The sequence below is a fragment of the Vipera berus genome (genome assembly GCF_964194415.1).
Source record: "Vipera berus genome assembly, chromosome: 5".
In the NCBI taxonomy this organism is placed as follows: domain Eukaryota; kingdom Metazoa; phylum Chordata; class Lepidosauria; order Squamata; family Viperidae; genus Vipera; species Vipera berus.
In genome coordinates, this window is record NC_138207.1 from 22185256 (window position 1) to 22329434 (window position 144179).

General features: G+C 36.8%; 3 protein-coding genes across 5 annotated transcripts; 1 reads left to right on the forward strand and 2 right to left on the reverse strand.

Moving 5' to 3' along the window:
- Window positions 1–4709: 4709 nt before the first annotated feature.
- Window positions 4710–52298, reverse strand: SMC4 (structural maintenance of chromosomes 4). Its single transcript, XM_081328370.1, has 24 exons — window positions 52164–52298; window positions 50374–50575; window positions 49275–49450; window positions 48561–48752; window positions 47005–47181; window positions 39873–40037; window positions 39426–39553; window positions 37387–37527; window positions 36829–36979; window positions 33354–33518; window positions 31903–32136; window positions 28071–28256; window positions 23140–23301; window positions 21440–21665; window positions 21278–21357; window positions 20882–21034; window positions 20134–20260; window positions 18207–18396; window positions 11930–12074; window positions 10797–10970; window positions 9684–9866; window positions 8032–8264; window positions 6084–6267; window positions 4710–5096 (listed from the first exon to the last, which is right to left on the reverse strand). Exons 2-24 carry the CDS (start codon window positions 50501–50503, stop codon window positions 4920–4922), a joined length of 3879 nt encoding a protein of 1292 aa, XP_081184496.1. The 5' UTR covers window positions 50504–50575; window positions 52164–52298; the 3' UTR covers window positions 4710–4919.
- Window positions 52299–52469: 171 nt separating this feature from the next.
- Window positions 52470–116440, forward strand: IFT80 (intraflagellar transport 80). Of its 3 annotated transcripts, XM_081329794.1 has the most exons (22): window positions 52470–52633; window positions 52953–53052; window positions 53324–53386; window positions 59601–59713; window positions 62306–62528; window positions 69578–69688; window positions 72683–72751; window positions 76517–76626; window positions 77560–77649; window positions 78684–78821; window positions 90211–90390; window positions 95556–95674; window positions 96300–96374; window positions 98255–98418; window positions 101234–101298; window positions 102311–102446; window positions 106136–106283; window positions 107648–107819; window positions 109972–110061; window positions 110234–110406; window positions 111871–111994; window positions 114837–116440. In XM_081329794.1, the coding sequence occupies exons 4-22, from the start codon at window positions 59678–59680 to the stop codon at window positions 114948–114950; spliced, it is 2337 nt and encodes a 778-aa protein (XP_081185920.1). In that variant the 5' UTR covers window positions 52470–52633; window positions 52953–53052; window positions 53324–53386; window positions 59601–59677; the 3' UTR covers window positions 114951–116440. The 3 variants fall into 3 exon arrangements, with proteins under 3 accessions (XP_081185920.1, XP_081185918.1, XP_081185919.1); XM_081329792.1 differs by lacking the exon at window positions 53324–53386; XM_081329793.1 differs by lacking the exons at window positions 52470–52633; window positions 53324–53386 and having other exon boundaries at window positions 52896–53052.
- Window positions 116441–134446: 18006 nt separating this feature from the next.
- On the reverse strand, window positions 134447–135112 carry LOC308668651 (putative membrane protein C3orf80 homolog; the record flags this gene model as incomplete). The annotated part of the gene is made up of 1 exon (XM_081328711.1): window positions 134447–135112. The coding sequence occupies one exon, from the start codon at window positions 135110–135112 to the stop codon at window positions 134447–134449; it is 666 nt and encodes a 221-aa protein (XP_081184837.1).
- Between the last annotated feature and the right edge of the window lie 9067 nt (window positions 135113–144179).

Here is a 144179-nt window from a genome sequence, read left to right on the forward strand (position 1 = left end):
ATTTCACTGTAGAGCAGGGGTGTCAAACTGCCGGCCTGCGAGCCGGATGCTTCACACAGAAGCCACGCCCACCCCATTGCCGGCAATGGCAAAAGTCGATATGTTGTGCAACATCACGTGACGTCACGAGTTTGACGTCTGCTGTAAAGCATAATTAATTTTTTTAAAGATTTTTTTTATCCTGCCTTTATTATTTTTATAAATAACTCAAGGCAATGAACATACCTTATATTCCTTCCTCTTATTTTTCCCACAACCACCTCCCTGTGAGATGAGTTGGACTAAGAGAGTGACTGACCCCAAAGTCACCTAACCAGGTTTCATGCCTACCATCCTTGTCACATTCACTGTTTATAATTATTCGGCAATTCCCATGACTTGTTTCAGGCAAAACCCAGACTACCATCCCACAAGCCAAGTTTTATTTCTACCAAACTGCAGCTCGTCTGAAATGTTTTGTGCAACGTTTGAGAAAGTGATGTTTCAGGTTTGAAATAAAGCTAGCTGGTTTTCTATTTTGGGAACAGCCTTAATTTGTTGGGAAACATGGAATATTACAAAGCAATTTTAAGATTACTATGAAGATTCATTTTATTTCAATTCAAAAACATGAAGTTAAAGGAAGATGTGCAAAAAACATATTCTTTATCCTCCTTTTCTATGGACAATGCTTTCATGATGGTAAAAGATAATATAAGATAAAGCTCAAGTGGAGGAGGTTGTTCCAGGACATTTTTCCTCAGAACCCAGGTAATTTAATTTAATTTAATTTAATTTATTAATATTTCTATACCGCCCTTCTCCCGAAGGACTCAGGGCGGTATAGAAATCTCACCCGGAAGACAACTGGCAACCAATGCAGCTCACGGAGCAGAGGTGTGACATGGGAGTATCGGGAAACTCCCAACACAACTCTCGCGGCTGCATTCTGTGCCAGTTGGAGCTTCCGGGTGGTCCTCAAGGGCAGCCCCATGTAGAGAGCGTTGCAGTAGTCTAGTCGAGAGGTCACGAGCGCGTGAGTGACCGTGCATAGATCATCCTGGCTTAGATAGGGCCGCAACTGGCGCACCAGGTGAACCTGGGCGAAAGCCCCCCTAGTCACGGCTCCTATGTGGTCTTCCAGAGTGAGCCGTGAATCTAGGACTCCCCCCAAGTTGCGAGTCCTATCTACGGGGGGTAATAATTCACCCCCCATAGCGAGAGGTGGAATGTCCGAATAAACCTGGGATGAAGGTATGCAAAGCCACTCGGTCTTGTCGGGGTTGAGTTGAAGTCTGTTCCTCCCCATCCAGACCCGAACCGCCTCCAGGCAACGGGACATCACGGTGAGGGCATCACTGGGGTGGTTTGGGGTCGAAAAGAAAAGTTGGGTATCATCAGCATACTGATGATACCCAACTCCAAAACCACGAATGATCTCACCCAGCGGTTTCATATAGATGTTGAACAGGAGAGGCGAGAGGACCGACCCCTGAGGAACTCCACAAATGAGAGACCTCGCGGTCGACCTCTGCCCTCCTGCCAACACCGACTGCGAGCGTCCCTGGAGATAGGAGGAGAACCACTGTAAAACCGTGCCTCCCACTCCCAATCCCCTGAGACGCCGCAGCAGGATACCATGGTCGATGGTATCGAAAGCCGCTGAGAGGTCTAATAGGACCAGAACAGAGGAATGCCCCCTGTCCCGAGCCCTCCAGAGATCATTCACCAGCGCGACCAATGCCGTCTCCGTGCTGTACCCGAGCCTGAAGCCCGATTGGTACGGGTCTAGATAATCCGCTTCATCCAGGACCAGAGGGAGCCGATGTGCCACCACACTCTCAACAACCTTCGCAAGAAAGCGAAGGTTGGAGACTGGACGAAAGTTGTTCAGTACAGCTAGGTCCAAGGCAGGCTTCTTGAGGAGGGGCCTCACCACCGCCTCTTTCAAGATGGCGGGGAAGCTGCCCTCACTCAGAAGCCGATATAACTGCCTGGAACCAGCTGCGTGTCCTCTCCCGGGCTGCATAGACCAGCCAGGAAGGGCACGGGTCTAATAAATATGTGGTGGTGCTCAGCCTCCCCATGATCCTGTCCACTTCCTCCGGAGTCACAGAATCGAACTCCTCCCAGGTGATATCGACAAGACCGCCCGTGTCCTGCTCGACAGACTCTGCCCAGTCAGAGTTCAGGCCGGTCCGAATCCGAGCGATTTTGTCCGACAGATGCTGGTTAAACTCCTCGGCACAACCCTGCAAGGGTTCCTCCCTCACCTCCTGATTCAGGAGGGAGCGAGTCACCCTAAACAGGGCGGCCGGGCGATTATCTGCGGACGCGATAAGGGTGGTGAAGTGGTTAGACCTCGCCTCCCTTATCGCAGCGAGAAAAGACCTAGTATAGGTTCTTAACCGCAATCAGTCGGATTCGGATCGGCTGGATCTCCAACCGCTCTCTAGGCCCCGTCTCCGACGCTTCATCTCCCGGAGCTCCGCGGAGAACCATGGAGCTCGACGGGATCTGCACCGGGTCAGGGGCCGCAGGGGTACAACTCGGTCAAGAGCCTCAGTGGCTGCCCTTTCCCAGGCTTCCACTAAGGCGTCTGCCGAGCTGTGAGCAAGGGAGGCAGGTGGGGACCCCAGCGCCGCCTGGAACCTCTGGGGATCCATTAAGCGTCTGGGGCGGTACCATTTAATAGGTTCCACACACCCACGGCGGGGGATGGCAAAACGGAAGACCAGCCGCAGGAGATGATGATCGGTCCATGACAGGGGCATAACAGTTGGGGAGCCCCCACCAAGATCATCTAACCACCGTCCAGATAAGAAAACTAGGTCAAGGGTGTGGCCTCCCTCATGAGTCGGTCCCGAAATTACTTGCGTCAGGTCCATGGCCGTCATGGAAGCCATGAACTCCCGAGCCAACTCAGATGATCCTCCCAGAGATGGTAGATTGAAGTCCCCCAAAACTATAAGTTTCGGGAACTCAATCACCAACCCAGAGAGGACATCGAGAAGCTCAGGCAGGGCTGCTGCTGCGTGACTAGGCGAAAGGTACACCAGCAGCAAGCCCAACTGCGCACCAGGGCCGCATCTCAAAAAGAGAGACTCACACCCGACTATCTGGGGAACGGTGGCCTCCCGTGGACACAAGGTCTCCCTCATAACAACAGCCACTCCCCCACCCCTACCCTGAGCCCGAGGCCGGTAAGACCAAACTAGGGCCTTCAAAGGTACCTGTCTCACAGAAGGAATGAACTCTAGAAGTAAAACTCAAACTATTTTGTAAAGCTTCAGTATAATCCATACAAGTAATTTAATGATGGGAGATGGGATTGGAATTTCCATCACCAAGCACATCATATGACTACATTGCTTAGCAATGGTAATCCAGTTTGTTGCTCAATTGAAGCGAGGATCTCCCAACTAGCAACTTTTTGTCAGCTTCCCACAAGCAAAGGGGAAGCTGGCAGGAAGTTGAGTCCCAAGAGGCTTGTAAGTGGGCCAGTGGGTAGGTGAGTGCTAGATTGATTCTGGGAGTAGGGGTGTTGCAGTACTAGTGTGTATGTATGGAAAAGGATGATACTGTGCTAGTATGCACTATAGACTACAAGGTCCCTGAGATCTTACATAATGGGGTCCATTATTGTAAAAGGGAGTGGCTTACAGGAGTGATTTGCAACCTTCCCTGCCTCCTTCCACATTGACTTCACTTGGGACAAACCAGCAAAAGGTTACAAATGGCTGTCACGTGATCCAGTTGCCAAGCACCTGGATCACAATCACATGACTGTAGAGATTTTGCAACAGCTGGAACATTTGTTCAGCGCGGTCACAAATAATTGCCTGAGCTAGTGGGAGTAACAGGATCAGCAACAGCAATCACAGCAGACAACTGGCCCAATGGCAACAGCTATCATGGCAGAGCAACTGGCCCAATGGTAAAATGAAGTGGCTGAAGGCTGGGCTAGTGCTTTCCTGGATGATTGCCAAGACTGCATCAGGTGAGTCTCTCCACTGCAGAGGCTCCCTGGTGAGCGGGCGGCAGGCTGCAGAGCTTAGTAGTAGTGCAGATCAGCTATCCTTGCTTCAGCCAGCAAGTGGCATAGAATGGACTCTGGACTTAGTCCCTGCCCTAATTCTTGGAACTGCTACCATAGAGATTTTATTATAAAGACAATCTGAGCCAGCACAGGATGAGACCCTAGCTGTAAGGGTGAGTAAAAAACTTTTTTGGGAACTGCCAAACTGGAGATATTGAGACAAAGTTTTCTACCACAGCTTATTTAAGGGAAGCAACTTATTTAAGCACCATCCGCTTGATGGATATTAACTCTGGTTAAGAACCACGGGATTTTCCTTGCATCGCAGTCGTTGTCCATTATTAAGTGTCTTGTTCCGCAATAGATGTAGTGAGAACATATTTCAGCAATAATTTTTATATTATTGGTGAAATAATTTTTAAATTATGAGCTTATAAAATGTTTGATCCAGAATCTGTTTAACCATTATTTGTTGTAGCTTTTGTCAAATCAACCCCAAACCCAAGATGCCAAACCAAATCCAAGAACCATACTGCAGCTAGCACAAAAACAGCCTGCTTGCTATTTATATTTTTTATTGTTTATCAACTTATTTACTAGACTACTTTTGTAATATACAGAGAAATTGGTCAAAATTTTATTTTTAAATTCAAATAAAAATATGCTGTGGGTATTTATTTATTTTTTTAAAAAAAATCCATTTTAATCACTAGGAACTTCTACTAAAAGTCACATCTGAATTATTTTTCTGTTTTAAGCAGTCACTTAAAGAGATCTATATTGTTTAAGATAATGGACAGTAAGTAACAAGTCAGATTTAAAAACCACTTACAGAAAATAGATATTAAATTATTGGCAAATCTTCATTAGGAAAAAAGAATGTTGAAAGCAAATTCCATATTCAGCAGCATTCTGTGGAACCAAGTTCAGCAAGTCCCTTTGATGCAATAATTTTGGGGTTTGTTGCCACACTTTTTGTTGTATTATAAGTCTTGTAAATACCAATGAGTCTGTCTGCTATTTCAAACATGTTGTTTCGCAGAGAAATAATGATGAACTGTGCATTTTTTGTTTGCTCCTGGAAATTGGAATAAATTTTGTGTTAATATTCATAACACAGTGATTTTCCAGAAAATGCTTTTACAATCCTTCCCAATTACAATAATAGAACCAGAACTTCTCAGTATTGGCCTGAGTATCAACATTAGTAACACTCTTCAACTGCCTTAGAGAAAAGAAATTTCAGGTTATTAATTAGGTTTTCCTAATCTGAAGGTGGCAGTCTTGAATCTTTAAAATTAGATCACTACATTCCCTGCAGATAAGTTGAAAAAAGGCTACTGAATTTTTAAAATAAGGTACACATAAATACAGAATACAGAAAGAATAAGGATCAGCTTATGAAACTTATTTATTATTTAATTTATATGGCCACCCACTTCAATAAGTAATTCTGAAGAATGTGACAGTATGAAAAGAAAGGGGAAGAATGAGAAAGTAGTGGTTGGCTGGAATAGATGAAATCCTGAGTGAAAACGAGATGTAGTAGAATCAATAATTGTTTGCAAGGAGAGAAATATGAGATGTATATTGAAGAGTATTGGTATAAACTAATTTTAACTATATTTCTTTTTCTCATCTCATACCTTAATGTTTGCCTCATTTACTTATTTACGTTATTTTTATTTATTGGTATCCCTTTATTATTTTTACAAATAACTCAAGGCAACGGACATATACAACACACCTTGCTCTTCTTTTTCCCACAACAACCCTGTGAGGTGATTTGGGCTTAACTTTGCAAAATATTACTTTGAAAAGAAACAATATAAATATACATGCACTAAAATACTGGTCATGTGCATTTTCTATAGTATTGGTACCCATAGTTTTTGCTGTTGACAATCAAAAATTCTGAAAAATTATTTTCATGTTTCATTTTTTTAATTTGTGCGGGTGTACATTTCCAAAAAGTTCAAAAGCTTTTCCCAATACTTTCATGTACATCTACTGTTACCTTGATATTAATGTATATAGTTTGAATGTTAACTTCTGTTATACTTACATATATGTAAAATGCTACAATGGAAACGTTCTTAAAATCAAGGGCTGCGTCAATTTCATCCATGAAATACAGAGGGGTTGGCTTGTAATGATGCAAAGCAAAAACCAAAGCTAATGAGCTCAATGTCTTCTCGCCACCTGACAAGTTAAATATCTTCTTCCAACTTTTCTTTGGTGGCCGAACGCTGAAAGATGATTTTCACAAATGTATGCTTTACTTAATTTCACTGTAATACCGAGATTGCTTTAAGCAAACTAAAAGCACATTATATCTATCATCTCAATAATTTTCCATTATTCCTTCAGACACATTAGAATCATCATCTTTGTAGTGCAAATTAGGGGCCAAGATTTAGACATCAATTGTTATTCTGTGGTTAAACAAAAAAAACCCCAAGTTTTTGTGATTCACATTCTTATCCTTATTTTATCCCCACGTCCATCATGTAGTGCTAAGGCATTTGTGTCAACACACCCTATGAACTTTTACTATACTTTCTTGCCAACTTGTTAGATGGTTTATAATGAAATAAAAATATGATTTTATCCAAATTCTATTGTTAAACATTTTGAATTCTGCTTCACATTCTCTTCAGAACAAATTTAGAATTCCTTATCTGAAATATTTTTCTTTGATGTGTATTTATAACTATACTACTATTTTCCCCCAAACAATAAACCTGCGAGATGGGTTTGGCTGAGAGGTAGTGACTGGCCCAAACGCATTTCCCAGTTAAGGACATATTAGTCTCTCTAGTCATAGTCAAATAACCTTATCACTATAGTAAATTGGCTCAGAAAAAACAAAAAGTTCAGACTTCAATGATACTAAAAGGTAAAGGTTCCCCCGCACATGCGTGCTAGTCGTTTCCGACTCTAGGGGCCGGTGCTCATCTCCGTTTCATAGCCGAAGAGCCAGCGTTTGTCCGAGGACGTCTCCGTGGTCATGTGGCCGGCATGACTAGACGCCAAAGGCGCACGGAACGCTGTTACCTTCCCACCGGAGTGGTCCCTATTTTTCTACTTGCATTTTTACGTGCTTTCAAACTGCTAGGTGGGCAGAAGCTGGGACGAGTAACAGGTGCTCACTCTGTTACGCGGCACTCGGGATTCGACCCGCCAAACTGCCGACCTTCTGATCGACAAGCTCAGCGTCCTAACCCACTGAGCCACCGCGTCCCCTTCAATGATACTACAACTATTCTAAATATCAACATTTAAAAATATAGCAAATTAGCAATTGCCTTGTTTAGTGACCATTTTCAGTTATGATGGTGATGAAAAAGTAATTTTATGACCAATCCTCACAATCCTTTGCAGGTCTGTAAAGTGATGCAAAGCTGAAGTAAGATCATACTTAACCAAATTCCTGTTGCCAATTGTGGTCATTAAACAAGGACTACTTGTTCTTACCTACAAGAATGTAGGTAGAATATCCTTCATTCTTGAATACTGTTAAAGTATTCCAAAACATTAACAAATTCTCTTTGACTTTCAACCAATATCAGTAAAGAAAATGTCGGGATATAAATGGAATTAAAAAAAAATTCTCAAGTTTTCATACTTCTCTTATCTTCTTCCTCGATATTAGATGGTATCTGTTCCTTCTTTTTTATATTAATTGTAGTTCCAATTGTCTGAAGAGAAAATAAGCCAGATTCCCAGACTATATTTTCAAGTTATTTTTTACTAACCATAATTAAGATTTCTTTACCCCAATTTTCAGCTAGAAAAATGACACAGCAAACTGGCTTGAATTGAAATTATAACAAAAACCTTCAATCATCTCTATAGGAAAGGAGAGAGGTTTTTAAGAAATCTAAGAACACTAGATTTGATTAATCATGTTAAGTCTTGATTTCTTTGACACCTAGCTTTGCATGAATAATTCTACAACTTGCTTTTAAAATGGCTTAATTTAAATTAATAAAATTACATGCAATACTAACCTGAACATAATTCCTTCAGAGAAAGGATCCAGACTGTCAACAAGCTCAAGTTCTGCATCTCCTCCTAGTGTAAGCATCTGATAATTTTCCTTTAGCTTATTTGTTATGACATTAAATCCTGCCATAAATTCATTAAGCCGCTTTTTCCGAAGGTCTTCAAAAGCTTCTCTGAATTTATCTCTCTCATTGGTAATTTCATCCAACTCTGCCACACGTTTTAGATACAGCTCTTCCTAAAACAAATGTTAAAAATTAAGCAATGAAATTACATGAAATTAAGCAAAGTATTTAACAATTCAATGAAGCTTAACAGTGCTGAAATACTAGACAACAGCCGTGTCATCCTAATACAGATTGTCTTTGCTTACTGGCCACCTGTTCAGCAACAGAGGTTGCCACGGTGCTGAATGAATGGTACTTACAACTGATTCTTGGAAATCTGACTGCCCCAGCACCCCTATGGTCACATGATTGTGATTCGAGCATTTGGCAACCAAATTGCACTTAGATTGTTTCAATGTTCCACATTCATGTGATTGTCATTCGCAATCTTCCCTGCCAGCTTCCAAAAGGAAAGGCAACCTGGCAGGGAAGGTCACAAGTCACTGTGGTAATCCCCACCTTCACTCTCCCAGCACTCAGATTGCATCACACCTCCTTCCCTGAGCCTCCCAGCACTCATCCTGTGCCATGCCGCCTTCCTTTAACCTCCCTGCACTCACACATCCATATTCTTTCCTTTATCAACTATCCCAGTGCAGCCCCCTCCCCAACTTGGTCAGGCCTCTCCTGCCACCCTACAGAACCCACACTCTTTACCTGGGACTCCCACCACTTCCTACGTAATGACCCGCATAGGGCTTCAACAGTATTTGGGACTACCTGGATTTCCATTGCTAAGCAATGTGGTCATGTGATGTGCTTTACAAATCTCAGTCCAAATTGCTTGGTCCGTCCCAGCCCGTCTGCAGTATGGTAAGACACTGCCTCCTCTTTAATTTTCCCCATCCTCTTATTCTAACTTATGTAACTTTCCCCATCCACATCTCTTGTCATCTTGGTCTCCCTGCACAGTGGCACTCCTTGACAATTGTACTGGAATTAAAGTACAGGCTTCTGAAATCTTTTAAGAAGGCTGTGCCCATCATTCTCCAAATCACGTGTGCCATTCTCACAATGCTTTGGAGTGTCTTGGGGAAATTATATGGGCCATTCTTGTGATGCTTTAAGCCTCTGGAAAGCTTCTCTTCCGAAGCATTGTGCACATGCAATTTAGAGAATGGTCTGAATGGCTCTTGGAACAAGGCCTACTGTGGCCAGCAGCTGCCTCATATAGGAACGTAGGCTTCAGCAGCAGTAGGAGAGAGGGCAAAAATCAACTGGGCATGGCAAGGACTGTGGAGCATAGGAAATGGCTGGGTTTTGTTTTGTGGCCAATACTGGGGTGGCGGGCTGCAGTGCAAGGGTTGATGCTGCTGCCACGGAGTGCTGCTATTCAAGGCAGCCAACCCCATCAAGAAGAGATGGGGAAAAACTAGGTGGATGAAGTTTGGGTGGGTTGTAATGCCTGAATTTTGATCACATGACCCCAGGGACTACAACCTGATCTACATTAGCTTGTAAGAATTCTACAATACTGAAAAAATTCTTACCTTTTTATTATACTCCGCAATGGCACTCAAGTTTGGTTTCATTTCATGACACTGAGCTTCCAAAAGAGCTATTTGATTTGTTATAATATCTGGATCTGTAATATTTTTTAGTTCATCTTGAGTTAGTACTGGAAGGTTTTCTGTTTGTTCATTTTCCATTGAATGCAGTGATATCTTTGATATCTAAAATATATTTTATTCAATTCAGTGAATGAGCAATTACCATTCATATCTGTAGCAATTATTTTGAAGAGGGGATTATAGTATAGCTGTACACTAGTTTGAAATAAGTTTTATTACTGATCTTTTTCAGGCAGATGTTGATTAGATATTTACTGTACTGTGTTTATTTTTGCCCAGATTTTTAAACTGTGATTAATGGAATTTTCAAAGTGCTGTATGTCATTTTGAAAGTCTTACTGTTAAAAAGTTCACCTGGAAAATGTGACTATAAAAACTAATTACTGAAGCAGGAAAATGTAACAAATTTGAGTCAAATTGTTAACAAATTCAGTAACGCAAAAGATAGAAGAAAATTCTAATAAAATTAGTGTACTTTCCCAAATAATTTTTCATTTTGTTCCTAAATTTGAAGAATGCCCTACCCAAGGAAAAGGATTGTATTAAGTTTTAGAAAATTGAAAATCAATTTTTTTCTTAGGTAAACCTTACAGATGTTTTATATAAACTATTATAAAATTAAGGTATTGATGGCATTAAGACAAGATCATATAAACGTTTATAAATTCTGAGCCACTCTAACTTCTAGTAGTTTCCCACTGGATTTCAATATTAATCCACTTACTCAGTTCCCCTAACTATCAAGAAAATAAAATTACCCAAATGAGCTTCTGGAGGTTATAGTGAATGAAGCATTTTATTTGTCCCTACAGAGGTCTCTTCCTTGTATAACCCATGGATATTATAAAAGCACATGCTTTGCCACTTCTCCACCCAGGATACAAAGCCCAGCACAAAAATGATTGATTTCTTCAATATTGGATTTTTACAAATTTCAGCGTATGATACGTGATAATTTAATGTCTGTTATATGAAATAAGCAATCATCGAGGACCTTTTTCTAAATGTGTAAAAAATATCAGTATTTATTACCTCCTTTTGCCAATACTTAATCTTTAATTGATGCTCAGCAATCTGACTGTCTAGATGTTCAATTTTAAGCCTAATGCCGAGAGCCTCTTTTTGTAACAAATGTTCTTCTTCTTGTATAGTTTTAATTTTCTGAAGCACCAAACAACGTTCCTCTTGAATCTCTGGTAAGGATTCCTAAACAAGTTAAAATTAAATCTTTATTATTAGGTTATAAGAAAAAATGCATTTCTAATGATCTATTTTAAAATACCTTTTAATGTATCTTTAATTTATATATATGGACATAGTTACCATGAAAAATTAAAATAAATTTTATAAAATAAAGTTAAAAGTATTTGCAAAGCATCAAAATTAGTCAAATTTCAAAGAAAAGTGATTGAAAAAGCCATACATGTTTTGTCTGGTTAGTTTTGCCTTGAATTATGGACAATCTCTTCCCCTTCTCATAAAGCCAGAAAACATTCCATAAATAAATGAATAAAGCCATCATCAATTTGTATTTTGAATGTTTTAGAAAGCTGTTTTTTTCTGAACAATATTATTACATCTACAGTCTACTATAAGGTAAAGGTAAAGGTAAAGGTTCCCCCGCACGTGCGTGCTAGTCGTTTCCGACTCTAGGGGCCGGTGCTCATCTCCGTTTCAATCACAGTCTACTATACAGTGTCCAAAATGAGTTCTGGAATGCATGATATTTACATGAGTGGAGGAATTATAATCAAGATCACTCCTACCAATACTGATAGGGTAAAGCCACTAGCATACAAAATGAGAACAAGCTCCACTCTTTTCTAGCACTGATGTTACAAGTTTAGTAATGAAACATCTGCAAGAAAACAACCAAGCTCAGACCACCGAGGACCCCACGATTTTCACTGTGCTTTCAAAAGTTACTGTGAAAAACTATAAAACAGCAACTCAGTTTACTTAGAATTATTTTAACAGAATATACATTACGCAGAGTGAATTTCATCTGATACTCTTCCCTCATATGTAATTTTTGGCAGTTGCAAGCTTACCAGAGAATTTAGTAGAACATACTTTTTTTTTACACAACAAGCTCATTTTGGGTTCATGTATTACTATGTCTATTTTAAATGTCATCTGAAAAATGAAGCAAATATTATACATACTTCAGCTTTTTTGCTGTTAGTTATAACTTCAGCAGCTCTTTCATCTAATGCAGTCAGCTGTTTTTTAAAGATTTCTATATTGTTTTTATTTTCTTCAATTTCTTTCTCAGTGTGAACAATTGCATCCTCCGTTTTCTTCAGATTTCTATAAAGTATAAACATATATTATGAAACTCCTTTTTAACATGTATTAAATACATAATTACAATAAAGATCAAACTTTCTGCAGAAAAAATTAGATACGTTGCTATTTGCTGTTGAAACATGAGCTCATGTTTTAAATCGTTGTCTTGTATTCATTCTGTTTAAAACTGCTAATGAGAAATGCTAGAATCTTTTTCTGCATCTGAAAATATTGTCAGTTTTTTATTGCTGATCTATTCTAGTTCATTTTCCTTTTGATCTATTTGATCAGTTTTAATTAAATAAATTTATTACCGCCCATGGGGCTACTGAGTGGCTTACAACAGTAAAAATGTAAAATTATAATAAATGTAAATATAACAATAGTAAGACAATGAAACAACAAAAATAAACAAAAGTGTAGCAATATTAAGGGCAGGAAGCAGGATGAATGGGGGGGGGGAAGTGGGGAAATAGAAATACCTACAGTGCATTCACAAAGTATTCAGACCTCCTTCACTTTTGTCAATTTTATTATGCTGCAGCCTGATTCTAGTTATTGAAATTCTTTTTTCCTCATTAATCTACACTCCATCCCCCATAAAGACAAAAAAAAAACCAAAAAAAAAAAAACCACCCCAGAATTTTAGATATGTAGTTTTTTTAAAAAGAACAAACTGAAGTATCACATTGGCATAAGTATTCAGACCCTTTGCAACAACACTTGAAATTTAGCTCAGGTGCCTCCCAGTTCTTTTGATAGCTGCTAACACGTTTCTACACCTTGGAGTCCACCTATGGTAAATTAAATTGACTGGACATGATTTGGAAAGGCACACACCTCTCTATAGAAGGCCTCACAGCTGACAATGCATACTGTAGCAGAGCAAAAGCCACAAGGTCAGAGCAACTGCCTGCAGAGCTCAGAGACAGGATCATTGCAAGGCAATAAACTCTGCTACACTGAAGGTTCCTAGAGCACAACGGCCTCCATAATTCTCAAACGGAGGATAAGTTTGGCACAACCAAGACTCTTCCAAGAGCTCAAAGTGAGCAATCAGGGGAGAAGGGCCTTAGTAAGAAAGATGACCAAGAACCCAACAATCACTCTGACTGAGTTCCAAAGATCCTTTATGGAGATGGGACGACAGAGCTCCATAAGAACACCCATCACTGCAGCCCTCTATCAATCTGGGCTTTATGGCAGAGTGGCTAAACGGAAGCGTCTCCTCAGTGCAAAACACGAAAGCCCGCTTGGAGTTTGCAAAAAAGCACCTGAAGGATTCTCATACTGTGAGGAACAAGATTCTCTGATCTAATAAAACCAACACTGAACTGTTTGGCCTCAATTCTAAATGTTATGTCTGGAGGAAGCAAGGCACCACTCATCACCTGCCCAATATCATCCCAACAGTGAAGCATGGTGGTGGCGGCATTCTGGAACTGTCCCATCTCCATGCTGTGGGGGTGTTTTTTAGCAGCAGGGACTAGGAGACTGGTCAGGGTTGATCTTCAATCAAAATCTGTTCCACAGCACTCTGGACCTCAGACTGGGCTGAAAATTCACTTTCCAACATGACAATGATCCTAAACACACAGCCAGGACAATACAGGAGTGGTTAGGGACAATTCCATGAATCTCCTAATGTGGCTCAGCCGGAGCCCTGACTTGAATCCTATTGAACATCTCTGGAGGGACTTGAAAATGCATGTCCACCAATGGTCGCTATTTAACATGACTGAGCTTGAGAGGATTTGCAAGAAAGAATGTCAGAAAATCCCCCAATCCAGATGTGCAAAGCTTGTCGCATCATACCCAAAAAGACCTGAGGCTGTAATTGCTCCCAAAGGTGCTTCAACAAAGTACTGCGTGAAGGGTCTGAATACTTATGCCAATGTGACATTTCAGGATTTTTTAAAATAAATTTACAGACGTATCTAAAATTCTGTTTTCACTTTGTCATTTTGGGGCACCAAGTGTAGATTAATGAGAAAAAAATTCAACAAATGTAGAATCAGACTTCAACATAACAAAATTGACAAAAGTGAAGGGGGGGGGGTCCTGAATACTTTCTGAATGCACTGTAGCTCATAATTGATGTTCACTAAAGAAATTGGATTATATGGACTTCCGGTAGCGCTGCCGCGCCGAATGGCGGCGTTCTGAAGCCGCCCGATCTTGGGATGCGTTAGAGCGCCCGGAGGCAGCTAAAATCAGCTGTCCCGTGGCGCCGAAGTCTCTCCCTTGGGAGAAGAGGGAGAGGTGAGCTTGTTTGGGTAGAGGTAGAGCTCCTCTGTGATTCTCCCAATGAGTTTGGGGGCTAACGGAGTGAGTTCCCTTGCAGCCCAGGCTTTCTCCGCTCCCAGGACGCTTTCACTCCATAAAGGAGTGGAACTAGACGCGACAACTACATCTGCTGCTTAGATGGGACTGTGAGTATTTTTTTTCTTTGAGAAGCAGACAGAGCGAAGCAGGAGGATTTGAATTTTCAAGTTGGATTTTAACTTTAACTCAAGACTCATTATCTTCTTCAAGTTTTAAGCTGATGGAAATGGAGTAAAAATGGCACTGGAATGTTGCTTTCTTGTGTGAATTGACTGTTTTGGAAAATTGTTATATTTTGCAACATAGCAAGAGATACAATTTGCAACTGATTCTACCCAGTACCGGATTTTGTGCATTTGAAAGCTTGTCCTGTTTTTAATTGAAGGATAAGGAACTTTGGGAGAAAAACTTTTATTTTTTCTCCCTTCTCCTTTCTTTTTTGAACTTTGATTCTGCTGGGAGAAAGAGGAAATCGAAACCTAAGAGATGGCTGCAAGGCATGGGGGAGGCCCTACAATTTCTAAAAGTGTTATTTAAAATTATATAAGAATAATTATGAAACATTATGGTTGAAGATACAAAGGGATTTAAATAATTGGAAAAAATTACAATTTACTGGGAAGAATCGCAGTTGTTAAAATGAATGTTCTGCCGAAATTTCTCTTTTTGTTTCAAATGATACCTTTTTCAAATGATATTGAAAAAGGATGCCAACCTTGATGAATGGCAGAAGGGTATTAATAAATTTATCTGGGCGGGGAAAAAACCAAGAGTTAAATTTAAGATTTTACAAGATGCTAGGGAAAGAGGGGGACTCAAAGCGCCGAATTTGAAACTGTATTATGATGTGGTGGTTCTGACATGGGTTAGGGATTGGCTTACCGTATATACTTGAGTATAAGCCGACTCGAGTATAAGCCGAGACCCCCAATTTCACCCCCCAAAACTGGAAAAAGTTGTTGACTCGAGTATAAGCCGATCCGCCGTTCTGCAAGCCTCTGCCGCCAGCAGAGGCTCGATCCGCCATTTTGCAAGCCTGAATACACAGGAATACCCTGTGTGGCCGCGGCTCTCGGGAAAGCCCTGGCTGTCCGCTTCCTCGCTCCACGCTGCCATTCGGGGCCCGCGCGTTCCCCGGGCAAATCGCGGCGCCCAGCAGGCGAGGAAACACGCCCGCTCCAGTCGTCCCCCCTTCCCTCAGGAGACGCGAAGCAAGTGACCGCCCGGAGCTTACCGAGGACTTGCTTCGGTGCTTCCAGGATCGCGCGCACCTCTCCCAAGCCGCCGCCGTCCGGAGACCTGCCGAAGTTTGGGGAGGTTTGGGGAGGTGCGCGCGCACCTCCCCAAACCTCCCCAAACGTCGGCAGGTCTCCGTTCCTCTGCGCCCTGCCTGCCTGCTTCTTTCCACAGCGGAAAGAAGCAGGCAGGCAGGGCGCGGAGGAACGGACACCTGCCGACGTTTGGGGAGGTTTGGGGAGGCGCCCAAACCTCCCCAAACGTCGGCAGGTGTCCGTTCCTCCGCACCCTGCCTGCCTGCTTCTTTCCGCAGCGGAAAGAAGCAGGCAGGCAGGGCGCAGAGGAACGGAGACCCGGCGACGTTTGGGGAGGTTTGGGGAGGCGCCCAAACCTCCCCAAACGTCGGCAGGTCTCCGTTCCTCCGCGCCCTGCCTGCCTGCTTCTTTCCGCTGTGGAAAGAAGCAGGCAGGCAGGGCGCAGAGGAACGGAGACCCGGCGACGTTTGGGGAGGTGCGCGCGCACCTCCCCAAACCTCCCCAAACTTCGGCAGGTCTCCGGACGGCGGTGGCTTGGGAGAGGTGCGCGCGATCCCGGAAGCACCAAAGCCTCGGCCGCGCACAAGTCCTCGGTAAGTTTTTTTTGTTGACTGGAGTATAAGCCGAAGTGGAATTTTTCAGCCCAAAAAGTGGGCTGAAAAATTCGGCTTATACTCAAGTATATATGGTAATTTAACTAATAAGAGAATACTTCACCTTGAGGGTTGGGATTTGGTATATGGATGGCATGCATATTTGCTTTATGATAAAAAGGTGGATAGGGCTTTTAAATCTCATATTCTTAGAAGTGCCTTGTTGCGTGTCTGGAAAAAGTATTATTATAAATTAAATTATAAAATACCGATTTGGGGAATTCCTGGACACACGATAGAGGGTGTATCTATGGGAGTGAGTTTGGATATGTTTTCCTATAAGGAATTACTTAGATTGGAAGGGAATGATTGGCAACTTAAATCATTAGATGAGTTAAGACAAGAAAACATAAGTTACTCTTGGTTTCAATATACCCAATTGAAAGCTAGGTGGAAGTTGGATCAGAAGGTTGGCATCCCAATTACAGATGAAAATTTAGTAAAACAAATTAGAGATTTAAATTGTGCACATATAAAGAGGATATATAATGTTTTAATTGAATTGGATTCGGAAACGGAATTAGTTAAAGATTGTATGATATAGTGGGCACAAAATATCCAGTAACCAATTCCGTTGGATACTTGGGAGGTAATTTGGGTTAGAAATGTTAAATTTACTCAGGCTCAAAATTTAAGAGAAAATTTTTATAAAATGTTATATAGATGGCATCTGGATCCCAAAAGGTTGTCTAACATGTATCCTAACTTACAGTCTAAATGCTGGAGATGAGGTAGTTTAGAAGCCACCTATTTTCATATGTGGTGGACTTGCAGAAATATAAAAGCTTTTTGGGTTAAAATTTGGTGGAACATTCAAAAGATTTTTAAGAGAAAGATAAAGTTCTCTCCGCAATTGTTTTTATTGGGAATTGTTGTAGATTGTGTTGTTAAAGAAACCAATTTGATGTTGAATTAGATAACAGCAGCACGGTTACTGGTGGGACAATACTGGAAGAAGGATAGTTTGCCTACTATAGAAGAATGGGTGTTTAAAGTATCGAATCTTGCAGAAATATCTAAGATTTCTGCTTATTTGAAGGATCATTCATAAGAAAGATATATTTCAGTTTGGAGGAGATGGATAGATTATATTCAGAATAAATATGGGACTAAAAAGTTCCATTTAGCTTATGAGTAGATTTTAGAGGGATATTGTTATTAATTTTAGTGTTAGTACTTTGTATGTATCTATGTTAAAGGGGAGTTAAAGCACATTATGAATTTGGTTAATTTTATATTATGGATAATTTTTAGTTAGAATATGATTATTATATCTATAACCCTGTATTTACCTCTGGGAAGTGGGGGGGAAGGGGGGTGGTTTGGGGTGGGTGGGTTTTGGGGATATGTATTGTAAAATCTTTTTTGTAAAACTCTTTAATAAAAAAAATTGGATTATATGTCTGAAGTTCTCTGGATTAATTCCTTTTTTTATAGTTCGGAATTATATATGCACCTCCCCATGTCTTTGGTATTATTTGTTTTTTTTTAATTTAACTCACTGTTCTTACCTCTTACTGTGGTTCCAACAGTTCTCCCTTTATGTTTTATAATATTGGGCTATCAGCTTTCTGGCCCTAGCTCTTTGTCAATTTTAACATTTTAAATTGCTTCCTTAGTCTCTTGAATAGTTATGGGTTTGCTCAATATTTGTCTATGTAATTAATTACATTCTTTAAATAAGTCACCAATATATGTGTTGAAACCAATAAGATTTATTAAATTTATTAAATAGCAGAATTCAGACTATTAAGAACTGAAAATTTAGTTATAAGAAAAAAGACTGTCAGCAGTAATAAATGGATTACTTAACACATTTGTTAAATTATTTAATTAAATGTAATAACTACAATAAATATCACAATTCTACCTCTAAGAGGTTGGTTCATAATAGGAAATCATACCTTTCTGATGTCTTGATGGCTACCTGCGCTTTTGTAATGGCAAAAGTGCACTGATCTATTTCTTTGTTTATCTTATCAAGACTGTCTTGCTGAGCTTTAAGTTTATTATTATTTATTTCAATAATAAGATTATGTAGTCTCTTAACTTCTTTTTCCAGTTTGTCAGCTTTTTCAGCCACTTTGTCATAATCTGTCAAAAAGAAATATCCTTATTAATATTTCACTGCAAATTTAAAGATGGAAATTTAAAGAACTATTGTTTTGAATTTTACCAATAATATTATACTTGTTGATGACCTATAATTAACAGGATAGAGGTGGTGCATCCATCTCTCCTTGATTTCTTGATGGCCTTTGAATAATGGTATCACTCCGGTTCACTATGGGTGTTGGCACCATTTTGCAGTGATTTTCAAAGGCCAGTTCCAGTTTATGGAAGGGAATGAATTGAACTTTGGGTCTACCATATCTGGAAATTGCAGAATTTCCATCTTTGGTTTTGGTTGGGTGGCACTACACCATTCAGACTTGGTGCACAATTTGGACGTTCTATAGGACTCACAGCTCCTGCTTGAAGAGCAGGCAGCAGCTATGACCAAGGGAGCCTTTGCACAACTATGTCTTGTTTGCCACTTATTTATCCTCAAACAAGAAGGCCCTATTCATAGTCACTTACACTTGATCAATCTAAATGAAACGTTGGATGTACGGATGACCTCTGGGAACAAGATGTGCCTAGGAAACAATCAAATAAGAGAGGCAGGAGCCCCAGTGGCTTCATGATTAGAGTAAGAAAGTTAGGAAGGACCTGCCCTAATGGACAGAGCAATCAAAAGTGGTGGCAGGAAGTTTGCACTTTCAGACTTGCAAGATTCTATTAATGTAGCCTTACAATAAAGTAGAATTAGTTCATCTACTCATGTCTCCTGTCTATTTTACCTGGGAGGGCTGACAAGCAAATCTTGTTATGCTCATGTAACTCTCTAAGCTGTACTGGCTAATAGGGTTCCAGGCATGATCCAAGCTGCTGGTTATTGCCTTTAAAGCCCCACATGGATTACTTTGAAGGATCCCACCATGTTCCAAGAATATCTACCTTTATCACACATCTCCACAGGGAGGATATGCTCTGGGTTCTAAATTTTGTCATCTTATCAGATCCAGGAAGTCTGCCTTTTTTCACTGATTTCTGGAACAATCAACGTCTCAGCAAACTCAATATTCTTGCCTTAAGGAAAGCCACCAAGTCTTGGCTCTTCCCATATATTAGAGGCCAGTTAAGTCCAACTCCCCCTAGATTCTTTTCTTGTGTATTTGTTTAGTGTTTTACATTATATATTTATATGTTGTCTATTTATTGTTATATGATTTTTTTGTTTATTCTTTTTAATATATTGTATGTTTATACTGTATGCTGCTCAGAGCCAAACTGTTTGGGTTGGGCAATGTTGTAAAGCTTGAAAATATATTATGAGAGCTGATAAAAGTAATAAAAGATTCTGGCTGTTTTTCTGAAAAGAAAATCAATCAAAAGAAAACAACATAATAGCAGGAACTTAACTTCTGAGGGAAAAAATGTGAAAAAGGAGACCTGACTGTGAAATAACAAAAGATCCACTGAAATATTTAGTACTTTACTTGTCGTGATGCAATAAGGATATATTTTGAAAACCCTTGCAATAAATTATGGAAAGAAATGAAACAAGATCATGAAATACAAAAAATATTAAAACACTTCTAGTTATGACTTAAAGTGACCAAAAAAAGATCACTACACAAGATAAAGCGATTTCAAATGACACCAATTCAAATCCCAAATTTAAAAAATGGCAAACATTTAATGGATTTACATGGGGGGGGGAGACCAAGAGTAAAATTCAAAATTTTGCAAGGCATGAAATGGCTCCCCCCAAAAGAAATTATTTACCTTCTTTGAAGTTATTACATTTTTTCTCCATTTCTATTTGCTTGACTTTATCAGGAGCAGAAGCAATTACATTTGCTTCTAGTTCTTTTACCTGGACTTTTAAATGAGCTTCTTGATCCAACAAAGTCTAAAGATAAAAATAGGTGTTAGCAGTTCACACAAAATATTCAAGTTCCTCAGTGCAATTATCATTCAAAGAAAGAGGAACAAAGACCATGAGTACTGCATGATCCTCATGAAAGACAACTCTCAATTTACTTCAGACCAGCACTCCTCACAAGCTAGTGTTGTTCTTGTACGCAATTTTATGAGAACTTCTGTCAATAAATGAAAATATCCTCTTTTGTCTACTTGAGTGTTTTATTAAAATGAATTCATAATTCCTAATCTACATTAGGAAATTCTAATTTATTTTACATATTCATTTATTAAATTTCTATACACCCTAGATGACTTCATTCCCAAATGAAGAATTTAAACTTGTAAACCTTCACATTATGACTTAATATGAAGAAAAGTTGTCTTCTACTAGTTATATTAAATAACAGAAATACCACTGTAGAAAGTCAGTCTCTAGAACTACCTATGAAATATAGGTTCAAAAGAACAGTTTTACTTTCTGGGGTTCAGAATCTTGCATTTATTTGTTTGGGTGATATTTTTAAATAGGACTGTTTCAAAATAGACCACCAAATTTAGTTTCCTCTAAAAATGATTGTAGCTATGCAACATAAACAATGATTATTACCTTTATACTGGCACTGTATTTTTCTAAAGTGTTTTTCATTTCTCTAATATTTTTATGTAATTTCGCTATTATTTCCTCCAGCTGTGCTTTCTGTTCCTGACATAGCATGGCCTTTTGAGAATTTTTTTGCAACTGTGATTCCATTACTTGGACCTGCAAAAATAAACTGTAAGTTAAAAACATTAAATGTAAATAAGTTAAGGGCTTTGAATATGATTGCTGTAGGTGTACATTTGTTTTCCTTTCCTTACACTTTAAATTAAATTATTTTTATTAATTAATTAAAATACCTGCAGTAGGTATTTTAGTTCTTGATTACAAGGCATTTTGAGATTTGTTATAATAGAAAAGATCATACAAATAAATATGTATTCAGCATCTATGCAGTCTACGAACCTCTTCTTCAGATGTTTCAACTATAACAGAGGATCCCATTCTACCCTTCATTACTTTTCCTCCACCACCAGTCATTGTTCCTATGGAAATATTAAGAACAAATTAGAAATACTAGCCTTATATATACATTCCATTTCTTTTTTATTGTATTTTTAAAAGTACCTGACTGTTCTATAAGTTGTCCTTGCAAAGTTATGACTCTCCATCTATTGCCTTTTCCAAATGCTACTCTGGTGGCCTGATCCAAGTTATTGGCTACCAGAGTATCACGCAATGCAAAATAAAAAGCTTGGCGAACCTTCTCATCTTTCACTTTCACCATGTCAAATAGACGAGGAATGTTTTCAGGAGTCTGAATTTTGCCCATGTTTTTCTCCCACACTGCCATCTGGAGGAGAATGAAAACCATCACAAAAACAATAATTGATAATTTTAAAAATTATATAAGCATTTCATATACATATCTACAGCTTCAGTTATATGGATTTTTATTTTATTTATTGGCATCTTAATGATACTACAAAACATTTTTAGTCCTTTCTTTGATGCAATCTTAATATATGTTTTCAAACTGTAACCCAGCATCGAGAGAACCCACCATTAAAATTTCTTAGCAAAATAACATTTTGCTATAGGTTTTGTCCCATTTTTCTGGTACTGCACATTTTAATGTGTAGGATATGAACAGAGAACAGCTAAAATTACAGGCAGCATGAACTTCCAATTGGTTGTTTAAAATGTTCAGGTATGGTGGCGTTGGAGTGATTTAGTTTTGAAAAGCACTTATGGCTGTCATAGAATGTTGCAATGCTACCATGCCGGTGATCACATGACTGCATTTCAGATGATTGGCAACCAGCTCACATTCACAACTGATTGCAGCATCCCAAGGTCACATGACTGCGCTTTAAGAATTTGCCAGTTTCTGGCGTTAGTACTTATTCTGCCAAAAAGCAACCATTCGGGAGATAGATCTGGGATTGACCATATGATTTGCTTAATTGCGAGATTTGTACTTGCAAGCAGGTCATTTGCTTAATGTCTGCCATAAAATGGTCATAAAATCGGATCCATTCACAGGGGTGTCTTGACTTATGATTGCCATGACTTAAGATTGAAATTCCAGTCCCAGTTGTGGTTATAATCCAAAGGCTAGCTATGGTTGACATAGACCTAAAGCTGCTTTTATTAAAACAGCGATGGCTACAAAATCTTGCAAGGCTCAGATCTGATTGTTTAAAAATAATAATATACTGACCAGCTACTAAAGCATATGGGAGGCTCTATTAAAGGATCACATAAAATTATTCAAAACATGGATAATTTTAATGGATACATAAATGAAAGCATTGGTATTATTGGTTTAAAGGCAAAAATATTCCTGTATCAAGATAATAAAAATGACACTAAAATTATAGTTCCAATTTTATTTACAATTTTAAATATCAGTCATTGGAAAACATTTATTGACTATACCAGGGGTGGGGAACCTTGGCTCTTTTATGACTCGTGGACTTCAACTCCCAGAATTCCTGAGCCAACATGGGGGAATCTATGGCCCCTTCATGACTTGTGGACTTCAACTCCCAGAATTCCTGAGCCAGCATGGGAGAATCTATGGCCCCTTCATGACTTGTAGACTTCAACTCCCAGAATTCCTGAGCCAGCATGGCTCAGCTTGGAAACCTCTCCCTTTCCCCTCAGCATGGCTGGTTCAGGAATTCTGGGAGTTGAAGTCCACAAGTCATAAAAGAGCCGAGGTTGCCTACCCCTGGACTATATCTATAATAAAAAATCATTTTTCCAAATTAAAAAACCCTACCAATTACAAGAAAATTAGAACAAATTAAAACCATACAAACCTTATCAAGAGCTATAAATGTTGCTACTCCTATGTTTTGCTTCTTTAAGAAATTAACACATTTTTGAGCTGTATCAATAGTATCAACAACTATGTGATCTAATGCTCCGCATGATGATGATATTGCAACATCATATTTTTCATCTATAGCTCCCAAGTCACCCTGTTGGCAAAATATCAAGTATTTAGTATACAGGTAACAAACAGAAGTTACTAACATGATGCTAAGCATATTTATCAGCATACAAATACCACATATTTCAATAAAACTCACACTTCATTTTCATTAAGAGAAATTAACATAATTTGCTTCTTCATTCTAAACTCCATTATTAAAATGTGTAGTGTGTAAATAGTAGGTGGACTCCAAAGAATTATATGCATTTAACTTAAATTAATTGAAGTTGTATAAGCAATGTCAATCAAAGCAGATGGCAGTACTTTGTTGTCTGAAGCAAATCTTGAAAAAGATGAACAGGATTGGACTTGGAGGCAAATATACGCATCCCAGGATATTGTTGCAGGATCCAACTGGGTTGGTCACTGGGACCAGAGGTTTAATCTTCCAAGCTTTCAGACTCATGCTGGAATGCACTCTCACCGGAATGTATACAAATTCCCTGAGAATGGTTTTTCCAGCAGAAAGACTAAACATCTGGTCCCAGTGACCAACCCAATCCTGCAGGATTGGACGTCGATGAGAGACTGCCAGGAAAAATCAAGAGAGTAAGCTAGAATGAGAAGTTAAAATATATAATAAATCCAGAAGATGGAAATAGCAAAGCTATTGAGATTTCATGTAACACCAGTAACAGAATTCAGCTCATGGGAAACTTTATCTTATGCACAATTAATTCTCCAGATGTGAACAAAATTCTCTGAAGATTAAAGATGTTTGAGTCAACATTTGAATCCTTTTCAGTATTGAAGGAACACGCCATTTTGTGTACATGCATGGGTATGTAAAGAATGTAGATAAATGCAGCCTGGTTTGAAATAAAAACACAGGGCAATGTTGCTGCCAAGTACAGTACCGTATTTTCCAGCGTATGACTTTTTAACCCATGAAAATCTTCTCAAAAGTCGGGGTCATCTTATACGCCCAGTCGTCTTATACACTGGAAAATACGGGTACATAAATCAATCGAGTGCCTCCCCGTTCTTGCAAAGCAACTTCAAGCCTTAGTCCAGTCCCCCCTCCAACGTGACCCTCCCTTCCCACCAAGAGCCTCTAAGCACCTTCCCGCTCCCCCTTGCAAACGCCAGACCCCGGGAGCGGCAGGAAGCCCCTCCCCCTCGCCGCGTCTGAGCGCACCCTGAGCGCACCCGGCTACCCACTATCTCTCCCGGCAGCCCGGACAGCGGTACTTGGCGGCCTGGCGCCCCTCTCGCCCGCAGACCACGCAGCGGCCCTCGCCAGCCGGCCTCGGCATGGCCGCCCCAAGCCCGGCTCTCCAGTGCGTCTTCCGGGCCCGCCTGGCTGACTGCCTCCCGGGCGGGGCTTGGCTCCAGACGCGGCGGCTGCTCCGTCTGCAAATGCGCTCTCAAAGCCGGATCGCACTTGGCTGTGCAGGCTGCCGAAAGGCAGGGACTCGGAGTTCCCGTGGTGGTTGCAGCTTCTGGCGTGCCGTTTGCAGAGTCTGGCCTAGAAGAGCGCGTCGTGTGAACGCAGCTCTTGCGTGTATTCCAAAGGGTGGGTGGAAGGAAAAGCCCCTTTGGGCTTCAAAAGGGCGGCTTTGCATCATCTGCATCAGACGGGGCTGAATTGGGCTTGTGTTGCAGCCGGAGGATAAAACATACAAAGAACAGTTGCTGGAATTGGGTATGTCTAGTCAAGGGGTAGGCAACCTTGTTTCTTTTATGGATTGTGGACTTCAACTCCCAGATTTCCTGAGCCAGCCAGGAATTCTGGGAGTTGAAGTCCACATAGCCGTGTTCCAATATCTCAGGGGCTGCCCCAAAGAAGAGGGAGTCAAGCTATTCTCCAAAGCACCACAAGGCTGGACAAGAAGCAACGGATGGAAACTAACCAAAGAGAGAAGCAACCTGGAACTAAGGAGAAACTTCCTGACAGTGAGGACAATTAACCAGTGGAACCTGCCTCCAGAAGTGGTGAATGCTCCAGCACTGGAAGTTTTTAAGAGACTGGACAGTCATTTATCTAAAATGGTATAGGGTTTCCGGCATATAAGATGACTTTTTAACCCATGAAAATCTTCTCAAAAGTTGGGGGTCGTCTTATATGCCCAGTCGTCTTATATGCCGGAAAATACGGTCATATGATTTACAACCTAAGTTTTATGTGAAATATCAATAATGGATAAATCACAGTATACCTTCATAGATTCCTTAGCAAAAATTACAATTTAAATGTTTTCAAAACTCTAATAAAATCAAGATAATAGAACACTGGTTTACTGTGGCATATCAACAAAAACCTTGAAAAGTATATGACCATAGAACTGGATATCTAGCAGATGCTTAAAAATAAAAAGCTAATGTTGAACTTTTTTTTTCCTGTAGAAAACCCTTGGAAAGCAGACTTATCTTTGAAGAAGATTTTTCCATATACCTTTACTTTTAACAAACACATCTTTTACATTTTCTATCTTTTTATATATATTTTTAGATTTTCATTAATTTTCTTTTTTTAAATCCCATTTATATCCCGCCCTTCTCCAAAGACTCAGGGTGGCTTACAATCTAAAGCACAAATCAATGTGCTTAGCAAATTAAGATATTTTAGATCCATTATACTTTTTAATGACTCTAACCCACTTTATGCTGGTATATGACAGTAATAAGTAATAAGGATATAATTTATTTAAAATAATCTTTATTTAGTAATATTTACCTTAAGAGAGGACCCCCTACATGGACGGGCTGAGGAATTTAGTAAATATCTGGTGGACAAAATTGCTCAGATTCGGGCTGGTCTGGACTCTGACTGGGCAGTATCTAACGAGAGGAAAACGATGAAGTTGGCCAAGTACATTTGGGAAGAGTTCGATCCTGTGACTCCGGATGAAGTGGACAAGATCATGGGGAAACTAAGTGCCGCCACATGTTTGTTGGACCCGTGTCCCTCCTGGCTAGTCTATGCTTCTCGGGAGGTTACACGAGGCTGGCTCCTAGCAGTTATCAATGCCTCACTGAGTGAAGGGTACTTCCCTGCTGCCTTGAAAGAGGCGGTGGTAAGGCCCCTCCTCAAGAAACCGGCACTGGACCCAGCTGTTTTAAACAACTTCCGTCCTGTCTCCAACCTTCGCTTCCTTGCGAAGGTCGTTGAGAGCGTGGTGGCACGACAGCTCCCTTTGAACCTGGAGGAAGCTGAATATCTAGATCCGTACCAATCGGGTTTCAGACCGGGGCACAGCACGGAGACGGCATTGGTCGCGCTGGTGAATGATCTCTGGCGGGCCCGAGATAGAGGTTATTCTTCTGTCCTGGTCCTATTAGATCTATCAGCGGCTTTTGATACCATCGACCATGGTATCTTACTGCGTCGTCTTGAGGGGCTGGGAGTGGGAGGCACCGTTCTGCGTTGGTTCTCCTCCTACCTCTCGGACCGTTCGCAGACGGTGTTGGCAGGAGGGCAGAGGTCAAGCCCTAGGCCTCTTAATTGTGGAGTGCCTCAGGGTTCGGTGCTCTCGCCCCTCCTGTTCAACATCTATATGAAGCCGCTGGGAGAGATCATCCGTAGCTTCGGGGTGAAATATCATCAATATGCTGATGATACCCAGCTATTCATCTCCACCCCGAACCAACCCAGTGATGCCCTCGATGTGATGTCCCGTTGTCTGGAAGCGGTACAGATTTGGATGGGAGAAAACAGGCTTCGACTCAACCCGGCCAAGACTGAGTGGCTGTACATACCGTCATCTCGTTTAGTCCAAGAGGTTCCATCTCTGACTATAGGAGGAGAGATGTTACCTCCCATTGATAAAGCACGCAATCTGGGCGTCCTCCTAGATTCACGACTCAGTTTTGAAGATCACATGGGAACCGTGGCTAGGGGGGCATTTGCCCAGATTCGTCTTATATACCAATTACGCCCCTTTTTGGACCGAGATGCCCTACGTACAGTCACCCACGCACTCGTTACCTCCCGTATTGATTACTGTAATGCTCTCTACATGGGGCTGCCCTTAAAGACCACCCGGAGGCTTCAGCTGGTGCAGAATGCAGCTGCGCGGGTTGTGATGGGAGCTTCCCGATACTCCCATATTACACCCCTCCTGCGGGAGCTGCATTGGCTACCAGTTGCCCTCCGGGTGAGATTTAAGGTGCTGGTACTTACCTTTAAAGCCCTACATGGCTTAGGTCCGGGATACTTGCAGGACCATCTGCTGCCGGGAACAAATTCCCATCGTCCAGTACGCTCACACAGAGAAGGCCTCCTCAGGGTACCGTCAGCTAGGCAATGTCGGCTGGCGACCCCCAGGGGGAGGGCCTTCTCTGTGGGAGCACCAACCCTATGGAATCAGCTCCCCCCTGAGCTTCGGATAGCCCAAAACCTCCAATCCTTTCGCCGCGGCCTCAAAACACACCTGTTCCACCAAGCTGACCTAGACTGACAGGCATCTTAATTAATTTATATTTAGTATTTTTAATTCATTTTTAAATTCTCTAATTTTTTATTGCACTGATGTTCTCAATTTCATTTATCTTGATTTATGCACTTATTATATGTTTTATTGTGAGCCGCCCTGAGTCCTTCAGGAGATAGGGCGGGATATAAATCCCATCAATAAATAAATAAATAAATTAAGAAGAAAATACTTTAATCTCCAAGCAATGGCCACAAATTAAGTTTTATCAAGACCATCCATTCCTGATAACACGTTTTCTCAATGAATATAGTTCTTTCCTAAATTACAGTTCAAAAAAGGAGGGAAAAATAACAAAATAATAATAATAAAAATAGCTTACAAGTCTTCCATATATTCCAGAAATATTTCCAGATTTCTTCTGCTGAATTAAAGCTTCAAGAACTTTTCCTCTGCTTTTATTTATTGCCAATGAACTTTTTGCTTCTTCTACTTTCTGACGTAGATCTCCAATGTAATATTTTATGTCTGTCTCCTCTTTTATAAGTTTATCCAATTCATTTTGTTTCTTAAAAGAAAGAAATCAACATTATTTTTTTAAAAAAATCTACAAGCAGCATAACAAACTTAATATTAGGAGTTACTTGAGTGGAGACATTTATGTTAGATATTACCAGAAAATATTTTTATAATAAAACTCTCTTACACAACCAATCCACCTAAACAATTATATTTACAACTACTTAAAAAGTGGGAATTCTACTAAAAACTAATTGTACAGATACTTGAATAAGAAATGGAAAATATAAGTCTCCACAAGGGGGAGGCAAACGATGATACATATGTCACATCACACAAATGCCATAACTTATAAGTTTGCCTTGGGCATCAATACAGCAATATACAAGGTAATATTTGTTATGACATCACTGTTTACATATCATTTTGGGATCATAATGACTTGCTGCAGATACATTCAAACATTTTATTTATGATTCTACAAATAAGGTGGGGTAAAAGACATATCAAGCAATACCTAATAATATAACTGAACTTTGAAAAGTGACATATCTTTCATTAGGATATTAATAAAATCAAAAAGCAAAAGAAACCCATAAAAAGAAACAGTGGTTAAAAGAAGGGGAAATATCCACCGTTGTAGCTTAACCATTTGCGTGTGTGTGTGCCCACACGCAAGAATAGAAGGAAATGCCTTTGTCCACCATGGAAAAAAGGCATTCATGATAAGAATGATCTCCTACAAGAATGAGATGTATCAGAGGGGAGGCTGGTAACAGTTAATATTTGAAAGAAAAAATATTCTGTAATACTGGTGGAACTGTTTAAAGCAGATCTGCTGGCAATACTCAACTGAGAAAGCTTAAGTGATAAATTGCTTAACAAAATATGCTGCTTTTCAAGAGTGCTACTAAGAGTTACTATCAGAGAGCATTTCACTTCAGGAGCAATAAATACTTCTGGGAACTGCTTGCTATGATGTTCTGAAGGAAACCCAAAATCTTCAGAAGTCATACGTACATCCTCATCCATAAACACTAGGTTTTGTGCGCTATGTTAGGGATCAAATTTCAAAAACAGTTGTGGCCAAGATGCATTTCAGGGGGAAGGGGGAATCAACAGTTTTAAGGGATGAAATGGATGCCCTTAAGCTCCTACTAAATTAGCACACACATTTTGTTCCTTAAACTTCTCCATCCTGTTTTGTTCTAAAAGGATCCAGTCATTCTGGGAGGGTTCCTAGAGCTACAAAACAAATGCTGAAATTTTTGTATTCCTAGTCTATGGGCTGCAGGATAACTAGTTTTCCTTTTGGATGGGTTCTGGGGGGTGAGATGACATGGCTATAATGCCATCTGAAACTTATTCTACAGTTTGGTCAGTACTTATAAAATTCACATGCCTATAGACGAGTCCGCAGATGTGCAAAAATTACCAGCATTCCATCCACTAGACAGAACTGAAATTGTCATTGCTATTTGCATTAGTCCATTTGGGTACTAAGAAAGGGTGCCCTTGCATTAGGATTTATGTTGTTAGATCAATGCCATGATCACAAGATACAAATTGGGTTCCTATTCTAACAATCATAATGCTGAAAGAGCTTTGTAGGATAGTGGACATTCCTGTGATCTTCCCTCTAGCCTCTCTTCTAGTTAGTAGTAAGTCTTTCTTTTTGTCCTTACTTTAGATCTAAATATTTGATATTGAAATGTCTGGATATTAGAATCAGTTCTGATTCAGAGTCCATATTCCTGTTCTGTATTACAGCTGACTTCTGATGTAAACAATTGAGTCTGTGACTTTTATGGAGAGCTATAGGGTAGTTAAGGTAGCATCTGACATGAATGCTGCTGTCTTTCCTAACTCATTCACACTATCATAATTCTTCTTCCTGTAATGGAATGAGCTTTACTAATTGTTTGATCCATAGTATGGAAGCTCTGGAAAAAAGGGTATCCCTATAGTTGCCTATAAACAGTCAATTTTTCCCCCAGCATTTTATGGGATCTTCCCCATTCTTGTTGATTATTATTATCCCAGAAGCCAATGCAGCACCACTAGAACAGCACTTCTTCTAGGAAAACGTTTGTGGAATTGGCACAAAGAACCCCACAGTTCAAACCTAAGATACAAATATTTTCTTTTATCGGAAACCACCTACTAGACATATTTGAGGACCTGAGGATTCAGCTGCATTTGAGCCCTTTATTTTGTTCTATTTCTGGTAAAAATAGACAATCTATATAGGGAAGCAACCTTAATTTTTATAATTATAATGTATAAATAGCCAACACAGGATGAATAACATTTCTTCACCAGGGAACTGATACTACTGTTCTAGCTTATACTAGAACAGGGGTTCCCAACCAGGGGTGTGAGATGATATTCCAGGGGGTGTGAAAACTTGGGTTTTCAAAATTATAGTGTATATGCATAATTTGTTGTGTTATTTCGAACTTTTGTAAGGGGTGTGAGAATATATCAGAAGCTTTCTAGAGGTGCAGGTTATAGAAAAGGTTAGGACGCACCGTACTAGAATATAGAAGACATGAATTGCTTTGCAGACCAATAAATTTAGGGTACTGGGGAAATTGGTGAAACCTGTTATGGCCGACTAAAGGGAGACCCAGAAATGTGTGAAATGTCCATACTACACAGATCTCGTAATTTGAAGCAATAACAGTCATCTCTCTCTCTCTAAAATATAGCACCAGAACAAACAATCACGCTGACTGTTGTGTATCGGTTAATGTGTGGATATGTGTGATAAGGATAGGACCACAAACTCAGACAAGCTGCGTGAATGTATATTGTGCATGCAAAATAAATTAGAATAACTAAGGAAACAGTCATGAAAGACAAGTGAGCAGATGAATTCAAGCCTCCTTCTGGAATAGGCAATTTCCTTTTTGCAGTGGATGCCAAGTTAAGTCACCAAATAAGTTAAAGAAAGAAGTATAAAATAGTGTCCAACTGCCCCCCCCCCCCAAATGGTCTCAATCATGCAGTGATACATGAGTCAAGATTCACAATTATGTTTGTATATTGAGGTATATTTCTGGGCATTTACCTTTAATTCAAGATAACATATACTTGTTCCTAAGCAAATCAGTAAAGGAAACTAACACATGACAGCTTAAATGTTTGTTTAGAGTACATCTGAAGATTAATTCAGTTTATTAGATTTAGTTGAGCTTCAGGCCAATTTCACTTTTATTCTTTATGAAGAATAGAGTTGATATTCTATGTACCCTGAGATAGTATCTGTAACATTCCAGACTTTCAGATTTCCCCTTGAGAATAAAGGAGCTAAAATTAAAATTTGGAAAAAAAAACCCTCATCATTCTTGAGACTAATTCTTTCCAACATCAGAAACTTTGTCATTAAGAAGGTAAAAATGAATCATGAAGGACACATGGGAGTAAACACGAAGTGAAATGTACTGCCCTCAGTTGTCTGTTGCAGAATTTGCAAGCCCATGACCCAAAAATGGCCCCAAGTTTGGTCCTTGCAACTCCCACAAGATCACATCAATGACTACATTCCTAAATGTTAAAAGACAACATCTGTTTGTTTTAAAGGTAGTTTTAAAGCATTTTGATGTCAAAAAATTACCCACTCCAGATTTCTAGAACACCACAAATGAAGTTAAACATTTCAAAAATTTAAAAATATTTTAATAAAATCTGACCTTCTTGAGCTCATTCTCTGTTTGAGGTAATTTTGATTCCAATTCTTTGATAGCAGTTAATCTTTCCTTACGTGTCCCTGAAGCAGTCTGAAGAGCATCTTCTGCTGCTTTTAGCTGAGATACAGCAGTATTATGACGACTAAGATACAGATCAAGTTCTGACTTGGCCATGTCAAAATTTGAACGTGCTTCATTAACTGTTCTGCTGAATTCCATTAGTTCTTTTTCTTTATCCTGAAGAGAGGGGCAGGGAAAAAATGATTAGATTTTTCTTACTATAGAAATTAATATATTTGCGGATTCCAATTTTCAATAATAATTTCTGTCAAATGTCATTCTATTAAGATATGAGTGTGCACAATGTTTTGAGATTAAAAGTGCTGTTTTGAATATTCTAAGCGGATTCCAACATCCTGCAATTGATTTTTTTTTTCAAATTCCTTCACATGAAAGTGCATTGGCCAACTATCAGACACAAATATCATCCTTATTGCCGTTAGCTGGAACTAATTAGAGAAGACAAGGAATCAAGGACAATCAAGCACACCAGAGATTGAGAACTATTTTGGACTACAGGTAGTTCTCAACTTACAACAGTTCGCTTAGTGATTGTTTGAAGTTACAAAGCACTGAAAAAATGATCCTTATGGCCATTTTTCAAACTTATGACCGTTGTAGCATCCCATGATTACACGATCAAAATTCAGACACTTGGCAACTAACTCACATTTATGATGCTTGCAATGTCCCAGAATCACGTGATCCCCTTTTGTGACCCTCTAACAAGCAGTCACTTAACAAATGTGTTACTAATTTAAGAACAGCAGTGATTCACCTAACAAATGTGAGAAAAGTCATAAATTATTGGAAGACTGTTATGTCACTCCTAATCTTTCTCTTTGTTAGGTTAGACCTATCTAGTTCCCTCAATTGTTCATTGTGCGACTCAACCTCCATATCCCTTATCTTTGTTGCTCTTCTCTGCACTCTTTTTAGGATTTCAACATCTTTTTTGTATCTGGTGACCAAAACTGGATGCAGTATTCTAAGTGTGGTCTCACCAGTGCAGTATAAATAATAATTCACGGGCTTGATATTTTTTTTTCAAGTCCAGCTGTTTCAAAACTTCTCGTTTTCTGTATATGTATCTACATATACAATTGTCATCTCATAATCAATCTGTGCTTTAATTTTTTTTAAAAAAGAACCATACACTGACTACATTAGTGCTGCAACATATTTCTAAGAAATATAGTACCATAGTAATCAAAAGAATATGAACAACTGTATTTCATCATATAGTTGATTGCTGGGAATTTTCAGTTATTTGAATAGGCAAAAACAAAACACTATTTTTAAGAGATAGGTAGGTAGGTAGGTAGGTAGGTAGGTAGATAGATAGATAGATAGATAGATAGATAGATAGATAGATAGATAGAATTAATACAAACCTCTTTCTCTTTCTGCAGTCCTTGAGTTTCTTTTTTAAGACTGTCCATAACTTCTTTTAGTTTTTCTTCCACTTTTTCTTTTTCTTTTTCTAGAATTCCTCTCTTAGCTGTTGCTTCAGTAATTGCAGATTCACTGCTAGCAGGTACAGTTCTGAAGTCTTCTATCTATGAGAAGTCTAACATTACTTTTACAATGGAACAATTTCCCACTTTTTAAACAGTTTTAATGAAAATTTACAATCAGATTCTTCAGAATCATCCAAACCTATCTGCAAGATTAGGAGACACTTTGAAAACCTAAAGATTAGAAAAATAAGTCTCTACAAGCAAAAAGAAGCCTAGTTATGTAGCTTTGGATATCGCTAAAGATCAGATGAATGTGTACATATTATAATTTATGCAGCAAGCATACCCTATTCATGAATAACAATATATATCATAATTTTTGCAGAATGCATCCTAAAACAGACAGGAATTCTATGCTGTTGTACTTCTTTCAACACCATTTTGCCGAGCACTCTCATCGAGAAGCTGACTGACTTGAAATTTTCCCCCTCCATCTGCGATTGGATTCAAGACTTTCTTAGGGACTGGTTACAAACAATGAGGATCGGGTCTGCTTTGTCCATCCCCCTGAAACTTTGCACTGGCTCGCCACAGGGCTGCGTGCTTAGCCCCTACCTGTACTCTTTGTACACATATGACTGTGTATCATCCGACCCATCTACTGTGATAATTAAGTTCACAGATGATACTACTGTGGTGGGTCTTATTACAGGTGGGGATGAGACAGCATACAGGGCAGAGGTACAAAAACTATCCATATTGTGTTGTAACAACAACGTGCACCTGAACATTGGCAAGACGAAAGAGATGGTGCTAGACTTCCGGAGGAAAAAGGAGGAACCTGCCCCACTTTACATCGGGGAGGACTGTGTAGAGAGTTTCCTACTTTAAATTTCTGGGAGTCTACCTCTGCGAAGATCTGACCTGGAAAGTTAATACAACCCAGGTGGCCAGAAAGGCCCTACAGAGACTTCACTTTCTCAGGGTCTTGCAGAAGAACAGGGTAGAACAACAGCTTATGACCCTCTTTTACCGGTCTACTATAGAGGGCGTCCTCTCGTATGGTATTGTGGTTTGGTATGCTGGTCTGACAGCCGCGGATAGGAAAGTATTACAGAGGGTGGTGAGCACAGCACAAGACATTGTAGGCTGTCCCCTGACGCCACTGGATGACATCGCCAGGGCTCACTGCCTTGGAAGAGTGAGGAAAATTCTCAGGGATGACTCACACCCTGGACGGTATCTCTTTACTCTCCTACCATCGGGTAGGAGATATAGGAGTATAGCCAGCCGTATCAACAGGCTGAAGAACAGCTTTTATCCATGGGCTGTTAGGCTTTTGAATGGGAAATAATTTTATAAACTTTATGCATAATTGACTTGTGAGGCCGGTGCGTTGTACAATTAACTCACATGGTGTAATAAGATGGAGGGTTTGTGTCACTGTAAGTTGGGGGTGGGGACACAAAGGGAGGCTCAGCCAATCTCAATGTATACATGGTTGTACTTTGAAAAATAAAGGTTCATTCTATTCTTTCTTCAAGACATTTTATCTATATACTTACAGTACTAAAACTTTCACTGTATTTATCTGTATCCTCCTTTGCCCAAATGTTGCATTATAGTGCAACAATTTTTAAATCAAGGTACGTAAAATCAGCTAACTTAAAGAATGCATAAAAATTCAGGTGGAGTTGAAAATTCCAGAGTTTAGACATTTTATTCACAAATTTGTGACTGTTCAGTATCCCCAGTCACATGTTCTTCAATGTGCCCTGCCAGTTTCCTATAAGCAAAATCAAATGGGGAAGCCTGCCTGTGATCATTTATATGTTGACTCATTATTAAAGTTTGTTTGCCACTACAATTATCTTTATGATATATAATATAATCTTCTTAGATTATCAAAGGCTGTCCAGCATTGGGTAAAAAACATATGATCAGCCTAAAATGTAATGTTTATTTTAGTCACAATCAGACTGCACTATCATTCTTTCAAAGGATAACCCAATGGGTAACAGGATTATCTAGTTCATAATACTTTACTCATTCAGAGTCACATTACATCATTAATAATTGGTTTGCCAGAAATAGTAACTAGTCTAAACATTGCCTTAATGCAGATGTGTTCTCATGTTTTTGTAGCAAAAGCTATATGCATGCCATATAAATATTTATATAAATGTAAATATAAAACCTAACCAAAAGAATGAATTATATAGAAGCCATAAGTGAAACCTCTTTTCAATGAACTACCCCATGGAAGAAATGTCTGCTAGTCAAGAATTCCTCTTAAACACAAATGACATAAAATTGTGTCATTTGAATAATGACATCACAGAAATGGATACAAATGTCAACTAATGACTTCATTTAAATGATGTCATTGTGTAAATGATGCGTGTCATTACACAAATCACTTTAGATATTTGGTTCCAATTCATGCAGTCCATTGCATTGAGATTAGGCTAATAGAGATTTCATAATAATTACTGTATGTTATTATGTTTCCCAAAGGAGATAAGCTGAATCAAGTATGAACACAGCCTAAAAATTAAACTGTTCTTGGCTTATGATATGGAGGAATCTTCTCAGGGGAATAATCCAGATTTTGCAACTTCTTATTCCAGGAAGTTTGTTTGGTTTGGAGTTTTTTGGTCACTTTAATATACATGCTAAAATAGTTGTTTAATTTAATGACCACTTGACTACAAAATAAATTATTTAATCTTTCTTAACTATTGCGAGTGGTTTGGAGTACTATAAGGCAGATATTAACTGTAAATTCAAAATGTGACTTTGTCACAAATTATTTCATTAAATAAATTGCTATATATATAGTAAAATTCCACCACTATATAATTTTCCTGATTCTCTGAAGTTTCATAAATAATGCAAGGATGGAAAAGTTAACAAATAATTTGAACAAGTTTTACTTAAATGGCTACTAGATACAACTTAGTGATGTTTACTCAGTTTATATTTAGAGTTTGGATATAATCCTAAAAATGTTATCAAATACTAACTTTATTATATGTATAGAATCTGCCTAAAACCACCTGCCTACAGATAAAGAAATAAAGCCTTCGAAAGACTAAGTTGAGAGTGGGCTAGAGTAGCAAACTTTTAAATAATCTATCTTTTGTAGTCATAACTGCACTAGGATATGGGAATAAAATATTAATTCCCTGATTGAAGAAACTGGGACAGAACAGAACAAAGAAAGCAAAGTCATAGAAAGGAATACAGCTATGATCACAAAGCTTTCACTCTGAGTTCTAACTGCAGCAGCAGGATTTGTCTTTCTGGAAATAATGCCATATATTCAACATATTTTTACATTATACAATCTAGAGGCAACTAAATAGATTTTTCCCCTTGAAAAGCCATAATGATATTGCAGTTATACCTTTTCTTTATCCTTCTGAAGCTGTTTCTCTAGTTTTTTTGATTTGCTTTTTGCATGTTTTAGATTTTCCCTTAATTGAACATCCTCCAGATCTAGCTGGGTAAATTTATTTTTATTTTCTTCAATAAATGCTGTGATTTCATTGAGTTTCCTAAAAAGGTAAATATATCAACAACCATTGTATTAGAATAAGAGCATAATCCAGGGGTTCCTTTTTGTGTCCACACTCCCCTTTATTGTAATCTTATTGTACACACTTCCTGTTAAAAATAACCAAAATGAAACACCAAAATGAACACAATACAATGGAATTTTGAGAAAGATCTAACAAACTAATTTCTTTATGGCTCTCCTGAAATCTAGCTGTACCTCCCCATGGGAGGTACACTTCAGTTTGAGAAACCCTCAAATGATACAGTGAATTTTATTTTCATTATTTTTACAAAAGATAAGTCATACTTGTTACCCATAATGCATCAGTGATGAACAGCAAATAGAACAAGTGCAGACTCCTTCAAATATTGCTACATTTTGCCAAATATAACAATTAATGCTTACTTTTCTACTTCTTTCAGAGCCTCATTCTTATCTCTCATTTCATCTGCTAGTTTGCTGCTCTTCTCATTAACTTCTTTGGTGTCTTCATGTATTTTTCCTTTCTGTGCTTCCAGGTCATATATCTGCTTCTGTAATTCATAACTAAAAAAGAAAAAAAAAGGAAGACATCTGAAATTGGATAAAATTGATCTTATCTAAAGTCACCTGACTGCTTTGACATATACAAAGTCAAAGCAAACCTAGTGCCCTACATTGGATTTCATTGCCCAGTGTAAGGAGAGAGATTTGTAAAAGCAATGGATTAAATCTGGACTCCACTACTGGCAATTAAATTCCATTATTTGAATAGAAAGTATTTAATTATAAAATTTATTTGACACCCATCTCATAACCGACTCCAATGCAATGAGTAATTTACTCATTTTCCCACACTCCTTAGCAAAGTGTAAGTAAGCCCAAATACTGATCAAACCCAATGTATTTCCTATCTTTGGGTGAAGTGCATTAAATAGAACACATACTTTTAACCAGGGCTTTTTTTCTCATAGAACGCTCAGAACGGAGTTCCGGCACCTTTTTTGGATGGAACCTTGTAGAGTAGGCAAGGCGGGTTGTATGACATGTGTGAGTTCCGGCACCTTTTTCTTTTACAAAAAAAGCACTGCTTTTAACATTTCAAAAGAATCAATACAACTGAACTATGGGTGTAGTCCAAATTTATTTTTTGAAAACCTTTTATTTAACCAATTAGTGCCAAAAACAATGCACAATAAAATATACACAAATTGTAATAATTACAGAAGCCAACCCAACCAAATGTACTAAAATACATCATCATCACTGGTAGCTTGATAGAATAGGAAATAATACAATTTCTATCAGAAGTGTGTAAAAGCTTTCCAGTTTTGAAACAGCTGGTTGAAATGTTCCAAGCTTATTCTGAGCTTTCATATTTTATTCCACATTCCTTCTAATGATCTAAGAACCCACAGTTTTTCTGAATACTTTCAAGCTATGGAGAGTAGGAAAGATCAGCCAATAAATAGCAAACCTTGCATTTCATATGTGTCACTAATGGTTATATTTAGGTAATGTCAGGTGAGGAAAAATCATTTCAACACATACTATCACATTTCATAGATACCTTTACTGCTCTTTTTAAATTTGCTACTATAGAATTCCTTAGTTGTATGTAATATGTCTTATGTGCTATCTCAATGTATTCTAAGTGTGTTGTGCTTTTAAGCAGGTTATCAAATGCAAAGCTGAACATTGTGCATTTGCACTGCAGAAACTGTTGCTATTTCAGACTGATGAACTTATTTATCATTGACATTCAGCTTTTCAGGAAAGCTCAGAAATCTGAAAACTATACAAAGTGTTAGCATGTACATTAGGAAAAGCCACATACAACCAAAGAAATGTGTTTTGCTCTGTTTGACATTAATTGTTGAAGTAAATTCTACTGCTTCTTTGCTGAGTTGATTTCTATGGTTATCTGTGCAGGCAGGCCAGGCAGTAAAAAAAAATTATTTCCAGTTTGTCACTGGGAATTTATTTATTTATTGCTGGGATTTTAAAAAGGGTTTTATAATATATTTTATAAACAACCCCTTAGCCAGTATTTTCTCTAGATTGGAAGGTTAGGTAGCATAACACACAGTAGTCTCGTAAATCAAGTTTTGTGTCTCAAGGATGAAAAACAAAGAAACAAGAGACTTGTTTCAAGTTTCTCTGTTATATATGATTGAACATTCAACACATTTTGAGTTTTGTTATGTTGGAATACAATCAACTCAGAACATTCCACTGAAATATTTCTAATAAAGCTGTCCTGTTCTGGGCTCAGAACAATATTTTTTCTCTCAGACATATTGTAGGTTTTAGTAGCTATCTAAACAAACTACTGTAGGAAAATAAATCTTCCACATTTAATATTTCCATAAATATAAACTAAACACATATTTGAGTAGATATATGATGTTCATATATGCTCATTTAATCCATTCCATCCTGTTTTCCAAAATGATGTTACTTACATGTAGTATTGACAGATTTTATTTTTTTCTTTAAACATTTTGTTTTCCAAAGAAAGAAATTCAATTGCTTTATTCCGTTCTCCTTCCAAGGCATCTTTTTCTTTTTCCACCATTTTAACTCTGTTTAACTAGACAGAACATATAGATTTAAGCTATTTTGCAACAGCTACACCTACTTAGTTTTCACAAATTCACTATATAAAAATCATAAAGGGTTTGGTTTTAGTTTGCATGCAGCTAATTCCACATAAAAGCAAGAACTTTCCAGATACTTCACTTTTACAGCATTCAGGTTGTTGCAATTCAGAAAAAAATCAGTTGCATTGCATAGTATATGACAAACATAATACTCAATGGTTTCTTAGATTTATAATTTAAGTTTACATTTATAATTTAAAATTAAAATTAAAACTAACTGTAGAATAATCTATTAATTTAAAGCCTCACCTTCTCACCTCTTTGTTCATTTAATATCTCCATTCTTCGACATAATATTTGAATAGGCTCTTTCAATCGTCCTGATCCTATTATATCTTCTAAATATTCAAGCATGCCTTCATCATGCTCATTCTGTCCTTTTGGTTTCATCATTGCTATTTGTTCAACTTCTCCCTACAAGTTATTTAATAAAAAGAATCTGCAAGAGCTTTAACCAAAATTTATTTATTTATTTATTTAATTTGTATACCGCCCTTCTCCCGAAGGACTCAGGGCGGTATACAAATTAAATTGCAAATATAACGACCAAAAAATACTGGTATACCTACGCAAGAAAATCTTAATTGAAAAGATACGTAACAGAATGCTAGTACTTATGTTTGCACAAAGCATTATGTAAAATCTTTTTTCAAGTCATGTGCTTTCCCAAGTTTCTTACGCGTTTCTGTCAAGGATTCTCAGTTGGTGTGTCCACATGTGCATTTCAAGCCTCAAATCTATCTAGTTTGTCTATCAGTATTAAGCATACGACATACCTGCAAAAGGAGCTCCACTGAAGACCTGATTACTACAAGGTAGACTAAAAAACCCATTAAATTGAACCCAAAGAGCACCAACATAGGTATTTCAGCAAAGGGAGAAGTGCCACCTGCAGTTTGCAAGCTATTGTCAAGGGCTGCCCCACAAATTCTTATAGCAGTGTAGACAATAGATTTAAAGTCTAAGACTACATATTTTTAATTAAAAATTAGCAGCTAGCTGTTGCTGAAGGCAAGTTATGATACAATTATACTGGCAACCATAATCCAGTCAGCAATAAAGTACATATTAATTTCATTTGAAGATTGTAGCTTCTGTTCTACTATCTTTAAATATAATTGATCCATCAATCTGCAAATTATATTGTTCAGAATATGTATTAAAATCACAACTATAGAATGAATAAACCAATTTTATTATAGAATTTAAATATTATAGTAAGAATATTCTTAGTAGACCATTTTAGTTTAATATGTAAATTCAAGAATAACAAATAACCTATCATTCAAGTAATCCTTGATTTACGACCACAAATGGGCCTGGAATTTTGGTCATAAAGTCAGGATGAAACATGACTTGACTTGATAACTGTTTTTATAAAGATAGGTGGTATGTTACAGCTTCTTGCTTTCAATAAATATTCCTGAAATAATATTTATCTGGGTTATGTCCTAGTTTTCATAATAACCATATATAATGGACTATTTTTTCAACCTAGTAGAGTTTCTTTAAAAAATACTATAACAAATAATTCCTTTTCAGTTTAAGTAATACTTCCTTAAAAGTATGCATCTATAAAAGTACAGATCTGAGAAATAACCTTACAGTACAATAACTGTTGTTGTATAGGACTAGTGGCAAGTGTGTGTATATATAACTGAGGACAGCAACCTAAGAATTTGCAGATACAAATAAGTTCCTTTAAGACCCACTAGCACATTTTGAATAATATTTTTTCCCAGGATGATAGGAAAATGCATTGGGGAGGTGTATATCCTAAACCATAAAATATATGTCACTTCCATTGTTGATAATTGGCACCAAAAATGGGAAATATTTGGATTTTTTGGGGGGGACTAAGAGAAACAGAAAGTTTTTCAGATCAACTGAATTTGAATGACTCAGACTAACATACTTTCATATCTTATTTGCACTTAGAAGAAAATAATGAAATTCTTGAATTTTTGTCTTGGATGTCAACAATAGCTATATTTCTCAAGATTCTATATATATAATACTGCAGATACTCAAAAATAAATTTTCCATAGTTATCTTTTAAGATTTGTACAGTCCTGTTTCTAACACACACACACACACACACACACACAGGAAAATTTTACTTATATCCTATGGAGAGAAGTGTGATAAGTTCCCAAAGAATTTTTTTAAAAGTTCTAAATAAAGTTGAATATACATATTGGAGGTGAGAAAATTCTGACTGTAGTACAGATCTCATTCACTAAACTTTTTGTGTCTATTTAAATTTATAGATTCTGTATTTTAGTTTGAAGCAAAAACGTTAATTTTACAGAAATAGTTAATTATAATTTACAGTAGGGCAATTGTTTTTAAAATAGGAAAAGATGTTTAAAATAGTATATTCAGATTTTAAAGAAAAACAATTCAATTATTAAAATATTTACACAATGTGACAAAATTTCCTATTCTTTTTATAGGAATATTTACTTTTTTCTTATAATCAGATTACAATAGAAACAAAACTATATAATCTGATCACAATCCAGCATTTTAAGGTAATTTTACTCTCTGGAAAAAAGTTAAGAACATGCTTATCAATTTTAATGAAATCCAACAATTTATGGCTACGTGGTCATGTTTAAACTGAATAAAGCTTCAGCATGACTTGTAATCTTTTCAGGTAATTATTAGACATAAAGGATTCCTAAATTTGATATGAATCCTTTATTGCTCATGGTTAAAAAGAGCTGCATATGAGCAGCATATAAGTGCATATTGGATGGTCCACACCAAAATTAGGATGTGTTCTCTATATACAGATTGAAACTAAGTTATATTGTTTTTGAAATGGAAGAGTTGTTCCACCCAGAAATTGTGGAGGGGATAAAAACAGGAAAAAAGCAGGACTGAGTAATCAGTGGCAGTAGAAGGGAGATTATATTTCTTAAAATATGGGTATACGCAGGTTGCTATACAAACTATTCAGAATATAGTAGGAGAATATATATATATATATATATATATATATATATATATATATATATTCTTAGTTATATATATAAAATCTTAAAATATGGGCATACGTTTTATATATATAAACGTATACCATATTTTAAGAATGAGGAAGCCCGAAGAGATATACATCTGGAAACAAAAGATAACCAGCAAAACAGGTGGGCTCTGTGTAAACTGACTTAATGAAGCTATACCACATCCTTTGGAATAGTGTTTTTCAAAAACAATTTTATTGTGGAAAGCTACATTTGATCACATTACATCTTATTTAGAAGTGGTGAATATAAAAACATTGAATTAGAAAAGAAAATACAGATATAGCTATGCATCCAGTTCTGGAACTGCAGTTTAGTAAAGACATAGCAACCAAGATGGTAAAGAGCCTGGATGTCAAAACATAGTAAATTAATCTTGAAAAAGACAAGACCATAGAGAAACATATCTACATATCTGTCTCTTACAATCTGAGGGGCTACCATGTAAAGCCAAGGCAGAACTGCTGTTTTCCAGAAGACAGGATAAAAAATAGTGAATTAAAATTACAAAAAGGTACATTTAGAATGAACATCAAGAAAAAAATGTAAGTGTTCAAAAACAGAACAGAATGCCTCAAGAGGTAACAGATTTTCTCATGTTGGAGGGTTTTAAATACGAGTTCATCCAATGGCAATACTGTTACAGGGCTACTTGCAGGGGGCTGGAATAGATTATCTCAAAGACCCCTTCGGATAGTTACATTGTATGATTCTTTGTAATGACTTATAACTAAGCCCAGATGAATTCACTAAGACATACTCCGAAGTATTATTTTATAATTAGGGCTTAAATACATCTTTGCAAATATAAACAGCTAATAAAAGTTTTGTACTGGACATATACATTGGACAACTGGAATTATCAAAATGCCCTGAACACAGTCAAGTCAAAGGTTTTGCATTTGACAGACTGCCAATTTCAATAAATTATCTATGTCCTGGTTTGTTTTAATTGAGGAAAAAACCCAGTAATGCTACACGTTTAATTTGGCTAAAACATACAATAATATATTATTTTACAATACAATATACAATAATATAATCCAATTATACTTTCCCATTTAATAAATACCATTTTAAAGTGTGTTTATTTACATTTTAAACCAAAATAACTTGCTCTTCAAAAATGCAACATTTTAATATATTATATTTATGACATTTGTAAATTATTTAGCAGAACAGGAAGACTGAAACCTGCCAACTAAACCTATTGGAAGTTTTTCTAGAATTTTAAAGTTTTATAAAATATTTAAATATAGTATTTTTAAGTCTGGTTTATATTAAACTTAATGTAGTCTTGTAAATGTAACATTAAACTTCATTAAGAAGCAGTCAAAGCAAAATATGTAGTAACTTTAGCACAAAGGTATTAATTCAAATCCTCCAATTAATTAACTTAAAACTGAATCATCATTCTCACCATAAATCATATAACCTAGTACTAGGTAGAAAGTAGAGTGCTAATCCTGCTGATCAGCATAAAGGAATAATAACTGGGGGAAAATCCTTACTTCTAATCAGGCATAATATAGCATATTTACTATAGTACATCTTGGTTGGGATCCAAGAGGTTTTAGATATTAGATAATTTTTGGGTTGTTGTTTTTTTTGCATTCTCTTGTTCTTCACAGTCACTATTAAGTGGACATTCAACAGTGTAAACTGCAACCTGAATAAAATCTGGACATCCTTCCCTCAGAAAAATCTTTTCCTTTTATGTATGGGCTATTTTGGATTCGAGCCAAAACCTGTTATGATCCTAATTCTATAAGGCAAAGGCCACAGTCATAATCAATTCCAGCTCCAAAGTAAATTCTATGGTTCACCTAGTTAATCCAGCAAACCTACCAAGATGTCTTTCTATAAATGTTATGTATCCTACCTGAGAATGTGATTTTAAACTGCCATGTTAGATTTATTACCATAAGTGCAATTAAGTCAACCAAAGCAGTTCCCGACATCCCTTATCATCAGCCATGAGGAATTAAGCAGTTAATAATTCTATTTCAGAAACTCCTTAGGCACATCCCTAAGCAAAAACATTATATGGTACTTCATTCCATTTCTCACTATTATTCCAATATCCTCTGCATCTCCCAAAACCTGAAGCACGTTCTAAGGGCACTCTAAATTACAATATTAAACTTGCAACAAGATTGTAATAAGGTGGTAACAAGCAACGTATCCCTGTCATATTCTAAAAATATGGATTTATCATAGAAAAAGAATGTAGCAACAGTGTAAATATACAAGATCTTTTATAAAACAAAGCACTTAAAATGCACATTTCTTTATTAGTAGTAGTAAATAGAAACATCTTACATTTTTGCCTATTTTTCTTAATGGTTTATACTACAGTCACACATACTACTTCTATTTTTTTTTCATTTACATCAATGTTAGCTCATTTTCTATTAAAAGTAATTCCAAAGAATAGTGCAATAAAACTATAGTCTTAAATCATTTGATTTAAAATAAAGCCACCTGTCTTTAAATGTACTCTGATTAGGATACAGTGTTTCAGAGAATCAACTGAATTCAGTCTTAGATATGCAATATCTGGGAGCCTGGATGCCCAGATGTTGCTTAAAAACTTTAAGTCTAAAACTATAAATTATATTGTTTGACTTTCAAATCAAGCATAAGCATCAAAAATAATTTTTTCCAAGGATATTGCTTATTACAAATTATTCGTGTTATCAAGTCACAAAGGTATGTTGGCAGTACTCCAACTCTACACATTGTATTCATATAAAAGCTGTATGTAACTTAACTTGAAGTTACTTTATTTTTAAAATTGTGCTTTATAATTTTTGTATCTCTCATAGGGAAAATATGTGCTCAATCAAGAATAAAATAACTTTTCAAAATTAATCCTCTAATTATGGATGTTAAGTTATAATTTTTTATTTCAGAATAAATTAGGAACCAGCTATTATTAACTCAAAAAATAGAATATGCTATTTAGAAATAATTTCACATATTACAAAACATATTTTGTACAGTAAAACTGTAAAGAATTGTGTATGTGTATCTCTCTAAATGAGTAGACCTGAGTAAAAGATACACAATTCTTGATATCATTATTATTTTTAACAATAAATTCAGTGTGATTTACATTTATAAGATTTAGAATCTGATGCTTGCATTTGGTTAAAAAGGGGGGGAAGCATTAGTAAAAAAGAAAACTTAAATTATTGTATGCATACCTACATGATCCCATTCCTTAATTAAGTGATGGCAATGTACAACTAAGTAATATAACTTTAAGCAGCTATAAAACGAATATGGCATCACATAAGGGTTACCTATGACATATAAGTGCTTCTGTACATGGACAAAGACTTTTTAATTAATCCTTACTAACTCTTAATGTTAGAGCTGCTCAAAGTTCTGAGTCTTGGGGCAAACGTGACTTTTGAGCATTTGAAACTCATACAAGTTTCTCTGTACTGCAAACTTTACAATATTTCTCTATTAGCTTCTGACTAAATAAAAACTCAAATCTTCTAAATAGAATTTTAGTTATTTTAAAATTATTCCATAACCTTTTAATAAAATACCATATGTAATTTTAGGGAAATGCTCTTTGTCATTATTTATTCAATTAATTTAATTCCTGCTTATTACTTTAAAATTTATAATGTAGAAAAAAAAACTAGGTTTGACACAATTCATTCCTGGTGATTACTGTAGGGATTTAGCCATCGTCATGAAACAGAAAGTAGAAATTAGTAAATATCAAGTTACATTAACTTTTTTCTAAGAAAGAAAATTTAAGCAATATGACTGTTTACATTTGCCATTAAATCCTGTGTTCTCAATTAATATTTTAGGCCTTACAGTCTTCTGTCCAAAAACAGGTTTAACTATTTGTGTAAGATTACAGAACGGGATGAAAATTTCATATTTCTAATCTACTAATACAAAAAAGGCACAAAGAATAGTAAAACATATTTCATTCATTTGCAATAAATTATGTACTAAAAATTACAGACATTATCACATGTAACAGAACCCAAACAATGTTGGTTAATCCCTGTCACGCTTAAGCAGCACAATAATATTGGTGTTATCTTTACTACACCAATATTTACGTGCTGCTACAGCGGAACAAGTATAAGAATTATTCTACCCACATGCCTATTTAACACATGAAATCAATCTAATATCAGAAACTTTTTATTGGTTTTCTTCCTTAAAATTCTAAAGCAGCAAATAATGACTTGCATATTTATTATGAAACACAAATCATGATGTGCTGCTATAGTACTCTGAGGCTTCCAGAACAGAACTGCCATAATCCCTAATAAAATATACTGAGTTATATGATGTAATAAATTAGAGAGTACCTGTAAAATCAGAAACCTATTATGGTCCAGGTCAATACCGTGACTTCGGAGCAAAAGCCCAACATCTTTAAAAGTTGCTTTCTTCCCACTGATATGGTATATTGAAGAATTATCTTTATAGGCTGTTCTGGAAACATAGAAACTGCTGTTGGGAATGACTTCATAATCATCCCCTTCCTGTTTTGAAGGAAAACAAAACCAGAAAAACAAATCTTAGTATTAAGTCATTTCTCTACTTCAGATTTCAAAATTATTTTATTTCACAAAACTTTTATATTCCAGTTCAAACTACAACTGAAGCTAGAATAAATTTTGAAATGCATGTACTATATTAGTCATACCAGTATTTTTGTTATCACAGTCTTAGAAAACAAAAGATCCACATTCAATTGCCAAAACAGTATCAAACACACCTTTCTTTCTGAGTAATCTTAACTGAGTTCAGTGGGAGATTCTAAAATAATTGTATACAGAATTCCACCTTACACTTCATCTGTTGCCATCTTATGAAAAAGATGCTTCTCTTCTATATTGTGGACCACTTGCATAGTCTTGTCACTTTAGAATACTTGTAATATATATTAACGATAGCCTTAGTAATTGAACACTTGTAATTGCTTTATAATCATTACTATGAGGAAACTTGAAAAAATGGGCTTATACATAATTTCAAAAACATCAAAATTACACATTTACCCAGTCTCCTGCTTCAGAAGCATTTTCACAAATTTTGATAAAAATCCAAAATTATTTTATTTTCATTTTTGTATTACTAATTTGTTTCCCGGAATAATTTCTTAAGAATTTATTTTAATAAAAATACGGTAGATAATGCATTTTAGAAAGCCAGTATTAATATAAATCAAAAATTAGCTATGATCCAATTATATCTAATAGCTAAATGACCATATATCATGGTTAAATTTATAAGCAAAATATTTTAAAATTATATTTAAATCACTTTTATACAAAATTCCTCCATCCAATTTCTTTTTATACTGTTAAGTCAGTAATATGTTATTGGTACTATGTGAGGTTTTTTAAGGTTTAGACAAGGTGGGTATTTTTTAGTATCTTTTGTAACAGTAAAGCATTAAAATAAGCCCCAAATTTAACTTCAAACTAATCCTTGCAAAAGTAACTATCATTAAATGTATAATTTGTAAATTTAAATAAATTATATCTTTTTAAAAAATTTAATACTGAAAGGATTATACATGTGTATATACACACACATATCCAAATACACAAACACATACACCACACCCTTGAATTATCTAGAATTTTTTTTAAAAAAATTATTTAGCAATATACCGGTACATTTGTAGCTATGACATATTTCAAAGCAAATGTCTAGAAAGTTGAAAATTGGGCATACAATTTAATACATTTACACAGAAGAAAATGAATATTAAATGTGTCTGTTTTATAGACAATAATTTGAATAAATTCAATATTACTCCCACAGTGCTTTTTTTCTACGTAAATTCAATTAACTGCATGATTTAAAAATTCATAGGGCAAGTGATTAGCTTCTTCAGGTTTAAAAAACATACCTTGTCAATTATCTTTTGAAAATGAACTTCTACAGTGCAGCTCTGGATGTCACTATGTTCATCAGAATTGTGTATCAGTACTGAAATTTTTTTGGATCTTATTTTTTGTGCTCGATAGCCAAAAACAAAGAGCATGGAATCAATCACATTAGATTTTCCACTGCCATTTGGTCCAATAATGCATGAAAAACGCTGCATTAACACAAAAAAACACACTGCAGCTTAATGGTTACTAACAATTGACCTATCTGCCTTTCACAATGGTTTAAAATATAGTTAAACATGGTACAGGAAAATAGAAAGTATAGTACTGGAAACCTTGGTTTTCATTGCCAAGGATAAAGCATACAAACTACAACCCCTATTATAGTTCACATTTCTAAATTTTTACCAAAAAACATACAGTAAACAAAATGCTACAAACAAGTATGTTCATAATTAGCATCAATAAAATGCTTCAAATTGTAAAAGATTATTTTAATTACCGATTGTTATTCACATGTACTAGGAAAATACTTTGTATACTTTTAGCTTCTTGAATCCACAACAAGCAACTTTTTTGAAAAATACAAACAATAGTAATTGAGACTTTCATCTGCTCTATCCTCCCCCCCTCGGTGTTAGTTGCCAATATGTCATTTATTTAACTATTAAGTAGAAAAGTCACAATAAATCTTTACTTCAGCTTAGAAGTTATATAAACTAGGAAGATACCTTATGAAACGGTCCTAGAATTTGCTCCCCAGCATAAGATTTGAAGTTCTGGTTTACAATGTGAGTTATCATGAGACGAGGAGCTCCAGCTTCATTGGTCATAGCTGGAGGTGGGGGAGGAGAGATGCTACTCAAAATTTCTTCTAAACTTTGATCATCAACTCCATTTGATACTGCTAGATATTCAAAAACAAGAAAACTGATATACTTAATAACTACAGTAGACACACACACACACACACACACACACAATCAATGGAAGTAAAAGCTTCATCTTTTAAAGCTATACTACTGTAACAGGATCAACATATTTGTACAATTAGACTGATTTATTAAGAACTGACCTAGAATGCATCGCTCCCAATTAGTCCTGAAGGACTAATTTAATCATCAGAATTCTATTCTCAGAGCAACCTTTTTTCCCCCTATGTAGTACCTTCCTAGATTAGAAAATACCTTTATACATATAAATCAAAGTAAATAGGAAAATCTTCCCATATTCCTGCATTTTCAGGCAAACCCAGAGGTTCAGCAAACTGTGGTTGCTAACTATATATTGCCTTGCAAGTTCTAATGACAGCAACAGCACTACTTCTCAAAGACAGGAAGTTTGTCTCTCTGAAAAACACACACACAGAGACACACACACACAAATCTGGCCATTTATGTTTCAGCAAGACTTAGACCTTTTACTAACTCCTTGAGAAAACCTTTTCTCTGAATAAATGGTATTCAGTATCAATCCACTTACTAATATTTGATAAGTAAGTTGCACTGGCAGTTATTTGCTTTTGATGGAGAACAAACACACACACACACAAACTTAAAGCATGATAAGTAATTGTCTACCAGTATATAAGGTACAAATACTGATCTCCAAATGTTTCCAGAAATTTTATCTACTTCAACTATTGATGTCATGGTATCACAAGATACCAGAAATAAGGCAATTAACTTTTCCTCAAATTCCAAATTTGCTTTTAAACATCACTTTTACCTGAATAATCACAGCACATAATAATAAACAAAATCAAACTATATATATAGGACACCTATATGCTAAGTTAATAAAACAAAATCAGGTCAATAAGAGACTGACCTTGCTGAGGTACTTCAGAGGGGTACATACTTGCTTCTTTTTCAGGTTGCCCATCATTAGAGGACTCCTCCAAGGAATCACTGCCTTTTTGATGGGCTGCCGTAGATACTTTAGTTCTTTTGCTTGGCATGGTTTCTGTCTGTTTTAGTTCCAAACAATCATACTATAAAAACTGTGTTTTGTTTCCCTTTGTGCTGAAGTACTAAAAGAGAAAAGAAAAACCCTATACCTCGACTATAAAAACTTGCATCCAGTCCCAAATATTAACTGAACATCAGAGCAAAGATTTCAAACTGGCAAGCTATTTATGACAGCGGCATGTATTTTCCTATCTTTACACAGCAGATATCTTCCATACTAAGGCAGATTGCATATTATAAATTACAATTTACATCTGTCCTACTATCTCAACAAGTCAAGCCGATAAAAAAACAAAAATGAACTCCTAATAAGTACTCTGCAATAGAGAACTGGACTGTCTAGCACTTAAATTCTTAAAAATATATCAATATGAACTTAAATGAATATAATGGGATCTAGAGAAATTGATTTTATTCTAAAGTCAAAAGTTACAAAATTGAAAAAATTAAAACTCTTTTATAAAGAACAGATCTTACAATTTAGATGGCTTCATAATTTGGTTTATACAAGATAAAAGGCATGATTGTTTTATGCCTCATTAATTTTTTAGATATGAGTATTAAAGAAATGTCTAAAAACCACTAATCTAGATTGAAGTGCTGTTTGACTCAGTCTACATAGTATTTTGGAGCAATTATCTTTCTGATTTTTAGCAAAAAACCCCATACTATTAACATAACAGGAAACTGAGGATTAAGTAAATTACATATTTTATTACTTCAAAATCCAAAAAAAATCCAATTGACAGGAATCAAATATTGAGCTTATTTTAAAAGAAGTTCCAAAAAACTACCTTATCCAGAGCATTTCATAAAAACTATAGAAGATTAAGGAGAAAAAAAAATCAGATTTCTAAGCTTCATAAATCCATCACCTCTTCCTCAACCCTTAACTTGCATCGATAAGGGGTCGAAGTAGCGGTGTTTCCTAATAGATTTACGAACCTAATGCAAAATATCACTCATCAGATCAGAGCCGCACAATCAAAACTCTGCTATTTGAATGTACAAGTTTTAAAAATTAGCGTCTTGCCAATTTCTGAAAAAATGTATTGGAGTAAGTTTCCCCTCCTCTACACTTCGAAGGCATGCATGCTTTTTCAAAGTGCTCACTTGCTAGAATAATCAGTTTAAGACATTGGGGGGGGGGGGAAAGGAAGGCTGAGCGTTATCATTTAAACGGCTAATTAATTTTTCTAACCCCCCCTCCCCAAAATCACTTTTTACAGAAATAATACGAATTGAGCGGAATAGGCACTATGACAGCCTACTTCAAATAAAAAAAATGGCTGTGCGAGAATAAAAGTTAGGGAGTCAACTTGGCGTTTATTACAGGCAACGGAAAAAAAGCCAACCAATGCCTTCTGTCCCCTTCCCCCACGCGGTGGCGGGGAGTGGGAAAAGCGGGGGAGAAGAAAGTGTCCGCCGGTTGGGGGAAGGGGGAAATGAAGCAAGTGCCTTTTCGTACAAGAGACAAACTTGCGCGGAATTTCTGTTCTGCCAATTAGGCGGAATGAAATACTCTTCCTCATACACACCAATAATTATTTACCGTATTGAAGCTTTAACCTCCGGTCTAATCCCAGCGAGTTCCTCAAATACATCTCCTGAAGCAAAACGCAGGAATATTATATCCCATGATGAGCTTACCAGGCAGCTACTAAGTATTCCGTCCTCACCCACGAGCGGAGTTGGTACTAGAAGCGCGGGCCAGCAAGTTTCCGAGCAGCAGCCCCTGCAGCACCAGACACCTTCGTTTCCTGCCTGCAGCCTTGGCGGCTTCTACACTCGAAAATGGCGCCCAAACGGCAAACTCCTAACGAAATTCGTTAGAAAAGCGCAAAGCATGCTGGGGGAAGAAAGGGGCAGGGTTCCCGTAGGTTTGAAAGGAGGAAAAAAAAATAATGAAACGCTCTCCCGCGCCGCCATCTTGTTTTCCGTTATTTAGCGAAAAGGTGGCGGATTGTTTTCACGTCATGTTTTCTCAACAGTTGTTTTTTTTTGAAGTTTACGGGGGAGGAGGCAAGAGGCATACTTCCCAGTTTTTAGAAGAATACGTTTGAAAATATCCCCAAATAACAAAAGGAGAGGGAAGGACGCGAACTCCTCCCGTTGTGCCTGTGGGTTACTTAGCAACAGCCGAGAGATAATGGAATAATAGAGGAGTTTTTCAAAAGACTGACTGCAGCCTTTTTTATTATTATTATTATTTTTTAAAAAGAAACGCTTAATTTTGTGTGCATTGATTAAACTTGACAGGTTGGACTTTTGACGTCAGGGCTGGCGTCATGCGCTTGGGGATACCCGCGTTGGGTGGGGTGGGGGGGAAAGGGAGTCAAACCTCGTGGGGGAGGGAGACGATTGCTAGGGATTAGGCATAGGAACTCTCGCGGGAAGTAGCTATAGAAACCGAGCCGCTTCCTCTCATTTTTCCTGGAGGGTGCGGTTGGGAGACTGGCACCTTTAGCTTCATCAAGGCTCAGAACACCTGTCCCGGGAGAGGCCTACTTTGTTTCTTCTGGCTCCTGAGTTCTCCCAGGTAAGTTCTTTCCGTAGACCTTCACTTTGGACAGATAAGGAGGGAAAAGTGAGCCGCCCAGGGGTTGGAGATAAAGAGACTCAGAAGCGAGTGATGAGAGACGACAACGCGGGGTCGGTTATTGACAAGCCCAGATCGGTGGGACTGGTCACGTTGAATTGCCTTTGCCTTCGGAGACGATTGGAGAGCGGGAAAGGACAGGATTGTTACCATTCCTGGTCATTGCTGGTCAGAGAAGGGGGTAACCATGACCATACCTTCCCTCCGCTAGAACTATCTACACTCAGAAACCGAATAAGTATGCGAAGCCCCAGTGATGCCTGTCACTTTCATGGTAAGAGGTTATTTGGGAAGCGAAAGCTGTGAGCCTTTTTCCAACCCCCGTTTTCTATATACGACTGCATGGAGCAGCTCCCCTTTTGGATTGTTTTCTTTTAAGCTAAATTCGTCATATAAAAATATTAGAAAAGTGGAGGTATGAAAGATAACAAGCTCATCCTTGTTAAAATTGAATAGATTTTGAAATGAAGGTTTGCTACTGCCTACCTTTGCTGAAATGCTAACGCTTTATTACGTTACATCATTTACTATATATTCTGAGTCTTTGAAACAGGAAAGAAATTTATGACTGTCTCATTATCACAATCTTATTAGAGAGGAAAAAAAAGAGTGCCTCATTAGTAAACGGAGCCAAATTGCATATTTTACTGCATTTTAGTTTGATTGCCAAATTAAACTACATGAAAAGATGGAGTCAGGAGTCCATAATCTCACTGAATACCGGAGTCTTGCAATGTAGAATGCCAATTAAAGATTAAACTACATTGTACAGGTATATTAGCAATGTGTTTTCAGTTCTATAACCAGTAGATAAAGAAGTGATGGAGAAGATTTTCAGTTCTTTTAGTACATATTTCCTTGGGAATTTGAATTAAAATTCACATTTATGGAAATTTGCAACAAGAAAGGAAAGGAAGTAGTCCCTGCAGATTTTACTCTGCTTGTTGTTGCCGAATATAGAGGACAGCATTCATCTTTGTTTCAAGGCCATTGAGCCAGTGCTGTCCAAATAAATTTTCGCAGTCATGCGGCCAGTATGATGTCACGGAACTCTCTTTCCTCCCACCAAAGTGGTACCTATTTATCTACTTGCATTTGCATGCTTTCAAACTGCTAGGTGGAAAGACAGGTGCTCACCCCGCTAGGGTACCAACTGTTGGGTTGCCAGCCAACAAGCCCAGCATCTTAACAGCCAAGCCATCATGCCACCCTGCAAGAAAATATTTCAAGAAATTGTACGTTTGTTAGAGTTAGCAGCAATGGTTCAGAGGTAAAACTTAATTCTCAATTTGTCATGTGTAATAAATTTATTGAAAGAGAAAGTTACACTGTAGTTATACTAGAGAATAAAACTGAGGATATAGTAATAAGGCAAAGTCTCATAGAAGCTAACAGGCATACTGAGGTAGTATAGGCTAACTCCCCTGCAAGCTATATAAATTTAAGGCATTAACTTTTTACTACAAACTTGCAAACAACTGAGTAAATAATACAAATATTTCCAATACTGTAGAATTTCTCCCTTACTTTCCACTCTTGGTGTATTCCTGTGCAGTTGTTATGACAATCTCTTGCAGTAGAAAATACAACCCTGTGGGACCTTAAAACCCAATACTTTTATTAAGCAATATGTTTCATAGATTGTGGCATATTTCATGTAAGGGAATTTCTGCTGCTAAGACTAACATGTTGACTGGGTGTAATTTATTTGGCTTTTTTAGCTTCTTGTGTAAACATAGTCATTGTGCCTTCTGAAAGATTTAGTGTAACATAGGAATCTAGCCATTTATATTTATCAAACCAAGATTAAATTATACCTTATTATAGGTGATCACAGCTAATTGTTCTTCAAAACAGGTAGAAAGTAGGTTGAATTTGATTTGTGGCCAGTGTGGTCCTTGCTTTAATCATTTATTTATTTATTTATTTATTTTATTGGATTTGTATACCGCCCTATTCCCGTAGGACTCAGGGCGGTTTACAGGGCAGTTAAAACCATGAATACAAAAAATTAAAAACAAATAAAACAAATTAAATTCAAGCCCCAAGAGTAAATCTAAAACCCAGTTAAATTAACAACCCCACAGTCTGGACCAAACAGATCGAAGAGCCAAGTTTTCAGGTCCTGGCGAAATGAGCGAAGGTCGGGGGCAGTCCTAAGTTCTGTGGGTAGTTGGTTCCATAGGGCAGGCGCACCCACAGAGAACGCCCTTCCCCTGGGAATAACCCGCCGGCATTCATTAACCGCCGGTACCCTGAGAAGGCCCTCCCTGTGGGGGCGCACAGGACGATGGGAAGATGATGCCGGCAGCATCATTATTATATTACATTATATTATATTACATTATATTATATTATATTATATTATTATATTATATTATATTATATTATATTATATTATATTATATTATTATATTATATTATTATATTATATTATTATATTATATTATATTATATTATATTATATTATATTATATTATATTATATTATATCATGTCATGTTATGTTATATTATATAATATATAATATAATATAATATAATATTATATATATTATATTATATTATATTTATTATATTATATTTATTATATTATATTATATTATATTATATTATATTATATTATATTATATTATATTATATTATTATATTATTATTATATTTATTATATTATTATATTTGGATTGCTAACAAAGAAATGGAGACTGGTATAGCTATTTCAAGATTTCTCCCATATTTGGGTCGACAGGGTGCATCAAAAACACTTCACACATACACACACACACATGTATGTGTGTGTGTGTGTGTATATGTTTGTGTGTGTGTGTGTGTGTATATATATATATGTATGTATGTATGTAGATAGATAGATAGATAGATAGATAGATAGATAGATAGATAGATAGATAGATAATAAATTTAAAACTGGAATCCCGGGTGTAGACATTTGAAGTTAGTAAAAATAAAAACAGGGTGCATCAAAAAACACTTCACACATACACACACACACGTATGCGCGTGTGCGTGTATGTATGTGTGTGTGTGTGTGTGTGTATATATATATAGATAGATAGATATAGATATAGATATAGATATAGATATATAAATAAAATAAATTTAAAAACTGGAAGCCCGGGTGTAGACATTTGAAGTTAGTAAAAATAAAAACGATGAACTCCGGGATATAAAGAAGAATTTTCAAGATTCAAGTTTTTACTGCCATGAAAATGTCTGCTTTCTGTTGTTTCTACTTCATTGTTTCCAGAGAGAATAAATCTAGATGCATATTTCAGTAAAATGACAAATTAACTCTGTTTTATAGAGTTTCTGTATATTAGAAACTGTAATACTATGCACATCTATGTGAAAGCCCAAGTTAAGACTTTACATCTTGCATCTAAGAAAATAATCAGGTGCCACATAGCTAGAGACTCTGTTAAACACTCTTCTCATTTTTAATATATTTACTTTTTTGTGGATAGTAATTGTAACATTCTTTGAAAATTCATCTTGGCTAAAGGATGGGGAATAAATACATTGTTACAGTAGTTAAAATGCTTTCAGTATCATTGATACTAAAATGACTATCAAGAATAATCTAAATCCTTGATTTATCCTGATAATGTAAGATAATATAAAAATATTACAAACAAGTTGTGAAAAGTTAGATTTATTTATTCATTGAAAACAATAGAACTTTAATTAGGGTGAGGTTCAAGGTCTTGGTGATGGTTTTTAAGTCCTTACATGGCATGGGTCCGGAATACCTCGGGGACCACCTGCTGCCGGCGTCGACTCCCCTTCGCCCTGTGCGCTCCCACAGAGAGGGCCTCAGGGTGCCTCCGGTCAGAGAATGCCGGCTGGTGGCCCCCAGGGGGAGGGCCTTCTCTGTGGGCGCCCCGGCTTTGTGGAATCAACTGCCGGTCGAGCTCCGGATGGCACCAGATCTTCGCTCCTTCCGGCGCGGGCTAAAGACCCATTTATTCGAACAAGCTGGCCTGGCCTGATGGGGAGTTAGGGTTTTAATATTTGTATATTTTTGATTGTTTTAACTTGGGCAATAATTTAATTCTTTTTTAACTTTTGTATTTTTGTATTTTTATTCAAATGCCCTGTTCACCGCCCTGAGTCCTTCGGGAGAAGGGCGGTATAAAAATTTAATAAAAACTCAAAAAAACCCTCAAAACTAGTATTTCTACATATTTAGCCATTTTAACCTCAGGAGTATTAAAATATGTACTGAAATTTTGATGTGAAATATCTGTAGAGGAAGGTTATGTGACTAAGATTAAAATTAACATGGTTTTTTGGTAAACTGCCTTATAAATTGTTTTAGCAGTTGAAAAGTGGAAGCTCTCTGCATCTTCTGTAGTGAGAGAAAAAAATTGAATCAGCAATTGAGAGGAGAATTTCAGGGCCATAATCAGAAACAGAATCTCAAGATGTATATTCACACATAGATATGAGATTGTGAGCCAGAATGTGATTTATTGAAACTTGTTTTCATTTTAAAAGTACTGTATAAAAATACAGTAACAAGTTTATATGCTGTACTCTCATATTACATCATTCTCATATTTAGTTAATAAATGACAGAAGTTTCACCTATATTGTAACTGGATAAAACAAATTATTTTAAGATATAAAGATTATGTTTGAAACAGCATTTGCCTTTTAAGTTAACCAGCTCTTAAGCCTGATCTTGCTTATTCTATGTTACTGAAATGTGTATTTATGCCTAATTTAGGATTTACAAAAAGTTCAACCCTCAAACTTTTTAGAAATTAAATTTATAAGAAATGTCTTTTTTTTCCTTTTAAATTAGGTTAAGTTAAATACTCTGGGGCAAATTAATATGCCCTTTAGATGTATCTATTTTAGGCTTTGGAAAAACCTTTGTGTAGTAATTCTTCAGTGGGTTGTAGTCCATTTATCATAGGACTCCCAAGAGATTAGAAAACATATGTTCTAATTAATAGGATATGCTCTTCTGAATAAGCAAATGCAAGTACCTTTCATTGTAGAAGTTAGATCCATTGTTTTGCTGAGCATTTTGTATCGTTTTCTGCTTTTTGTAGATAAATATTGTTTCTTACTTTTCAGTTTATACCAGAAAATAGACCCAATATTAATACTAATGTTTAATAAATTACCAGTATAGAACATGGTCAATATTTTTCCATTCTTCTGCATCTAATTATATTCATTTATTAGTTTGGGTCAGAGGAAATATTTGCAATTTATATGTTAGTATTTAATTTTCAAACAAGTGTGTATTACATTTTAGAGCACAATCCTAAAGAATAGGTAAAATGTAAAATGGTTATATTACAATAAAATAATTTAAAAATAGGTTCTTTAAAATATGCTTATATGCTTAAAACATAAAAACTCCAAGTATATCAGCAATACTTTAAGATTTTTGTTTTATGTTTAAAATTTCAAACAACAGTTTGAAATAATTGAAATGAACCTTTGGACTGTGCCAGAGTTGTTCACACACGCATCTTACGGAACACAGTGAAATATAGGTAGTCCTTGAGTTATGACCACAATTGAGCCCAAAGTTTTTGTTGCTAAGTGAAACATTTGTTAAATGAGTTTGCTCCATTTTACGACTTTTCTTGCCACAGTTGTTAAGTGAATCATTTCATTTGTTAAGCTAATAACATGGTTGTTAAATGAATCTGGCTTCCCCATTGACTTTGCTTGTCAGAAGGTCGCAAAAGGTGATTGATCACATGATCCCAGGACACTGCAACCGTTATAAATATCAACCATTTGAATTTTGATCATGTGACTATGGGGATGCTGCAATGGTTGTAAGTGTGAAAACCGGTCATAAGTCACTTTTTAAAGTGCCGCTGTAATTTTGAACAGTCACTAAATGAACTGTTGTAAGTCAAGGACTCCCTGTAATCTAACCCAGATGTGAATAATGTATTGATGAAGACTTTTCCTTCAACCATGTTCTTCATCAGTATAAAATGACCAAAATCCAGTCTAATCATAGGTGATGGCTATGATACCAGAAGATCAGCAGGCCATCTATAGATCTGGAATCTGATTGTACAGGGAAATTCACCTTATTTTAAGAAAAAGCTCATTGTTACTTACAGGTACCTGCCATCTTGGATACATTTCAGCTTCTCAACATTTAATGTTTCAAAACCTCTTTATACCTGTTTGGACTCCATTATCTTTCTGGAGCTTTTAAATAGAAAAAAGAAGTAAACTTGGATTGTATATTACATTGGTAAAATTATAACAGCAAGTTTTAGAAGACTGTTCCCAGCCAATTCATATAGATGTGGATCTTCATAAACCAACAATTATGAAATAGAGTTGAAAATTCAGGAAAATTGAAAAATATCTCTATTGCTACTTTGGACAAAACAGTCTGTAAATTATAGTTGCATTTATTAAAGTGTTAATCTATTATCTAGTCTTGTGAGTATGGTCTATTAATGATTTTTTTTAATATTTACAGTTATAACGTGTGCAATCAAGACAACAGCTCTTCGTCCATGAATCTGCTGGATTATCAGCATAGAAAATATAGTCCAAATGAGGTTAAAGATATCACTGCTAAAAGAACCAAAGCATATCCTTTCTTTGTGTCTGAAATAATGTTGCCAATGTAGTGGACGTTGTTTCTCAATGTTTGTAGTAATTTATATTTCAAAAATTACACATGATAAGATAATAAAATAGGTGTTATCCTGCACTGGCCCAAGGAAAGTCATTTTGTGCAAATCAAAATCCCCCCTGCCATTTTAAGAATTATTTATTATTCATTTTAAGTAAAATACTACAGTGGTATAAAGAAAAAATAGAATGAAAACACTTCATTTATGAAATAATAATAGCTGCATAATCCAAGTATGTAAGTTATCTCAGTTGAACATGTCAGCCAAAACTTTGAGAAAATCTCTGCATTATTTTTGTGGCCAAATTTTGACACCCATTTGGTGTTAAAGTTCTCAACATCAGGATCTGTTTCTCAGGTACTCTGAAATAATTTACTTTATTGTGAGGGAAATCTTGATTGTTGTAGATCAGAGGTCCACAACCTATTGAGTACCAGGGACTGGTTCCATGGAGAGAGGTTTTCCCACGGACCAGAGGGTACGTGGTTTTGTTTGCTGCCTGCATCCCACAGATGGCGCTTTGCTTGTTTATGCAGCTTGGTTGCTGGCATGCCGTGACTCAGTACTGGTCCACGGACCGGGAATTGGGGACCCCTGTGGTAGATGGTTTTAGAATTGTTTTGTTATTTCTTCAGAATAAGAACTTGGATGAAACACTAGGAAGAAAGAAACAAGGATTAATTTCGATTTATTTATCAGAGTTATGTGCTGATTAACTCCCAACTACTATGGCAGCTCACAAGTAAAATGAGAAATATTATTAATAACAAAGGAAAAATAAAAGATGGCGAGAAGAGGAAACTGGATTAGAATGAAACAAAGGACTTCGCTCTCCCTCACCATTTAGCCAAAGAACCAAATCTTGCAGGTCCTAAATACAGTAATAGCAAGGAGGGGCCATGAAATTTGTGGGGAAACTTCATTCTAGAGGATAGGTACTGCTACAGAAAAGGTACACTTTTGGAGTTCCAATAGATAGATAGTTTAATCGAAGAACTCAGATTGTGCAAACTCTGTAAGATTGAATCAGTGGGGTAGATGCTATTGGGAAGAAATGTATCTTGTTGGCTTTATAGGTAACAACCAGAGCCTTTGAATCATTCCCAGTAGCAAACTGATAACCAGTGCTGAATCAGGAACAGGTATAAATATTACATGGACATGGGGTACCTGAGGAACCATCTCACCTGTTTGAACTAACCTACACCACTCATTCCAATGGAATGGGCCTACTTCCAATCCCGTCAGCCAAAGAAATTCAACTGGTGGGATCCAGGAGAAGAGCCTTTTCTGCTATGGCCCTTGCCTCTGAAATATTCTGCTGTCAGAGATGAAGTCTATTCCCAGATTCCTGGCCTTCAGGAAGAGCCTAAAAACTTGACTCTGCTACTTGGCCTAGGGCTCCAGGAGGGGTCTGCTACATTTGGGCTGGCTGATGGGATAGAGAAGATTCTCACCCCCTGGACGCCCTTCACCTTTGTTTTTAACTTTTAACTTCTTTTCAATTTTTTCTCATTGTAATTGCACTTTAAAACTTTTTATTATATTGTAAGCTACCCAGAGCTTTCATCAGTGAGATGGGTGGCATAGAGATTTAATAAAGTGCTTACAACTGCCCACACTGGTGCATTCTGGGCCAGTTGAAGCTTCCTGATTGTCTTCAAAGACAGTTCAGTGTAGACTTAATTGCAGTAATTAGATTGTGACATGATCAGGGCATGACTAACAGTGTGAAGGGCCCCCTGATCTAGGAAAAGGTACAACTGTCACACCAGTTAAAGTTGTGCAAAAGCTTTCCTGACCACATCTGCCACCTCTTGTTTGAGCCTAACACCCACAACTGCTTGGTCTTGGTAGGACTGAGTTGGATACAGATTCTCCTCATATAAAAATATGATCAAGGGGTTTGAAGAGAACTAAATAGGGTTTGTAAAATAAAATCATGTTGATTTGTTAAAGGTTTTGAGAATATGGAAAGCATGTGGAATAAGGGTAATTTGATAGCTTTCTGAAACATCTAAACTGTTCATTGTTAAACACTTCAATAACAAGGAATAAATAGCCTGTTCTCAAAATAAAGAGATATAAACAGGCTTTTTAATTGATAAACTTCTACAATTTGCAATATTATATTGCTATTCTCTAGGAAAAGTTCAGATTGTGTAAGTTCTGTTTAAATTAAACAGGTCAGTAATGATTGAATGATTTCAGTGGATTTACAGCTGGATTTGGATTCAAGGCAATATTTTTACTATGTGCTAATTAATCTTTATTCACATTCTCTGAAGAGTAGATGTTACGACACTGTCATTTCAGCAAAGCAGCCCTCATACAAACAAAACTGTACAAATATTTGTTGTAAATTCTAGGATTAAGCATACCAATCCATGTATTTTTTGTGTGCTGGAATATTCAGATGTTGAGATTTTAAAATAAAATGTACTGTAATATTTATTGTATCAGTTTTTAAAACATGTAAATTCTTTTTGAATACTGCATGAGTCAGATGTGTTAGAAATAATTTTATTCCTTAATTCTTTCAAAACATAAGGAATTAGTTAGCTGTGTGGGCTGGACAACAGCAGATGAACTATATTCATGTAGCGATGATCACCAAATTATAAAATGGAACTTGTTAAATGGAGAAACAGCACAAGTTGTCAAGCTTCCTGATGATTTCTATCCTCTAGATCTTCACTGGTTTCCTAAAAGTTTAGGTGGAAAGAGACAAACCCATGCTGAGAATTTTGTACTTACAAGTTCTGATGGTAAGTTGCCTTGAAAATGTATATTATTCATTTTGGAGTACTATCATATACCCTCCTAAATCACTAATGTTAGATTCATTGTTACATTGATTGCATTTGCACATAACACTATGCAGGATTTGTTTTGCCCACTCTTGTTCAAACAACGTAAAGTTGATCTTTTAGACAAGCAAATTAATAATATTTTGGCCAATTTCTTATTTGTTTTTCCCTTCAATTGTTTTTCTAACCTAGTGGCATCCCCAAGTTACACTCTGCTTATGTTTTTTTTTCTTTTATTATGCAATATGTTTGTGGTGGTTTACTGGGTAAGAACTTTTACATTATGTTAGTATCATTTTATAAGGCCTTGGTAAGACCATACTTGGAATACTGAATCCAGTTTTGGTCACCACAATATAAAAAAAAATGTTGAGACTCTGGAAAGAATGCAGAGAAGAGCAACAAAGATGATTAGGGGGCTGGAGGCTAAAATATATGAAGAATGGTTGCAGGAATTGGATTTGTCTAGTCTAACAAAAAAAAGGACTAGGAGTGACATGATAGCAATGTTCCAATATTTGAGAGGCTGCCACAAAGAAGAGGGACTAAACCTATTAAAACACTAGAAGGCAAGACAAGAAGCAGTGATTGGAAACTAATCAAGGAGAAACTAGAACTAAGGAGAAATTTCCTGACAGTGAAAACGATAAACAATAAAGTAGAACAGCTTGCCTTCAGAAGTGGGTACTCCATTATTGGAGGCTTTTAAAAAGAGACTGGACAGCCATTTGTCTGAAATAATATAGGACTGTGGTGGCGAACCTATGGCATGCGTGCCACAGGTGGCACGTAGAGCTCTCTCTGTGGGCATGCGTGCTGTTGCCCCAGTCCAAGGCCTTCAGCTGGGTTTTATAAACCTTTTTGATTTAGGCCTCTGCTGCCATATGCAAAAAAAAAGATTCAATCAATCAATCAATATCAACTTCTCGCAGGGAGAAAAAAGATCTCGCAAAGTTGGAATTGATTGATTGAACTTTTTAGTCCCACTAAGTCTGCCGTTACCACCGCAGCCACACCCACCCAATGGGCCATGCCCACCCAATTGGCCACACCCACCTAATTGGCCATGCCCACCTGGTACCTGACGATACATAAGTGGGTTTTGGGTTGCAGTTTGGGCACTCGGTCTCTAAAAGGTTCGCCATCACTAATAGGGTCTCTGGCTTGAGTCGGGGGTTGGAGTAGAAAACCTCCAAGGTCCCTTCCAACTCTGTATTCTGTTACCTGGAAACAAATGACAATAGCGTTGATTTGATGCATTATCTATGTAGTTGAAATGTTTTTCAATTTCTTTAATAAAGTGTGTATATTAGTTTTATAATATATTTTTGTAAGGTATATTTTTTAAAAGATTTTTGATGGTGTGTACAGTGTATTATCCATATGTATGTGTGAATGGCAAAAAAGAATTTGTCCAAAGACAATTGTACTTAGATACAGTTTTGGTTGCCCTGATAAGTGTTTTATATTGGGGATAGGGGGTATGGTCTGTCTAATTTATCATTTTAGTTGTTGCGTTGAAATGCTTAGCATGTTGTTTTCCTGGCCCAATTCAAGGGACTTACAATGAAGGTTAAAGTGTTACATGGCTTAGGATCACATTATTTACCCCTGTTCCTATACAGAATCACCCACACTTTTAAATCATGGACCAGTCAAATTTGGTGGGTTCTGTCGTGGATCCAGTTAACATTAATATCCAATTGGCTTTTTCTAAGATAGGGCCTGTGGTATGGAGTGAACTGCCACTGAACTGAGGCAAAGTCTTTGCCTGACCTGAATTTAGGAATTATTTACAAACTTACTGCATACTTACCTTTTTACATTGTTACTGGTTTTGGATATTTACTCATTTTATCATTTAATAATTGTTTTATGGATGTTTTAACAAAGTTACCTGCAGCTATTACAAGAATATGTGGCATATATAATCATTTAAATAAAATATAAAGCTTGCTACATTTGTACACAGTGAATCAAAACAAATCTTGACATTTCTATCTGTAAATCAGGGCATTTTCTGTCCTCTGTTCTCTCTTCCATTCTTTCTCCCCTCTCTTTCAAAATGTAAACAATTTTGAACAGTAACTGCACTAACTCTAGTGTGATATATTTGGTATGAGGGAGATCTGTTTGCATATGTGTTCCCACTTGGGATAAAAATATTTAACAAAGCAATTGGCAAAATATGCCAGATTAATTCAAATAACTATTGAAATTTAAGTCAACATAACTGGTATGGTATGTTAACCTTTAACACAATTGTGTTATTTTTCACAATCAAATTTTGGCATAATCAAACAGTTGCTGAAAATACATATTAACACAGTAAAAGATAGGGGGAAGTGGTGGTTTAGGAAAAATAATTTTATGTCTATCAAAAGGGATGTTAAGATGCTGTTGGTTTTGAAATGCAATCCCCTTTGCTGTGATATGAATTAAGATATATGTTCCAATTTGTTATTATTGCAAAGAAGTCATTTTATGTAATTCTGATACTAAATATGGTATTTTCCTATGTGGCATTATGTATGTGATTGATTGTGTTTTTGCTGGGACTGGTCTGGGACCTGACAAGTTTCAGTTGTTTGAAATCTTCTCCATTTGTAGATGATCTTCTGGATAGTGGAACAATTGATGTCCAATTAATTGAGGATATCTTTAAATTCCTTTTTTTTCTCAGCACCTCACAAGCCTTTTTTGATATGGGCATGTTGATGCCACACACTTGAACAACAAAGAAAAAATCAAATTAAATGTCAGGATTAATAGGTTCCTCCCAGATCCCCTATAATGATATTCTAATCATTATTTGCTCCTGAAAATTTTGGAATATCCATGATCAAATAACTTGACAAATTAAAAATGCAAATTTGTCAAACTGGTCTCCAGAAGAATATGTTTCAAATGTATTCATCACTGAAATACAGTATAACTGGGTTCTTGCATCTTGGTAAGAGTTTATGTTTTATTCAGCAAATCATAGCTACTAACTATGGTAAACTATAAACTACAAGGATTATATTCAAAAAGCATGATAAATAAACCATACAATGTACAGACCCAGTGAAAGTTGAAAGAAAGAGAAAACAACATAGAGATATGCTGAGAAGTCAGTTTAATTAGGTGATAATTTCATAAGAAATGTCAATAACTTAATTCTGAGTTTGAAATAATAGGGATGTGACTTCACAGCAAGTAAACTGATGGTAGCTGCAGATGTTATGATTCCGTCTTAATAAAGACTCACTTTAACATCAATCATTTACTAATGCCGTCACTTATGTTTAACAACAAGGTTTTTGTACTATAATCTTTACCTTTAAAACTCAGGTTAAAACTAGCAGTTCCATTTTCCACACATTAAAACATGTTCTTCAATTTGATCTGCTATTCAAATCAACCGCTCCACTTTCTGTTTATATGAAGTTTTCCCTAATCATTGGCTTTATTCCTGAAAAGGCTGATTTGAATATAAGTCCTACTGAACTGAATAATGCTTAATTTGGAGTAGTCACTTTAATATTAATTACTTTGTTTTTTGATAGATTGAAAATTGCTTTCATATAAAGGTCCATTTCTATTTAGCAAAGTGGAATTAAAATTATAAATATTTTTTTACAAATACTTGTACATAAGCTTTTATTCATTCTGCTTTTCAGTATAATCTGTACTGGTTCTTTAAAAGTGTTTCCCCCTACTAGTTTTTGTTTCACTGATGACTGTTAAAATTGGAACAGAATATTTAAAGGGTTTGTGGTAGCAAATGAATATAACAGACATAGTTTTGTGCATGCTGTACTTGAAAAGCCTGCTAATATCTTATTTGAATAATTTTCAGAACAGCAAAAATGTTTCAATATTGAGAATCTTCATGGCTTCAGTAACTAATAAAAAGGGAAAAAGCAATAGATACAAAATTGAAGTTGAAACTGAGTCTTTTCATTTTTTGTTCCAACTATATTATCAAATGTTTCTTACTAAAAGTTTTAATTTTTTAAGTCTGATTTACAGCAGTAATGAAAAGAACATATATATATCAGGGCTTTTCAACCTTTTCACCCATTGTACCACTTTTAGGATATGGAAACTTCCGAGTACCACCAGTCGCCTAGCAATGTATCAAAAACTTGACCAAAAAAAAAAGGAAAAAAGTGAAGTACAGGTAGTCCTCGACTTACAACAGTTCACTTAGTGACTGTTCAAAGTTACAGTGGCACTGAAAAAAGCGCCCCCCCAAGCCACAGCCGAGCAAGACACCTGCCTGCCCGCCCGGCGGCGCTCTTCCTCCTGTCCAAGGTTTTCATTGTTGTGAGCATTTCTGTTGAGGATTGACAGTGGGGCTGGGGTGAGGATGTTTGGTTTTTATTCCCCCCCCCCAACTGCTGGGTGGTTGCAGCAGGTTTTGGTCACTTCACATGACCTTGGGACACTGTGGCCATCATAAATATGAATCAGTTGCCAAGCATCTGAATGTAAATCACAAGACTCTGGAGATGCTGCAACATTCCAGCTGATCAGCGCTTCTTCTGGGATGAGCACCGAGCTCCAGCTGGAGCCTGGCGCTGATCCTGGTGCTTCCGCCGAGCCCTGGCAGCCCCAAAGAAGCGCTGATCCTGGCGCTTCTGCTGAGCCCTGACAGCCCTGCAGCTCTAGCCGTCTCTCGCTCAGGCTTGTGCTGTGCTGCCACCGGTTCAGTTCATTCCCCTCCCCTGCTACCACTTTTGTAGGATGGTCGCGTATCACCTGCCAGGTGCCAATGTACCACAGGTAATACCCGTACCACTAGTTGAAAAGCCCTGATATACATCAGTTCCAGCAAATCTATTAATATTTAGTTTCATTATTGATGGATGCATTAATGTGCAATGTAGTTACAGTTCATCATTGCTTGTACATTTGTGAGAAAAAAAATCAGGAGTCTTTCATAATTTCAATAGGCTTTTAGTCTTAATCCTTCCTCGGCATCTTTTTACACTTAGAATTGTAAGACGTTTTTCCCTAGTGCAGGGGTAGGCAACCTTGGCTCAGGAATTCTGGGAGTTGAAGTCCGCGAGTCATAAAACACCCAAGGTTGTCTACCCGTGCCCTAGTGCAATGCAGTAACTTCAGTATTTAGCTCATAATAGAATTTATTTTCCAACAGCAAAGAACAGATACTTCAAGAGCTTTTACCAAATTGGACATCTTATTATTATTCTATCAGGATTTAGAATGAGAAATAGGAGCACTAGCTTACTAAGTGAGAGGATGAAGTTTAGCAATTAGGAAATGTGCATATTGGCACAAAGTTTTTGAGGGTAAGTGGCTGCCTGAAGTGCCCTAACCCTGCAACTTTTCCTTGAGGTGCAAAGTTCACATTATTTTCCATATTGACTATTAACACATTGCTCTGTTTTTTATCTGTTTCTGAGCCCATGTTCAATGTGGGTTTTGATAATTAAAGTCTACCAATTCTAGGATAGAAAACATCTTCGTGTTACGTAAGCGAGAACTGTAGTCTTCTTTGAACTTACCTCAATTCTTGGTAACCTAATGTGTCCATGTGGTTTTCTTTGTAATAATATGTAATTGTGGATTTTTCATCACTGTCTTGGACTGTCCTGACAGAACTCTATTCAGGAAGATCACTCACTTGTTAAAAAGCTATATGTAGTGAAAAAATGTGTTTATAATTAATGTTGAATTTATATGTCTTGTACCATTATCAAGCCAAGTCTCCCTTTGAATACATATGCCTACTTGATTTTTGTTTCTGTTAAATATCATTGCATTACTTTTAACCCATTTCTCTAACTTATCAAAACTAATTTGAATTTTATTTCTTTTTTAACTATTCCCTCCAATTTTGTGTGATATGCAACTTGTGTGATAGGCATTACTCCCACTTCTTCCACCAAAATTATTACGTAAAATATTAATAGAAAATATAGAGTGAACCTTGTTCAATCTCACTTGATATCTCCTATTTGATGAGATCTTGCAGATGACATTCTTTGAAAATAGTTTTTAAGCCCCATAAGTGTTGATATAATTATGAAGCTATCCAGTCCATTCTTGATTAGTTTTTTAATGTTTTGGGGTACTTTATAAATTATTTGCTAAAGTGAGCAAGAGAAATTATGCCAAGATCTATCAAGAACAAATTCATACTGACTTTTGCTCATGTTATGAATCAGGCACCTAGAATAAATGTTTAACTATGCTCCTAAGCATCTTCAAGGAGGTCACAATTTGGGTTTCATGTGGGAGGGCTGTTCTGTGAGAGTTCAGAACATACAGAAAAACATCTTTTGTAGACCCCTCAAATATATATATATCATAGGGCGATGCTAATCATCCCAATTTTAGATGTGTCCTAGATGGGTCAGTTTTATGAGAAGGTCCATAAGGCTTCTGTATAGACCATTATAATTTGTGTTCCTGCTTTGCAAAGAACTATATTGCTAATAATCCTCATTTGGATAAGAAATGATCTGCCTATGGTGAAGAACCATAATATTCTTCAGTTTCAAGAGGCACATTAAGACTTAGGTAAACATGATCTTATTGCAAATAGACCTATTTATCAACAGCAGCCCAATCCTAAATACAGTAATATGGCCACTTGGGATCAATAAAGTTCCAGAGTTACCAGAATCAAACTCTGCATCTCCCTTCCTCTGGAACAGCATGCTAAGAACCTCCCACCATATCTTCCCAGGCTATTCAGCGCAAAGACATATTTCTTCTTTAGGTGTCCTGTATTTACATATACTGTAGAGCTGATTCTTTCAATAAGATAAATTAGTTTTTCTAATTTGTCCTATTGATTTCAATACCATACATGTGTGAATAATTTCAGTTGAATTGAAACCAATTACTTATATTAGTGAGAAGTATTTACAAACTGACAATAAGTTGACTAATAAATTAGAAAAAGAAGAATGAAATGCTGTTTTTCAGAAAATATCTTTGTATGTAAATTAGGTTTCTAATGCAATATAATTAATATAATATTCCTATAGGTAAGTTTCATTTGATTTCCAAAACTGGAAGAGTTGAAAAAAGTGTAGAAGCCCACTGTGGAGCTGTACTTGCAGGAAGATGGAATTATGAAGGTACCGCACTTGTTACAGGTAACAGGATTCATCTCTAAGTGTGCCCTGAAAGAATATGGTTAACCTTTTCTTTCTTGATTTTATTTATCATTTTTTGTTTCTCAAGTTCTCGTAGTTCTTCTGGCAGAATCCATTTTGTCAATTTTTTTCTTGTCCTCAAACTTATTTTGTTCTTTTCCATGTCCAGTATTTCCTGTAAGTTTTTTTTTCATCTGGGTTAAGTCATACTTCCTTTTATTGTTAAGCTCCATCTTAAAATCTCCTTTGTCTCATATTCAGTTGTCTTTTTTCTGCTCACTCTATTTTTATTTTCTGAGAATTTTTGTGTTGTAAAGTTAAATTGGAGATGTGTTCATTTATATTTTCAAAGTTATTTTTAATTTCCTCGTGGTTTGAGATCATTGTTGTTTGGATTTGTTGCAAAATAGCATAGATCTCCTTCTGAAAAGTATTTGGTATTTTTTATATATATATTCTTTCTGCAGATTTCTAGTTTTCCATGATAGCCAAAAATCAGGGTTTTCCTTTCTCTGCAGATAGCTTTAGAGTCACAGTTGAGTTAGAGTCACAGTTGAGTTGGTATTTGTAATCGAGAAAGGTCAACTTTTTTTCCTAAAGTTTATAGTTCTCACTTTATAAATAGCCCAAAATGTTCTCTCTCTTTTTTCTTTTTTTCTTTTTGTCACAGCTGTTGTGTTATTAAAACATTGAAGGTCACCAGAAACAAGTTATCTTTTCCTGGGCTTTATCAGCTCCTGTGATAGAGCAACTGCTGTTGTATATTTTCATCTACCACTAGATGTTAGCACCAGTTCATTTTGCAGTAATAGCAAATTGTTTACTTCTATTATTTACTTATATTTTCATGGGTTTAAGAGGAAAATCTTAACAGATTCCATCAATTTCAAACTTATCCAAATTGAGTCTTATATTCATTTCATTTCAGTATATTTCTGTTCCCCCTGAAAAGTTTAATTTGCCGCTTCCGTCTGTAGGAGGGTGGGGCAAAGATCCTCCCTTTTCTCACTTTTGGAGGCTTTTTGCTTTTTGGGTTTTTCTTTTTTTCTTTTTTTCCAGGAAGTCAATTTTCAAGTAGAAGAGAGAAAATCACTGTTCTTACCCAGTTCCAAACATGTTGTTTACAGTCAGCTTAAAATAGTGCTTTTGGGCTTCAGCTGCTTGTAGCTTGGGCTAGACCACAGGTCTGCAACCCGCGGCTTCGGAGCCGCATGCGGCTCTTTCAGCCGTCTCTTGCGGCTCCCAGTCCTCTGCCATGTGCAGTTCAAAAAAAAAAAGTGGGACTAAAAAGTTCAACCAATCAATTCAAATATGCAGGGTAAGTGCATATCTTGCCTTGGCTCTTCAGTCAAACCCTGTTCTGCGCATGCGCGCATGTACGCGCATGTGCACACATTTTTTTGCGGCTCCCAGTTTTTCCTTTTGTGAGGGAACTGGTTCCGAGTGGCTCTTTCACTGTTTCAGGTTGCTGACCCCTGGGCTAGACCCTGAAGTAAAGCTAGCCTTTGTCCTGTTGGTTTCTGGAGGGCTTTTCCCAAATTGATCAGATCAACTGATGTCTCTCCGTAATCAGCAGGACTTCCTTCCTACTTTGTTGCCTCTACGGGGCAACTGCAGGCCCATTCAGGGTCCCCTAGCAGGCAGAAATCGGCCGTAGGGTGTGGAGCCCTGCGATCCCTTGGTTGCTGCGCTACTGCGCAAAGCCAGAAGCCAGACAACATGCTGTTGTGCTTATGTTAGAAATCAATAAAACATATTTAAACATATTTTTTTAAAAAACCATATTTTTTAAAAAAAGAATATGGTTAACCCAAGAATACATGCAGAAGGAAAATTGCCCCTTTTTTAAAGTGGAGAAATTGAAAGAAAGGATATAGTAACATGTTGTGTAATTGCTTCATTTTTTTCAATTGCATGATGCAAAACTATATAAAATATTTAGTGCATGGAAATTATATAAAAATAGATAACTAGGCATATACAGAACATTCATATTTATTTTATACAAATGGAAAATATGTTGCATACTTCCTATCGTATTGCCTGCATACTAAATATCTAAAGTTCACTGAAGTCCTATATTCAACAATTGAATTTTGAATTTGACTTATAAAAAAAACCGCAGTGACATGAAAAGTAGGAAAATACTGAATATAATCATTGTATTGAATATAGTAATAGAATAGTCTTCATTATCAGTTCACAGAAATAAGTCAAATTCAAAATTCAATTTGTATAAAATAGTCTGGGCCAGCTTTTATTAAATATATAATCACTGTTGCTCCTTTGCATGTGACAGTAATAATTCTGCTGTTAGCATTCAAGATTTGTATATATACATTTACATACAGAAGGAATAAAAACTTTAAAAACAGGAAAATGCAATGCATATTTAGGAAATTGTATTTTTCCCTTTGTTAATGTTTCCTTTTTAAAAATAGAAGAATTGAAACTAGAGGTTATCATTTCTTTACATTTTCTCCTTAAATTATTCATAAGATGGTTAAGAAAATTATTCAGACAGGACTATGGTAAGATATCTTCAAGTCAGCCTTGATTTCTGACAACTATATAGTTGAGGTTTTCTTGGCAGTAGTTTGCCATTGCTATCTTCCAGGACAATCGGAAGGCCTGTTAATTTCATTGTATGCTTTCTTATTTAGGTGATTTAAGAATATTTAGAGAAAGAGGAAGAAAACATTTACATTGATATTAATAATATCACATTGATTATTATGCTAACATATTCAGGAAACATTTTAACTTTAGGATTAGTCATCCTAGAGCAGGGGTCTTCAAACTTGGCCCTTTTGAAGACCCCTGCCCTAGAGAATAATAGTTCTTTTTACCATACAATTCCTCAAATAGCAATGAGAAGACTGTTAGTACTGCTTTTTAGGGGTAAAGCCATAATACAACATATGATATTCAAAGTTTTAAAGGATTTTAATGCTGAAAACATACTTAGGCAAAGACTTTGCTATTTATTTCTAGTTGGTGAAGATGGACAAATAAAAATTTGGTCCAGGAGTGGAATGCTAAGATCCACATTAGCACAACAAGGTAAGTTGTTATTTCTTTGTTATTGAAATTTCACCTAAGAATCCTGAATTCTGACTTTTTCAGAATACACATTCTCCAGAATACACATTCTGAATTCTGAATTCTCCAGAATACACCTTCTGGAGAATGAGAAATTCCCTGATGATGGGCTGCAGCACAAGTCCGAAAGCTATGCTAAATCACCTATTTTTTCTTTACTGGATGTCTTACTGACATCTTAAATGGAATATACTGAAATGAGTCCCCAGTTTTTCTATCAAACTTTTCCCCACAAACATCTTGTATTCACATTACTTCCTATTCTAGAATTTCTGCTTTTTTAAATTCTCATTTAAAGCAACATTTTTTCTAATTGTCATTTATTTGATAACCAACTATAGTTTTACTGATTTTGTTTCTCTTCTCCAAATCTCTGATAATTGTTTTATCCTAAGTTTTTCTTAGAGTAGTTTTAAATAAGCCATAAAATACACAAAGAGGCATGATACTATTTATCCTTTCAGGTTTTTTTTTAAAATGCTCCCTAATTTTATCAGCTTGAATGATTTCCAGCAAAGTTAATTTCCAGCAAAGAGCAAATACAAAAGGAGTAATTTATATTAAAGGGACTATTTTTTTAAATTTTCCTTTTAGTTAACAAACATAAATATGGACTTTCCTTAGGTATGGAGTCAACCATGGATGGGAATACCTTTTTGAAACTAATTTTCAAAAACTGGAACCAAAAGATCTAATGCAGCTTATCAGTGGATTAGGTGATTCAATTTCAGATGAAGTCAATTGAGGATAGCTAATATTTTGTCAGAGAATGAACTAGTCGCCTTAGAATTGGATCAGTCTAGTACGTTTTTGTTGTTGTTGTTGAATTAGAAATGAAACAGCATCTCTAGAGAAACAAGTATAATCCAATTATACTTCAGTTGAGTTTCTCAATCACTAAATGTGGTATGCAAATCTTTAGTCCAAATTTCAGTGGTGTTACCATGAAAATGGGAGGAGAGTATTTCTGACAACTTTATATCAAAGAAAGTTAGCAATAGATAAACATCATTACTAAAATTGGTAAGAAGATAGTAAAATCCTCGTGTTTTCCATTGTTAATTTCTTCCAATATTTAATTTTATTCAATTTTAAATTAACGTTGTTTGAATTTATAATCTTTTTCACTGTATGTTGCTTTGATGATTGCTGAGAGTCTCTAGTGCTTTTTCCTCAATCAGATAAATAAATTATGAGTTGAACTGAGAATAATGTATTGTGGCAATCTAATGTATATTGTTTTTAATGTATAGATTGAGAATGTTAAGTTTAGTATTGTATAATGCAATTATACATCATTCTGTAAAGATGTTGGGATAGCTGAAATCACACAAATCATACAGTTGGAATGTAGCTAAGACACAATCTCAATCCTATATTCAGAGCTGAATCCTAACTGAAAAATATCAGAAAATTTGCTTTATGGCCATTTCTGCATTCACACAAATTTCATCCCCATTTAAGTTGTCCTGCTCTGCTTCTTTGATATGAACAACTAGGAAATAGCTTTGGCTGCATTTCTTTTGCTTTTTCTGCTTTTTTTTTCTGCTGACAAATCCATATCAGGCCTTAATTTATTACCTTTGAGTTTCAGTAACTCTTTGGGGTGGGGAGCTTGACTAATAAGTGATAAAAACAAACTGAATACAACAGAAAATAAATGCTAAAATGTAATATTAAATATTTCATCACATCCCCCCAAAATCAATCCAGATAAAAATTCCTGCAATCTTGCCAGTAGTAGCTCATAATTTGGAGGTTCTCTGTGGGAAGGGAATTCTTTTGTTGCATCTTAGCCAAGAAGAATGCTTTCCTGTGTATGCTTGTTTTTTTCAGTTTGCTCTTTACATACTTCCATGCTGAAAGAAGAGAGTAAGATAGAAAGCAATGCCATCATCTTGTCCTTCTCCCCTCATTGTTAACTTTCTTCATCTTAGTATCCTTTATGTCCGCCTCTGTACCTCCCTTTCTAAGACATACTTTATTTCATTTTTCTTTTGACAATAACATACTTAATATCTTTCACAGGCTTGTTCCTTTAAAAATATTTTGATTGTGTTCTACATTATCTTTGTCATTACAGACATGGTGTGCAATCTGTGGGTCCTCCTAGATTCATGACTCCTGCTGTAAGAGCAGGTGGCAGTCATGACCAGGAGGGCCTTTTGCACAGCTTTGTGTTGTATACCAGTTATGCCCACTTATACCATTCCTGGATTGTGGAGCTGTGCTCTCAGTTACTTATGCGCTGGTCACCTTCCAATTGGATTACTGTAATGCACTCTACATGGTGCTGCCTTTGAAGAATATCCAAAAGCTTCAGCTGGTACAAATATAGAAGAGCAGATAGTTATATATGCTTCTAGAAGGACACTTGTTATGCTTCTGCTCCCCGAGCTGCATTGATTGCCAGTTTGTTCTAGGTCCAATTAGAGGTGCTGTGTCAAGTGCAAGAAATCAGGAACTCAGGTCATGTGGTGTCTCATTTAGTGATCATAATGATTCAGTTAACAGTGGAAGTGAGCTTGTACTCTGTCACAGTCATGTGATTTCTGCTCAGCAACCACAGTGTTTAGTGATAGTGTTGCTATCCATTATTTTCACTAGAATCCAAATAGAATCTCAGTCTTTAACCTTGTGTGGTTTCAAAATCTTATACCGTACGTATTTCAGACTTGCCATTATTAAATCACAATCCACCTTTGTGAAGATCATTTTGTTGCCCATATGAATTCTGAGTGATAGCTTAGGAGATTTGGAATTTAAAAAAAAATATTTTATGCTCTTCTAGCAGTTCAAACAACCTTTCATCAGTAATATAAACCCAAAGACATGGCTGTTATCCAGTTATGCTAAACCAAATAATTGTACCCTGCTACCCTTATCCCCTGCTGTTCTCAAGTTGATTATTTTTGATCAGAGAAAGTACAGGGTAAGATTTGACATCTTGTACAGGCAGATGATGATACTGGTTCTTTTTTAATAACTACAAATGGAATGTTCTTTGGGTTTCAAGTGTGTATTAAGAATACAACAAGCTGCCCTCCTTGCAGCTGAATAGAATGTGTCAGGTGTTAATAAATTATTGCTTAAGTAATGGAATGTACTTGTTTTCTCACCATTGGTATGCTTTCTTAAATGATGATTTCCCTTGTTCTTGGGCTGTCAGAACAGCAACATTAAATGTTAATCCATCTCTCCATTGATAAAAGTGATACTTTGTCTTTGATTCTGAAATTTAATTCACCATTCCTTTGATCAAACCTGTGACAAGAAGAATGCAATTGCCAAGATCTTGACCAGGCAATCTTGTGCTCTCTAGACTTTTTATTCTATGACACCTTTAATACTTTGCTATTAGCATTCTGGATTGAGTCTTAACCTGTTCCTCCCCATCCTGATTTGGATAGCCTCCTGATGAATTCCAATCCAATACCGGTGGATGATCTCCCCAGCAGTTTTGCTAATTTTACCCTTTTTAGCACATTGTATAAAACTGAAATAGATTAGAACAGTATTAAATTATTTTGGAATGTAAATAATAGTAGCATTTTGTGCCAATATGTATCACTGTGTTTTTCTTCCCTTCCCTTCCCTTTTTAAGAAGAGACTGGACAGCCATTTGTCTGAAATGGTGTAGGGTTTCCTGCCTGAGCAGGGGGTTGGACTAGATGACCTCCAAGGTCCCTTCCAACTTTATTGTTGTTGTTGTTGTTATCTCTATAGGAACACCAATATATTCAGTAGCATGGGGTCCAGATTCTGAAAAGATTCTCTACACATCAGGAAAACAGTTGATTATCAAACCACTTCAGCCAAATGCTAAGGTTTTACAGGTATCATTAATATAGAATATTTAATAATTATAATGATTACAAAATGTTTAGTGAACAGTATCCAAAACAGTAATCTTCAACTTATCTTTGTTGTGTGAAGGATGGTGATGTATAGCAGTCATAGAATATGTTGTGTTGGTAGAATTGCCACTATTTATGTCAGAATTGGTATTCAGAAGTACCTGCTATACAAAATCTTAGAATCTAAACCTAAGCAGACAAATTGAATTAAGTTGGCTGTTACTTTACTACTTAATGTATGTCATCATGCTAACTTTAAAAAGTAACATTCCCCAAGCCAGCACAGATTTTAAAGCTGCTGAGGTTGAGAAACACTGCCTTAACCACTGCACTAGGACAATGGCCCAACATTAATTTAATCTGGAATTAGATTACAAATTGTAATTGAATATGAAACTTCTATAATATTTAATTTTGAAAAATGGGGGGGGGAGGATTAACACCTATTCAGAGAAGAACTGTAAAAAATAGTGCATAGTACAGTATTAAAGTGAAATTGTGGGAATTGTTTTTACAGCAGTTCAGTGTCTTAGTAAGATTAGCGACTAGAAGTAGAGTTACCTGGAAATATGCTAATTGAAATGGTTGTTAAATAATGGCATCAATTATCCAAATTCTTCTGTGAGTTTATTGTGTCAATTATATGTAACAAAGCTGTATGAAGATGTATTTTAAGTTTCAATTAACCAAATCTATATACATGGTTTATACAATCTAACTTAATGCAGTCTTTTTGCAAACTGAAGTTCAGTCACTTTTTGTATCTGCACATCAAATATTTTGACTAAAATGATATTTAAAAATGATAAAACTAACTCAATACTATATCTTGTTAATATTTAGAGCTCTTGGGACTATTGCACTATTATAAGCTTTATTTTAATATTCTTTGTTCTTCCTGTTTGCTCCCAGTGGAAAGGTCATGATGGAATTATTCTAAAAGTTGATTGGAATTCTGTCAATGATCTTATTTTGTCAGCTGGGGAAGACTGTAAATATAAGGTATGCATTCTTTCCAAAAATATTTTACAATATGCTATTAACTATCATGTAGTTAAATGAAAGAAACTAATATCTCACTACACTTGAAACAGAGTATTTGTGTGTGTGTGTAACAAGTACAAGTAATCCTTGTTTAGTGACTGCCTCATTTAACAACTGTTCAGTTATGACCAATCCTCACCTTTTTCCTTAATGACTGCTTCACTTAATGACAGTTGTGATACCTATTTGACTACCTGTATCAAAAATGTTTTAAACTTACTGCATACTTATAATTAATTATAATTGTTATTTATTGTAATTAATTATAATTACAATTAATTATAATTTTAATTACTGGCAGTTTTGCAGAGGTTAAAGTGCTGGCCTGAAAACTAGAAGAGGCCTTTCTTACATATGAAAGCTGGCTGAATGATTTTGGCCCTGTCCCAGCCCAACTCATCCCAGAGAGTTGTGGGGAAAATAGGGGGCATGAGTATTATTTATTTAATTATATTTCACATTTCTAAACCATCCATCTCTCTCAAAGAGGGACTTTGGGTGGTGTACAATAAAACATCAAAATATAAAAACAATATATATGCAATATATAAAGTTAAAAAACAAAATATAAAGCAAAATAAAAATATATAAAAAAATAAAAAAATAGAATGTTAGAGTTAAAATTTTGAATTAAAAATTTAAAAAATTATAATTTTTTTAAGGAGGCAAAGCAAACATAATTAGGTATGTTGACCTCCTTGAATTGATCAAATTTAAAAAAGCCAGTTAAAAATCTAATAATCATAGTAAATGTTCATTAAGTTAATAAATAAATGATTTTGTTGGGGAAATATTCACTGTAAGTGTACTAACATAATCAAGTATAGTTAAATACTTAGATTGGAAATTTTAAATCATTAAGTTTTTGAATAAAGATTGCATTATTATTACTTTATATGGGTGTGGGGGGGAAAAACCCTCACAAGCTCACTGAAATGAAATCACATTATGATACAAATCTTGGCTTTGGTTTTTGTTCTTTAATAAAATAGGTATGGGATAGCTATGGTCGTTTGCTGTATAGCTCACAGCCCCATGAATATCCTATCACTTCAGTTGCTTGGGCTTTGGATGGGGAATTATTTGCTGTTGGATCCTTTCACACTTTACGACTTTGTGATAAAACAGGGGTAAGTAATAGTTCCAATTGTATATATTCATATAAAATATTAAGTGTACTATACTTAATCAAAATTCAGATAATTGGCATCTGGTTCATATTTATGACTGTTGCTGTGTCTCAAAGTCATGTGATCACCTTTTGCGACCTTCTAACAACCAAAGCCAGTGGGGAAGCCAGATTTACTTAACAACTATATTACAGTTTTATCAAAGGCAGTGATTCACTTAACAACTTTGTCAAGAAAGATCATAAAATGGGGCAAAACTCACTTAACAAATATCACAACAATAGAAATTAGGGGCTCAGTTGTGGTTGTAAGTTGAGGACTACCTGTACAACTCAAGAAAATGAGATTAAAGATTAAGATTTTAATTATACATTTTTCTTGAATTAGAAAGAGTAAATTTATTAAATTTATAGATGAATATAAGACATGTCTTAAATTTAAAGCTGTTTTGTTTCTCATTCTATTTCTCATTCTGCCATCAGCAAGATTTTTTTAAATCTATGGATATAGTATTTACCAACTATTACTTGTTAAATTTGTAACCGTATTTTCTTCAGTTAATTTGATTTCTGATTATGACAGTTTCTATATATTTTATTATTTTTCACTTCCAAAATTCTGTGGTCAGCTTAAGGAAATTAATTATGTAAATTATAGTTATTAGTTCCTCAGATTAACTCCATCTTGTCTTTTAGTACAAGAATCTGTTGTGTTGGAGTGTGTCATTTCATAGTTTTAAATTTTTGCTGCTCATTCTAGTGACTTGAATATGCTTCAGAGGGATATTTTTTTCAAACAACCATAACATAAATTATCAAAAGATTTTGTGGAGTGTGTTTGAAGTGGAAATATATCCTAGAATTGTTCTGAGAAGTACTGATTGGGCATGATAAAGTCATATAAGACTGATGTAAAGATAAGAATGATTGGGTTGCTGGGATTATTCCACTCACATTGTTTGAGTTGGGCAGCCTTGAAAATACTTGCAATGACATGAAATGAAAACAAAAATTACTGCTCAGTTCTCCATTTTCTATGCTGAACTGCTTCTGTCTTTTCATTAGCCCCTGCAACATGCCTTGGTGTAATATGATTTATTTATTTATATTACATGTTCTACACTGCCTAGCTCCCTCAAAGAGACTCTGGGCAGTGTACAATATCAGCATATAAATAGTGAATAAGATTAAAAGTCAAATATTAAAATTGATATAAGATTAAAAACTTTAAAATTATACAGTTATAAAATGATTACTGTGAAGTGTAACTTCCTGGCCTGGATTGTTCCACTCTATGAAATGCAAATGGCAAAGAGATGAGGCATAAATGTGCAAATGTACTGCTTGGTTCTACACAATAGTATTGTGTATTGGTATTATTAAGGTGTGTGTGTGTGTGTGTGTGCGTGTAAGTTCCTCATGTGTGATTTTGTTTTTAGTTTTTTACTTCTTCTTTTCCTCCTGCTACTTGCACCCTAATATCCCAAGATCTGTCTACAGTTGCTCTCTTAACAACAGTGATTGACAATAGAATTCCTATTGTTAAGCAAAGCGGTTGCAAAGTGTGATGTCATGTGACCATGCTGCACAGTCCCACAAATTCTAACACTTCTGGTTACTGCTGTTGAGTGCATCCTGCCATTAAATTGGGAGATCTTATTATTGCTATTTCTGATCTCCTGGCTTCCTCATTGATTTTGCTTGTAGGAAGCTGACAAAGGAGGCTGTAAATGGCTGACTAAGGAGACTGCAACCTTTGTAAGTATGAGGACCAGTTGTTCGGGCCTGTTGTAGACTCAGTTGTTAAGTGAGGACCAGTTATATTTCAGAAAACAGTAAATAGTAAACAGTTGCTGACATTTATTTATTTCATTAAATTTGTTTGCCACCTATCTCGCCAACATTTACTTGCACTTAGAAAATTAAAAGTGATCTCTTGAATTGTAATCTATTGTGGTATATTTGTAAATCTCTTTAGCAAGGTCTTTTGCATTCTGCTCCTTTTAAGCCATCTGTCTATATTTAACTTCTCTCATGGGTGCTCTGCCTTTTTGGACTGCTTGTGTGTTCACCTGTCTCACAAGTTATCCTCACCTGTCTCACACACATTATCCACACACTCTCCTTCCTTATGCATATTTTCTTTCATGGAGAAACTTTGTAGAAAAAAAACAATAGCCAATCTTTAGATTATACAAGTTATTACCAAACTCCAAAATAATATGGAATAGTTAGAGTAAATCATGAGTAATTTTATATCTGCACAAAATAAGTATTTAAGAATATGTACATTCATTTTGGTATCAGAATAATCCATAACTTCAGCAATTTGTACTGGCAGTTTCAACCATTATAAAGAATAATTTAGCAGAAGATTATTTAATTTAATCCTTCGAAGTTTTTCTTTTACTAATTTGGAGTTAAAGGAGTAAACCCTTTACTTCAGATATATGTCTCAAATATGTCTCAAAATACCAAGCAAACTACATTCACAGAGCTCTTCCTTCAATTTGAAAAGAAGCAAAAGGGGGTGGTATAGAAAGAGAAAGCTAGTTTAAGAAAATTACAGAGTTAAGTAGAAGCAGTTGCATAATATTTATGCTAAGCATTCCTGAATATCAACAAAGATATTCCTCCTCCATTTTTAATCCTGTGGAGAAAGTGAAGATTTTAACTACATTTTTATTTATTGCTGATTTAAAGATAATAAATCTTAACTTTATTATAAAATGATAATATTCTTAATTGATTAAATGGCATAAGTAAATGAATTTACAAAATACATTTCTTTAAATGGGCTTCCGGGAAAGGTTTTTTTTTTCTTTTTCTTTTGCTCTGGGAGAGGAGTGGATTTTTAACAGTAGCTAAAGCCAGATGCTATCTATTTCTTTACAGCTGGCTGTAATAATTTATTAGACTTGCCTCTATACATTTCTGCCGCTTCATGCAAGTTTTTTCTTTGACTTAAATATAAATAGCTGCTAAAGAATTAGCCGTGCTAGTGCTGAGAGAGAAGAGAGAATGATTCACTGGTTATTTGTGTGATAGTGTTTGAAGAGAACCAGGCCTGGCTTTTTGGTCAACACAGACATTTTTATTGTGTCTGATGTAATGGAGCTGAATCAGCAAATTGCTCCCTGGAGAACCATCAGGAGATATACATATCATTAACCCTTCTGCCGCATATGTGACTAGTTATAAAGCATAATTTAATTAAATACATTAGCATACACTTTTTTGCGTCAGTTTTTTTTCTTTTTCGTAGCACTAATAAAACTAAGGAGTGCTAATATTAAAAGTATGTAGTTTGCCATTTCTATAAGTATACTGTTTGAAAGTGGTTTTTTTATTTTATCCTTTTTTTCACATAAAAATCAAGGTGGCAAATACTCCTTATCAATACTTTCTTATATTTTTTCCCACAACAACAATCCTGTGAGGTGGATTGGGCTGAGAGAGAGTGACCCAAAGTCACCCAGCCAGTTTTTCATGGCTAAAGTGCCACTAGAATTCACAGTCACCTGATTTCACCTTCAACTACCTCTCATTTTAGGTATCAAGCACCCTTTTTAAAATATTTTCTAAGTATGAAATAGGGAAAAAAACACCTCTGTCCATGCTTTTCAGCGTTTTAAAACTTGCAGGGTTTAAAAGGGTTTAAACCTGTGACTATTCATATATTCCTTGTGGGTGACTTCCTGTAGATGTGTGCATGTTTTGACGATGTTGCAAATGCAGTACTCTTTACACCCAAATAGAAATGAGGAGGAAGGACAGAAAGGTCTTCTGATATTTGTCCTTCCCTACAGTTATAGAAGATGAATCATAAGAGAGGACCTTTTTCAGTGCCCTAGATAATAAAATATTGATGCCTGTTCTGTACATCTTGAGTTGATAATGTGCGGTTAACACATTTTTCATATTGGACAATGGTTGGGTGTTCTTGTGTTTTTGTTTTTGTTTTTGCTGAAATTTTCATTTTTAATCATGTTTTAGATTTTCCCAACCGATGTAACGTCACAGTTTCAGCATGTTCCATTGTACTAGTTCACAGATACATCTATTATATTTTTATATTTTTCTCTGCTATTGTTATGCATCTTCATGATTTCCTTTCTAATTTAAATTTTAAAATGCTAATATTTATGGTAAGAAAGATAATTTAAATTTGATTTGAAAGGAGATTTATATATAACAAGGGTTCTTGAGGAGATTGTTATAATATTTCTGTACTCTCAGATTTCTGGCCGTGCAACTTGGGCCAACTTTGACTGAACCAATAGAAGAAAATAATGAGATATACCTGTGGTGAGATTTAAGCCTGCTTTCAGTCTTCTGTTAGGTATAGATCAGTGCTTTTCAAACTTGGCAACTTTAGGGTGTGCAGAATGTTGGCTGAGGAATTCCAGGAGTTGAAGTCTGTGCATCTTAAAGTTGCCAAGCTTGAAAAACACCGATCTAGATGAGAAACAGGTAGATTTAGCAATCTCTTAATGTGTTCTTCGTTCTCTGTAATGAGAGCTGTTTTTTTAAATAGGTAATAATGTTTATTGTGAGCAATTCTCTGTGTGTTTAAGAAAGTATTAGAGCCCATTTTATAGGACTGTTTCTCAGTGTCATTGATTGTATAAGACTTAAGCAGGTAAAAATGTAGTTCTGACACACTAAAAGAACTACTTGATAATAGGTTTTCCCAGTTTTACAAATGTTGAGAGATTTTATAAAATAAGTATAATAATATATTTATAAAATAAGAATTCTACTTTATGTGATGTATTTGGATTGGTATTACCTAATTCTTCTTAGAGAACTAGGTTTTTTTAGATCCAGACTAGATTGAGAACTGAATTTGGTACCCAGAATATAATATATGTTTGATTATAGTACTTGCCCTGTTGATTGATTCATGGCAGGAAAGAAACAGAAGTGCAATCCTATTAATCATACAGCAGCTTATGATGCTCTTGACCATCATATCCTGGTCGGAACACTTGAAGAAACTTTTAAAATTGTGTTGGGAGGAGGGAGTTGTCCTACAGATTTTCATTTTGTCCCCTAGGTATCTGTCTCAGACCATGGTGAAGTAAGCAAGGCTGTGACCTCACTCTCACAGTGCCTGGAGTCTGTTAAAGGTTGGATGGGGAGCAATGCGCTGAAAAATTAAGGTTGCAGTAATTGAGTGAAGCAGTCAAATGGTGTCGTGCTCAATGTTTTGCTCAATGACCAAGATTCCAGGCCCAAATGTGGTTATGAGCCCAAAATTTCTGTTGCTAACATTTGTTAAGTGAGTTTTGCCTCATTTTATCATCTTTTTTGCCATAGTTGTTAAGTGAATCAGTGTGGTTAAGTTAGTAACATGGTTGTTAAGTGACTCTGGCTTCCCCATTGGCTTTGCTTGTCAAAAGATTACAAAAGGTGATCACATGACCCCTGGACACTGCAATCATCATAAATATGAACTAGGTGCCAAGCATCTGAATTTTGATTATGTGACCATGGGGATGCTGCAGTGGTTGCAAGTGTGAAAAACAATCATAAGTTGCTTTTTTCTGTGCCATTATAACTTTGAACTGTCACTAAATGAACTGTTGTAAGTCGAGGACTACCTGTAAAGAATATACTGTATCTTCCCTAATTTTGAACACTATGACCTGGAAGCATAATTGCTTATAATTTGCAACATTTTTTTGTAGGAAAAGTTCTTTCAATCACCATATATTACTTTTGTATATATACATTTGTATATATTATTTTTATATATTACAGTTCGTAAAATATGTCTTACAAATTTTAACACCTTTCAGTTGTCAATTGAGTACATATTATGAAACTGATAGAGTCCCAAATACAAACAAAAGAGAACAAGATGCAAGATCAGTGGCAAAATATTTTTTAATGTTTTCCATCACTTACCGTACTACAAATCGCTTTCTCTGGAAAGTAATCACATTTAAGAAAATTACTGTACGAAAACATGCTATCAAAATGATATTATTTTGCTGATGCAATTTATATTACACAAATGCCCTATTTTTTAATATAAATTGATTGATTGACTTATTTAAATATAATACTTTTTGGTGTTTCTGTGTGGAATGGACCATTGCAAGCCAAGTATGCATATACTGTATGTAATATAATCTATACCAACACTGCATAGTAAATTTATGATAATGGTAAAATTGATCAAAATAATGAAAAATAAATTACATGATGAAAACTGAAGAAACTATACTTTGAAGAGAATGCCAATGAGATGGCAGGATATTACTGCATGGACTCCAGAAGCATGGCTAGAATATGACTATCTTATGATGCACAAGTTAGGGCATCTTCAACTTTGGCAATAACAGAACATTTTGAGAAAAGTATCATCATCATCATCATCATTATCATCATCATAAAATTGGAAAGGACCTTGGAGGTTATCTAGTCCAACCCCCTGGTCAGGCAGGAAACCCTATCTTATCTATGTGCATACCATAATCTCTTAGGAAATAAAATAGTTTCTTTCACAGTCGTAAAAGTACACAAAAATGAAAATGTTCAAAGAATTAGTTTTGCAGAAATCAAATAATATAGAACAATGATTAAAATGCAATTGAAAAGGTCCCAAAATAAATACAACCAATATAATTTACAAATAGAGAAGCAATCATCTATCTGAATAGGAGTCTATATGATATGAGAGCTCAGAAGTTAATTACACAAGTCAGACTTGGCTGGATTTGTCATCAACAGTCTAGTGCAGGCATGTCAAACTGCTGGCCCACAGGCCGGATGCATCATGACGAAACCACGCCCACCCCATTGCTAGCAATGGGGGAAAAGTCATGATACGTCGCGTGACGTCACGAGACATCGCGAGTTTGACATGCCTGGTCTAGTGATAGCTAAAAAGGTTTTAGTGAAATTGTAATGTGAAAGTGAGAAATATGTTCTAACCAATACGTAGCAGATAATTGGAGATGCCATCAAGTCTTACCTCTTAATCTAATTAATTTTAATTAATTATATTTTTTTTATTCATTCATATTTGTTTAGTTGAAGACCACTTTGTGGAAAGGCATTCAAAAACCAAATACAGCTCTTGATCTGAAGAAAAGTGTGTCCTTCATTCCTTGAATGCCTGTGTAGGAAACCAAAGCAAGCATAGCAGAGAATAACTGAAGAACTTGCACATATTCTTGCCACTGTATTTCCAAGGCAAAATGGCATTGTCTTCCTTATATCTAAAGACAGAAGAATAAAATACAAAGGTGCGGTGGTAGTTGGGTTTAGGAGGGGAACGGAAAGAGGAAAATCTCTTGAAAAATAATAAAGAACATAAAATATTCATGATCTTCCTGGGACCCCTAAACAGCAAATGACAGGCAATAATTCCAAGCAGAAATTCAAGCCAATTAAGGCTATTTTATGTAAATTAACTGATGTACATCGTGAAAAAAATAACGTAAAACTTAAATATGTATGCTTTATAATTGAAAGACTTTTCCCTCAGTTTGATGTGTTTGTATCAGTACATTTGTGAAGGAACTTCATCTTCAGGCAATGTGCTACAAATTTGAGGGGTGGTTTGCCAAGCCCAAGTGCTGAGCAGTTTGGTAATAGCCGCTTTATTTGTTTCTTTCTAGTCTACCACGTGAATCCTCAGAATTATCTTAGACCAGTTGAGAAAGTACAGCAAATATAAGCACTTTATTTTTAAAAAAGCAAACCTTGCACTTGCATCTGTTTTATATTACGTTCTCTATCTGGTATAGCAGGAAATCTGTTTCTGGAAGAGTAGGCTCTGGTTTTAACTGAGATAGCTATCTCTGGTTCTCTGGGAGAGGTTTTGGCACTTCACATCAACCTTTAGAAGTAATCTAAAAGAAGGCCTTTCCATGATCAATTTAGCAACTTTCTGAAGTTCATCTTCAATTCAATTGTACAAAGCTGAATCAGCCACCCAGTTGTTACCCGTATATATTTGCCAATCACCTAAAATACTTAAGAAACAGATTTATATTTTCACTGCACGGGAGGGGAAAGGAATGGATCCCAGTAACCCAATATGCCACAACTGGTATCTTTTTGGAACAAAAATGAGTGTTCTTCCATGATTAAATAAAGTCATTTTTCTGGGGGGAAAAACAACAACTTCATGTTTCTATATTGAAGGATTGTCATATAGAAGATAGCAGACTGGTTTTCTACTGTATATTAGGGATTAATACAATACAATACAGAATACATTTTGATTGAACAATGATGGATAATTCTTAACAGTATGACGTAATCAGAATGATTTATTTCGTTCAGTTTTGTTTGCCAGTTTGTATTCGAGAGAGGCAGTTTTGGCTGTTTTTGTAACAATAACAGCTTTTGGTCTTTGGTCTTAGAAAATAGGTTTTGTTATATTGTTGTCATTCACAAATTAAACAGCAGTTACATAATTCTTGTAGTTAATTTAAGGGAGGACATTGTCACATGATTTACCTGAGCTGTTAAATGAAAAACAAAGTGTGTGATTGTATTTGTATATAATGCTCTATATATAAGTGATATAATGCACTCTTTTCCAATTGATCCTAAGAAAGAATAAACCTTCACCACTGCAATATTTGGTTTCTTATGTTAGAAACATTTTATATAATACCATTTGATTATTATCTCTGTTTTCCCTGTGCACTTGAAGGTCATTTAGACAACAGAATCCTATTTGTGGGGAATACAGAATAGTAGCTTTTTAAAAAAATATTGTTTTATTGTATACTCAATGTATTGGATGCCAATTACTATGCATTAATATATCTTTGAAGTACCCTGCTTGATTTGCATGTCCCACTTCATGTATGACAATATCTCTGTGTTTAATATTATTTCCTTACAATAAAACACCCACTGGGAAACCACAAAGAAAGCTCTTCCCCTATGAACTTTCTCACCCCACATATCTACAGAAATGTTTCACAACAGTACTCCATTTCATTGACTAAACAGGTTTGAAATGACTTATTTTTCATTTTTTGCTTTAAATCTTGCTTTATTTATATATTATTCTAATAACATTAAAGTTCACAACACAATTGTCATTCAATATTTTTACACTCTAGTAATAGTGTGCAAGCATTCCATTGATTCATTCCTCCATGCACTAAAATGTTTATTATTATTAATTAATAAATTATTAATTTATGTGATTTTTAAATCATAGCTGTAGATATATTTGAACATCATTTTTCAATTCTTATTGTTTTAAAAAAGTTTTCACTGTTGATGTATAGGTTTGGCGAATAAGAATATAATTTTTTATTAATCAGAATAGATTAGCATTCTCTCAAATGTATTATGAATTGATGGCAGGCTCCACTTCTTTGTTTTCTGCTCTCTACCTGTCCATCATTCTTGTTTGTAATTATATAGTTGTATTTCTCATTTTGTACTTTTTGTTTATTTTTTTACTCTATTATCTTCTGTTCATGCTATTTTAATTTCTTCCTTTTTATTGTTGTAAGGCACATAGAATAGCCCACATTGAGATAGACAGCAAAGAAGTTTAACAAATAAATTAATAAATTTAACTCAGAGATACATTCTTATCTCCCATAAAATACAGCATAGGACCCAAATTGTTGGGGGCAATAAGCTGACTTTGTAATAATGCCGCTTGGGGGGGGGGCAAAAGCCCTAATAAGAAGGCATATACATAGAATGAAGGCTATTGCTAAGCACATTGACTTGTGCTTTAGATTGTAAGCCGCCCTGAGTCTTCGGAGAAGGGCGGGATATAAATGGGATTTTAAAAAAAAGAATTCTTTTGTTTGCATCCCCTCAAACATTTCATTGAGATTCAAGGTGCTGGTGATGACCTACAAAGCCCTAAATGACATGGGTCCGGATTATTTACGGGAGCACCTTCTGCCGGCGTCAACTTCCCATTGTCCTGTGCGCTCCCACAGAGAGGGCCTCCTCAGGGTGTTGTCGGTCAGGGAGTGCCGGCTGGCGGCCCCCAGGGGGAGAGCATTCTCTGTGGGCGTGCCTGCCCTCTGGAATCAGCTCCCTGTCGAGCTCTGGATGGCTCCCGACCTTCACTCTTTTCGCCGTGACCTGAAAACCTGGTTATTCGAGCTTGCCGGCCTGGCCTGAGGGATTGAGATTTTAAATTTTAGAATTTGATTTACTTGGTTTGGGGCTAAATTTAATTTAATTTATTTTTAACTTTGTATGCCATGTTTTAATTGCCCTGTACACCGCCCCGAGTCCTTTGGGAGAAGGGCGGTATATAAATCTAATAAAATAAATAAATAAATTATTAATTGTTTGCCCAAATCTATATTCTATAACTTGCAGTTAAATAGAGGGATTACTTATCCCTTATGTACAGTAAGATCTTCTATGTTCTAGAAATTGTTCTTTTTGGTTACAAATGCTAATGATTAATTTCTCAAAATTGTTCAAAGGCTAAATTAGCTGTTTCACTTTATCATTCAAAAAAAATTACATTTGATGTGAAATCAAATCAAGATCTCTGATGGTCTGCCTTAGATTTTATCTCTTCCTTACTGAGTAACATGTTGTTATAGAAATCTCTTATATTAGTCACATTGTCTTCATAACTAGAATGGACCTGTCCTAGATGTATCATAGAAATCAGGATGCTCTTTAAAGTAAGTTAAGGGGGAGATATTGTTTCTCAGTTCTAAACTTTTCATTCTTCAAACTGAAACATAGCTTTATTAAATATGTTCTTTATATTGCTTACTTTTATAAGAACCTAATTACAGGACTTGTAAGTCTTCTGTCTGAATCCCTGGTTTTGCTATCTTCCAGTATGAATGAAATCAGTATCCCAAATGAACTGCTTCATTATATAGTTTTAATGAAGTTATCTCCCATTCTCCCTGCCTCTATGAACTATAAATTTTCCTATTGAATCTGGATGTTGTGCTTCAGATACCACAGAGCTTCCTCCCAGAAGGTAACAAGGAAAACAGGTTGTGAAGTGGATGTGTAGTGTCCCAGACAATCTTGCAGAACCTACTCAAGCAACACTTATATGCTATATCCTGGATGAATGGGAGGGAACTGCCAATGATCTTTTTAGCCATCCTCACCAATCTCTGCACCGCCTTCCTGTCTGAAGCAGTGATGCTTCCAAACCAGATTGTTATGCTCTCATTGTCCCTCTGCAGAAAGTTGTAAGGACAGGGGAAGGAAGATGTGCTTTTCTCATGCAACGCAGAAAATGCAGGCACTGCTGTGCCCACTTCACCAGTGTCTCGCTGTTGAGCGACTGAGCCAGCCTACTTGTTAACTGCACACCCAGTTTATTATATGTTTTATATATTACACTTTAGGATTTTTTATCTTTTAATTTTAAATTATTTTTTAAAAATATTTTACAGTGGTCCTATGCTTTAGAGAAACCAAACACTGGCAGCATATTTAATATTGCTTGGTCTACGGATGGTACACAATTAGCTGGGGCTTGTGGAAATGGACATGTGATTTTTGCCCATGTTGTGGAACAGCGCTGGGTATGGAAAAACTTTGGAATAACATTAACTAAGAGAAGAACCATGGAGGTATGTGTTGGCTATTTAACAGTGGATTATTTTTTAAACACAACTTTTCTCTCCAAAACAGTTGATACATTTAGATATGATTTTTGTGGTTAACACACTTGAATCAGAGACTTTTTTTAGAATTTACTTGTGTTAAGTCAATAGTATCATATTGTTCATGAAGTTAACATATTACCATTTAGCTAGGTAGAACACCCTTCAGTGTGTTCCCATTGGAATGAGCATGTTGGTTCATGCACTTATGAATGTAGTCAAATGTTTAAACCTAGAGTGATCTCGATATAGTCATGTATACTCAAAGCAGGGCTCCCCAACCCCCGGTCCGTGAACCAGCACTTGTCCGTGGACTGGCACTGGGTCATGGCATGCCAGAAACCGGTCCGCGCAAACAAGCAAAGCTCCATCCACAGGATGCAAACAGTACATGAAACCTCTCCGGTCCGCGGAAAAACCTCTCCATGGAACTGGTCCCTGGTGCCCAAATGTTTGGGGACCTCTGCTCTAGAATACATAAAATGTGTATTCCAGCCTGGATTGGTGCTTTCATTGGCTAGAAAGTCAGAATCAAAAACTATTTTTATATTGGAAATGGTTTTGTAACATCTGAAAACAAAGTCGGTACTTTGGAAACAATAACATATTTGAAAAACTTAACTTTGTTGCCTTTAAAAAAAAACCAAAAAACCGCCCGTATTTGTATGCAGTACAGCTGTGGTTTACCATTACACCAGCTGCAGTGTTGTCGGCTATTACTGAAGTCTTGGGTTTTCTTTTGTATTGTTTTTTTGCTAAGGGCAGGTGTAAAAGATACCTGTTTTCTTTTATCTAAAAATCAGTAAATTAGTATCCCTTCTCCCAAACCATATTAAATTGATTAATATATATTTCTGTAGAATGTTGATGGATATTATGATTGCTTTGAACAAAGTATAATAGTGATCACTTGTTTTATTACTGGATACTTGCAGACTCAATAAACTTGACTGGGGAACAGTTTCATATTGTGTAGTGCTAAAATAAGCCTATGAATAGCTACAGCAAAAATTAAAGAGGACTTTTATTAAAATCTTTTAATAAAATATTTTGGGGCAACAGTGTTCTGTTTTTTAAAAAAATTACATTTATAGGTCCTAAATACATAGTTTTACTTAAAAATGGGTTTTTATCAAAATTGTCCTACAGTAAAAACTGAGCCAGATCTATCTAGAAGTACAAAATAGTATTTCATCTGGCAAATGTGCTATATTCCTCGGAAATACAGTGACCCATACTATCATACCAGAGGTCTAGAAGATAATGCACAATTTCTGATTTCACATTTAGAATAGGAATTTTTTAGTCCTGGTTGCCCAATATTAGACTCTCCAAATCTTTTAATTAAGCACTTAATTATCATTTGGCATTTTTAATGCTGTTTATATAATAGGAATATTCACTGAATGGAATGTTATGAGTCATTGTCTGGAAATATAGAAAGCAAATTTGTTAGCTAAAAATCATATTTTATACTCATTTCCACCCATAAAATTGAATGAATACGATAAGCCCTGAACCTAGAGTTGCGTTTTATTTATAAAAATATCTGAGTAACCTGTACAATGAAATCTTTATTAGTAAAGTGTACTATTATTACTATATATGAATGCTAGGTATACAGGATACAATATTAGATTGCTTTAATTTTTAGTTGGCAAATAGTGCTTCTCTCGTTTATATTATTTTTATAATTAATTTCATTATGTATTTCTGTAAACAGAATGGCAGTACTAAGTAAAAAGTGGCTCATTTTTTGTATTTATTAAGTAACTTATCAATATTTCACCTCTTCTTATTTATCATTGCTTTTTTAAGGAGTACTGACTGTTTTTATTTTCCAGATGTTAACTTTCGGTTAAGGTTTTATTGAAGCTATTTATTGATTGATTTGATTGTCACCCATCTCACCTCAAGACAATTGTTCCTGGGCAGCTTACAACATTTTAAATACTCCAGCCCCTTATACATTTCTACTCAGAAGTAAATCCAGTTGAATATCCTTCAAAAATGAAAATATGTGGGATGGATGATCCCAGCAGATAGATTCTTAGCTGGTTTAAGAACAGGGCTCAGTACACAGTTTTAATAGTTCCAAGTCAAATGGAATGAGGTATCCAGTGGGTATCTCAGATTTCTTTCCTGGGCCTAGTGCTCTCTGTTTCATAAAGACGTAGGTGATAGGATAAATAGGATGCTCATCCAGTTGGTAGATAACACAAAATGGATAGGGGAAGAAGTACTGTTAATACTTCAGAAGGATCTTGATAAGCTTGAACAATGAGCTCCAGCCAACAACATGCAATTCATTGACAAGAAGGTTTTGCACTGAGTTAAGAAAAATAAAATGTACCAGTACAAGAGAGGTGGTATTTGGCTTGTAAATAGTACTGTGAGAAAGATGTAAGTGTCCTTGTAGGCCACAAATTAAGCATGAGCCAGCAATGTGCTGCATCTGCCAAAAATTGCTAATGAGATCATAGGAAGTTCTGTGCTGCACTGGTCAGATCACACTTGAAATACCATATTTGGTTCTTCTCATGATAATTCAAGGAGGACACTGGGGAACTGAAAAGAGTACAGAGAAGAGCAACAAAGATGATGAGGTGCTTGGAGGCTAATCACTTTGAAAAATTGTTAAGGGACATTGATACATTTAGCCTAAAGAAGCCAAAGATCCAGGGGAAACATGATAGCACTCTTCCAATACTAGACGGACTGTCAAAGAGAATAGGATGTGAATTTATTCTCCATAACTCCCAAATGTAGAACAAGAACTAGCCGGTTGAGGCTTTACAGAGGGAGATTCAAAATCTAATGAGGAATTTCCTGATCATGAGAGCTATTAAGCAGTGGAGCCTCTTAAAGTCTTGGGAGCTTATTGGAGGTTTTCAAGCAAAGGTTGGACAGCCATTTGTCTGGGATGGTCTGAGAATTTTTACTCTGTGCAAAAGTTGGACTATAAAAGTGCTAAAGTAGTGGAACTTACTTCCTAGTAAATGCTTAAGGAAGACAGTTCCTTGCAACCATATAAAATGAGTTATTCTTTCTACAGATTTTCTTTCAAAAATTTCCCAGGTTTTTACCGATGTATTAATTAAATCCCTAATGCCAGCTGCACAAAGCCAAATATAGCAACTATTTACAATATGATTTGATGATTTTTGAACATTTTGAAAATCTGTATTGTGACAATTAGTTGTTTTAGACAAATCCAAGGGCCTCGTGCATAGTCATGTGCACTGGAGTCTCTTTGGAGAACCAGGGTGTAGTAGTGCTTAACAATATGAACTATGGCCAGGGAGACTCAGCTTCAAGTCCACTCTTAACAATGGAAGTTCACTGGGTGATTTTGGGCCAGTCTAAACTATCCAGTAGTTCAGCAACCTCCAACATTCATCCATGCAGTGAGGGAGGGGAGAAATAAAATCACACACATTCCTTCATTCTTCTGCACAAAAGTTTATTTGCATTAATGTTAGTCTGGTACTTTAGAAAAAAATACTTCCAAGTGCTGAGAGGTGATAAGGAAACATTAATTATAAATTCTGCAGGCAGAAACACAGATGTACAAAATGAAGCTCTCTAGCGGTGGAATGTTACATCATTTTTCCCTAGAATGCTCTGAACTAGGTATTCTGGGGTGGTGTTATTCTGAAAGTACACTGAATAAAAAGTGGTTTGTGATGACCTAGATGCATTAAGCATTAGAGAATGTCCTCAATACTGTGAACTTTTCCAGAATATTCAGATTGGTCAATTCAAGGGGATAAACAGAATGTCCTGGAGAAATGAGAAGTAGTCTGTTGTCAGCGCATCTCATTGTATATCCCTATGCAAAGCTCTTCCAAGTGATTTAATTATTACCGGACTTACTTATTATCAGTGTGTTTAAAGTGGCAGCAAATTTGGTGATCTGTTGTAAATAGTGTTTTTGCAAATTCCAGAACATTATCAGTTCTGTCAATCAGATTTTAAGCTTCTGTGATGTGCAGACAAAGAATATTGATTATATATGGATAGAATTCTCTGGGGTGTTTTTTTTGGTAAAAATGAAAGTTGAGTGCAGACACAGGAAAAGATACAAGAAGAGTGTCTATATGAGCATAATGCGGAGTCCCACCCATGAAAAATTGATAATTCCCATTAGCCAAAGAAGTGTGGCAGAGGGTCCCAGTATAATAATACCAGGAAAATTGCAAATTTCAAAGGAAAATTTGATATATTATTATTATTTCGGAAAATGCCAAGGAAAGGAGGAAATATTTTAAGTTAATTTTAGCAAGGTTTCTGTGTCATAGAAACTTCCAGTAGATGGTGCATTTTTCTGGTGAACTAAAAAAAGTCAACTGAAATGCCTCAACAGGATTAGGAGTGAGGAGAGGTGCACAGCCTACCTCTACTGACATTTACATTTAAAATGCAATCCTTTGCCCATTTAAACTTTTAGAAATTATCTAAATTTCTAAAAGTTTAAATGGTGCTTATATTTGATAAATAAAAATATTCTGTCAAATGTATGGAAAATATTTTTGTCAGGACCTAATCTGGTAATTTTTACATTACAGCATTGCAAGTCTTTTTGTAAGTAGTCCTTTGGAATTCGTAAGAGTGTACAAAGCATCTATTTTTGAATTCCCAATTTAAGCAGTCCCAACTTAAGTGAGTACTTCAGAAGCTCCTCACATGTACAATCTACTCATTGCACAAGAAGAGAACAAAAAGTATGCATATGTGGAAACAGCTGGGAGAGCTTCTGAAGTAGCTGCAAAGTTAGAAAATATATGATTACTTCACAGATATGATATTTTGCAAGCACTCCTGCATGTTCTGAAACACTCCTTTCAAAGGATATGCCCAGCTCTGTTCTGGCCATCTTTAAGCTGGGTATTACAGAAAAGGATTGGGTCCTTTTGGTTAGGTTTGGCTTGGTTCATTCTCTCTCAATATACTATGTGGTTTTATTTTTAAACAATTGCTTGTATGTTTTTTTTTAAAGTATTGGTTTTAATTGCTAAATATAATGCTGAAAAAATTGAATTTTTTGTACATTAATTATAGTTGACTTAAAAATGAAATGCTCTACTTACACATTTCAGTTTGATTTAACTATGTGCTCTTGTTTTTATTAGGTTCGTAATGTACTTAATGATGCAGTGGATTTGCTGGAATTTCGTGACAGAGTCATTAAAGCATCTTTGAATTTTGGCCATTTAGTAGTTTCAACATCTCTTCAGTGTTACATATTCTCGTAAGTAATTAGAATTGAAGAGATATCATGTGATAAATTTTAAATATGTAATAACTTTGATGTGGTTTGATTTAGAGAAGCAGCCAGGATTTAACAAATAAACTACAGTATAAACTTCACAATTACACATGGAATTGACTGGGTACACTTAGTTTTCTATGAACAAAGCTTTTTGTAGTGAACCCATATGGTTTTCTTAACAGAACACTGTCTTTTAATGCAATTATGCATTTTTCAGAACTCTAATTGATCTGCTTAGCAAATTACTTATGCCAAATCACCGAACTTTTTTTACTTTAAAATTCTTTTTAAATGGTGTGTATGCTGCTTTGAAGGAATATGCAATGTTCTTGTAGGATACAACTCACACTTATGTGTCTATATACATTTTTTGAATCACAGCAGCTGTAACTAAACAGTGTTACAGTGATAACAGAAAGCGCAAAATGCAATTTGATAATCTGTTTTTAAATCAAGTAAAAATACTTGCATGCATTCCATTTTTCTTTTGCAATCTTAGCATATATAGTCTTCTTGGGGCTGTATATTCTGTATAAAATAAAACATTCGTTAAATGCTTTGTATAAACAATTTTTACATGTGGATTGCCTTCCCTTCATTTTAGAGTTAAAAACTGGAATACACCTTTAATCTTTGACCTCAAAGAAGGAACTGTCAGTTTAATTTTACAAGCAGAAAGGTATATATTTTAAATGACTCTTTAGACAATTTATTTTTATTAAAGTAAAATTTATTCAAATCTCATAAGGTATTGCCATTTGTATTGATTTCAGTAGGGATTGAGAATCCCACATTCCCTTTTTTCTGTGGAGTAACAGATCAACCATACTAAATGAACCTGACCATTTCTCCTATAGTTAGAATACAGAATAGATACAATAATTTGGGGGGGGGGGCAGTCTTAAATGAAGATGGCAGCCTACTATTTATTTTAGGTCTGTCACTTGCTGGTTGTAACTTGAGAGCTAAAACAAATATCTGCTATATCTTTCTAGCAGGAGAAGGATGGCAATGGCTTGGTGAAAAAAGTTATATTGGCATTATCATTCGTCTAATGGCCTGCTGGAGATGGTTGGAGCTGTAACTACTGCGACTGGCTTTAATCCTTACCTATTTGGAGCTGGAGAGGAGCATTATTTGGAGAGGAGGGGAACTTTCTTCTTTCTGGAAAGGCTTGCAGTTGGCCTTGTCTTAAAACAGTGTTTAGCCCAATCCAGTCCAGCATTGCCCATTGAATGCTTATTTTACCAAGCCTTCTTCCAAAGCAAGTTTACATCCAGGTTTAATCTATTATTGGAATAGGTTATTGATATTATTATCTCATTTTATAAACTTCCTTTTTATACATTGAACACCTGATTGGATGCTGAGAATCAGATCCAAAATTAATTTTTAGAAGACAAGCAAGAGAAAATAAATTTAACTGTTATTTGCTTATCACTTAACTGTGATCAAATACAGTAAGTGGAGTGTTAGTCTGTTTTGGCCTAAGTATAAATTGGTCAGCTGATATTCCACTCCTTTATACAAATAAACTAATTAGAAATTTATGATGATCTGACAATTCAAAAATGGTAAAGTTATCTGTATTCTAATATACACATGTTGGATAAATGAAACTGGATTTATTCGATAATATTAGATACCTATATTCGTAGAATGTTGTTGTTGTTGTTGTTAGTTGCGAAGTCGTGTCCGACCCATCGCGACCCTATGGACAATGTTCCTCCAGGCCTTCCTGTCCTCTACCATCTTCTGGAGTCCATCTAAGCTCACGCCTACTGCTTCAATGACTCCATCCAGCCACCTCATTCTCTGTCGTCCCCTTCTTCTCTTGCCTTCAATCTTTCCCAGCATTAGGCTCTTCTCCAGTGAGTCCTTCCTTCTCATTAGGTGGCCAAAGTATTTGAGTTTTAGCTTCAGGATCTGGCCTTCTAAAGAGCAGTCAGGGTTGATCTCCTCTAGGACTGACCGGTTTGATCGCCTTGCAGTCCAAGGAACTCGCAGGAGTCTTCTCCAGCACCATAGTTCAAAGGCTTCAATTCTTTGGCGCTCAGCCTTTCTTATGGTCCAGCTTTCACTGCCATACATTGCAACTGGGAAAACCATAGCCTTGACTATATGCACTTTTGTTGACAGGGTGATGTCTCTGCTTTTTAGTGTGCTGTCTAGATTTGTCATGGCTTTCCTCCCGAGGAGCAAGCGTCTTTTAATTTCTTGGCTACAGTCCCCATCTGCAGTGATCTTGGAGCCCAGGAAAATAAAATCTGTCACTACCTCCATTTCTTCACCATCTATTTGCCAGGAATTAAGAGGGCCAGATGCCATGATCTTGGTTTTCTTAATGTTTAGTTTCAACCCAAGTTTTGCACTCTCCTTCTTCACCCGCAACAAGAGGCAGAATAGAAAACTCTAAAAACAAATGCTAGCATAATATATTATAAGTTAAAATAATTGAATAAAGTTGTTAAACAATGCAAGCAATTTACAAATCAATTAGATTGTTAGTATAATATTAACCAAGTTATTGATGGCCATAATCTCACCCCCAATTCTTAGGCATTTTGTTCTTACTGATGGTGGAGGAATCTACTTATATTCCTATGAGGGACGTTTAATTTCCTCTCCAAAGTTTCCAGGAATGAGAACTGACATACTGAATGGCCAAACTGTATCCTTGAGTAATGATACATTAGCTATAAGGGACAAATCTGATGAAAAAGGTATGTGTGTATATATATATTCTTAATAATTTTATGTAATATTTGAAATATGATTATATGTTAATTAAAATATGTGGAAAAAAATCTTCCTATATGAATATGACTCCGAAAAGGTTATTCATTCTCAGATATGAGGATGGCAATACAATCTCCTTCTTGGAAACATGTCTATCTATGATAATCTAATACCCACATATATCTCTTGTATTATTTTTTTTAAAAACCCACGAATGATTTATAAAAGGTAATTTAGATAGAAAAGCAATTCTGTTTGTTTTAAAAAGCAAACCATAAAATATTTGTGGAACAATAGTAATTGCATAATATGACTGGAATCAGCCACCATATCGCATAATACAGAACCGTGTTGTTTGTTCTTTTCTTGAAACACTTTTGTCTTTTTTGTCTGTTTTAATACTCAACAAATTAAAAAAAACCTATAAATTTTTATCCTTTTTTATTCTTCTTTGAGAAACAGTGGAGTTTTTAATGTATTCAGTTGTCCTAATTTTGTTTTCAAGTTATTATCATAAGTATTTGAATAAAAGCTTTTGTAAAAAGCATGAGCAATGAATCAGAAGGGAAGAAAAGATCCCAACTCTCTGAAGTCAGAAGTTACTTTCCTGTGTTTACACAGCTGGCTCAAACTAGCACTGGACGCAACTCTTTTTTTCATATGCAACCAATAAGATCAGAACAACACCTGTTCTTATAACAGCATTTTTTCCTGCCAATATAACTAGTGACCGCAAACCAATATCCTGTATCCTTCTAAAGAAAGTCATGATATACAAATGGAAGAATCTTTGAAAGTTCAATATGTTTGCTGCATGGAATATAAATGAGATTATCAGTTAGATTTGGCAAGTAATATTAAACTGTTTATATTGTGTTTAGAATTAATAATCCCTGTAAATGCCTTTGCATTCTGAGATGTTTACTGTATACTACCGTATTATTAGTACAATAGTGCAGAAACCTCACATGCAGAAATATTAGTTATTTAATCTTAAAGTACAAATTAGATAAAATGGACATAATAAAACACTGTATTTTTGTTGGGTTTAATGAGAATCATGCAGCAAAATATTTACCCCCAAATGTTTTCAGTTTTGCTGCTTCAGCACCAAGTCTGCATTTACTAAGAGCAAATTGAAGTTTGAAAGAGATTTCAAATAAGTTTGTGATGACAAAGTCAGCCTTCCAAGAAAGTATTTCAAAGTAGAACATCTTAAAAGTAGTTCAAAATAGATTAGTTGTTGTTGTTGTTAGTTGCGAAGTCGTGTCTGACCCATCGCAACCCCATGGACGATGTTCCTCCAGGCCTTCCTGTCCTCTTACCATCTTCTGGAGTCCATTTAGGCTCACGGCTACTGCTTCAGTGACTCCATCCAGCCACCTCATTCTCTGTCCCCTTCTTCTCTTGCCCTCAAATTTATTGATACATTACTTTTATTTATAACATTATTTATTACAAATATTCACTTTACCCCACTCTTCAGTTAAAAAGACCATATTACAATATTAGTTTTAAAAATCCATTCCACTCACTGGCTTATGCTGCAGAGACAAGGTGCAAAGCAAAAAGTGATGGGAAGAAAGAATTAGACTCTATGAGGCCAGACTCAGGGACTGTGAGACTCAATAGTCTACTGTGGGCCTTCCTATGTGCCTCAGCATTATTCTGTTCCTCATCAGCCAGAAGAATGGTAGAGTTATGAAAATACTAAATTGAATCAAAGTTATACAACGTTTTATGCCTTGAAAAGAAGAATAGAGAACAGAAATTACTGTTTGCTAGATTGAGATAAAGAGAGATAAATTGCTAGATTACTAGCAATAATCTCTCAAAAGTGACTTAAAATTTGCACCAACTACACAGTAAAAGTTATCAGTGCCCTTATTTGAACTGTTAAACACATTTGCTAAATTAACTAGTAGGGGCTCCATTTGATACGTTTTTGTACTGTATACCAGGGCTTTTCAACCAGTGGTATGGGTACCACCTGTGGTACATTGGCACCTGGCAGGTGGTACGTGACCATCCCAGAAAAGTGGTAGCGGGGGAGGGGAATGAGCTGAACTTGTATCACCGCACAAGCTTGAGCAAGAGATGGCTGGAACAGCAGGGCTGCCAGGGCTCAGCGGAAGTGCCAGGATCAGCGCTTCTTTGGGGCTGTCAGGGCTTAGCAGAAGTGCCAGGATCAGTGCCAGGCTCCAGCTGGAGCTCGGTGCTGATCCTGGCGCTTCTGAGCCCAGAAGAAGCACCGATCAGCTGGAATGTTGCAGCATCTCCAGGGTCTTGTGATTTACATTTTCATATTTATGACGGTCACAGTGTCCCAGGGTCATGTGAAGTGACCAAAACCTGCTGCAACCACCCAGCAGACGGGGAAATAAAAACCACCCCCACCCCACCCCCACTGCCAATCCTCAAAAGAAATGCTCACAACAATGAAAACCTCGGACAGGAGGAAGAGCGCCGCTGGGCGGGCAGGCAGCTGTCTTGCTCGGCTGTGACTTGGGGGGCACTTTTTTCAGTGCCATTGTAACTTCAAACAGTCACTAAACGAACTGTTGTAAGTTGAGAACTACCTATACTTCATCACTTTTTTCCTTTTTGGGGGGGGTCATCAAGTTTTTGACACCTTGCTAGGCGACTGGTGGTACTCGGATGTTGCCATATCCTAAAAGTGCTACAATGGGTGAAAAGGTTGAAAAGCCCTGCTGTATACCATCGTTATAGAAAGAGAATTATGAAAATATACCTATATATTTATCAATAATCAGCTTTTTATCTGTTTTTAAAAAACAGTTATTTATCTGTTTGAACCTTTATCTGGCAAACAACTAGGAGATGGAAAACCCCTTAGTCATAAGGTAAATAACGTTTAATATTTCTGTAGTTTATATTGGAAAAAAGTATAATCTGGTGAATAACTTATATCAAGATGTTACTGGCACTGAGTAAATTTTTCTATCTCCTATTACCATAACATGTTTCACTTTGAACTCTGATCAGTCTGAGCAGATTCATGTAGAAAGTGTTATATGGTTACTAAGAAATTAGTTGTATTAATTGATGCTTATCTGAGACTGAGTTGCAGGAAGATTTTAAAAAAAATTATCAGTAAGAATTAAAAGCAAAATAATTGAAAGCTGATATTGCTCAAGCCAATAATACATTAAGAAGTTGTGTCCCTTGTCTAGGCATCTTTTTCACTTGTTCTTATAACATTAAAATGCTGACTAATTTTTATTTGAATGAAACTTTGTTATTGTAGTCACATGCCACGACTGTTCAACTGGAACATGTTATGTCATTTTAATCTTTTTTATGGTAGTAACAAAAGAACTTTCTTTTTTGAAATGAGCAAAACCATTTAATCGTGCATTCTCTCAATCTGAAATACTTAAATACTAGCTCTGACTTGAGGACCACACAGTAGTCTTAAATTTGTGGATTAATAATTCTTCATCTAACTATTTTCTAAAATTGTTTCCTTCCATTCCTATTTTATGTGATTCTGAGCTACTAAGTTCCATTGGAAGAGAGATTGAGAAATAAAATATAGATGTATTATATGGAAAATCTGTAGTTCCCACTTTATATCACCTTCTACCAATGCCATTTATAAGAACACATTTTCTAAATTATCTGATATTTTATTTATTACACAAATTTATATGGCTGCTCAATTCTCACAGTTATCCTTACTATGTTATAGCAGTAAGTATAATATAAGAAAATGTTTAATTGATAATATTGTACTACAGTATATTGTTGACACTAGCAATATTAATAATTAGATTTGAGAATGCAAATCTTTATTACTGTAAAAAAAATCTTGCTTTGATACAAATGTGGGTTTTGATTCAAATATTGTTACAGACAGAAATTGTGGAAATTGCCTTAGATCAGAAGGGTCTTACAAATGAAAGGAAAATTGCTTTTATTGACAAAAATAGAGATCTTTATATAACTTCTGTGAAGAGATTTGGAAAAGAACAGAAAATTATCAAAATAGGTAAGAACTGGCTTAACCCCCAACCCACATATCGCAATTTAACAAAGTGTTCTAAAATTGTGTGTTTTAGTGATTATATGTAATTTGTAGAATATAATTTGTGAGGAGAGAATGGTACAAAAACACCTAAATATATTTTGTTTCTTGTTTAGAATTTGTTTGCAACAAGCTAATTTCTGGATAATCTCAATAAATTAGGAACCCCAAAATCAAACCTGTAGTGTCAGTGAAGTCAGTGTAGTGTCATCTTATTTGGTTTCATCATTCTAGAAGAAGAATGATATGGAAATATATATAAGTATATATATATATAAGTGTGTGTGTGTGTGTGTGTGTGTGTGTGTGTGTGTGTGTGTGTTCGTAGATTTTCATGAGTACAGGTATGTAGGTCTTGGCATATTCGGGTCTTTTCCCGTGTAAGATTGAGAGTGTCTTGGCGACGTTTCGACGAGGTCCCACTCGTCATCTTCAGGCTGGTGTCTTCGGCTTCGTGCTTGTGTGAGCAAAGCGTGATCGGAGCTGCTGTCTCTCTATAAATATTGGTGGGGGGGTGGGGGGTGCTGGCTTTGTTGCTGTAAGCAGGTTGGTTGGCTGTGTTGTTACATCTTGTTTGGTTGATGGCGTTATTGTTTGCAGATTAGTCGGCTGTTTTGTAACATCCTGTGTGGCTGAGGTGTTGGCTGTGTGTCCATTAGTCTTTTGTGTTGTAATGACCTGGATAGTGGGCTGTGTGATGACATCCTGAGCTCTATTGTAGTGATGTCCTGAGTTCTGTGTTGCAACATCCTGGGTGGTTGGCTGTGTTGTGACATCACGACTTTTAGTATTGTAACCTCCTGAGTTTTGCGATGTAATGTCCTGAGCAGAAGGCTGTAGTGTAACATCTCGGGCTTTGGTTTGGCTCCGAGTTTGCGGTCTGGCCTTGTGTTCATGGTGTGTGTCAGTTTGCTTGTGGGGGTCGGGGGGGTCAAGTGAGGATCTGTGATGGGTCAGGTGATGGGTCAGGTGCGAATCATCAATGAGTCTTGTGATGGGTCTTGTGATGGGGAGGTTACATCAGGTCAGGGTCATTGGGAGATGAACTGCTGGTGGATGGGGGCCTGTGTGGATTGGTTGAGGGTCGATGCTGTCTCTCAGATAGTTCTTTATTGTTGTTTTAAGAACAAAACTAATTTAAATTAAATCAATATCACAGATGTCCCTTGTGCTTTCTGTAAAAATGTGATAGTTGATAAAGCACTATAAAGCTGTGGTTTTCATTGTGGTCCACAGAGATTCACTACGTGTTTAGGTGCAGACTACAGTTATCACCAACACCTACTCACTACTGAGACCATCCTCCCCAAGTTCATTGCCAGTTACTTGGTTCATAAAAATGGATTGGTGGTTGAAAGCTCATTCTTTATAGCACAGTCATTTAGGTGAGATGGACAGGATAGAAATATGTCTCTCTCTCTCTCTCTCTCTCTCTCTCTCTCTCTCTCTCTCTCTCTGTGTGTGTGTGTGTGTGTGAGAGAGAGAGAGAGAGAGAGAGAGAGAGAGAGAGAGATGATCCAGGTAATAGTGAAAGCACTAAAATTAAGAAAACAGGTTTTGAATGCAATTATCAAATGTGAGTCCTAATGAGTAGTACTAATGATCTCACACAATCAAAGGGGGGAATAGGTCATATGACAATGAATATCTACAGTTGGAATTTAATTGGTTTGTAAATTCATTACTCCATTGAAGAATAAATTGAATAGATTGAGCTATGAGCACAGGGTACACAAAATAATTCAGGTGATAAACAGGTAATTCTGGCTATTTTTTGGGGGGTTAACAATTTTAAAGGGGTTTAAAATGAAAGATTATAGGAAGGCATACACAAATACAACTATAATCTTGTTCCACACACTTCAAGTTGGTAAAGTAGAGAAATGTGTTTGTTTACATTTGATACGAGATTGGCAGCAAATAAATTTCCTAAATAAATAAATAAAAGGGTGGCCTCTACATTTTCCAAATGTTTATTTAGTGGTTCACGATTACAGAAAGATTAAGTAACATTGCTCTAAAATCTACTCACTCAAATTTCCCTTGACATAGATATATCACAATTATATTATAAACAAGTTTGACTTATAAGCTAAAAATTCAGGAGTTCACTATTTGACCTGCAAGATTTTTTTAAAAAAAATACTTTTTTTCTTTAAACATGAAAAAGACAAGCAGATCATACTAATTTGCAGAAAATCTGAAATAAGAACCTTCCCCTAATTCTATAGACGTCCTTATTTTCAGTCCCTTTAAATTGTTTTGTGCTGGACAGGATGGCATTTATGAGAGGGCTGGATGCTGCTGGGTACTCATTTATCTGTATGCTGCTCATTCCCAGAGGTACAGAAGACCTTATTATGATTTTTCCCTTGAACTCTTCCCACATTATAAACCTACATTAAGCCCTCCAACCAGCCTGGCTCCTATAACTTACATTACAAGGAAGATCAGGAAAAACTGTTAGTAGGAAGATAATACTGTAAATAAGCCTAGTTTGTGAATTTAACATTTTAGAAGGAACTTAGTCATGATGAAAAACATTGTTAGTGCAATCTTAAATGTTTATGTAGAACCCCAAGTTAATTATCTGTTGCAACTGAAGAAATCCAACACTTCCGCAAACTCTATTACGGAAGCAGTCATTGATCAGAACTGAATTATTACCTATTTAAGAATACTCAAAGGTTTTCTGATGTTAGCAGTGTGTGGCTGTATAATGTGAATCTGGTTTATCTAGCTAAAAGGAAAAATGGCTCGTGAGAATAAACAACACAATAAAAAATAAAAAGTTGAAAAAAAGAAAATGTGTCCAGTTTAACATCATTTATACAACATCTATGTAGTTGTAAATACTTACCATTCTGTGGAGATGCAGTGTAAAGAGACTTAAAAGAGGGAGGATAAGCAGATCTTGCAAGTACTACCTCTTCTAAAAGTCATATAGTAAGCCAAAAAATAGGTTAAAATAAGCAACTGGGACAGTAAGCAGATATTTACAGGAAAAAGAAGAGCACATGTATATAAAATCAGTAAAAACTTTCAGTAGCCCCTAGACCAGGGGTCGGCAACCTCGGCTCTTTTATGACTCGTGGACTTCAACTCCCAGAATTCCTGAGCCAGCTATGCTGGCTCAGGAATTCTGGGAGTTGAAGTCCACGAGTCATAAAAGAGCCGAGGTTGCCGACCCCTGCCCTAGACCGTTCTGAAACCATATGCATCAGAAATTATCATCTAATGTTTGGAGGGATCATATAAGGAGACGCTGCGGCATAATATACACGCAAGAATACCTGAATTTCTAAAGCATTAAACCCCAAAGGCTAAGTGGTACAGCTGTACAAATGGAAGCAATGGACAAGGAGAAGCTGGTCACTCATTAGTGGCACTTTTATTAAGGGAAACTTTCAGAGCGCTCATCTTGGATCTCATGAAGGAGATTTTAAAACCTGTACATGGAATCTTCAGTTTGTTTGCATTGTTTTAATCTTTCAAGACAATAATGTAAGCATTTTATTTTGAATACAGAAATATGTTATTTAGAATGGTATCCCAGTAGAGAAGAGATGATGATACTGTTGTTTGCAGGCTAGAATAGATTATTTATCCAATTTAGTTGACAGATATTTAGTTTTTTTTGTTTGTTTGTTAAGGAACAATGGTACATACTCTGGCATGGAATGACTCATGCAACATACTATGTGGACTACAGGATACACATTTCACAGTCTGGTACTACCCCAATGTAGTGTACGTAGACAAGGATCTCTTGCCAAAAACTCTCTATGAAAAGGATGCAAGGTATTTCTTATTTGTTTTATATTCCATTAATAGTTTTCACCAGTGCTTTTTTTTGTAAAAAAAAAAAAGGTGCCGGAACTCACCCATGTCATACAACCCGCCTTGCCTACCCTACAAGGTTCAATCCAAAAAGGTGCCGGAACTCTGTTCTGGGAGTTCTGTGACAAAAAAAGCCCTCGTTTTCACTAATAAAATATTTTTTAATCTAATCTTTGAGACTGAGACTCTGTGGCACAGGCAAACAACAGTTTCCAATCTGATACTTCAAATTATTTGAAGAGCCGGGAATCCACAATAGGTCTTCAGGATTTGGTCAAAACAATTCAACCTGACTGTCTTCTATTTTGGATGTTTACAGAGGGGTTGAGGGGTGGAATTACATGCATTTTGCCTTATAGAAGTTTAGACATTTCCAACTTTATTTTGTCACTTCAGCACCAAAAATCAGGACACTGAATGCCAGCCAATTTTAGCTATGTTTAACTTTGTTTCTGGGGTTTAGACAAGGTATGCAATTGAAATGCATTTTGTTCTGCAGAATTTAAATTCTTTTTTTAGCATTTTTACATATGTGCCCAAAATCATATATAACAAATTGGCCATTTTGTTTGAAGACTGTAAATAGAGTTTGGGGACAGGGGCACTAATATGAGCCATTGATAATACATATAAAGGTAAAGGTTCCCCCACACATACGTGCTAGTCGTTTCCGACTCTAGGGGCCGGTGCTCATCTCCGTTTCAAAGCTGAAGAGCCAGCGCTTGTCCGAGGACGTCTCCGTGGCCATGTGGCCGGCATGACTGGACGCCAAAGGCGCACGGAACACTGTTACCTTCCCACCGTAGTGGTCCCTATTTTTCTACTTGCCTTTTTACGTGCTTTCGAACTGCTAGGTTGGCAAAAGCTGGGACAAGTAACAGGCGCTTACTCTGCTACGCGGCACTCGGGATTCGACCTGCCAAACTGCCGATCTTCTGATCGACAAGCTCAGCGTCCTAACCCACTGAGCCACCGTGTCCCTTGATAATACATACTTAATAGAAAAATACCTAACTTGTCAGTTGCCAAGTTTACTAAATATGACGCTTCAGAATACACACTTCCAGATTCTTTTGGATTGAACATTTAATAAAAAAACAGTATAAAAAAATTGGGCTCTATATTACTTCCTAATCTGTAAATTCTAGATTAGCAGAACAGGAGAGAAGTGTGCAGTCTTTATTTCCACCACGATCAGTGCATACTCAGAAAGAGATCGTGGTTGTTATTTTAAATGGAATGTCTGTCTGTTTCATAAGTATTCTAAGCAAGCTACATTAATACTAAAATAATATTTCTGAAGCGTGTCTGTTTTTTTTCAATAGTGAATTTAATAAAAGTCCCCAGATCTTAAGTTTTGTTGGCAATCAGGTAACAATCAGAAGAGCCGATGGTTCACTTATTCACATTAGTATTTCACCATATCCAGCTATTCTTCATGAATATGTGAACAATTTGAAATGGGAAGATGCCATCAGATTGTGTCGCTTTGTCAAGGTAAATATAATGTTAACTTTTACAAAAAGATTACTGGGGGGGAGACATATTATTCCTTTAATTTTAAAATACAGATTACATTAATGCAATTATCCCTTCAGACGCCCATCATAAAATGCTTTCCAAGGTAATGTTATTTACCTGACTTGTGATGCACAGAAAGGGACCTGCTGTTTAGAAAAACTACACATACTGTATCTTCTACAGGTAGTCCTCGACTTACAGCAACTCATTTAGTAACCATTTAAAGTTACAACGATGCCAAAAAAGTGACTTATGACTGTTTTTCATACTTAGACCATTGCAGCATCCCCATGGTTACGTGATCAAAATTCAGAAGCTTGGCAACTGACTCATATTTATGACGGTTGCAGTGTCCCAGGGTCATGTGATCAAGTTGTGCAATATTCTGACAAGCAAAGTCAATGGGGGGAGCCAGATTCATTTAACAACTGTGACAAGAAAGGTCATAAAATGGGCCAAAGCTCACTTAACAAATTTCTCACAGCAACAGAAATTTTGGGCTCAATTGTTGTCGTAAGTTGAGGACTACCTGTGCTTTCCTCTGTTTCAAACTGCTAACAGTACTCAACTTCAAATATATTTCAGATATGTTTCTCTGTTCTTTGCCTATAAAATGGAGACATTTTCTTATGCTTTAATGTTTGGCTGCCTTTCAGATTATATTTGCCACCAGAGAGTTATGTATGCATAACTTAACTGTAGGTTTGGCTGTTATCACAACACTATTTACATTCTGATTTCTGTACATAAGAACAGTCATTTAAGGATAGAAGAAGAAAAAAGGTACATACAATAGCCTCCTGGTCGCTTATCGTAAATTCCTTCTTTCTTCCTTCAAGAATAGCTTTTTATCATGGTGCACTAGTGCATTGCATCTCCTAGCAACACATACAGTAGTTTTGTAACAGGTGTAAAATGAATGCAAAGGAGAAGGCAAACTGAGCAGGTTGCTGGATCCTCTGTGCTTGCTAATGTGGCAGGAATATTTATTTGGTTCCTTTTAAAAAAAAACTTTTCTTTCTCTTCTTTACCTTTCTAGTACCCTAGATAATTGTCAGATATGATGGTTCTGATAATCTCTTATAATCTCTTTTCTCCTGATATTATTCCATCAGGTAATGAATGATGCTGTGCAAAGCTTTCACAAGAAAGCATCCCCTTTGAAATGATTAAAGCAGCTAACTCATTTGCATGTAAAGTAAAGACAATTAGAAGTAGTTTCCTTCTTTTGTTCATGCCTTTTTAATTCTTCTTCCCCCATCCTCTTAGAAAGCTGCAAGGAGAGGAACAAATTATTATTTTAAATATTTAATATTATATATTTACATTTCCTCTACTTACTGAAAGAGAATGAACTATAGATACCTGCCACAAGTATCCAGTTGCTCTGGAAAAGTGCTAGTTAGGTAAATAGAATTCTTCTGTATCTCAGTTACTTTTGATTCACTTATGCTTATTAAATCGTGTATCTACTATAATGAGAGCAAGTAAATATAAATGATAAATACATTTCCTTGCTAGTTTCCAACAGCCTGATGATCAGGATTAACTTCAGGATTAACATGAGACAGCCAGTGAAACAATAAATCATCCCCTAATCAAGAAACTACCAACTCAGACAAACAAGCATTAAACACCAGCTTAATCAAGGAATTACCACAGAAAAAACAACATTCCCACAAACACTGGTAGAACAAACTACAATATATAAACAGAAAGCAAAACCCATTTCTTTCTAACACTGAAGATGTTACCTAGTCAGGTAATGAAATGCCTGCAAGCAAATAACCAATCTCAGAGAGCACCAAGGATTCAACAGTTCAATCCTGAGTTACAAATATTCTCTATAATGCTATCTAAATATTTATTTTTATGTTATGAGAGGCGACTCTATCTTTCTATCATTACACATGTGATGGTAAATCATTGTAATGATTTATATATTGCAGTTTTTTCTTTATTAAATATGTATGTGATCTGGGAATACACTGCACTATAAATGTATACTGTAAACATTGATAGCCGATTGATTCTTAGATAATGGTTAAATTATATTCATATCAATTTGGCATAAGATAAATATTTATATTCTATAAGAAGAAAAGTTATTTTAATATGTTCATTTCAGGATCAAACATTATGGGCTTGTTTAGCTGCTATGGCAATAGCAAATAAAGATATGAACACAGCAGAAATAGCCTATGCATCAGTTGGCGAGGTAAGTAGTTCACTATTTAATAACTTTAACCAATTGATTGAAAATATTTAATGCTAATCCTGTTGCAATTTAAAGGACTCTTGGCATTTGTTGTATTATCTAACTTATTACAAAACTAGAGTTTAACCAACTTCATGTGCCTATCACCTTTATTTTTTTAAAAAACCAACAGATTGATAAAGTTCAGTTTATCAGTTCCATGAAAGATCTTCCATCAAAAGAATCAAGAATGGCTCATATTCTGCTTTTTAGTGGAAATGTCCAGGATGCTGAAACTTTGCTTTTGCAAGCTGGACTTATTTACCAGGCGATTCAAGTTAATATTAATCTATACAACTGGGAAAGGTAATATGGTTCTTATATAATGTATTGCAGTATATATATATATTGTTTCTTGGTTCTGATTTGGGTTTAACAGTTTAAATCAGTATTTCTCAACCTAGGCAGCTTGAAGATGTATGGACTTCAATTCCTTCTGAGAGTTGAAGTCCACACATCTTCAAGCGGCCAGGATTGAGAAACTCTGGTTTAAATGATGAACTTACATAATTTTATCCCATTCCAAGTCCTATTTTTTTTTCTTTCAGAATGTTGATGTAATATGTACCATGTGGAATTGTTGATAAAGAAGCACAGGCCCAAGTCCTATTTTGTTACGCAGATGTTTCTAAAAAAGCTTTTGTACCTGATTATAACATCAGTACCTCTTTAGCTCCATGTATACCTGATTATGTATGCTGCTAAAATGTATTTGGGTGGTGGGAGGAGATAGTTCTTCGTCTCATTGCTTCCCTCTTTTGTTTCCCTTAGAAAGAAATTATCTCGAGTTTAGAATGATTTTGATTTTCATGATTTTCGTAACATAAACCTCCATGCTAAAAATGCCACCTGTAAAATCTCTGAAATACCACAAGGTAGCCTTAGCTGTTCTTCTCTAAAGGTTCAGATTTTGTGCCAATCTATAAATATGGAGCAGTGGTGTTCTCACCTATTTTATAATGAATGTGACATATGTTAACAATGGAAAGTAACATGGACATGCTATTTATTAACTGATAAAATGCATACCAACTCCCAATACACTTAGATTTTCTGAGCAGTGTCTCATTTTGACATTGCCTAAGCCTATACAAGTTCAGTTTAAACAAGATTGATATGCTACGAGGTTTTTGTTTCTGGTCCTTTAAAGAAAAAAAAAATGTTACTGACAACTGTGCTAATCTCATAGTCTTCTGGATGCAAAGCAATAATTGTTACATTGTTATTAGGAAGCTTTTACTGTTTTAGAAAGTTTAGAGACAAATTTGAAAGTTTCCATTCTAAAGTTTCATGAATAGGAAATTTATGTGATGTGTATAATGTTCTGATTTGCATATTCTTATTGTACATGTAGAGCCTTCTACATAATCATAAAAGAGTGGGAATATTTTTTTAATTGAACTACTGTTCATTAGTAAGATGCCACACGATCCTTAGAAGGGGGACAGGAAAGCAAGAAGGTTCACCAGAATTGTTCATTGGTGTAAAGATTATTACTTTTGTTTAAGCCATCCAACAATTACGAAGACCACTACTTGCCAGAAAATACAGCTTAAAATTAATAGAAAACATAAATAAACTTATTTAATGGGGAAAGTAGTTTTCAATTAAAGCAATTGTTGTCGGCCTTAATGCTTGGTTTCTTCTTGCTTTATGAATAGAAAATGCAGTTGCTGTACAGTGGGCATATTTCTAAAACCAAGGCCTTTATGATCAGTTTAGTTTCTGAGGTCGGCCTGATGAGCTTATTACTGCTTTGCTTTCTTCTAGAGCACTAGAACTTGCTGTGAAACACAAGACGCACGTTGACACAGTGCTGGCTTACCGACAAAAGTTCTTGGATGACTTCAGTAAAAAAGAAACGAATCAGCGATTTTTACAATATGCAGAAGGGGCAAGTATTCTGTGGAAGTTGAGTTATACTTTTTGAAACTCTGCCTTATAGCTATGAAACAATTTCAGACTATAAGCCAATGTGTATTTAATAACACTGTGTGCTTGTACTTTAATTCACAGTATGAAACAAAATCAACAACTTGATTATTTTTTTTAGGATTTCCACTTTGAGGCTTAGTTATTAGCACTGATGGAATAGGGCCAAAGTATGTTAGGAGATATCTCCTTACCGTTATGAAAGTCATACTGTGGAAATACTGTAGAGTTAGCTAATATAGGTATAGAATTTTTATTTTATGGGAAAAGACAAATATTAAGAGCAGTTTTTTGCTGCTAAAGCTTTCAGGTTTATGATTTCACCAGTACAGGCTAATACAGTGAAAGATGCTGTCTTAGCTTATTCTGATGTGGCATTCTGAGGAAACATTACAACAGTTGACATGCTGTTTAGCTTATTAAAACTTGTCTAAGGTATACTGAGTTTTATGTGAAAATCATATGCTGCTTTTGGCAAACTGCACCATAATGTTCACACTCCTTTGCATAACAAGATAGAAACTTAGAATACTGTCATATGGGACTCTGAGCCAGTAGTATCTGGCAAGTTTTGAATATACTATAATACATCACAGAAACAGCCCCCTGAAACAAGATAAAATAGTTGTGGTAAAGAAAAGCTTCATATGGCTGTGAAATCACAGCAGCTATCATGCCATATTTGATGGAAGTAGAGCCGTAATACACAGTTGGCAAGGAAGAGACCTGAAATCCAAGTAATTTTATTTCAGAATCTAATTCTCATGTGATGCAAATTTATCACTGAGGGGGAAAATATAACACATTCTTGGACCCAAAGAACTTGATTAATAGTTTAGTCAGTTTTTTGGATCTTGGTCATTTAGTAATTTCTTAAAAAATTAGCTAATTCATCAAACTGAGATCATTACAAAAGAAAATGGGCTACAGTATTCTATTTTTCCTTCTGTTTTGCAAAATACATATATTTTGTAAAATCAGAATATATGAGTTAGAAAAAAACCCCATATAGATCATCCAATCCAAACTGTTCAGTGCAGGAATTCTCTCTAACCCATCTCTGGAAGGATGCTATCCAACCTTGTTTGAAAACCTTCAGTATGGGAAACTAAAGGACCCCTCACCATTATTATAGGCAGTCTGTTCCTCTACTTAACTGTTCTTACCATCAGGATATTCCTCATCAAATTGAATCTCCTTTATTTTCTTTTAATTGAAATCTACTGGTCATTTTTCTGTTCTCAGTTTCAAGAGAAAACAGGCCTTGTCTTTTTTTTACTGGTTTTTTTTTTTTAACCAGCCGTTTTAACAGCTCCCTTTCTAGCATTCTCTTCTATGCTGTAAGGTTCAAAGTGCTATGTGAAAATAAAAAAAAAATCACAAGCTCATTTTATGTACAGGTAGTCCTTGCTTAGGGTTAGGGACGCGGTGGCTCAGTGGGTTAGGACGCTGAGCTTGTCGATCAGAAAGTCGGCAGTTTGGCGGGTCGAATCCCGAGTGCCACATAACAGAGTGAGCTCCTGTTACTTGTCCCAGCTTCTGCCAACCTAGCAATTCGAAAGCATGTAAAAATGCAAGTAGAAAAATAGGGACCACTACGGTGGGAAGGTAACAGCGTTCTGTGCGCCTTTGGCGTCTAGTCATGCCGGCCACATGACCACGGAGACGTCCTCAGACAAGTGCTGGCTCTTTGGCTTTGAAATGGAGATGAGCACCGGCCCCTAGAGTTGGAAACCACTAGCACGCATGTGCGAGGGAACCTTTACCTTTACCTTAGTCCTTGGTTTACGACCATTTGTTCAGCAACTATTTAAAGTTATGGTGACTATTTGTGACTGGTCCCTGATTTTCTGGCCATCACAGCATCCCCACAGTCACATGATTGTGATCCAGATGTCTGGCTCACAATTTTGATGTTGCAGGAAACCACAATCACATAATCGCAATTTGCTACCTTCCCTATCAGGTTTCCACAAATAAAGGGCAAACTGGCAAGGAAAGTTGCAAGTTACTCTGATAACCTACAGTTGCTTTCAACTACAGCATCTCCACCGCTGGTACACAGTCTCCACCGGCCCTCTTAGGACTCCCTTGACATGCACGATTGGTGCTGGGACTCCAAAGCCCTCTTCTAGCCTCTCTCAATTCACATGCTGCCTGCCTTGGGCAAGCTCGTCCTTGATTTGCCCAGGGCATTCACTGGGCCTCCAAAACCCACCCCAGATTCTCTTTACTCATGTGCAGCTGATGCCAAGCCTCTCAGGTAACGTCTGGCTCTTTCAGCTCACACGTGGCTTGCAACAGACCTCCCCCTATCCCCAGACCTCTCCTGGCCTCTTCCATACCTTACAGCATTGTCTACTTTTTATCTGGGACTCCTGCAGCATCCTGCTTAATGACCCACATACCTTGAGGTTACAACAGCTACCAGGACTGCCAGGATTGCTGTCACTAAGTTGTACGGTCACGTGAAGTTGCATTTTATGATTGCATCACTTAGTATCAGCAGTCCCAGTCCCAATTGTTATCATAACCTGAGGATTGTTTGTATTTACCTAATTCGGTCTTTTCTATCATAATAACTAATATGTTTTCCCCTAACTTAAAATTAAGAAGAATTTTAAACCAAAGATAAAATGCAGCACCAGAGCAAGCCTAAGAAATCTTCGTGGGCCTAAGGAAACCCCAGATATATGAGATAGTTTCCCACATATGCACACACAAAAGCACACTCGTAATTTTTCCCCCTGCCCAGATAAAAATATTTTTTCTCTTTTTTTCCTCCCTCCCTCTTGATTTTGCAGCTTGATGTTAACTGGGATAAAATCAAAGCTAAAATTGAATTGGAAATTGCAAAAGAAAGAGAACGAGCTACTGCTACTCCAACAGTCAGAGGAAGCATGATCATTCAGCGCTGAGAGATGTACTGATTATATGAAATATAAACTTTTTATATGTCATTCAGTATTTAAGCTACTGATAATATTTGTGTACAATTGCTTAGTTTCTATAGTTAGTTGAAAAATGAATTTGAATGAATGTAGCCTGCTAGAATGTTAAATACATTTTTGTTATAATGTTCATATGAATACTCTAAATAAAAAGATTTCTAATATTGTGCAAAATGTTACTATTAATGATGCATATTAAATCTGTTACATAAACAAATGGTCAGCTATTCTTGGTACCAACAGGCTATTCTTGTTCAGCATGAAATCTGAGAATACATTTGCTTATTATATGTTGGAGTTTTTAAATGAAATATATGGTAAGACATTTTCAGAAAATATTCACAGATTTAGGTTAGCATATGCAATCTTCTTTTGTCAAGATCGCCTTGTTTATTTATATTATACAATTGTACAGTATTTAAATAAGCTGTTCTGAGTGAAATCACTTTGGGATTGGTAAATCATGTTAAATGTGTAAATAGTTAATTTAAAATGTTATGAGGTTGAATTTCTTGTAAATTTATTTGTTTGTTTGTTTATTAAATTAATATTGCTACTTATCTTATAAATTCTGGGAGGCTCCCAGTCAAAAGTTAAGACACCATTAAAGCCATATTTGGTCTAGTGGTTAAGGCACCAGGCTAGAAAGCAGGAGACCGTGAGTTCAAGCCCTGCCTTAGCCATATAATCCAGCTGGGTGACTTTGGACCTGTCACACTCTCTCAGCCCAACCTACCACACAGAGTTATTGTTTTAGGCAAAATAGGAGGAGGAAGATGTGTTGGATATGTTTACCACCTTGAATTATTTGTAAAAATAATGACAGGATACAAATAAAATAAAATAAACAAAAACAATATTAAAACTATAAAAACTACATTAAAAAGCTGGCACCAAGTCAAACTTCTGATCTACAGTCACCTCATCCCACCACTCGGGGGGGAAAGCTAGGTCTTCAAAACTTTACAGAAAGTTAAGAGGATAGTGATCTGTTGAACTTCAGAGGCCGGAATGTTTCATTGGGCAAGGGCTGTCACAGAAAAGTCATACTTCTAGTTTACCATAAGATGGTAATATTTAAGGGAAGTGATTGAAGTATGCCCACCCAATCTGACCTGGTAGGACAGGTAGATGTCCTTAGGGAAAGGCAGTCCTGCAGATAATGTTGCCCTGTGCCATAAAATCTTTAAAGGAGATGATCAGCACCTTAAATTGTATCCAGAAATAAACAATGCGTTGTTACATGGGCAAATATAGGGAGATGTATAATCAAATATCATCTGCATATTGGTGATACTGGATCTTAAACTAACACGTGACCTCCCCTAGTAGTTTCATGAAGATAGTAAAAGGGAGCAGTGAAATACTCAAGCCCTGGGACAGTCCACATTGGGACTTCTCCCCTTTCCTCCCCTATCAACCCCAACTGAAACTGATCATAGAGGAAGGAGGGCAACCCACAGTAACGCTGAAACTAGTCCAGAAAAATATCATGGTTGATAATTTTGAAAGCCACTGATAAATCCAGTGTTGTACCACCTTCATCCTGAGCCTTCCAAAGGTCATTGACAAGGGTGATCAGTGTCATTTCACTGGCCTGAACAAAGACTGGAATTCTTATTAAGAATTCATAAAAATAAAAGTATTATAAGGTCACTCAAGATTTTATTTCTTCAGCCAAAACAATCTGAGAGCATTGAGAACCAAGGTTTGCATACATCAGAACCGCAGAATAAGAAACTGATATTTTTTTCCATAATGCCCAAGTAAAATGATTGAGCGTATAAAATAATAACAATAATAATAAAGTTGGAAGTTATCTAGTCCAATCCCCTTACTTTTTTCACCATTGAATTTCATTTTGTTAGATAGTGCCCAATGTTCAGGTTTGTCAAGAACCTCCTGTATCTTAAGCCTATCTTCTGGAGAGTTGGCTATTCCTGCCAGATTGGTGTCATCTGCAAATTTGATGAGTTCCCCATCTATCCCTCATCCAAATCATTGATAAAGATGTTGAAGAGCAATGGGCCCAGAACAGAGCCTTGGGGCACCCCACTACATGCTTCACTCCATGTAGATGCAGTTCCATTGAGGACCACACGCTGAGTACAGCCGGTCAGCCAGCTACAAATCCATCTGGTAGTGATGCTGTCTAACCCACATTTTTCTATCTTATCAAGTAGTAGATTGTCGTCTATCAAATGCCTTACTGAAGTCCAAGTAAATTATATCCACAGCATTCCTCTGGTCCACTAATTTTGTCACTTGGTCAAAGAATGCAATAAGATTTGTCTGGCATAATCTGTTTTTGACAAACCCATGTTGGCTTTTAGTAATGACGTTGTTTGCTTCTAGGTGTTCGCTGATTCGTTGTTTGATTATCTTTCCCAGAATCTTCCCAGGTATTGAGGTCAGGCTGATAGGTCTGTAGTTTCCTGGATCTATTTTTTTCCCGTTTTTGAAGATGGGAACTATAGCATTCCTCTGGTCCACTAATTTTGTCACTTGATCAAAGAATGCAATAAGATTTGTCTGGCATGATGTGTTTTTGGGGGGGGGGGGGCTTGAAAAAAATTTTATTAGTTTTTATAGGGTTAAAAAGGAGGGTAGGGAAATAGGGGTTTGGGATAGGGTAGAGGAAGGGTTGGGGTGAGGGTTGGGATTTCCCCCAATAACATTCAAAATTTGGCAAACAGCATGTTGTCTGGGTAAATGTACATAAATAAAGATAATAAAGCTAACAATAACACTGATAGGTATAATAAATTATCAAAAACAATACTAAATTTTCAATGTATAATATCATTCTTAAATAAATTCAAAATTGCATATAACATTCCTTTCTCTCTAACTCGCTTATCTAGCCATTGATAAAATTTATTCCAAGTTCTATAGTAAACTAAATGTTCTTTCTCTTTAATCTCTAAAGTTAATCTATCCATTTCTGCACAAACCAATATTTTCTTAATTAATACGTCTTCAGTCGGTAACTTCATTTTTCCAATATTGGGCATATATAATTCTCGCTGCTTTCAATACATGTAACATTAAGTATCCGCTCTCCTTGTTTTAGTTAGGGCCTATCATTCCTAAGAGAAACAATTCTGGTTTAAATTCTATTTGTTTTTTAATCATCTTCTCTAACCATAAATGTATCTTAAGCCAAAACCTTTTTGCTTAAGGAATGACCACCAGATATGGTAATAAGTACCTGGTCTTTGATTACATTTTCAGCAAACATTTGAAATATTTTTAAACATTTTAGCTAGTCTCACTGGTGTCATGTGCCATCTATAAAACATTTTGTACAAATTTTCTTTATATGATACAGCTTTGGTTAATCTAATATTTCTATCCCATAGCTTTTCCCATTCTTCAAGCTCTATAGTATGTCCAACATTTTTTGCCCATGTTATCATTGTTTCTTTAACTTGTTCCTCCTCCATCTTTAAGTTAAGCAGTAATCTATAGAGTTTTAAAACCAGCTTTTCATCTGTTTTTAGCAATGTAAGATCAAGTTCTGTCTGTTCCTTATAGAGCCCTGGTGCTTTCACGTCTTTTTCATATCTTGATTGAATTTGTAAATATGGCCACCGTGATAGGTCAGTATCTTGTTGCTGTAAGTCTTGTCTAGATTTCAATCTTCCGTCATTGTGCAGTAAGTCTTTATATGTTACAAGTTTATCGTAGTTAATTAAGTTTGGGTAAGCAAAGGCTTCCATTGTTGAAAGCCATTCAGGTATCTTAGTATATATATATTTTCTTTTATTTTTTTCCCATTCTAAGAGAAGTGCATTTCTTATAGCATGGTTCTGAAAGTATCTATGCGCTTTATTCTTTCCATACCACAGAAAGGTATGCCAGCCAATCTGCAGGTCATGCCCCTCTAGGTATAGTAATCTTTTGTCTCTAAGTGTTATCCATTCTTTAATCCATGTTAAAATAGCTGCTTGGTAATATAACTTCCAGTCTGGAAGTCCAAGTCCTCCCCTTTCTCTAACGTCCTGCAGCAATTTCACTTTAATTCGTGCTTTCTTCCCTTACCAAACAAATTTCAATATTATAGTATTCAGTTCATCAAAAAAGGCTTCTTCTAATTTTACCAGAATGGTTTGAAATAAAAAGAGTATTTTCGGTAAGATATTCATTTTAATTGTAGCTATTCTCCCCAATATTGACAGTTGGAGATTTTTCCACTTTGCTAAGTCCAGTTTTATTTGTTTTAATAGTTTTGTATAGTTGTCCACTTTCACTGTTATACATCTTGCTGTTAAATAAATTCCCAAGTATTTAACTTTTTTAATTATTTGAAGATTTGTTTTTCTTGCAAGTTGCGTTTTCTGTTTTTCTGTTAAGTTCTTTGTCAAAATTTTAGTCTTTTCTCTATTTATTATCAGGCCTGCGACCTCACCATATTGTTCTATTATGGCCAACAATTTTGTGCTTGTTTCCAGAGGTTCTTCCAGTATAAAGACCAAGTCATCCTCGAATGCCTGCAATTTATATTTTTCACCCTTTATCTCCAGTCCTTTGATCTCAAAATCTTGTCTAATATTTCTGTTCAATACTTCCAAGGTTAATATAAATAGCAATGGTGATAAATGACATCCTTGTCTTGTGGCATGATCTGTTTTGATAAACCCATGTTGGCTTTTGATAATGACTTTGCCTCTAGGTGTTCGCTGATTCGTTGCTTGATTATCTTTCCCAGAATCTTCCCAGGTATTGAGGTCAGGCTGATAGGTCTGTAGTTTCCTGGATCTAATTTTTCCCCTTTTTTGAAGATGAGAACTACACCAGCTCTTTTCCAGTCCTCTGGTAGTTCCCCAGTTCTCCAGGATCTTTGAAAGATATAGTTCAGTGATGCTGAGATCACATCTGCCAGTTTCTTCAAAACCTTGGGGTATAATCCATCTGGTCCTAGTTGATTTGAACTTGTCTAGGCTGGACAGGCAGATGATACCAGTCTAATGGGCAGATGATACCACTCTAATGGCAGAAAGTGAAGAAGAACTAAAGAACCTGTTGTTGCGGGTGAAGAAGGAGAGTGCAAAAGATGGGTTGAAACTTTACATTAAGAGAACCAAGATAATGGCATCTGGCCCTCTCAATTCCTGGCAAATAGATGGGGAAGAAATTGAGGTAGTGACAGATTTTATTTTCCTGGGCTCCAAGATCACTGCAGATGGGGACTGTAGCCAAGAAATTAAAAGACGCGTGCTCCTGGGGAGGAAAGCCATGGCAAATCTAGATAGCGCACTAAAAAGCAGAGGCATCACCCTGTCAACAAAAGTGCGTATAGTCAAGGCTATGGTCTTCCCAGTTGCAATGTATGGCAGTGAAAGTTGGACCAAAGAATTGAGGCCTTTGAACTATGGTGCTGGAGAAGACTCCTGCGAGTCCCTTTGGACTGCAAGGCGATCAAACCGGTCAGTCCTAGAGGAGATCAACCCTGACTGCTCTTTAGAAGGCTAGATCCTGAAGTTGAAGTGGGCCACTTAATGAGAAGGAAGGACTTACTGGAGAAGAGCCTAATGCTGGGAAAGATTGAGGGCAATGGAAGAAGGGGACGACAGAGAATGAGGTGGCTGGATGGAGTCACTGAAGCAGTAGGTGTGAGCTTAAATGGACTCCAGAAGATGGTAGAGGACATGAAGGCCTGGAGGAACGTTGTCCATGGGGTCATGATGGGTCGGACATGATTTCGCAGCTAACAACAGCAACAACAAGGCTGGACAGGTACTCACCATTTTCTTGCCTATCCTAACTTGTGTTTCTAATCTGCTTTTTACAGTACTGTTTTTTCCCTTTGTGTAAAATTGTGTAAAAATCAATGTATTATGTGAAAGGTATGTACAATTAGTTCATGCACTGGACATGACTCATCATTCATTTCAAAGGAATCCTGTGCATATTTGAAAGTACATTCATAGAACTGTATTCTTGGATGGAAACTCTGGATGACCAGGAAAGGTCAAGACTATAGAATCTACTTAGCTTAAGACAGCCTATTAACCAAAACTAAATAATTATTCAAATTAATGTGTGCAAAAGTTCTAAAAAAAAATTCAACTCTTTTCTCCAGGTTTACACAGAATTTGCTGTTCATTATCTTTTCTGCATTTTGAATGCAGTAAGAACTAGTTTGAAAATTGTTTTGGTTCAGTAGTGGAGACATCAGGCTTGATATCAGGAAAGTTCTAGGCTTGCCTTAGGCACAAAACCAGCTGGGTGACTGCGAACCAGTCACCTTCTCTCAGCTCTAAGAAGGAGGCAGTGACAAACCATTTCTGAAAAATCTTGGCAAGAAAACTTGAGGGACTTGTCCAAACAGTTTCCAAGAATCAGTTATGATTGAACAGAAGGAGAAAAATAAACTACTTCTCACCATCATATTTTTCTTTTTCTTATCACAACTAGTATTCCCAACTTTAACAACTTTTTCAAGACTTTCTATCCGTTATATTCCTGGAAAAAGTAAAGCTGGCTAATTTATAACTGAAAAGGGGGGGGGGAGAAATATTGGATTAAAACATGGAATAGAATGTAGTCCTTGCATTTGTTTGACATCCAAAAGCAGCAACATTACCCAAAAACATTAGGAAAATACCAAGCTATTACACATCCCAGTAGGATTTTTATGGGTACTAAAACACAGCAGGCCTGGCTTCATATGGGAATAGTGCCAAAGTAAAAGGTTTAAAATACGAGGCAAATTTGAAAAATAACAGGTTCCATGAATATTTGCTTTGGCCTATCTTACAAAAACATTAAATCTCCTATAATTTACAGCACTGAAATAATTTCAGTACTGTATCTTTCATTCATATTTAATGAGTATACCATTGTAATAAAAAATTGAGATATGAGAGAAGGAGAAATGTTTTGTGGGAAAGAAAATGCACTTAGAGCTTTCTCATAATCCTTCTCAGAAGATAGGAAGATAAGGGGGGTGGAAGGCAAGAATGTAAGACAGGCTGTGTTGCATTAGTTAGACCGTCTACTCTTGGTATTTTTGTGGTGGAATGTGCTCCTGCAGAAGCAGAGGGACAGGATTTCGCCAACTCAGAGCCTTCCCAGAAAGATCCCTGAATTTACAGACTGCTTAGTCCTGAGATGGATAGCGGAGAGGAGAAGAGGTTCAGGGTAACCATAGCCTAGAATCTCTCAGGATACATCTAGTAGATTAGAAGTTTATATATTTAGTTTGGCAATATGCTGTCCATTAGGTGTAAGTAAACAGGATTGAACTCAATTGGATTTCACTGTCTTGTCTCTGGGCTAAGACGTGACATTTTAGAGTAATTGGCCAGATGCTTCTGGAGCACTCTTAAGAAATATGAAAAGAAGAGTCATTCTTAGATGTTCATTTGCAGGATTTTGTAATCAAAGCCAAATACCTACCATAGCATTCCTAAACAAAACAGTATTTTGAAGTATGATAACTGAAAACCACTAATCAATTAATATATTTCTCTAATAGACTCTATATTATTTTCCAATGTGATATTAGCCATATAACATAACATCAAGGACCAGGATTACCTAAGCGGCTTCCTGGCTTCCTGTTCTGAACGATATATAGCAATACCAGCTTTATGAAGGCAAGATACACCAGTGAAAGAATACAAACAAATTATGAACAACTCACTCCTACCAGTGCATGCTGGCCAAATCCAGGAAACTTCTACTGGCACTTGCACAACATCTGTCCAACAACTTTAACATTGATTCCCAATGGAAAGTCAAATGGGTCACTGAACACCCAGACATAGGCAGACATACAAATGACACCACAAAAACGGTGCCATATTTTGAACTACATCAGCAATGGACAATCCTGAATAGGATTTGCACTTCAAACAGCGTCTACCACGACTCATTGTGACTGCGGAGTCCCATGTCAAACTATAGATCTTATTGTGACTGGCTAAGCTGACTGCATATGCTGTCCAGTATCTGATTTTTTTTCATATACTGTACATGACACTGCACTTTAATGATTAGATGGCTTAGACATTGGAATTTGAGCACAGATCTTTGTAACATTTATATTTTATTGTGTTTTGCTAATCTAAGGGAAATATTAATATGTAACTCTAGTCCATGTATGATATGCCATACGCAAAATAAATAAATAACTGAATTGAATGCAGTTGAACAAATGTAATTCGATGTGCTGTGCAGGAAAAGTCAGCCATGGCTGTTTCAGAATGGCTTACTGCAGTCCAGATAAATAGTATGTTGGGCACACAGCACCACTGATGTCTCCTTCTCATTGTTGTTGCCTATTTAGAATTTCTAAATAAAAGAATGCATTTTTAAAGGCTAATTATTGTGTATTCCTTCTCATATTTTGGACCAAATGTCTGGAAAAAAAGATTTAAATCACAATTTCTTTGTGGTTTGTAGACAATGTACTAATTGCACAAGGGAATTTGGTGATCATATTTCCCTTGGATTCTTGAAAAAAGTAAAACTGAAAATTTTTGCATCTTTAAAATGTTCAGTTATCTTCAGTTCAGCTATCATGAGTGGTAGAATCATAAAAGATAGAAAGAACTGAAACATTAACTTCAGTCCCTCTGATGCAAACAATGTTTCACGCAAAATTTAATACAAGAATTTTCTAAGCATTCTTTTGCCTCACAAAATAATACACAAGTAGGTTTAATCTTATATGTAGACAGATACTATTTAGAGGCAAACTGTATCCTTTTCATGCCCATGTTTTATGCTTATTTTTCTATAATTGTGGGATATTAAAATAAGGGGCCCTTGGTGCTCTTTGAGCTTGCTTGTTTTCTTGCAGACATTTCATTACCCAAACTAGGTAACATCATCAGTGCTAATTTATATAAAAATAATCACAGAAAAGGGCTTAAAATGTTTTGCCTTTATTATTTTTATTCTTGGTTTTTAGTGAAAAAATGAATAATTAAAACTAAAGAGAATTGGGGAACAAAAAAAGCAAAAACGGAGGAATAAATAAAAACATTTATTCAACAGATAAAATTTGAATTAAACATTTTGTAATTGAAAGGTTCAAGACATTTTCTTGCTGTTTTAGAGCTTTTTTTTCTAAAGCTGTAAATACAAGTTACCCTCCTGAAAGTATTCTTTAGTTCTCCAATATTTTGCAGCATTAAATTAATTTATTGTATAATTTTATGGTTAATTTGTTTTATAGTTTATGTGCCCTTGAATAAATGAATAATAAACTAACCTAGAAGTGATTACAGGTAGTCCTCAACTTACAACAGTTCGCTTATTGACGTTCAAAGCTACAATGGCACTGAAAAAAGTGACTTATGACCATTTTTCACCCTTACGACTATGGCAGCAGTCCCATGATCACACGATTTACATTTGGATGCTTGACAGCTGGTTCATATTTATGACAGTTGCAATATCCTGGGGTCACACAATCATCTTTTACAACCTTCTGACAAACAGGGGAAGGTAGATCCACTTAACAACTGTTACTAATTTAACAACTTCAGTGATTCACTTAACAAATGTGGCAAGAAAAGTCATAAAATGGGGCAAAACTCACTTAACAAATTTATCACTTCACAACATAAATTTTGGGTTCGATTGTGGTCATGAGTTGAGGACTACCCACACCAGGTAGTAATTAAGTAATTTTGCAAAAAAATTTAAAAAATTGACCAAAGTCAGTAACTTAAGGAGATAATTCTCTAACAATGGGAATAATTATCAATTTGATTATAGCCTTTCAACATATTCTAGATTGACCGTTCAATATTTTCTAGATTGATCCCAATCCCTGGGCCACAGCCAAGTGGGAACTGGGCCACACAAGCAGCAGGAGAGCGTGCAAGCTTGTGAAGCCCCATTTACGCGTGCAGCAGGCGTATGTATGAAACCTTCCCCTCTTCCCCGCCACCGCTGCTGCTGGTCCATGGTTCCAGAAAGATTGGGGACTGCTCTTCTAGATGTTTCCCCCCTTTTTCAGTTCTTTTAAGTCAGCCTCGGCTCCTTCCAAATATTTGGAAATGCAGCTTTCTTGGAAAAATTTTCGGAAGTGATTCGCTCTTGCTGTCTCCTTCCTAGATCTGGGAGAGAGTGATTGGAGCAAAGACACCCAGCTGGCTGTTATGCCCAAGGCAGAACTCCTGTTTTCACAGTTTCTAGCCAATGCCTTTAATTACATCAACAAACTGGATTTCAAGATTTGATTTGTATAAGGTAGTTTTATAATGCTTTCATGTCATCTATAAATTATTTTTATGATAAATTTTTGATGAGTTAACTAAAATAGATTTGAAGAGAATTTTCTGCTCTTGAGAATTCCAAGCTTGTTTTTCTCCTGTTGCTGGATGCATATTAATATTTTAGTTTGTTATCTTTAGTTCTTTATTTCCTTGTCTATACTTAAGTATAATTAATGGCTTTGGTTGGACAGTAAATAAAGATTAACTAGCTCAACACATTTTTCTACAGCCAATTACTGTAAAGGCAAAGGAAATCCGATAGTAAAAATGTTAACAACCTGAGGAAATTGCTTCACACATTTGGGGCTAGCAATTTCCCTTGCATTCAGGGCCTTGGGAGTTTATTATTTACTTGAGCAGTGGCCAGAATTAAAACAGATTTATGAATGAAACTAACTAGCTTTGGTAAAGTTCTAGAGCTTTACCATGAGGTGCAAATACTAAATGTGTTTTTAATGGCTTTTTAATGCAGTCTAAACCAATGGACACAGTACAGGTTAGTCTTCAACTTACAACAGTTTATTTATTGACCATTCAACGTTACAACTTCACTGAAAAAAGTGACTTATGATGGTTTTTCACACTTACGATCGTTGCAGCATCCCCAGAGTCACATAACCAAAATTCAGATGCCTGGCAACTAATTCATATTTATGACAGTTGCTGTGTCCGAGGCTCAGATGATCACCTTTTGTAGGCTTCTGCCCAGAGGCAACAATGGGGAGGAAATGGGCAAGTAGTGAAAAGGATAAGACTTGTCTTTTTGCTTTTTCATTGTTCCCTGAAATCTCCCATTAGCAAGAAATAAGAGCCAAGGTTCTCATCTTTCCTTTCTATTTTCCAATCTGACACTAAAAGTATGTTTAAGAAGACAAGTACATCAATACTTTCACAATCTAAAAAACTATTTAGGGTGCTTCGATAAACAATTAAAATAGGACAAGGCAGTCTATTTTTTAAAAAAATATGAGACAATGAATCTGCATACAGACAGGAGGTTGAACAACTAGCCGTGTGGTGTGGCCAGAACACACTCAAAACTGTAGAAATGATAGTAAAACCCTCCTATTTCACCACCTCTTACAATACTAGATAACACAGTATCAACAGTAGAGACCTTTAAGTTTCTAGGTTCTATAATATCTCAAGTCTTAAAATGGACACCTAACATCAAAAATGTCATCAAAAAAGGACAACAAAGTATGTTCTGCCTGTGCCAACTCTGAAAGCTCAGACTGCCCAAGCAGCTGCTGATACAGTTCTACAAAGGAATAATTGAGTCTGTCATTTGCACCTCTATAACTGTCTGGTTTGGCACTGCTACCAAACAAGGCAGACACGGATAGTTAGAAATGCAGAAAAAAACAATTACTACAGCCTGCCTTCCATTGAGAACCTGTATACTGCACGAGCCAGAAAGAGGGCTGTGAAAATATCAATGGACCCCTCGCATCCTGGACATAAACTGTTTCAATTTCTTCCCTCAAGACAACACTATAGGGCATTGCACACCAGAACAACTAGATACAAGGAGAGTTTTCCCCCCATGCTATCACTCTGCTAAATAACTAATTCCCACAACATTTTCAAACTACTCATCTTTCCTATTACCTATCTCCTTACGTTCTTATGACTATAACCTTGATGCTTGTATCTTACAATTTATATTAATTGTTTTATTTAGTATACTAGTATGATTTATGTTGTGTTGTATCTTATGATTTATGATGAATGTATTTTTATGATGATTATGATCATGATTTATCACTTGTTGCTGGTACACTGAGTGCTTATGCACTGAAGACAAATTCCTTGTGTGTCCAGTCACACTTGGACAATAAAGTATTCTATTCTATTCTATTCTATTCTATTCTATTCTATTCTATTCTATTCTATTCTATTCTATTCTATTCTATTCTATTCTATTCTATTCTATTCTATTCTATTCTATTCTAATGTATGATTGGAAGAAGATGTTTTCTTTTCCAAAGAGAAGAATGCATTTTAATCACAAGAAAGTAAAAAAGATACCATTTCAACTTTCTTCTGTATGCATTTTTACAATGAGTAATGAATATATATTAAAACGCTAGCATATGCCTGAATTTTAAAAACATATAGCCTTCTAAAATGGTTTCATCTAATAAGTGCAAACAATCATCAAGAGGAAAATGGGACTCAGCCTTTAGAAACAATAATGTATTGCTCTATCTAACCACAACCAAGGAAGTACCTGCTAAGATTGCAGTGGAGAAAAAAGGCAACTGAATGGCAGTGAATGGCCATTTATAATTTTCCAGAAAACACTCATTAACTATTAAGTGGGTTTACCCTAAGGAAACATTACAGAGAATATTTTCAGCATTAAAGACAAAGAACAGCTATGACTCCAAAGAACACCCAGTTTACCACTTCTTAAAAGGTGATAAAACCAGAATGTTTCTTTTTAGTACAAAGGAGATGTTTTAATCACAAACTTCATATTTGTTAATACTATTGTTTTTTACCTTTGGACAGATAAAAGTGGTTCTAAAGACACAATAATGGCTTTCATTGTCTCATCCTGAACTTTTCACATATTACTTATGGCTTCAAGTTGAAAGTCAAGCCCCAGATCTCACATTGATAGACCTGAATGCATACACAGATGCCGTACTCTCTTATATTAGAACATGCACTGATAGTGTAACAACAGAAAAGTGCATTAGAGTTTACAGGAACTGTAAACCCTGGATGACTGCAGAGATACGAACACTCCTGAGAGCCCGGGATTCTGCCTTTAAGGCAGGGGACAGGGACACATACAGAGAGGCCAGGGCAAATCTTAGAAGAGGCATTAGGATGGCGAAACAGCAATATAAACACAAGGTGGAGAACCACTTAGCAGACAACAATCTGAGGCAAGTGTGGCAGGGACTGCAGCACTTAACCACCTACAAGGGCAGTACGAGAAGCATGGTTAACACCGATGCCTCGTTGGCTGAGGAGCTGAATATCTTCTTCGCTCTCTACAAGGTAAAAAGACCAGATCCCGTAGCCTCTGCTGGCCGGCCTTGTGATTTTCAGCAACTCACCCTATCTGAAGACCAAGTGAGAACTCTATTGAAGGCTGTGAATCCCAGCAAAGCCGCAGGCTCAGATGGGGTGCTGGGGATAGTGGTTAAGAACTGTGCCGACCAATTAGCAGGGGTCCTGACAAGGATTTTTAACATCTCCTTGCAAACGGCATGTGTACCATTGTGCTTGAGAGCAGCTACCATTGTCCCAGTCCCCAAGAAAACTGCAGTTGAGTGCCTGAATGACTACAGACCCGTTGCATTAATGTCTGTAGTCATGAAATGCTTCGAAAGACTGGTTCTCCAACATCTCAGGACATGCCTCCCACTGGATTTCGATAAACATCAATTTGCCTACAGGGGGAACAGGTCGACAGACGATGCCATAGCTACTGCTTTACACTCTGTAGCAAGTCATCTTGAGAAACCTGGAAGCTATGTCAGGATGCTTTTTGTTGATTATAGCTCGGCTTTCAACACCATTTTGCAGAGCACTCTCATCGAGAAGCTGACTGACTTGAAATTTTCCCCCTCCATCTGCGATTGGATTCAAGATTTTCTTAGGGACCAGTTACAAACAGTGAGGGTTGGGTCTGCTTTGTCCACCCCCCTGAAGCTTTGCACCGGCTCGCCACAGGGCTGCGTGCTTAGCCCCTACCTGTACCTGTATTACCTGAGATAATTAAGTTCGCAGATGATACTACCTTGGTGGGTCTTATTACAGGTGGGGATGAGACAGCATACAGGGCGGAGGTACAAAAACTATCCATATGGTGTTGTAACAACAACTTGCATCTGAACATCGGCAAGATGAAAGAGATGGTGCTAGACCTCTGGAGGAAAAAGGAGGAACCTGCCCCACTTTACATCGGGGAGGACTGTGTGGAGAGAGTTTCCTCCTTTAAATTTCTGGGAGTCTACCTCTGCGAAGATCTGACCTGGAAAGTTAATACAACCCAGTGTTGTGATTCAGGGTCAGCCTGTGGGTTCGGCAGTTGGGTCGGATGACTCAGAGGAGGAGGAGGGGGGTGTTGAAGAGCTTGCTGATGATGGCCTTGAGGCTCCACAGAGCCCTCAGCCGGGCCCCTCCCACCTGGTCACAACGGAGACCCAGCTGTGTGAGCCTGACAGCGTGGATGAAGATGACCCACAGCTGGCCCTGTTCAAGGACGCCCGACGCAGGAGGCAGTCAATCAGGAGTAAACAGAGGAAGGCAATGGGGCACCTTGGAAGGAGGCAGAGAGAGGCCACGCCCTGAACTGTATTTAAGGGGAATGTGTGGGAGGGCTGGTTTGCTGAAGGCAACCGCTTGGATAGTTCCTGTTTCATAGCTCCTGTTTCATGGTTGGTGTCTTGTCTTGCTCTGTTTTATGTTAATAAATTTGGCAGGCTTTATTCCAGCCTCTTGCCGTTTGTAAAGGGGTTGTCCCTGCTTTTGCTGCAGGGCCGGTAGCAGGCTGGTACAGAACACCCAGGTGGCCAGAAAGGCCCAACAGAGACTTCACTTTCTCAGGGTCTTGCGGAAGAACAGGGCTTATGACCCTCTTTTACCGGTCTACTATAGAGAGCGTCCTCTCGTATGGTATTGTGGTTTGGTATGCTGGTCTGACAGCCGCGGATAGGAAAGTATTACAGAGGGTGGTGAGCACAGCACAAGGCATTGTGGGCTGTCCCCTGACACCACTGGATGACATCGCCAGGGCTCGTTGCCTTGGAAGAGTGAGGAAAATTCTCAGGGATGACTCACACCCTGGACGGTATCTCTTTACTCTACCATCGGGTAGGAGATATAGGAGTATAGCCAGCCGTACCAACAGGCTGAAGAACAGCTTTTATCCATGGGCTGTTAGGCTTTTGAATGGGAAATAATTTTATAAACTTTATGCATAATTGACTTGTGAGGCTGGTGCATTGTGCAATTAGCTCACGTGGTGTAATAAGATGGTTTGTGTCGCTGTAAGTTGGGGGTGGGGGCACGAAGGGAGGCTCAGCCAATCTCAATGTATACATGGTTGTACTTTGACAATAAAGGTTCATTCATTCAGGACACAGCCAAAGTAAGCAAGCTGGTTATTGGCAATGTATCCATCTGATTTGGGGCAATTGTAATGAGCAGTTTTTGTGAGGCCATGAATAGTTTTTTATTTGTCATGAAAAACCTGAAAATTCGTTAGTGGCAGATTTTTCATCCTTGTTTAATTAAATAGGCACCACTTTCCTCCTGTATTTTTTAACATAAGAACATATCAAGATCAGCACCTCCCCAGAGTCATCCACTGTCTTGTTATTTAATGATCTTAAGAATTAAAATGTACAAGAACTACCTTAAGTGGGACTAGAAAATATTGCTACAATTTCTTGGGACATCAGTTTCTCTAGTGTTGGGATTTTGAAGGCTAAATCCCAATAGCATATGAAGCCTTAGTTAATTGTGGGGGTTTTTTCAATCCAGTTTTCCAGTTTAGCATGAATCATTGAAACTTTAGCTAGCTACATTGGTTGGGTTTAAATATGTAAGAGTAAAGTATGGCTGGCTAGTTATGATTCAGCATGCCATGCAAGCATGTTTTTCAGATATTAGATCTTTAATTAAAAAAATACTGAGATACTGATCCCTTAAAATGTTTAAGATTTCAATGGCTGGGGTATGACTAATTTAAAGCATGAATGCCCTTGTTGAAAACCACCATCATAACAAAGATTACTGGATAAACCAAAGATTTTAGGTGCCAAAAATTGGATTTGTTTTATTCACAGATGGGCTTATCTGCACAGATATACAGTAGATCTTTCCCTCAGCTTTTTAAAAAATATTCTCAAACTTTTTAACCAAAATACCATAAAAATGTGCCATGCACAGATAAACCAATGGTAAATATTAAAACAATACAAAAATAAATTCAAGGGTTGGCTTCCCTGCGGATGGATGACTATATGCAATACTACTTTTTAAAAGTAGCAAAGCTGTTTACAGAGGGTGTCATGATATCACAATTGAGATTTAATAAATGTTACGTGTAGAAAGCCCCTTTTTTAACCATATTGGGGGTGCTTTCCCCCTAAATTTAGGAATGGTACACATAGTTATAGGTATGTACTAAATAAAATAATAATAATAATAATAATCTTCTAAGAAGCCACGGTCTCCTTAGAAGTCTTTTAAGAAATCAGGAACAATCTCCTGCAGCAATTCTGAGTTGCTTTCATTTGGCTGTAGCCCTGTTTAGTCCAAATTACACTTGTAAAAGTTTCTGATTTCAATACTACTCTCAGTTTATACTATGTAACATGACCAGAAAAGTCTCCACGTGTGAACTTTAGTGAGTAATCTACACAAACTGTAAACACACTTGGAATGTGACCCAGGACCCTTTCTAGCTTTGTCTGATGCAGAACTTTCTATTTTCAACAATGCTGAAGCCATGGGCCAAATAATGCTGGAACCACATAGTCTATATTCACTGTAATGTAATTTGAATCCCCATCTTATGGATACAAAATGTGTTGTCACATTATCGAAATGCCAAGCAACAACTGGTTGCGGCTTTATCTGTCCTGTACCGTAGAAGACCATAACCAGCCCTTCCTTTGCTCTATGGGATATCCCATTTAAATAAATAAGCAGAATCAAAGTATTGTTAATTAGGTTGTTCGTGAAACTCATCCTATTCATACATGCCTCAAATTAGCACTTTTTGGAATGCTGGGTGAAAAAAATATTTTTCTTCTCATTAATGCTAGCTTTCCAAATATTTGTCAGTTTGTATTTTGCCTTCTCTGTAATACAAAACTAATGTTTAACTTGTTCAAAGATAGAAGGAAGCAGCTAAGAATCGAAGTCCAAACACATACTACTTGCAGATGCTCTGTATTATGCCATAAAAACCAAGCTATGAGAGAACAATTTGAGGTGGAGAATTGGTTAAGTAGAGAAAGCACTAAGTACTGTTATTTTCTTCATAACAATTGTGATATTCCTAAATGCTAAGCATTTCAAGCAGCAGTTAAGCACTTAGTAAAACAATTTTGTATCACTGTGTAGCAAAATCAATTGCATAATGTATTAATGGCAAAAATTCACAATTACAAACAAGCCAATTGAGGGGCCTGTAGTCACAGTAGCTGCACTGTTCTTTATCTTCCTCAACCAATTTTTAAGTGTGCAGAAACCAAAGCTCCCACTTACCTGAATACCCAGATAGGTTTCTTCTGCAATTCTGATAGTTCTTCAATTTCTTCAAAATACACTGAATGAATATTCTGATTTTGGTATGATGTGAGCTTTTGCTATTGTTTTAAGCATAACTATTAACTCTCTCTTGTGATGCTACCATCAGCTTGGTCTTCAGCAACAGCTGGTTCCTACAGATGTCAGGTTTAGCCAATCCTCTGTACCTTTATTTGAAAGTAAGTCACATTGAGATAACTGAGGTGCCCTTCAACTAAAGCACACAACTCTAAATTCAACTAATTAATGTAAATGGGATTGTGTTTAGGAGGCAACTCTCATACTGGAACTACTTGGAACTGTGGCTTATGCTTGCTTGCTTTCTCTTACATACTCTCTCCCCTATTACAGGCTGTCAACACCACCAAGATTTCTTATTTTGCATGACACTATCCTGAACTAAGGTTACCATCTCCAGCATTATAAAACATACCTAACTCTAGAAAGTACCACCACTGCTGTTCCAAGTGGCCATAAGCCTGATGGATGGATACTGTTGATCAGGTGTAGAACAGAAGTGAGGGGGGGGGAAGCAAATGGTTTATTAACCAAAGTCACTTCTCTAATCTTAATACTTTTCAATAATTTAGTGCACATCAAGTGGTCAAAGTACTTCTCAAATATTATCTCAGCAAAGCTTACAATTGCCCAGTAAAGTTTTATCTCTGTATTTCACTTTGGCAGCCAAGGAGAAGATAGTGACAATTGGGGTATCCTAGTGAGCTGGAGATGGGTGACTGCCAATTACTAGTTTTGTCTATTAAGAAGTCCCTATACAGAACTAAGTTGATTTTTTTTTAAAAAAAGAGGCAAATAGACATTTGAGCCAATCAGAAATCCTTCACCCTCTTTTATAGCAGACATATACAAACAACCTTGGGAGTTCAGAGATACTTAAATATCTTAATGATATGGGGAGGGGTTATACACAGATATTAACCTGTACAAAATCTTTAAAAGGTGAATTATATAATCTGCAACCTATTTCTAATACCAGTACAAAAAAAATGCAGTGGCCAAAAAGGCAACTAAATGAATAAAAAGTTAACTATGGCTCTCCCTCAAATAAAACTTGCATTCCTATTGTTCTACAGAATTAGATCAGAATGGCTGATAGTCATGAATATTTGAAATGAACTTTTAATAATGTTCATCTACCAAAAAAAGACAAATGACTGCTTTTTGTTATTAAAAAAGCTTTTTAATGAATTCCCATTCATCACATTCTCAAAAGTCCCCAAATCTTTCTGAACTTAATAATGTCAAAGTACTGTACTTAAAAAAAAATCCAACCACCAGAAGGGATTTTGTGTCTTTCTCTTGATGCTCTCACCTCACATCCAGTAATGTTGATGATTTTGCATTAGCAAATTTCTCCGAGTTACTTGTTGATGTGCATAAGCAAATTTCAGGAAAAGAGAAATTTAAATCAAAATGATCTGGATTTCCTCTGAGAAAAAGAATCACACTCTTCCCCCCTTCCAGGATTTTATTTTGTATTAGGAAGGTACAGAGCGCATTCACACCATACAGGGAACAACTATTAAAAAAAAATCTAGTTTGTACTTGTGAATGTCTCCAATTTGAATGCATGTCACACATTTAGACTGGCACTTAAAAGATGCCTGTTACTACCGACAGGCATCTCAAATGTGAAAGGCCGGCGGTGTTTCACAGGCAGAGGCAGAATCCGACTTTGCTACAAAGGAGCTTCTCTCAGGCGTGCAACTTCCCAAAAAGGGGGCAAAAAGGAAGACCAAGGCAGACTCTCCAGTCACACACCCCCTTTCCCTTCCGTGCTATTTCCACCGACCCTCCCTAAACCCCCCCCCCCTAGAAAGAGGGGTTTCGGCGCAGGATCTTTGGCCCCGCCGACGGCGCAGCTTTGGTTTTTGCGGCACCCGGCAGCTGCGGGACGAGGGAAAAAGGCGCGGAGGGTCTTCAGCTGCCTCTGGTCCAGCGATCCGGTTCCGTGGGGCCCCTGCCCGTCCCGGTGGCCAGGCTGGTGACGGGCAGGACCAGGGGCTGCTGGGCCCGCATGGATTCCTCGTAAGTGGGCAAATATTTCACCTCTTCGTAGCTGGGCAGCTGCAAAAAGACGGGCGAGACGACGTGCAGGAGAGGGGGCGGCAAGGAGGATTCCCGGCCCCCGCTCTCCAGCAGAGAGTCCTGCGAGGTGGCGGCCGTCCCGTTCAGCGGGGTAACGCGGGAAAGCGAGTCCCGCTCTTCCGCGTCGTCATCGTCGTAATCCTCCTCCTCCTCTTCCTCTTCTTCCTCCTCGCCCCGTTGTCCCGGGCGCCGCCGCTGCCGCCGCCGCCCGTGCCTGCGGGGGCTGGGACAGATGATCCGCTGCAGGAAATAGCCGATGGCGAAAAGCACCAGCAAGATGAGCAGCCCGGAGAGCTTCCGCACGAACCAACCCACGTTGTCCAGGAACGTGTGGAAAGGCAGCTTGCAGCACTTGGTCTCCGCGTAGCTGGCGTTGCCGTAGCTGCAGCAGCTCTCCTGCGCGCCGCATTTCTCCTCGCCGCAGCTGCCTTGGCACGGCTGCCACAGCAAAGCGGCGCCCAGCGCCAGCAACCCCGGGGGGAGGCTGCCGCCCGTCATCTCCCCCCTCCTCAAGGAAGAGGAGGAGGAGGAGGAGGAGAGCGGCGCTCGCTTCGGTCCGCCACCATGGCCCGTCGGCTCCACGCTCGCTTTCCCTCCGGCTTCTTTGCAAACTCGCCTCCCGGGCGTGCAACTCTAAGCCTGGGAAAAGGAAGGGGGTGGGGTGCCTTGGCAGCTGCGAAAGGAACCCCCCCTTCCCCCCCCCTTCCTCGCCTTGAGGCAGGATCGCCTTTACTACCTCAGCCGAGAGCTCGGACGCGGCGAGGCTGAGCAGGGCTCGCTCGCAAGGCCGGGCGGCGAGGCGGGAAACGCGGACATGTTGCGCGCGTTTGTCTGCGCAGCCGGGCCAGAGGTTAACGGGACCGATCCGCTTGGTCTTTGCAACGCTTTGATCTTTATTAATACAGCTGTCGTCTTCTGCTCTCGTCAACGCTCGCTCCCCTTCGCTCGGGTTGAGTGCCTCTGCTTAAGTGATTGGATTTCCCTGTGAACGTTATTTAAATTTACTTGCTCCTGAGGCTGGCTTTCCATATTTCTGATTAAAAATGGATGATCATCACTTGGCGAATGTTAATAGGCTTAATGCAACTCCTTTTCCATTAGAAAGGTGGGGTGGGTTTTTCCCCTCCTCGTTTTTTCTGTTCTGGCTGCCTCTTTGCTTGCCAAGAGCTGGTAGTGACTCTTCTTTCCTAGAGAATATGACGACCCACCAGAATAGCCACCATGGAGAAACAAATAATTCAAGGCCAGAAAAAGATTCAGCGAACAAAGTTTAGAAATCCAGCAAATGAAAAAGGCAAGACAGCTTTTCCCAACCTCATATCTCCAGTTCTAGTGCGATAGATCTAGATGTTGAGTTAAGGAGCTGGAAGTAACAAAAGACTAGTGATCTTCTCACAGTAAAGGTAAAGGTAAAGGTTCCCCCGCACATGCGTGCTAGTCGTTTCCGACTCTAGGGGCCGGTGCTCATCTCCGTTTCAAAGCCGAAGAGCCAGCGCTTGTCCGAGGACGTCTCCGTGGTCATGTGGCCGGCATGACTAGACGCCAAAGGCGCACGGAACGCTGTTACCTTCCCACCGTAGTGGTCCCTATTTTTCTACTAGCATTTTTACGTGCTTTCGAACTGTTAGGTGGGCAGAAGCTGGGACGAGTAACAGGCGCTCACTCTGTTACGCGGCACTCGGGATTCGACCCGCCAAACTGCCGACCATCTGATCGACAAGCTCAGCGTCCTAACCCACTGAGCCACCGCGTCCCTTCTCACAGTAGAGCAACCTTAACAGTTAACTGAATCATAGTTCATTGAATTACCTGGATTTACAGAAAATGCTGAGCCACCAACTAGCCCATCACATTTCCATTTGCCATACTGATTCACTAGGGTTCATACAGCATCAACAACAGTGAGGTGTTTTGGGTTAACACAGTTAACAAATTTGGTGATCCCAGCTAATTGTGGCTGATTGATAAATGTGGAGTTGATTTTGAGAAGTCCTTGGTGCTCTCTGAGCTTGGTTGATTTCTTGCAGATGTTTGATTACCCAAACTAGAAACATCATGATGTTACCTAGTTTGGGTAATGAAATGTCTGCAAGAGAACAACCAAGCTTAAGACACCACCAAGGATTTTTCATTTCAACCCTGAGCTACAAATATTCTCCACTGTTGGAAAGCACATTTTACTGTGCAAACTCTTGCTGGAGGAAGACTGGGAAACTTGCAAACTTACTGGAAGAAGATTGGGAAGGAGTAATGAGGTAACAGTAATGAAAGTAGTTTAATAAATTATAAGCATTATTTCTAGTTATGACTTCCTTCATTTTAGACAGCTGAGCCACACAAGCTGGAGTCTAAAGCTTCTACAGACCCCAGTATGGGGGAAACTCTTATGAGCTCAGCATATCATTTTATTAGGATAAAATCTATCTAGAGAAGTTGTATAATTTGATGTAGATTGAAAAAAAAGAATGGCTTTGTATGGTTTGCAGTAGGTAGGGCTCATGAAGGTTATTAAAACGAGAAGTAAGGGAAAGGTTTTTTTTCCTTACAACAATGCCCCATCTTTCCACATGAAAACCGATCTCCAGGAAATTACAAATTAAAAGCCTGATTTCCTTTTTTGTTTTTTTCCTTCCTTTCATCCTAAAATTTGAGCATAGAAAGAGATCTGAAAAAAGGCATAGTTATAGGACAACCAACTTTCAAATTTTTGCTTTCATTTGTTAACTTGCTTGGGCCTTACAGTTAGTTCTTAGCAAAACAGATGCAACACATTCTAAAATGCTCGATTTTCTGCCTTATTTTCTACCTGAATCTCCCTCTCCTGCAAACTACTAACTTAAAAGGCACTTATGGCCAAAAAGATGTAAAGTGATATTTTTAAGAAAAATCAATTTTCTTTGCCCGTGGCTTGTTGCATCACAGGCAAGAGTGAAATTGAAATAAGCCCAAATGTATGGCAGTTACAATGTATGAACAGAAATAAGATAACTTTATTTTAAAGAAGGCTTTTCTTTAATCAATGCTCAAAGCAAGTTACTAGCAATGGAGAGAAGCAAGATAACTTTGTAGGCCATTCAGAAGAACTCCTATTCACTTGCTTCTGGAACCTATTTGCAAAACTCTTCACTGTTAGTCCCATGGTGGTTTATTCAGTCAATTCTATCCATTTTCTGGGCCTTATCCACACACTTGTCTTTCCTCGGCACAGTGAAAGCTTGCTAACTGTGTTGAGGACAAATCTCCGTAATAGGGTCTTTCTCTCAGTGCCAGTGTTATTTTTCTGTTGAAACTCAATGCAGCTTCCTATGTGGATGTTCGGATCCACAAGGAAGAACCTATTGAAGTTGGTCATCTACAGAGCTCCATTTGGCAAACTGCAGGATTGTTTCCTTCCATCTGGCCAGAGGGCTCTGTGCCTCCAGGCCAATTCTGCTTTGGCTCCCAGAGGGAACAGAAAGTCTCTAGCAAACAAGTCATATTTTCTTTCTTTTGAGGCTCAAGTAGGAATAGTACGTTCTGGAAAATTTTCCAGTAGGTTGCTATTCCTACCTGTAACCTCCACTGCTTGGCATTCCTCTTCTCTCCTCTTGGCACTTTTTCTGCACGAAAGGAAGAAAATGGCAAGTTAAAAAAAAAAGGGAGAGACAGGATCCTTCGCTTTTCCAGCTTCTTTTCCAGCTACTCTTTCCTCCAAGCTCTCATCAAAGGCATCTCAATTGCTTTGAGGGCACCAAATTTGGTGATCTGTTTTGGAAGCATGCCAAGACATGAGGATGGGTAGGCAGTGGTTTCTTAAAATGATAATGGAGAACACATCATTGAGCTGGGGGGGGGGAAGGGTTTCAGAAATCTGCAGAAAAAGCAGCTTGATATTTTCTCGAAGTTTCAGATTATAATTCATTTATGTTTGCCTGTCTGCCAAATTGAAAGAAACAAGGGATATTGTATTTCAAAACATCTGGAGACTACCAGGTTGCCTATATCTGTAGGGAAAGTGGTTACCAGTGTCTGTGTAATAAATTAAGTTAAAATATACAATTTGGTTCAGGAGCTTGCTATTGTAAACTGGGAGTTACCAACAGCATATTCTATTTTCACTTGTTACGCTTAACCTCCAGTCTGAAAAAGGTTCTGAAGAACTAAAAAAATCTGCTCTTGACATTTTGATTAGTCTTTAAAATGAGTTTTCAAGGGATTAAGAAGGGTACATTTTATTTTGGATTAAAACAAATTAGCTTTAATTTCCAAGTTCTGACCGCTTAAATGACTGTTCCCTTACATCAAAAAATAAAAAATTGGGGATAAACAGCAAGTAGATGTGATATGGATTATTTATTTATTTATTATTTATTAATTTAATTTGTATACCGCCCTTCTCCCGAAGGACTCAGGGCGGTGAACAGGGCAATACATAATAAAAACAAGATACAAAAATTAAAAATTATTAAAAGTAATTAAACAATGGTGCCCGTAATAAATTAGTACAAATTAAAAGTTAAGTTAATTTATAAAACCCAACCCCATCCCATCAGGTCAAGCCGGCTTGTTCAAAAAGGTGGGTTTTAAGATCGCGCCGGAAGGAGCGGAGATCAGGCGCCATCCGGAGCGGCTTATTTCTCCAATCTGGTGGGTTATTTACAACAGTCCATAGTCCTTCCTTGCGCAAAAGCAAGCAGCATTTAGTGGACCAGGAAACATAGTTTGTCCCATCCAACCGGGTTATCCAGGAGATGCCTGACAACAGTTCTTGTGCCATCTTACACCAAATACAAACTCAGCTAGGAATACTGTGTGAACTTACTCTCAGTACAGGCCTGGGCCCATAACCAGTGTTAAGGAATTTAACTGAAGCCATGTAGTAAGTATTTGAATTGCAATGCCTGTAATCAGGAAAAGAGCAAGGCAACTCCTGCACACAGGATAAACAGCTTCAAAACAACTGTTCCTTTGGAAGTTGTATTTGCTGAGTTAATTGGACCCATGAAACCAAGTTTAGGAGGGTCATGCTATATGTTAAGTATATTGGACCACTACTCTAGATATGGTTTTTGTTATCTGCTTAAGTCAAAGGCAGACACTTTCCAACAATTTGCAAACTGGCTGAAGTTCGTGGAGAGAAAAACAAAGAGAAAGGTTCAGTGCATAATTACTGATAATGGCACTGAATTTACAAATAAGCATTTTGTTGATATGCTACAATCAGCTGGCATTGAGCATAAACGTTCAGCTCCTTATAGGCCTCAACATAATGCTTTTGTTGAGAGACGTGGGCAAACGTTACAAGCCATGATGAGAACCATGTTACAAGATTCAGGCTTAACAGATAGACTGTGGGGGGAGGCAGCAAAATGTGCAAACCATGTTCTGAATATAGTTGTTAATACTTCTACTGGTAAAATACCATATTCAATATGGCATGGTAGAAGACCAAACCTTGATTACCTGCACACGTTTGGCACCCCAGCTTGGGTCCACATTCCTGCACAACTCAGGAGTAAAGGCCAACATAGGGCTAGGCAATTATACTTCGTAGGTTACGAAGCTAACCACAGATCCTATCGTTTCTGGGAACGAGGCACAACTAATGTATATAACAGTGCTAGTGCAAAATTTCTTGAGCACGTTGGTTGGGATAGGTTAGAGCAAGAAACTGTTAATACTGATCCTCTAGTGTTTGAGGACTCCTCTGATAACGTAACTAGTAATGATAATGCATCTCCTGTAAATATAAAAGATGAAGAGGAGATAGGGGAGATAAAAGATGAATCAGAGGAAGGAAAGGAGACAGAAACTCAAAGCCCTGTAATTCCCTGGCGTTCAATGCGTATCAGACGTCCACCTGATCGCTATGAAGCAAGTGTAATATGTCAAGTTAGTGTAGAGCCATCTAACTATGATGAGATCAGGATGTATCCTGAAAAAGAACAAGCATCATGGAAAGCTGCAATGAACAGGGAGTTGAAGTCTTTGCAGAATCTTAAGGTATATCAGAAAGCAAAACTGCCACCTGGTGAGCAAGCTATAGGTTGTAAATGGATATATAAAATAAAGAAGGGAGTAGATGGAACTATAACCCATAAGGCACGTTTGGTTGCACAAGGTTTTGCCCAAACTACTGAGGATTATGACGAAGTGTTTGCACCCAGTCTAAGGGCAACTACTTTAAGAGCAGCTTTAGTATGGGCAGCTAAAAACCAATATATGGTTAACCATGTAGATGTTGAAACTGCATATTTACATGCTCCATTGCAACATACTATTTATTTAAGAATACCACCAGGATTGACCAGTGATAGAAACCATGATTGTTGGGAATTAAAGAAAAGCCTCTATGGATTGAAACAATCAGGCTATGAGTGGAACAAATGTATAGTTAAAGAGTTAATTGCAATAGGTTTTGTAGCCAGTAATGCTGATCCTTGTTTGTTTAGAAGAGAACACAATGGAGCATTATCTTTTCTTTTATTATTCACAGATGATATTGCAATAATAACAAAAACTGAGTTAGAAGCACAAACTATCATTTCAAGATTGCAAAATAAATTCACAATTAGAAATCTTGGGAAAATAAGCCACTATTTGGGGTTAGATATTGTGAAAACAAATAGGGGTTTTAAGGTGTCGCAAGCCAGTAAAATATCTCAGTTATTAAAGAGATACAATATGGAAATGTGTAAACCAGCAAAAACTCCGATGGCTATGGATTTTAAGGACACTAATGTTGAGAGTCCTGTATTTGATAAGACTATGTACCAATCTTTGATAGGAAGTCTTATGTATCTGAGTAATTGGACTAGACCTGATATTTCTTACTGTGTAAACCAATTGGCTAGGTACAACAATGAACCAACTGTTAGACACTGGCAATCAGCTAAACGAGTATTAAGGTATTTGAAACAGACTATTCACTACTCGTTATATCTAGAGCCAAATCGTGAGTTAATCCTTACTGCATATGCAGATGCGAGTTTTGCCTCTGATACAAACACTCGTAAATCTACCTCAGGGTTGGCTATAATGTTGGGTGATTCTTTGATTGGATGGAAGTCCATTAGGCAAAAACACATAAGCTTGTCTACAATGGAGGCTGAATTTTCATGTCTATCAGTGTTATGTACAGAACTGCTAGTGTACAAACAACTATTGTTAGATATGGGTTTACATGTAAATGATCCATTTATTGTATATGAGGACAATCAAGCTGCAATAAAGATGGCTAATAATGCTGCAGTAAGAACAAGATCTAAACATACTGATCTTCGTTATCTAAATGTAAGACAATGTGTTAAAGATAAATTAATACAGTTAGAGTATTGTCCATCTGATGTAAATATTGCAGACCATTTTACGAAGGTACAAAGTGCTGTGAAACACAATGCTAATTGTGAAAGAATGTGCATAAGATTGTAAGAGTTATATATTATTCTACCCAAAGGGGAGAATGTTAGGCATATGGTGTTAGCCTACAATGTTGGGTTGAAAATATATTAACCATAATGCTATGGCTTTAAGAAGTTAATTGGCCAATGGGTGTGTAAGTGTTCTCATGGCCATAAGAGGAAGCTAGGAAAGTAGCTTCTCTCTCTCTCTGAATTCACTGATCTCTACTATTACTGTTTTTGCTCTGCTGTTGGTTTACTACTGTTGTAACCTAAACTGTGTATTGACCTCTGGACCGGTAAGAAGACTTTGTGACTTGGACTGTTTATTTTTGACTGTGCATTTTTGTTTTTACACCACCTCAAAGTAAAATACTTTTTGCTTTTAGAACTCAGTGTATTTCTGTGTGTGACTTTTACTGCTCTCAGTACCATTCCTTGTCTGTGCAAACTCTTTGGTAGCACAAGGAGACCTCTGCACAAACCCCTATTCGTTTTCACAATATCTAACCCCAAATAGTGGCTAATTTCTCCAAGATTTCTAATTGTGAATTTATTTTGCAATCTTGAAATGATAGTTTGTGCTTCTAACTCAGTTTTTGTTATTATTGCAATATCATCTGTGAATAATAAAAGAAAAGATAATGCTCCGTTGTGTTCTCTTCTAAACAAACAAGGATCAGCATTACTGGCTACAAAACCTAATGCACTCAACTCATTAACTATACATTTGTTCCACTCATAGCCTGATTGTTTCAATCCATAGAGGCTTTTCTTTAATTCCCAACAATCATGGTCTCTATCACTGGTCAATCCTGGTGGTATTCTTAAATAAATAGTATGTTGCAATGGAGCATGTAGATATGCAGTTTCAACATCTACATGGTTAACCATATATTGGTTTTTAGCCGCCCATACTAAAGCTGCTCTTAAAGTAGTTGCCCTTAGACTGGGTGCAAACACTTCGTCATAATCCTCAGTAGTTTGGGCAAAACCTTGTGCAACCAAACGTGCCTTATGGGTTATAGTTCCATCTACACCCTTCTTTATCTTATATATCCATTTACAACCTATAGCTTGCTCACCAGGTGGCAGTTTTGCTTTTACATAAACCTTAAGATCCCGCAAAGACTTCAACTCCCTGTTCATTGCAGCTTTCCATGATGCCTGTTCCTTTTCAGGATACATCCTGATCTCATCATAGTTAGAAGGTTCTACATTAACTTGACATACTATACTTGCTTCATAGCGATCAGGTGGATGTCTGATACGCGTTGAACGCCAAGGAATTACAGGGCTTTGAATTTCTGACTCCTTTCCTTCCTCTGATTCATTTTTTATCTCCCCTATCTCCTCTTCATCTTTCATATTTACAGGAGATGTATTATCATTACTAGTTACGTTATCAGAGGAGTCCTCAAACACTAGAGGATCAGTATTAACAGTTTCTTGCTCTAACCTATCCCAACCAACGTGCTCAAGGAATTTTGCACTCGCACTGTTATATACATTAGTTGTGCCTCGTTCCCAGAAACGATAGGATCTGTGGTTAGCTTCGTAACCTACGAAGTATAATTGCCTAGCCCTATGTTGGCCTTTACTCCTGAGTTGTGCAGGAATGTGGACCCAAGCTGGGGTGCCAAACGTGTGCAGGTAATCAAGGTTTGGTCTTCTACCATGCCATATTGTATATGGTATTTTACCAGTAGAAGTATTAACAACTATATTCAGAACATGGTTTGCACATTTTGCTGCCTCCCCCCACAGTCTATCTGTTAAGCCTGAATCTCTTAACATAGTTCTCATCATGGCTTGTAACGTTTGCCCACGTCTCTCAACAAAAGCATTATGTTGAGGCCTATAAGGGGCTGAATGTTTATGCTCAATGCCAGCTGATTGTAGCATATCAACAAAACGCTTGTTTGTAAATTCAGTACCATTATCAGTAATTATGCACTGAACCTTTCTCTTTGTTTTTCTCTCCACGAACTTCAGCCAGTTTGCAAATTGTTGGAAAGTATCTGCCTTTGACTTAAGCAGATAACAAAAACCATATCTAGAGTAGTGGTCCAATATACTTAACATATAGCATGACCCTCCTAAACTTGGTTTCATGGGTCCAATTAACTCAGCAAACACAACTTCCAAAGGTACAGTTGTTTTGAAGCTGTTTAACCTGTTTGCAG

What these genes read in the sequence shown, in the direction of transcription:
- SMC4 (XM_081328370.1), bottom strand. Translation starts at nt 50,503, where the DNA reads ATGCCAAGCAAAAGAACTAAAGTATCTACGGCAGCCCATCAAAAAGGC. An exon ending in TTGAAACATCTGAAGAAGAG is followed by an intron (nt 21,035 to 21,277) that starts GTTCGTAGACTG and finishes TTATTTTTGCAG; the next exon opens with GTCCAAGTAATGGAATCACA. An exon ending in CTAACAGCAAAAAAGCTGAA is followed by an intron (nt 10,971 to 11,929) that starts GTATGTATAATA and finishes TAACTTGTTTAG; the next exon opens with GAATCCTTACCAGAGATTCA.
- IFT80 (XM_081329794.1), top strand. Translation starts at nt 59,678, where the DNA reads ATGAGGTTAAAGATATCACTGCTAAAAGAACCAAAG. An exon ending in GGACAAATCTGATGAAAAAG is followed by an intron (nt 98,419 to 101,233) that starts GTATGTGTGTAT and finishes TTTAAAAAACAG; the next exon opens with TTATTTATCTGTTTGAACCT. An exon ending in GATTGTGTCGCTTTGTCAAG is followed by an intron (nt 107,820 to 109,971) that starts GTAAATATAATG and finishes TGTTCATTTCAG; the next exon opens with GATCAAACATTATGGGCTTG.